Raw genomic sequence first — 142,252 nt, forward strand, 5'->3', positions numbered from 1 at the left:
ACTGAGTGGTGTGTAGGATTCCGTGCTCAGTGGCCCAGCAGGGCAAGGAGTCCCAAGGGCCTGACAGCGCAGCTGGCAGGGGGTCTGCCCGGAGGCCTGAGCCCCTCTCAACCTCCCACCGTGGGGCTTAGCCAGTGCCAGGTGCCCCGCAGGTCCGCGGCCCAACGACCTCCTCAGCCGCTTCCCTCAGCGCACTGCCTGACCTTCCCGCCCGCCGTGAGGGAAACGGCGACTCCTCCCACCCCGCCCCGCGCGCGGCCCCGCCAACCAATCCCAGCAGCGCTCTCTGCTGACATACACCAGAACTCCCGCCCCCGCCCGCCGTTTGACCAATGGGCTGGCGGTACCGGGAGGAGCTGCGGGCGGAACAACCAATCCAGGGCCGCCGGCCGTGCTGTTGGGGGGGGTGTCCCTCAGGGCCCCGCCCAGCCCCGCCGCGACGCCTGCGCTGCACCGCCCCTTGGCGGCTGCGGGGCGGGACCGGCGCTGCGGCGCGGTGGCGGGCGGTGCAGCGGGCAGGGCGCAGCGGCAAGATGGCGGGGAGGGTAAGTGGTGGGGCGGGTGGGAACGGGGATGGACCCTTCCCGCTCCGCCCTGCTCTGCCCGGCCCCTCCGCTACCTACTTCCTCCCCCCTCCGCTTCTGCTCCTCTCTGGGCGCCGGGGTGGTTCGGTGGCTTCTCGCAGCCCTGCTGCCGGGTGGTCGTTGAGCCTTGTGGGGGGGCTCCCCTGAGGGTGCTGTGGTGGCCCTCCCGGTGATGTGGGGGGTCCTGAGAGTGCTGTGAGGCCGCGGTGGCCCCTCTCCCTGTGGGGCGGCACTGTGGGGTTCGCTCAGAGCACTGTGAGGCCAGGGTGGCCCCTCTGTGGGTGTGAGGCAGGGTTCAGGGTCTCCTAAGGGTGCTGTGAGGTCGCAGTGGGCCCTGTGGGTTGCGGGGCAGGATTTTAGGGTGCCCTAGGGGTGCTGTGAGGGTGTGGTAACCCCTCGGAGCTGTGAGGTGAGCTTCTAGGGCTCCCTCAGGAGGCCTGCGAGGCTGGGATGACCCCTCTCCTTGTGGGGTGTGGGGCAGGATTGTGGGGTCCCCAGAGCGTGCTGTGAAGCCCTAGTGATCTGGTGCTGCCAGCAGGATTTAGGTTCTGCTAAGGGTGCTGTGCGGCTGCAGCAGCCCGCAGGCCCTGTGGGGGGCAGGGCAGGATTTTAGGGTGCCCTGGGAGTGCTGTGAGGTTGAGGCGACCCCTCGACCCGTGGGTTGTGGCAGGGTCCTTTGAGTCCTCTCTGAGGGTCCTCTGAGAGTGGGGTGACCCCTTGGTGCTCTGGGATGTGGGGCAGGATTGTGGGATTCCCTGAGGGGCCTTGATGAGGCTGGGCTGACCCCTGTCCCCGTGGGGCTGAGTTTTGGAGTCCCCTGATGGTGCTGTGAGGCCCTGGTGACCCCTCGGTGCTGTGGGGTATGGGGCAGATTTTTAGGGCTCTTCGAGGCCCTAGAGTTTTATCTGCCCTGTGGGCACCAGCCGGGCACCATGATGTAATGTGGGTCCAAATTGTGTTAAAACCTACCTTAAGGGTTGAGCAGTGGTTTTATGCTGTATTTATTTAGCAAAAAATAATAAAAAAATCCATTGTCACTGATTACTTAGATAACATCAGCAAGTGGCCAAAAGGGCCTTAAAATGTGAAGGAACAGTCTTGTCTGTTTTTTAGTACCTTGTATACCACTCTGTTTTCAGGTGTCCGTCTCCAAGTGGTGCAAGATGCAGTTAAGATTGCTCTTCTCTTTGCTGTGAGCTCTGTCGTGCTTTGCTGAATATCAGCTTGTGAAAGTCACGTTCTTCATTAATGTCTGCTTCAGGCTAAAATCTTCTGTCTTGGACAAACAATTCAGTGATTGAGACCTTGGGGAATAGGTTTCCTCATATTTTTTTGTATTATGGTTTGTCTGGAGAATGCAGTGACAGATGGTGCAGTGGTGTGATGCAGAGCAGTAGAGGGTAGAGCAGTGGTGAGGAATTTGGCCCAGCCATAAGCTGTGCGTCACAGGTGAGCAGATCTACTTGACTGCCACCATTAAAACGCTGCTGATTAATTTTTTTAAAAAAAAAGATGTTTTGCAGTCTCTCTCTTGTTCAAGAGCTTTTCTTCTGTCCCTGCTGCAGATACGTGGTCTCGCTTTCTTCCTTGCACCTTTTTTCTTCCATCTCGCCCTTTGCAGTTAACCCAGGAGAAGTCTGTGTGTTTTGACTAGCTTTTTCTTTCAGCTTTCCTGTTGCCAGAAGCAGGAGCCCAGTGCTTGCTTTCATCAGTGATAAGATCATTTTAGGCATAACAAACATGGTGCTGAAACTCCCTGTAGCCAAAACTGATCTGGCTGCAGTGGTCTTGTCTTAGCCCCTACTCACTTGCTCCCCTTAGCCTTTTCAGCATGCTAAGTCGACTGAGAAAGCTATCCGTGTAGTTTGATGAGTTATTTTTCATTTGCCCTTGTCTGCTGGAAAGGCTTAGTGAATGGTCTGAGTGCTGGAGGTGGTGTCTGGAGATGTGGGGAGGAAGAGGAGGGATCAGGCCCAACTTTTTCCAGCTCCTGTGAGCTTTTGTGCTGCTAACCACCTGAAAAAATGTGCTTGTATTTGGCCAACTTAGAAGCCTTATGGAGGAAAAGAAACATTTATGCAAATTTAAGAGAAAGAGCAGAGCTTAATTGCCTCATGATCTGGCAATTCGAGTGGGTGCTGCTTTCCTTGGGTTACCAAGAATCTTTTCTTCTTACTATTCAGCATTTTCATGATTTATCTACAAATATAACTGCTGCAGACTTATCAGATGATTTAATGCTATGAAAATGGTTTATAGGGGAAGTGTAATTTTCTGAGCTTGATTCAGTCTTGCAGTGTGTTGAATGCTGTTAACAAACGAACTGCCTGTTCCCTCCAGCTTGCATGTGGGATAGCAGCAGCTCTGAAAAGGATGCGGAGGTCAGGTTGAGCAAGCAACAGCATACGTTTTGGATGTGACATTGGAGCTATTGTGATCCTTGTCTGTGTAAATAAGAATAGTAGGTAGGAGGATGGAGTTGTGTGATATCTCTGGGTACAACAGGTGAGTGATACTGGAACATTGATGCTATTCTGTTGTCAGCATTTTTAAAAGGTGCTTAAACCTGAAGAATGGATAGTGAAAGCTTCAGTGAGTACTTCTGACCTGAAAAAATGTCCTGCAATGCAATTTAGACCTTAATCTCTTTTATTAGACTTTGATTTGATTTCTGTGTGTATAGTTTTACAGAGAGAAATTAATGGCTTTCCTGATGTAGAGGAGAGACAAAATCCTTTAAACTTCCAGTAATGTTTTAAATAATTTAGACAAATGATAAGCCAAATGTTACTAATTGTCTGGTGCTGTTTCAGGTATATTACTCTACTCCCTTAATTGCACTGGGTTTCTTCAATCACAAGGAAGAGGCAGTGATTAACAGTGATTGAAGTTTACAGGAAAAGTAGTTTATGATGATTAGAAATAATGGCTGTTTCTGTTCTAATTTATTTGGTATCTCTCTCTGCATGGTACTCATTAGGCATGCAAGCAGAGCACTGAGACTTGCCAAGACATCAGCCGGCAGCTACTACAGAAGAGGGCATGTCTGTAGTTATGGATCCCTTGTACTAAGTCTGGACCTCTGGAAGCTAACTGGTGCTGCCTGTAACTGATTGATTTGAACCTCATTAGGAATTAGTTCTCAAAGGGACATAGAAAGGCCAGATGATTCCTCTGCCTTGTTCCAGCCATTGCCAGGCTGTTGATCCAGAACAAGCTGTGTTTCTGCTTGCATCTGTACCAGATTGGAGAGCTACGTGGAGAAATGGTGTAGGAAATGAAGCAGGTCTGCGTGGCTGCAGCTTTACTCTTGCAGGCTGGCAGGAGGTCTAGTTCTCTTCAAAGAGGAAATCATGTGTGCTTAACGTTAGTTTGGTAGCATGGATGTTGGTGATGATCCCCTGTCAGAGAGACTGGTATATATTTCTTTAAGGAGTATTAAAATTTTGTAATAGCTGTAATGTATAACAGTTCATGATGATCAGAAATAATGTCTGTTTTATGTGGTACAAATGGTATGACACCTTAATTTTTCTTTATTTGCTATTTGGGACTCATTTGGAGCAGTATTGCCATTAACCTGGTGATAGGAGAGACTTGCCTGTTTGCTTCTCAGGAGAGATTCACATCTGTATTGGGTTGGAAATTACTTTGGTTTCACTCAGGTGCTAGTAGATGTTGGTTTACCTTGCAGAACTGTGCCACAGCTCCTCTAGAAGAGCCTGTGACTTGAGCAGAAGATGTATTGCTGACATCTGTTCAAGTCAACTGTCAAATTGAGAGTGTAGCAGTAGTGGGAAGTGTGCTGACAGGGTGTGTCCCGCAGTGTTTTGTGGTGCTGAAGATACTGCAGTACTAACACCTGCTCTCTTGTACCCCTTGCAGTCAATCCCAGGACAGTTTTAGGTTGGACAGTTTGGTAGAAACTTTGGAATAATAAGGATTGTGTTTCGTGTTTATGGGTTAAAGCTATAAAGTCTGATTTCTGCTAACATATGGCATCAGCCTTCATAGATGCAGGCGTCATCAGGCAACTAAAGAAAAATTTGTGAATCAGCTTAGTTTGTTCTTGCAGTGTGGTCCTGATCCTTCTATCATCACTCATCTTTTTTTAGTGTTTCCTAATATGTAATATGAAGAAATACGTTTTTAGCAATGTTTCAGGGAAATAGGAGAAAACTAAATCTGAATCTCTGTTTCTGAGATTGCTTCTGCAACTGCCTACCTGTCTTATGAAATCATAGCTAACAGACCTGTATCCTTCTTACAGGACTTCTGCATTGTAAAAACCCATTCTAAGTTATTTAGGATAAAATTCTGACAACCGTGTAACCACGTGAATGTTTGTGCGCATGAGATATCTGACTCTTGTCATCTTTTATTAACTTTAATTTGTTACTTGGCTTAGCATTGCAGAAGCAGTGTGTCCAGAGCCTTATGCCTAAAGAGACAACGCAATAGGGAGATGTCAGTGCTGCCTCTCCATCTCCAGTTTTGGGGGTGCTGGTGTATCGTACCACTTTTCTTATTGTGAACAGGCCAGAATGACTAAATTTTGTGAAGAAGTTTTATTAGTAGGAAAAAGTCTGTAAAAGTCAAAGAATCCTTTTGAGGAATTTCAAGTGTGAATTTCTTAAATATTACTCCCCCACTCTCTAGCACAGCAAGATCTTTCTTCCTGTCCTCTGTCCTGTACCATAAGGCGCAGAGGTCATTCAGGATAAGACCATGTGGTTTAGGAGATGCTCTAGCTATGAATTTGGAGGAAGTTCTGTCATAAAGTCAGATCTGCTTGAGTCCACAGAAAACCAGTTCTTAGAAAACAGTGCTATTTATATTTTGCTAGATTACCCACCAGGCATGGTTTTCAGGCAGGGTACGTGGTTTTCAGTGGAATTAATTATCACTGATTCCTTTCTTTACATGAAAATGTACAACCTCCACCCCAAAAACTAAAATATAGGTCCTTATGTCATGTTTTGATAGTATTTTTTTGTGATCCAGGAGTTGGTGGATACTGTCCAAGTACACTCACAAGTGTGAGAGAGGACAAGCTTTAGGAAGACCTGGTGCAGTGAGTGTCAGCTGACCCGAGTGATGTGACAGATAGCAATGAGCTTAGCAAGTGCAATATTTTTTTGAAGGATGAGGTTCAGAGTGTGGTCTCAGCATGATGCAGTTATTTGCATACCTGTCAAGATGCTGTCTCAAATCAGGGAAGTTCTCTGACGAAGACTGGAGTTTTGTGACTAAATTTCTGCATTGGCCATCTTCAGAAAGTTTTTTAACCTACGGGAACTGGAGAGTTGTGTTAGGGAAGATCTGTGAACAGAAAAATTCAAGCAAGGAACACAGTCGCTACAGTTAATAGTAAAGCTTTCAACACAGTGTTCTATTACTCTGTGTTTAGGCCAACGGGTAAGACTACTGCTTGTTAAATCAGGGCTGAATATATAGTTCTTCAGACACTCTCTTGCCCTGCTGCTGCACTGGTATGCTCTTGGCTGTGTATGTATGGCACATACTCAGTCCAGGAAGGTCAAATGTTTGCAGCATAAAAAGATTTGACATGTTTCTCTAGTCTCCTGGGATGCAATAAAGCAATGACGTTCTACCAAAAATTCTTGAGTAATTTATACCCTAGAGTTGTGTCAAGTTTTTCTGTAGAAAATACACAAATATTTGCAAGGTGTTGTATCTTAAACTCAAACTTCTTATAATTGGGCAGCGTTTGGTACATTAGTCAGTGTCCTGGAGAAGTTTAGTGCTAGACACAGCCCATCAGCAGCGGGCTAGTTGCAAATATGGAGGGATAGCAGCATCTCAGGCTTTCACAAGGCAGATTCCAAGTTTAAGGGGATATTTTTAACCTTGTCCCTATTGCCATTGGCTAACTTGTCTAAATAAAAGGGAAGAAATTTGCATCCATTAGGTGTCCTCACAGCTGGTGTGTCAAAATCCTGTGACTTGCATCCGAGGCTAACATCTTAGACATGGTTGTGTGATGTTTCATTCCTTTAAGCATTTTTAAAAGAGGTTTCTATGAAACGCAACAAGTAGCAATTCCCTGTAATTAAAGTGTTGATCATCTTGCCTCACGGAAGAAATGTGAGGCAACATCCACTCAAAAAATGGATGTGTTAATTACAAATGCACATATTCTGAGCCATTATTGCTTAATTGGAAGATGAATATGATGTTAACGCTAAACTGTCAGGAAACAGCTTCCCAGTTATGGCACAGCAGCACAGGTTTTCTGAAATCACTTTACTGATCACATTGTAAAGAACTGGTATGGAGAATGACATCTTTGGGCAGAGCAACCCGTTTAATTAGATTATAGATGCTGTATGATAGTAGTAGCCTGTAAAAGTTCTCCTTTAGCACACTTGTTTCTTCTGCTTTTGTGGATCAGGCAAACCCTTCAGTCTTTGAACTGTGATTTGTGTTTCTGGTAACATTGCAGAATAATGGAAATAGTACAGCCAAATTCCCAAAGCTGCATACATCTCGACTGCACTGGCTAAAATAGTGTTCGGAGTTAACAAAGCTCCCACTGTAGAACTGAACTAGTTTAGCTGTAAGCTTGGCAAACAAAGGGTAAGTAGCAGTCACCACCCTAAAAAACAGTATCCTGTTTACATGGAAGATAGGCTCTTCCATGCTAATAAAGTGTTTTTTGTGTGCTAAGACGGAAGTAATTTCTAGATTACTGCCCAGGCCCATGAGCAAGCACACGTGCTATTAGATAAAGAAAATGAAAAATGTGTTAAGTGTGTATGTAAAGAACTGCAAGTGCAGAATAATTGGGGTCTGTATTCTGACCCCCACCGCGGGTTGGGCTCGACCTCCTTTACTTACATAGATAACTCTATTTGTTATCAGATGAGAAAGAGGAATTTCCTGGTGGTGCAGGCATGAAACAGCGCTGGGAAGAACGTTCCGTTTCGTTTCCAGCCCTGAGGGATTCAGGAGGTGGTGATGCAAACTCTTCCCTCTCTCCTATTTGAAGCTGTTCCAGCCTCCATGTCAGCCGGCAGCTGGTGTGTATGTGGTGTGGCCGTGTTTTATTTGGTGCCTTCGTGGCTGCCCACAGGGAGGCGATTCATACCAGTGGGAGCATCCTGTTTGGGGGACGTGAGATGGAGGGTTGCATCTTACTGTTGTTCTTGTCTGGACTCTGTATTGAGGCTGTCTTGGTGTTGGCTTGCTCAAAGTCCCCATTTGAATATTAATCCTGAGATTTTAGCTTTCCGAATGTGTTCCTCTCTTAATAGAATAAAATTGATATTTATGAGCTTGTTATCAAGGGAGAGAATGCAGCTTCTTCCCGATGGGAATAAAAGCTTCCAGCAAAGTGAGCTGGAGGTCAGATGGAGCAGATGGAAAAGCTGGTCCTGAGCAGTCAGTCAGGGCTGCCGGTCCTGGGGGCCAGCATGCTTAACCTGCTGGGCACAGCAGGATGCTCTCTGAGCAGTTGTAGGTCTGGAAAGGAAACCTGTCTTGCCCAGCCTACTGTTCCAGAAAGTTGTTTGTAGGTCTTTGATCTCTTCTAGTAGCTGCAGAACTCTGGAAGCTTTATTCTGGTATTTTTTTTTGAGGTGTCCAGAAAACAAAAAACCTAGTAACTTCCTTGTTTAATTTTTTTTTACTTTTATTTTAGACAACAGCATTTAGGACATCTCCTGTTGCTGAGTCTTGTTTCTGATGTTGGGATCATGTTGTCATTCCTTTCATAAATATTACTGAATGCCGCCTTTAAAGAAATTTTGGTTTTGTCTAAAGACTGTTTCCCACTATAGGCAATTACAGTCCCAGATTCCTCTTGTGGTTAGGAACCTGTTCTTAACTGCTAGTCAGTAGCTGTGATAGTGTTGCTATTGTTTTATACAAATTTCTTCTGTCCTTTAGAGTTGTTTTTCCTCTCCATTATTCAGCTCAGTGGTGTATGTAGAGAGCAAGTAGTCATAATCCTCCTGAGGCTTTCCTGTGCTGGGGGAGCTTGAATTGTCTCCTCCCAGGCTGTTGCTGACCCAGCTTTGCTGCAGCTCATCCTTCTGCGTGCTAGTGCTGGTGTTTGTCATCTGTGCGCAGCAGGCTCCTGATCTTTGCAGTTTCCATGTTCATCTCAGATTCTGTTATCACTTGGTCCGTTGGATCTTTAGATACAGGCTGTGTCGGGCAATGCTTCATGCATGCCTGCTTTCCATCAGGAGCATAGTCCTGGATAACGTAGGGTCTACATACCATAATCTTGGTTCCCTGTTTATCTTCAGAGCTCCTTTAATATCAATATTCTTCCTTTCAGTGTTCAAACTTAAGTTTATTTGCAGGCTTTTAGTGGTGAATGAGTGTTGACTTCAAACACCTTTGAGTCAGCCATGCTACCACACCACCAGCAGGCAGGCCGGCAGACTTCTGCTCAGTCCCTTGGAAACAAAGACCGAACATTCTTCCCAAGAATCACTCCTGCACAGGTTCTTCATTGTCCTCTTTGGGTGACAAAGCTCTGGGCTTAGCGGTACTTTGGTGCCTGACAGCTGTTACAGTAGAACTTGGATGCTTTTTGAAGCGGGAACCCCCATTTCTGTGTAGCTGACAGTGGGCTTTACAGAGGAATTTCAAATGTATAGTACCCAGAGTTGTCATGTTTCCTAACACTTGTCTGCCAGCATCTGCATGACAGAAATTATATATATGTACATATGCATATACATATTTGTATGTATAGCTGTGTCTGTGTTTTACACGAAGATTTTCACAAAAATAAAATTTTGAACATGTAACACTTTGTCTTATACAAACCACGTAGAAACGGTGCACAGAACAAAATCTGTCTCTGCTTTAGAAGCTGTTTCATAATCTCTTGGGTTGGATTAGGAAATTAAGCGAGTTAAGCTGTTTCAAATGAAGAGCATCTCTGCCTTTAGCATTTAATGTTTTAGGTCTTCTGTTCAGTAACAACTGACAGGTAGTGCACTTCTGTTATATACCACCATCTTACCTCCTGTAGTCTCTGAGTAATGAGAAACATGTTTTTCTTTAGCTTCCTCTTGCATAAGCCTTAACAATTCACAAGTATTAACTGTATTTTTGTACTGTCTGTGCACCTGTGTAATAATAGTGTACTATGTGTAATACTCCTGAGACTTTATTATTCATTCTTTTCCCCAGTCATATTTTAAACCAGCAGTGCTTTGCTTTTGCTTCACATGCTTGTTTTGAAATTCAGAAGGAGAAAAGGTGTGTTTTGTGTATGAATGAAAATATCCAGATAACTTAGCGTTGCTTTCTAGGCTGAGCTCTCCTAAAATGCAAGAACAATTCAGTTTCATATTTTTGTGGAGGAAAACGGAATCCCTGCAGCTTTGGAAAATGAAAGATCAGCTGTTGTGGTGATTGTTTATATTATGAAGCTGTTTGTTCTTTGGGGCAACTTTTCCTTTTTAAAAGTGGTGTGTCAGCACCATTGAGTCACTTGGTGCTGTATTTTCATGGTTAGCATCAGCTCAGTAGCGGAGGAGTAAAGAGAACATCGCTGCTTTGTCATAAATGCAGAGATGAGGTTCTTCGCGTTTGTCTTTTAGCACATGATTTATCAACGCATCATGTGGTCTCATTTTTTTCTCTTGGTAAACAGGAGGAATATTCGTTAGACCTCTGTGTAGATGTGGATCTGGTAGCGGGCACTGCATGGCTGACAATGGATGCCTGTAGCTGGGGATGCTTTAGAATGAAGGCACTGTCTCAGATGTGGAGTCTCCTTCTGCTAACCACAACAATAACTGGAGGCAGGGAAGAGTTCTTTTGCTACTTTAAGCCTAATATACCTATCTATACTGTGGACATGGGCATAACTGCAGCCTATGAAGATGTGTATGGGTCACCTTCAAACTAGTATTGACAGCAGCAGATGGCATTCACTGTCAGCTGCAAGATCTGCTCTGGTGTTTTGTTAGAGCTGAGCTTTATGTTGCCTTGCCTAGTTGCTAGCAGTAACCTACTAGTTAACTTAAAATTAGCTTGTGTAAATATACTTGAAGGTTTCTTAGAAATACTCTTTAAGGATTTTGCTTCCTCTGTTCCCCAAGTATGGTGTGCAAGGGCAGGCGGCAAGGGTGTTGTGTGGCAGAGAGGGTGCAGGCTTTTGGGAGTCCTTGTGCAGGTGTCCTGGGAAGCTGGAACCCAAAATGCAAGACCTTAAAGTGTTCCTTGAGAGTGCTACCACTGGCATTTGAGAGCCCTCTAGGCTTCGGTGGCTCGTGTTACAGCTCTTGACTGCTGCATTTATGCCAGAAAAATGTACTCAGGAGGAGCAGCCAATGCCAACGTCCTTGCCTTGGCAGCTCGGTTGATTGACAGGCAGACAAGAAGCCCAGTGTGCAGTACTTCTGGGGATACGACCACTGTGGTGAGGAGAGGGGAGGTAACACGAAGCCCCTGTGAATCACTAGTGCAGTGTGTTCCTCATTGCTGTCTGGGTGCTTCCCAGTCTCATCATTATCTCTTACATGACCAGATTTTCTCAAATTATCCCCCGTACACTCACGAAAACTTGCACCCATTGAGTGACACCCTTTTCTAGCACAAGCTGTGTTATCTTAAAAACACTTCTGTATATTGATAACGTATCAAAGTTCTGCAAATTCTTGGAGCTTGAGTAGGGCATGTACTGGAGAGTTGGGAGCACGGTGTAGATTATAAATGCAGTCTGAAATGTTGGTCATTGCCGAGGGAGAAATGGTCTTCTGCCAGACGCCCCAGAAGGAGACTAAGCCAGGCTATGAGATGGCTAGCACAGTCCGCACTGATACCGCTGCAGAGGCAGCTGCGTTATATCGCGTGTCAGATGCTCAAGGATGTTTTGCCACGCGTCTGTCGCGTTGTGGAACTTGCAAAGGGAGCGCTTGGTGCTGGATTTGAAATGCATTCCTTTATATTTATGCATTTCCTTAAAGCAAAACTCGCATGTTCCCAAATGCAGACAGGAGTAACACAGAAGAACGGTAACTTTGCCAGGTGCTTGCTGTTAACATGTAGCAAGCAGTTTGTCAGCAAGGATTAAAAATGCAGTTGAGGACTAGTGCTGTAAAAAGGCTTAATCCAGGAGCTCTGTGTTCAGTTTTCTCCGGAAATATCCTACCTAATGCGTTTTATCAGGGCATGCCCTTCACAAAATAGTCCCCTCACAAATGGAAGGAGAAATGGTGGTGAAACGGTGAATGCTTTTTTGTGTGAAGTGCCCAAAGTTGGTCAACCTTAACAGGCAGGTTGGGTATTTCAGAAGTCCACTGATGGTCATATATTTTTTATTACGAGAATATTTGAGGCTCTTATTGCACTTCAGATTCAGGTAGATAAATCTGTTTCAAGGCCAAAAATGGAATTATTTTCTGTTGTTACATATGTCAAGGACAATTGAGCATTATTCAGTAAAAATAACAAATTAGTCCTTTTCTAAATACCAAGTACTCTGGAAGAATTACATTATGACTTAAGTTGATTTGAGCTATAGGGCAAGCTTGCTTCAGTCCGTGGGGAGATGAATTTTCTGATATTTTTCTCAGATGGCCCAGAGGTGTAGGGCAGGAAAAGCTGAGCAGGATGTTAACTCTTGGGAAATTGTCTAGGTCTGTGTGTTGGGATCAGTGCGTTTCCTTTTCCTGTTGCTGGGATTTAAGGGCGTCTTAAGAGAAAATCCATTCTGAATTGCTTTTAGCAATAGGTGACACTGACAAATAGTTTCTGTTGCACTGCCTGCAAATTTGTATTTGAAGAAGAAAATAGTTGTGCTTTGATTCTAAAAATGACATTCTGAGGGGTGAAGTTTAGCTTTTCTCCAGATTAAATTTTTTCATCTTATAGCTAATGGTGGAAACGGCTTGCTTCTGGAAGTGGAGGAAAGGATGGAATAGGCATTTTGAGCCTGATTTTCATCTTTCAACCATTGTTTTGTGGAATAATTCTGTAGAAGCGAATGGGGTTGGGGATGTAGGATGGTGCAGGGGTTCTTTTGCCACGCTCCCTCTGTATGCTACATGCTGCCTTGTAGTGAGGATGGGGTAGCCTGGGCTGAGAGTGGTGGTATTTGGTTATTTTAGCTGCTGATTCATAAGTAATACTGGAGAGGAAAAAACCTGAACAGATATTGTTGAAATGGGATTGCTTCTTTGACTTCAGGGTAAAAAAAGGAGGAGGTACGACACCCCCACAAAATTTGTTGCAGTAATCTTTTTAAAAGCAATAGGCTGGAACTGTTTAACTTAATTTCCTTCTGTTTGTTACTGATGCGTGATGTTTCCTATAGAGTAGGAAATACTATTTGTGTTGTCATACTTTTGAGAAGTTTTGTAGAGAGATTCTGCATGGTTGGATAGCAGTTGGCTAAAAATTATACCTTCCTGTGGACTTTCAGTGCTTCCCTGTACTACGTTGTCTGAAGTATTTATATCCAGAATGGATGTGCTCAAATTTTAGTTTTCTGAGTAATGTCAGGGAAGAGGAAAGGTAACATTTTCATTCCACCCTCTTTTCCCCACGTAGTCTCTCTAACCCAGCACAGCATTAGGAGAGAGAGTTACCTGGGGTTGTGGTGAAACTGGTCTGTCTCTAGGCTGCTTTGCCTTACCAGCTTTCGAAATATCCCAGTGTCTTGTTTCTTGGCAAGAGATGCCTTCCACTGAATGTTTTGCTACCTGCTGGCTTGTGGCAGGGTTCAGGGAAGTTGCATGAACACCAAGGTTCACTAGCAAGTTAACAGTTCTTTTTTCCTAGGTAATTTTGAAGTATTTTCTGTAGGTGTGCTAGGAAGCACAGCGCATCCTGTACCCACAAAATGCAGAGCTTTTGGTTACAAATATCTGTGACATGTAGAAACATTTGGAAAAACCTTGGTGAGGAAGAGGGGCGTGTCAGTGCCAGTGGACTGTGCCCTCAGAGTATGTCAGCGTGCTGTGGATTTTTGAGTTTTGAGGCTTGGCTTAGTAAAATTAAAATAGAATTTTATTTGACAGTTTTTCCCTCTTTCTTTCTCATAGTCTATGCAAGCAGCAAGATGTCCCACTGATGAACTGTCGTTAACCAACTGTGCTGTGGTGAATGAGAAGGACTTCCAGTCTGGGCAGTAAGTGTGCACTGTTGCTCTTTCAACTTTTAACCAAAAAGGAATTGTTTTCAAAATCTGAATGGAGGTGGAATGAAATTTCAGATTTGGGAAAGTGAGTACAGTAGGTTAATTAACAAAACTTCTGCATCTTTAAAGACCAAAACTGCAAATGTGCCTCTTTCTCAGAGCTGGAGATGTTAAAAAAATGGTAAATTTTTCTCTGAAGCATTTCTTCGTTGGGAACTGGATCTGCTTAACTGATCATAATCACTATTTTAATGAAGAACTTCAGGCCTTTTTTGATCTTTTTTGGTTTTGCTATTGTTCCTGTTACATAGTTAGAATATTTGATCTATTTCAAACAGATTTTTATCATTTAGTTGTGTTACTAAGGGCATCTTCTCACTTTCTCATGATACTGGAGTGCTGAGCAGAGGCGGTGGAAGTTCTCTCTTGTACTGGGTTTTTTCATGCACAAGAACAAAAGTGGAAGGCAACCAGAGAGTGGGCACAACAATTTGGATTCTTTAATTACAGTTCTAGGGTGACTGATAAAAGCTGACTCTGGGTTTTACATTTGTGAGAAAGGTAGAAAACACATTAATTTTTCAGCTCAATCCACACAGAAGGGCTTTGTATTAAAAGAAGCCAATTCAAATAATTAGTTTCCTTGCTTTACTGTGACTGTATGGTGGCTATCTTAAAAAGATTTCAATATGTAGACTGTAGACAGAAGTAATTAATTTCAGCAGAGAGTATCACATGCAGCAGAAGGTGGAAGAGCTTGGGTTTGAAAAATTGGAAAAAGTGTTTAAAAAAGATGCTGAATGATACACTTAGGGCCTTAGCATAAAATACCTGGCCCAAATGAATTCTGCTAAGGATGGAGAGCCAAGTGGCTCAGAAATGCAGGGATCAAGGGAGTTATGTGGTTTAAGGCTTGCCACTTTTTGGGCTGTCAGTCTGCTGTGCTGGTACCCTGGAGAGCTGTCCTGGCCCATTAGTCATTAGCTGAACTGTGATTTCACAAGCCCAACTTCATTATAAAATACCAAAACAAAACAGCTCCTCCCTGCCCCCCGCCCCAACCAAGAACAACTTTTAGAGTCAGAAGCAGGCAAAAGTATCTTCTTGGACAGGGTGATCTCTTCAAATGGTGCTTTTCTCCAGGTAGATTTTTTTTTTTTTCAAAATAAATGAGTTACAAAAATATCTGAACTGAGCATTGTACCTCATGCATTATAAAAATGTTAATTTCCTCAAATATGAACGTCCTGGAGGGACCCAGCTTCCAAACCTGCAGCAGCTGGCTGCTTTCCTTTCACTTTGAGAACCCTCTTTCATTGCATTTATGGAAGCGTGCAGGATCCAAGATCCCAAGACTTGCCTGGTAAACAGGATGGACATGATTCTGACTGTACTGATTCTACCCAAGAGGGCTGCTTATTTCTAGGAATTGGGGCTCATAGAGAAAGCAGCATATGTTTGGTTGTGAGCAGATGCTATAAATCGCTTTGCAAAGTGTAAGACTAGAGTACAGATAGATACTCAGCTACTACTGAAGGATGTAGTCATTTTGCTGCATTGCAGATATACTGAGAAAGACCATCCTTATGATCTGCTGCTGTAATTGCACACAGTCAGCAGATTTGGTTTGTATCGTCCTAATCATGGCTGGCTGCACAGAATATTTTTTTGGTAGGTTATACAAAGGACTTTAAGACTTCCATTTAGTGCTCACAGTTTAGAGATGGGAGTTTGACCTTGTGTCATTGGGAAGGTTTATCCCCAGGATGTTACTATAGATCTTTTCATGCTTCATTTTCTGCATACTGTAAGTTGGACAAGTATGAGTCACCATTCTGTGACGCATGCGTTCATGGGATGAAGTGCATTATTATAGTACTGTGGTGGTTTGATAAGTTATGCCATCTTCTTGTGACATACTTCTATCTTGAGGACTCCCAGTGTATTTTCAAGAAACAAGTGCTGAAAACACTGAGGCAGCAAAGGGGACAACAATCTGGAAGGAAGGCAGGGCAGATTATTGCAATGTTGTTTAATGTTGAGAACTGACTAATTATTCTACCTTTTATTCCTGCCTTTTATATGGGAAGACCATCTTATCTTGTGCCAGCTTAGTTATCCGAAGAGCCCTTGAGGAGCCTTGCTGAATAATTTACACGGGTTTCCAAACATGCACCAGAGGAATGTCTGCCCGTATATTTCAGATGCTTACTGGCACCTTTATATAGATACAGCTTTTGTAAGGGAGAGAGTAATTTACATATTCTTTCTTCACTAACATAAAGACTAATGGATGCACAGGTTAATACCATCTATTATAATTTCTGTTGGTTTGGTCAGCCTGGCCAGCAGACTTGCCAACAGTCAGTTTCCTGGGCCCAGTCTGGAGCCCTTCTTAAGAACTGGCATGCCAGCCACGTTATGGTTCTCATAGTTTAAGGCAGGGCTTTACACATGCGTTAGAGCAGCAGTTTCATCTGTTAGAGCTCTTGGGAGATATCTGGCCCTGGTGACTCATTGTTCCTTTTGTTCACTTGTAAGGAGAAGCTGTTAATGAGGCTAAGATTTCCCCCATGTGTCTCCGTGAACTCTCCAAGCTCCTTCCTAGTGAACATCAATGTAGGAAAATGCAGTTAGTTTTTCCTGCTATTGCCTTATTTTGAACATTCTTAATACTTCGGTTGTTTACAGCCTGTTGGAAACTGCCCCTGCTGTCTTTGAGAAGAAACATGGTTGTCCCTGTGCCTTTTGCAGATTTTTCTCAAAGAACCTGTCAGGATTTGACCTTTCCTAATATTCTCGCTTGGCTAGAGATTTCTTTCAGAAAGCTATTTTTTTTTTCTTGCCGTGTTTTGTTTTTTCTTCCTGGCATCTATTTGCCTGATGTTGGGCTCTGCTGTCTTTCTGGTTTGCTGGAAATGTTAGCTCTAATTTGTATTAAATCTTTGGGGATACAGCCCCCACCCCACCGCCACAGTATTTTTACCAGGTTTCCTCATTTTCTTATATTTCACTTATTTTAAGTGAAACCCAACAGTAGTGGAGTTTGTTTCTTCCTGCAGAGATGCTGAATGTGTATGTAGCTGCTGTTGTGTTTCGAGCCAAACTTGGTGCACTGCTCAGGATCCATCTCGGTCTTAAGGAGCTTTAATCTTGGGTCTTTTAGTGTCTGATGAACTGCTTCTAGTAGGGTGTTATTTGTCATCAAGTGTATTTATTGGTGAGGTATTGCAGTAGCATAGCTGGAAGTTGTATTTTGCCTACAGGCATGCTTATCTAACACTGCAATGTGATACCTTTCTTTCTGGTTGTTTTGATACTAATTTGAATTACTCAGGCTGATACACTCTGTGCCGGAAATCTCCTGATTTCGATCCTGGCTTCCTGGACAGCTTCCCTATTTTATCTACTACTCAGTTTAAAATTAAACAGTCCTTTAAAATTAATTCAGTCTGGGAAGGATCTATCTACCCTGCCCTGCTGGCAGTGCTCTTCCTAATACAGCGAGAGATGTTGTTGGCCACCTCTGCTGCAAAAGCACGTTGCCGGCTCATGTTTGACTCGTTGTCCATCAGGATCCCAGTTTTTTTCTGCAAAGTCACTTTCCAGCTCCACATGCTTGCCATTTTATCGTAGGAAGCTATCGTATTGGTCAGGCTTGTTATTCCTTTGTAAATCCATGCTGACTACTCCCAGTCACTTTCCTTTAATATGTTTGGCTTCCAGGATTAGTTGCTCCATCACTTTCCTAGGGACTAAGGTGAGGCTGACCAGCTTGTAGTTAAAAGGAAGGGTGTGTGTCCCTATAGCTGGGGTTTTAGGCAGCTAATGGGTGGTTTAGGGCCAGTGAAGAGTCAAATCACTGGTCACCTGACAGAGGAGGTATGTGTCACTGTGTGGTACGTTTAAAGTGCTCTCTTACCCTGCTATACCATCGAGTGCTAGCAGTTCTGGGAAAGGTTTTGCAAGCTTCCCTGTCTGTTTGGGCTAAAGCCAGTGGTGTCTAGTGGTTTTTGGCTACGAAGGCCATGCATTTCTTCTAGTCTAAGGGCCATATGTTCTTTCCTACCATGTGTCTGAAGCTGTTATGCATACATGATGTAGCCAATGTATACATGTGCAGCAGATCTGCTTTTGGATGGTGTTGGATTTGCTGTGCATATGCAAAGGAAAATACATGGAGCATATGTGCATGTAATACATCCACTGCCAGGGAGTGTGGATGGCCGGGAGTGTGGGCCTTGGCTGTTAGCATAGTGCATCCAGCCCTTAGTTTCTGACAACTGGTAGGAGGGTTAGTGAGGGGGGGGGGCAAGCACCACATGAGCTGGTGGCCTTACAGACCCTGTGAGCAGACTGCAGGCAGTTGGGAAGACAAGCGAAACCTGGTTCCACCGTTGCCCCTGCCACCAGTGCACACAAATCTCATCTTCCTTTTGTTTTGCTTTCTTATGCCAAGAAGTCATCTGCCTATCCCATGTTAAGAGCTATCAGGCATAGTCTGGGGATAACTGTAAGCAGCTGTTGAGTATCTTTGTTCCTGACAGCTTAGCTTCTGAGAGTGGCAGACAGGCACATGGAATTGTTGCTGTGTCTGCTTCTGACTGTATTGTTCTGTTTTTGTAAGTGTTCCTGGTCTTCAAATACTGTCTGTGAGTTCCAAGATCTGTCAAGTAGCAAACAGGAGGAACAGCCTCAGCACCTGTGTGATTTTACTTTCTGTACAGAAATCCCTTCCATTTTTTTCTGCAATCAAACTTCTAAACAATATATTAAGATTCTTGTATAGGCTTTGCATCTATTTCTTGTTGAAATCACAGCTGGGGGATACTGCTTGTATTGGGATAAAATACTGATGCTTTGGTGTGAGATGCTTGAGATGTGAAACCAGTGTTGATTTTTAGATATAGCAGTCTTGGTCTTCGTGGTTATGGTTTGGTTCTCTCACATTTGTATAGTACAATTCCTGAAGTAAAAGGCTACTGGTGCAAAAATGTAAATAATAATTATTAGTACAGTGTCTTCCAGCTGGGCTTTGAGATCATGTTATATCACTGAAGGTGGTGGACTCCTGTGAAAGACTGCTGTGTGCCTGCATCATGGTGTAGGTCTAAAGCTTTTTATTTTTTCCTTTATAGGACCAGATACAAGCTGGCTTGTTTCTTTTGAATTCTCACAGCACTGGGAGCAATGCAAAATCCTCCTGGGTATTTATTGAAATAAAATACTGTTCTCTCTTCTAGGCATGTTGTTGTGAAGACTTCTCCCAACCACAAATACATTTTCACGCTGAGAACCCATTCCTCAGTTGTTCCTGGCAGCATCGCATTCAGCTTGCCCCAGGTACTATATGGTTTGACATACCGTTTTGCTATAGAATAAACAAAATCTGTTTTGGGGTCAGGACTGAAGATAACTTCTAATTGGCGGGAGATGCCTGCACAAATATATGCTGCAAATTTGATTACTGGCAGGAAAAGTTCAAGGAGACTTTTGCAATAACTGAAACACACTTGCTTATATTGCTTAGATCTATTTTTAGTTCGTTGTGGGATAAAGATACTAGAAAAGGTGTAATTGTAACCTTTTAAAAACCCACCAGAAGCAAACTATTTCAAAAAGAAAAGCCTAAGTGGTGTCTGCTATGCCTTGTGAATTTTTCTTGTTCCCTGGTTTCCCTTGACTTTAAGGGTTTTCTTTGCTGTGTTGCTCTTTTAAAGACCTACCAGAAGTTTTATTGACTGTAGTCAGCCATTGTTAGTATTTTTAGATGAAAAGTGCAACAAAATATATTAAATAATTTAACTTGTCTCCTCTTTCTTAAGCCATCACATGTTAAATGATGGTTAGAATAAATAATTAAAACAGTTAACTTCTAAATGGAAAAATTAATCTTGTAGCCTTTAACTGGCTTACGCAGTGAGTCACATAACGTAAATCTGCAACAATCATGATCACTGATTTAATGCTTTGATGTTTTCCTGCTGGTAACAGATCTAGAAGCCAAGTCTCTATACTGTGAACACAAGACCTCTTCTTTTTTTTTCCTGAACAGATGTCTTGGCATAGCCACCAAAATGGCTTTTTGACATGTTGTTCAAAATCAGATTTGTCTGGATGAGTGGGTGAAGAGGATGTTATGTTAACTGTATGTCTAGCTATGATTTGTGATGCCCAAACTGAAAAGCAGTTATCAGTAGGAGATACCCATGTCACAGGGTTAAAGTAGATGCATTCATGGTCTAGGGTTGATTTTTGTAGATTTCCAGTAGCTGTTGTAAAGCTGGGACAGCTCTTCTGCTAAGGAACGAGGTAGGTTGCTTATCTGTAAAAAGTGACTATGGTAGTAAATGTTACAGCTACTGATAGATAAATGTTTTATTTGAGTATTCCTGATGCTGGGTTTTAACTACCAGTATTTCCTGAAGCCTTGGATAATTGCAACCAGCGTTACGCAAAATATGTATTTACCTTATGGATGCATGGACGTCACGAAGTGTTTCCTGTTAATTTGGGGGTCTTTGTAAGGTCCCATTCTTCCCTTTTTTGCTGCTACTTAAAGTTCTCATGGGGGAGCCTGCTTTTCTGAGTGAGGATGCTGACTCTGAGAGGGCATTTGTTCTACTGAAGGACAAGCTTTCTGAAGTTTTTGTCTTGTTTTTACAGAGAAAATGGGCTGGACTTTCCATTGGACAAGAGATAGATGGTAAGTGAGCCAGCAGCATGGGCATGGCATATGTTTATAGCAGCTGAATTTCATGTTTCCATGCTGAAGTGACATGTCCTGGGTAGTCTGTTCTTGTGGTGTTGGAGAACACTTAACAGCTAACAGAAAACAGTTGTTGTCAGTGAGACTATTATTGACATCTAAATTTGAGTATTGTGAATGTGGAAGTTTTCGTGCTAAGAGTTGCCAAAAGCCAGCAGTACGCTCTGGATAGCTGAAGGGATGAGCTTTGAGTAGCACTGATGTTTTCACCAATAACTGACTAGAATATTCTGCAGTATGATGAAGGGAAAGAGGTGCTGTCTCAAGTTTGTGCAGCTTGAAGGGTTGTATTCCAATTTCGAGTCTTAATTCAGCCTGACAAGCCTTTGCCAGTGTTCAAAGAGACTGATGTGTGTGTCTCGGCTTGCATGCTCTGTCTTTGATTTATTCATGCTGTCTGTCACTGTTATCTCTGGTTTGTGAACGACTGGCATCATTATCAGCTGTAGCTGCTGCTCTTTAATCTGTCTGTAAACTTCTGGAGTATTGACCAAACTCCTAGCAGAAGCTTGTTATAGGAGGGTCTCCATGTTCTTTGCAACAGCAGATCAAGGTAATGGATCATGTCTGTTCTTCTGACCATCAGGAATTACCTGGGGGCAGCCATCTCATCCTCTTGTTTGATAAGGTTGCTGTGTTGAAGTCTGTTCTAGTGGTTGGCTGGCTTACAGTCACTGAGGTGGAGCAAAGTGTTCATTAGGCCACTGTTTTGCCATTTGAGTTACTTCACTGATTCCAGGGGATTTTCCTGTCATTTGAGGATTGTTGGCAGAGCTGATGACTGCATCCTGTGTCAAGAAGTGAGGAGGACCTAGACTGAGAGGTGGTACAGCTGTGGGTGTGAGGTACTGTTAGGGAAACTCACTCCTTGGCTGTTTGTTTTCCCAGCTCCTTTGATCTGGGCAAGTCCCTGGGCATGAACCAGTACTCGAGCGTGGTCGCATGTCTTTGTGGATCTCTGATTTTGTCGTGACAAGCTAGAGTGGGTCTGTTTGTCCCTCTGCGCAACTAGATGCCTCACAGATCTTGCTTGGAAGCCAGGTCTTTTTGCTGGCTGACTTTATTTTGTTTTGTTATTTAAACTGAAGAATAACTTGTAATGAGGGAAGGAGACTGATAAATTAGTTTCTCACCCTTTTTTGGTTGCTGATCAGTAACATGTGCCAGCTGGCTTAGATAAATGCTTTTTATTACTGAAGTTATTTGGGAAAAGAAACACTAATATTCAGCATGACTAGCAGTTAGAGCAGATTTGTGATTGTACTTGTAGTAGACCTTGCTATAAACTTACTGACTTGTGGGAACATGTATTAAGAAAAATAATGCAGTAATTTTATGCAGAGTGACTAAATGTCATATGACTCCCTGCTAAGTATAAAGGATTTGTAAAGCTATGCTACAGGTAGGGAGAATTATTCATAAAACTAGTGATTTAACAGGGCTTTCTTTTTGTCTTGTTCCTCTAATAATGTGAAAACTATGTTTAAAATGTCAGTTTTAAATGCAGTCCGCTGCATTTAATGGTCGAGTGCCTTGAGTGGATGCAGTTGTCTTGCCTTCACTGTGGTTCAGCTTCATCATCTCCTGTGTTACAATTGGAGATGCACACCTGGAGCTGGGGACTGGCTGCTTCAGCTGTGTTCTCAGCAGCGGAAGGTCACTGCTACCTTCTTAGCCTCTCTGATTCTAGGATGTTACAGGCTTCTGAAGCTGGCGCTGTGTATTGCTTACTGGACTACATCCCCACTGGTGCATTACTGTTGCCCTCTCTACCAGGCATGCCCCAGCTTTCAGTCCTTGATGCAGGGACTACTCGTAGTCAGTTAACACCTCAGTTCTGTGATGTGACCAGATCCAGGGACTGACACTCCAGAAGCTTTTGTTTGACCAACCTCTGAGAATAAGCAAGTAAAAGGAAGTAACTACCCTGAAGTGACCTGTAAGGCAAGAACAACTCCCATTTTGCTTTTGCGGGGCCAAAGTCCCTCCTTCATTAGCTATGGCTTATGTGATAACCCTGCTGCCATATCCCTTTTTGAAAGAACTAGTTGATACAGTAGGTATACCTCAATTCAGGACATGGTTTAGCATTTCATCTTTATACCTGTTTTCTGAAAGATCTATCTTTGACAGCTCATCTCTAGGTGGCCAGTTCTTATAGCAGGAAGGACGTTAAATGTGCATGCTGTGATGACCTGTGTGTCTTCTGACAACAATTTAAGCAAGAGGCAGGCTTTCTTTTTCTCGCTTAACTTGAATGAATCGTGTATCATAGCGTGCTGGATGCTTGTTTTGATGTGTCATCTTCCCAGGAATCTGCAGGTTCTGGAACCATTGTACTGCCAAGAGGCTTGATAGGAAATAGGTTATGTATAAAGTACATTTCCTTTGTTCACCTCCTGCCGCTTTATCCTTAGCAGTGACTTCTGTATCAGATCAGACTTTCTTCTCTAGATTCAAAGCAAACCTATAGTGTTCCTCAGTCTTCTGGAGACACATCTGCCTCTGTCCTTTGCTGCTGTCTGGTTTGTTAATTATTAGGACTGTCTGCTTTGTGAGATCCCGTCCCTCTGATCAGTTGTGCTGAGGCAGTGTCCCTGAAGCTGTGGGCCATGCGGCTCTTTCCTTTCTAGCCTCTTTCCTCCAGCAGCAATGACCATAAGTGGCCTCTTGTTTTTGACATGATGAAACTTGAGGCCTGCATGGATTAGGTGCTGTTGCCAATGACTGTGAAGTACCTTCTGTGCCACCTTGCTTTCTGCCCCCCCCTCCCCCTTCGTAACCTGGGGCAGGTCAGGATAGGCTCAAGTGCACCTCTGGGGTAGCGGCTGTTTCCTCTGTGTCAGAGAGGAAGGGTAGCTGACGCCTCTTTCTGGGCTGTAGAAGCCTGATAAATTGTATTACTGCACTTGAATTTGCAGGTAATCTTACTTTCTGGTACCTAATCTGGAGAAGAGCTAGTCAGTCAGTCTGTTGCTACAGAAATCAAGTTATGACCTCTTGTCATTATTTTTTGGGGCAAGACTACTCTTAATACTTGCTTTTGGACTTTCTGAAGACATGTCCTCCAAACCCTTAGATGTAGATATAGCTATTGTGATACTACAGCACGTGTGAATTTGCTTTCATTGTCCTCATCCTCCAAAGCTTTTATGGTGTTTGAGCTATTTTAAAGGAGACTATTAGAATTTTTAGAGAAATGCAGGGATTTTCAGTGGAGATACGTTTGCTGTGTTTTTGATCTTGTAGTAGAACATGGATGTAAAAGCAATAAGTGTCTCCATTGAAATAATATGTTCAATTTTATTAAGTACCCATTCTGAATAAAAGAACGTGTACCGCCAAACTTACAGTATGTTTAATGTATTGTGAGGGGACCTTGCTGTTCTGAAGTGCACTGTTTCTTTGTCTTTTAACAGTTTCCTTATACACTTTTGACAAGGCTAAGCAGTGTATCGGCACAATGACAATTGAGATAGATTTTCTGCAGAAGAAGAACATTGACTCCAACCCCTATGACACAGACAAGATGGCTGCTGAATTCATCCAGCAGTTCAACAGCCAAGCCTTCTCCGTAGGCCAGCAGGTGTGGCTTCTGTTTTGTTTTTTAAGGCTGAAATGTTCTTAAGTAACGTGAGCATGCTTGTACTACACTGACGTAAAATAGTGAAAAATACCTAGGTACTGACTATGGCCTGCAAAGGACAGCTAATAGGGCAGAAGTGGTTTATTTTGTGATTGGTTTCTTTCTGACAAGTTGAACCATCATGACTTTCACCGAGAGTGGTTTAAAACCTACCTTTTCCTTATCTAAAGAAATCTACCTATCTTTGTGAAGACGATCTCAGGGCTTGAGGGAGCTGGGTTCTCTCTCTATTGTGGCCTGGTCGGATATAAGCATGGCAGCTCCTGGAATATTTTGAGAAGCAACTTCTGTCTTCCCTCTATGTAAGATCAAAATTAACACCAGTTTTAATTAATTCTCAGTAGCATGTTTCAACATTTACCCAGGGCGAAAAAGCGGGGAAAGAGAAGCTTTTCTTGGAAGGAGAATTTTTCTTTGATTTTTTTTCTTTTCCAATTGACTTCATGCTCTGCTACTTTTAATCTGTTACTCTTACATACGGGGACATGGAAAGCACTTGTTCAGTTCACCTGACCTTTACAGGTTAAGAGCTACGTGGAATTTGTTGGGTGGTAAACTTAGGTGTCAGGCCTCTTTCTTTTCATGTCTTAGTAGCCTTGTCAAGTCCTTTTTAGCTTTTTCAATGAGTTAAAATCTTTTGTTTTTTCTTTCCACAGCTTGTGTTCAGCTTTAATGACAAACTTTTTGGCCTGTTGGTAAAGGACATGGAAGCTATGGACCCCAGCATTCTCAAAGGAGAATCTGGAGCAAGCAAAAAGCAGAAGGTAGGCTCACAGGAATTCATTCGTTCCTCAGGGACTGCAGAGATTCAAGTACTGACCAGATCTTGCTACAAGGAGGAATTTGGGTTACTTGCATTTGGAGAAGTTGCACGTTTGTTTCATCTGGCTGTGTGTTTTGCCTCAGAGAAATAAGGAGCATTGTTTTGAGTTTAATGGTCTCCTCTGCTTGTGTGGTTGGGAGCTTAGACTTGCATGAGTTGAAGTGCAGAGCTGGGGAAGATGCAATCTCTTTTGTTCTTTATGTAGTAATTCATGGAAACACCCTCTCTTAAGCCTTTTTGTCTTCCAGATATGTCCAGTGTTGATTTTTTTCTTCTGTAGAAAGGTCATGATTTTATTTTCTTTTTTACTTGCTAGATCTTGCTGAAATGAAATAGTTGGTTTTGAACTAAACAACTTTAAAAATCCAATATAATATACCTGATGAGCTTCTGTATTCGATGATGTTAGTTTGAGAGGAGGTGTGGTATTTCATATTCTTCCCAGTGACTTTTGTAGTGGAGCTTTTGCTGCTGTTTCTTGCCTTCTGAGATATGCTTGGAGATACCTAAGGAGCAATGTGAAGTTGAGCCTAATAGCTTAATGTAATTATTTCCCTCCCTTTTGCAGATTGAGGTTGGTTTGGTTCTGGGAAACAGTCAAGTTGCCTTTGAAAAAGCTGAGAACTCCTCTCTCAATCTGATTGGTAAGTGCCACTGTATCCAAAGAGATAAATAATGCTTGAAGTTTGGTGCTTTTCTGGCCTCAGAGACTTTATGCCTCAAAGTTTGTTTTTCTGGTTACATCAGTTGACCTAATCTATTGAAAACTGCATGTCAGAATGTCTCCCAGGTATCTGTTTAAACTAGCAGATGACTGTATTTGATCCCTTGGGAACCTGTCACAGCCTTTAGAAAGCAGGTTGTAGGTGCTCAGGGCTCTCTTGAAAACCACTGCACTGAGAAGACACCACCCCTCCAGCAGACTTTGCTGCTTCTAATCAGGGACTCTATAATAAAGTCACTGTCCTCGCAGTATGAAGCTCCACAACTGACCAGTGTACTAGAGCAGGTCTGTGTGTGTCTGTACTACGACTATCACCATGTTGTTATCTGAAAGTATACAGAGACAGAGATAGGAGGAGAAAAGGTGAGTGTGACTTGGAGAGATTCTGGCAATACCAAGTCAAGTTAGATGAGTGAAGTTAATTTGCACTCCTGAGCCTGGATTATAAAGGCACAATGGACCAGTAAATCCAACAAAAGACAGCACCATTGAGGTATTTTAACTTTAAACATCAGAAAATGGTATTTTTAGGGGTACTTATAAGCCAACACCTCTTTAATTAAATTTAATCAAAAGAGCAGGGAAATAGGAAATGGAGAACTTTTTTGAATGTGTAGCTAGAATGTCAAAGTGAGTGCAAAACTTATTTCTGAAAATTCCGTCTCTGAGATCGATTCTTCAGGGGGAGAGGACAGCTTCTGAAGAGCACTTCAGTTTTCTTGAATTCTGAAAGTCCTGCTCTTCAGAAACTGATGACAGCTGCAAAAGACAGCACAGGGGGTTCCTTGGGTGTGTTTGCTCTAACTGTTTACACAGCAAGTTTATTAACAAAACTGAACTTTTTTTAAAGAGACAGTTTCTAAAACCTCAACAAAACAAATCTTTATGTACAATTTCAGACTTTATTAGCCAGGAAATCAGGGAATAATTGATATGTCCTCCATGCGTTCATTTAGAAAGAAAGTGGTGTAAGGCTGGGGAGGATTTGGGTGTGTTCCCATAGAACTACCAGCTTGAACGATGGGAACCGGGACTACGAAGCGGGCAGTGAGGGCCCCTTCCCTGCTGCTGGCTTTGTGTGTGCCCTGGGACCATGGTGGCTGTCCTACAGAACAGGTGTACACCCTGTTAGTCTGGCTGTTCCTTTTCTTATCAGTGTTATGAAGTGGATGATACTTAGTAAGTGTACAGATGCATATACCTCCCTTGCTGGTAATAAGGCTCTAGGCATTCTTTTCTGGGTGTGATTCAAGTCCTGTACTTGAAGAGACACGCCTCCCCCACACCTCCCTCCTCCCTTCCTTATTTTGTTCCCTCTTCTCAGAGCCCATGACCTAGGGAAACTCCTTTTGCTGCTGCTCTTCCACAGATAAGAAGTGGTAGGTGAAGGCTGTGGTGTGCGGGGGGTTCAGTGAATCTGGCCAGCTGAGATGAGCATTCAGTTGAGTTTTAATACTTGCCTTTTTTGCAGTAGGCTTCAAAGCAGAGCTCTGCTTGACTGTGAATGCTCAGCACTTTGGGTATTTGTTACAGAAATAAAACATATGAGGGTACTAGCCACTTAGGAAAGTACAATTAAACTCACTCAGCATTGCAGGAGCTTGCGGCAGAGGCTGAGTTTTGATGCTGCTCTGAAGTGCCCTATTCCCTTGAATGCAGAGCTGTGACTTCATGTTCTGTAGTTGTCTGCTTCGTGTGCTACAGTTGCCCCCAAAACTGGGGTGACATGAGGCTGTTGTGTAACTGCATACCTTGCATCTTACGGGGAAGTTTTTATCTGAAAGCACAGCCAGTCATCTGCACTGAAAAAAAACTCACCAGAGGTCTGTAGGCTGAATTGTAGATGTCTGTAATTTGTGAACAAAGATACAGATTTTAAGAGCACAAAATGAAATTCACATGGGCAAATTAGTTCATACCTGTGATTACACGATTACAGCCCATTTAATTTTTACTGTGTTTTGATAGGACATTTTGAGGTGAGTATTAACAATCCAATTTATTGCATCAGAGCAAGCAGTGATATTTTCCTTGGTTGATAGTCAAAGCCATGTAATGAGCTGTGATCTTCCTCCTAGCATGTATAGGTGTGAGGAGTGGTCCTATGGGAGAGCTGATTGATTGGAAATAGGAATCCTTCACTGTGATTCAATTACATTGTCTGCAGACAAGACAAAAGAGTTGCTTAGGCTTCAGTTTACTTGTGTCATATTGGTGCTTTATTAATCATCTGAGGCAGAGCTACTTAATGTGCTTTGTTAGTCTCTGGAGAATTGTAAAGTCCTGAATAATTAAATTCTGAGAGAGGAGATAAAAGTGAAGTAGTGCCGCCTTCAATAAAGGGCCTTTTTTTTTTTTTTCCCCAGTAGAAAAGAATTGCAATAATTAAAAAAATGAAACCAATTCTGTCTCTTATAACTAGCATAAAATTACATGTTATAAAACCAATGGATGATGTTTTAATTCAATCTCCAAGAATTTTATCGTGCTTGGGTGCTGCCAGAAGGGGGGGATGTAGGCTAAGCTCTGCAGGGAGCGGAACATCACTGGCCAAGTGCTGGGATTTAAACACTAGTGGAGCAATGAGATAGTAAATACACAGTCATCGGTGAATCAAATGCTCGCTGCTACCCTGCATGGTACTATAATTAGTGCAGTATGTTATATACGTGCTACTGTGTTGTCCCTAACGTGTCAGTTAAAGGCATGTTCTTGTTTGTTTTGCTGCACTCTGAATTGAGATATTGATTCCGGGTGTGTTTTAGACCAGGATTAGCAGCAGTCTAATTCAGCTAACAAAGAACCTTTGTTCGGTGTACTTACTGCACTTCTAGATGCTAACTCATCTGGCTCAACTTGAGGTATCTCTAGAAGAGATTATAGAACAAATAAGCAAAACGCACAGTTGTAGTTTGCCATGACTGGCTTTTTAGGGGAGATAATGGTCCTGTAAATCCTGTACAAAAATCCTGTAAAGCACGGTGTAAGTCTTAAGAAAATACAAGACATCCAATTTCTGCACGAGTTAAGGATAATCTTCAGACTCTTTGCTTTCTTTCTGGATTTTTATATTACTGTTGGCTTCTTTGGTAGCTAAGCAAAGTGATGATGCTGAAAGCCATTTGGGAATGTTAATCTAACCAATAATTGTCAGTGCTTGTTTATAAATTCCCTTGAATAAACTGAAGGTGAGACTACATGGAATTGACAGCTTCCCAGCAGTATTCTTATAGGAGCATTTATGCTTATTGTCTACTTCCTAAATACCCCGAGTACTTTAAAGCTTCTCTGAAAAGGGAGTAAGGAGCTCTGCAAGACCAAAATGCGTGTGGTTTGTCAGCAAAAAGGAAAAGAGTGTGGTTACAACATCTCATGGAGACTGCAAAACCTGTGCTTAGGGGATCTGGCTGAACTTGAAGTAGCTCTAGAAGAGGTTATGGAACAGACAGACAAAATGGAGCGTGGTGGTTTACCAGGACTTGGCTTTTATTCTTCTGAGCTGTAAAGGAGCTAGCTGACCTTGTAACTGTTTTGTGTGACTTTGCTTAAAATTGCTCTGGTATCTGAGGACTGCAGGATGGCAAATGTGCTGTCTGTTTTTAAAAGGATTCTAGAGAAGGTCTGGAGAGTATAGATCTTTGAACTTGAAATCTGTACAGAAGAATCAACAGAAACTGCAACAAAGAATTAAATTAGTGGATACCTGTATAAAGGTGGTACACTGGGAAGGGTCAGCTTGTCTTCTGTAAGGGCAGTCCTACCTCATGATGCTACCGGAGTTCGTTATGGGCATCAAAAAGCGCGGGCATAAGGGCTGACACAGTCTGCTTGTTTTTCAAAGCTCTTCCAGCAAAGTTCTTTATCAAAAGTTTCTTTAAAAAGGCTCTAAACAGAGATGTGTAAGAGAAAAGGTCCTTGCGTGAGTGGGTGAGTGATGAAATGGTAGAAGTAAATATTGGGTGCCAGTGGACTTGAACATGAATCTGTGCTGGGGCCTTTGCTTTTCATTGTAATTATGCAATAAAGTGGAAAAAAGACTGAATCAGGTGACAAAGCTTGCTTTTATGGACTTCAGTGGCTAAAAAATAAAATGGCAGAGGATGTTCGGTATAAATAAACGTAAACTGATATGTGGGAGGATGAACACTCCTAACTCTGGTCAAAAGTGGTTGCTGTTTTGTGCAAGATCACAGGTATGGTAGTTCCAAGGAAATGCTGGACCCATGTTCAGTAGCAGGCTGAGTCCTGTTGTTAAGAATTATTAAGCATGGTGGTTAAGAATTATTACACATTATTAATACAGGAATTTTAACAAAGTGGAGCATGATTTTGTACCTGCATTTAAGATGCAACCAAACCACAGTGCATGCAGTTCTAGTCTGCCTGTCTACAGGCATCAAAGGATGTAGTAGGAACAGAGAAGACTGAGAGGATGTGGGGGACATGAAATGACAAGCTGGTAGGAGCTGGCTGAGATACATGAAAGGAGGTGTGCAGCTGTGCAGCCAGTAGCAGCCGTGCTGAGCTAGATGCTGTAGGGCACTCCGAGTACTAAGCTCACGTGGGTCCAAGGGGACCTGGGTAAATTTGTGGCAGAGAAATCTACTGTGGATTCTTAAATACCTAGGAGCAACCGCTGGCTTGAGAAATCAATGAACTGGATGGTTGGAAGGCTGGGAAAATGGCTTACTTAATAAGCTGAGTCTTTGGTACGCTGCCCTTGTATCCTTGTCTTGGTGTATCCTCCCGGCTAACATTTGCAACTGAGCATTGAGTTTGCTAGACATGGGTCTGACCTGGTAGAGCTGTTTTGGTGTTTGTACTTCTACTTGCTGTAATTCTGCTGTGCTACATGTTTGAAACTATTTTTTTTTTTTTTAAGGTAAATCAAAGACCAAGGAGAATCGCCAGTCAATCATCAACCCAGACTGGAATTTTGAGAAAATGGGCATTGGGGGCCTTGACAAAGAATTCTCAGACATTTTCCGGCGAGCTTTTGCTTCTCGAGTTTTTCCACCTGAAATTGTGGAGCAAATGGGTGAGTGTAATCTGAAGAAGTATAGCTGGGGGACAGGATGCAGGCCTGTTTCTGGTTTGTAAAGACTGGTTATCAACTAACCACCTTATGATGCTATAACATGGCAGCTTCTTAGTGATCTAATAGATGAACAAAGCCTTTTCTGATCCTCTTGCTCCCAAATGTATTTCATACTCTTGTTACTTGGCTAGAGGAGGGGGACAAAAAACAACACAGGTACTCAACCCTGTACATGAAATGTCTGAATGAATGAGGTGAGACTTAACTGAATCCTTTTCTCTTGCAATCGAAATGTTCCCTGTTCTTTTGAATGCTTTATTTATTCTTAGCAGTGAGACTGAGCACTCCTATTTGTGACTTACTGACAATGGGCTGTCTATATAGGTCAGAGGAAATCCTGTCTTAACGATCTTGCCTTATATAATAAAAACCTGTTGTCCTGGCAGTCGCACTATAAACTTTCTTCTCACAATGGTAGCCTAATAAATAGAGTATCTTGTGTGACCTATGCTTGGTCAGATTTGAAATGCTGGAGAGGATGTGCAGGCCGTGATACATCTTTGAGTTTGTGAAATAAAAACATGGATTCTAAATATAACTTCTTTTTGGGGGGTTGGGGGAAGGAAAGGCAGTCCCATTACCTTGTAAACATGTGCTGGCAGGTAGATAAATTGGCCTGGTTTTAATTTTTAGTAAGTAGCGTGCAGCTGCAGATATTATTTTGTCACATGAAGTGGCTGGGGATGTTATAGCTGGTCCTTGTTCTCTGAATATAATCTCTGTGAGTTAATATTTAAACTTGGAATCCATAGCTGTATGATTTCTGTGTATGTTTATATTTCTTGATCCACCTTCCCTCTCCCCACAAATGAAGCAATCAAGATTTTGATTACAAAACAGATTTTCATCAGAAGACACATCCTGTTTGTGTGTGGGTGTGTGAAGTCTGTCCATTTCCAGTGCTTGTGGAACTGATGTTAAGCTTCCCTGTGAGGTGCATTAGGTCTTTTCTTGTGATTTGAACACTTTCGGAGGAACACTGAAGAAACCTTGTAGGCTAAGTCCAATTAGTGCATGATTCTCTCTCTCCTGTCTTTTTACCTCATATTGATGTGATAGCAAAGGCCTGCTGGGGGCTGATACTGGTTCTTCTGTTTTTTGCGGCTGTGAGCAAGTCATAACTTCTCTGCTTCTACTTGAGAATATCAAATGCTTCAATTTGTTAAAAATTTAGCTGCTCTGTGGAGAGAGGAAATGAGAGAAATGGTGTTGGCTATGGAAAGAAAAGCTTTTATCTAGATGCTCTGTTGTGTCCAGTTCAGGAATGTTGCTGACATCTGGCCTTTGGATGGACTGGCATCCCTTACTTGAAATATTTTTACCTTTTGAAGCAACTATCACGTATATTCATGGCTGTAGCATAGTCCTTAGTTGTGACCATATGTGAAGGTAGAAGATTTAGACTTCGGGAATTCTCATCGGTGTCACTGGACTGCGATGAGAACTACGCTAGTACACTAGTGCTAATTAGAGCTTGTTTTCATTTTGCTACAGCTTCACCTATTCAGCTTCCCTGGCTGCATGCAATCTGGCAGCACGTTAAGCAGTTGTGTGTCAAAAAATGATTACATTCCCTCGGTTTTATCATTAGCTGAATTAACCTGACAGCTAGGCACTCTTTGGTAATGATGTGCAGCAGCTAGCTTTTCTGTCGAGGACCTACATCTCCATCAGGTACCTCTGGAAAAGGTGGGAAACCTTGCTGACTGCAGGGTGAGGTTGTGGAGCTGCTTTGCAGGGTATGCTACTCAGATGGTTCCTCTTGTTAATTGGTGTTGCTTAATACAGGAAGAAAATTCTCTGAAGGACCACTAGTATTTTGATTACCCTGGGCAATGAATTAAAGGTGTGCCATATGATTTATATAAATACATATAGTCTTACTTTTGCATGTTTACACACATACTGCACAAAGAAACATTTTTCTGGTGAGAAGTTAGACTCCAAACAGAGCTCTCTAGCTCTCTGATTAACCCTAGGGCTAAAGAGCTTATCTGAAATTTGGAAAAACAAAACTTTGACATTCATTTTCTTTGCCTTAGTTATAACTTGCTCTTAACTATATTTCAGATCTGAAATGTCAGTGTGACAGCTGTTCACCTTTGTATATAATTTATTGGGAAAGGAAAAGAAAGAATTTGCTTGCTATCTGGTGCTCTAGTACTTACCCGTTTCTGTTTTTTGCCCAGTGCTCACAGACTGCAACTTCTATGCCAAATGTAATAAATATTTCTGTCCCGTAACTACATAGAGGCTCTATAGACCCTTCAAAAATTACTTGCAATTTGTGTGTGGTTTATCTAACTTCCAAGGAATGTTCTGGGTTTGAAGTATATAGATCAGTGTCAGTTAACCATATCATCCAAGGGTGTAAATACTACTGTGATGCTACAATCTTTGATTTATCCCAGAAAAGAAATTCTAGATCAACTTTAGCTGGTCATTAAACCTTGCCATAGCTCCCTGCTGCCCTGCAAGGGGGCAATTTACTTTTCCCTACCCATGCTTTTCCTGTATGCAGGAAACTCTACTGTGGTAGTTTTGGGCTTGTATGGCTCTGTAGTGAGCTAATATGATTTGAAGCAAAAATTACTGCTAATAAAAACCATTTATAGGGGTTAGCATTCAGCAAGATCAGCTCCATGGTTGGTTAATGGGACATAGCTACAGGAAGGCTCTGGGGTAAGGTCCCTTCTGAACCACAGTAGGACTTTCATCAATTTAAGCTGATTGCTTTTAAGGCTACGGTTTCACAGTCATTTACTGGAGGTTCTTTAGCATTATGAATGTTGGTGATGCTGTTATCTTTCGCCTGATGCTTGACTTGTAATAATCTTGTGACTGCCAAATGGCAATAAATCCTTATCTGGATGAGGATTGAGGAAGGTATCTTGAAACAAAAGGGGCATTCCTTTTTAGTGCAGTCCATGATGTACAAAGGAACTTTACACTTGCAGGGCACTGATGGAGGTAAGCTATCAGTCACTTTCTTTCTGAACGACAGCCCTACAAAAGCCGTGTTTGTAGGAAATTGTCTTCCTTTTCAAGCCCTTTCTGGATCTCTGTGATGTCCAGCTCATAGTGAAGCTGTGTAACTTCATGGTGAACTGCAGCCTGATTTTGGTTACTCTTTGTTGCAGTTCAGAGCATACTCTTGCTCAAGCTAAAGTGCCTTCTTTTATTTGATAAATGCTATATTTTTCTAAACTATTCCCGCAGATAAGCCCTTTCTTTGCATTCATGTTAAATGCTGTTTTTTTCTGCTGAGACTTGAAATTCAGCTCATTCAATGGTTTGTGTCATTGCCTAACATTAAGATGATTGCTGAATACTTGTTTTTACACTGTTCTCTCTCTCTCTGTTGTGTTTTTTTTTTTTCCCTCCTCCTCTGACTTAACAGATATTTGGCTGTTTGGACTGAAGTTCTTGAGATTTGGTGCCTGGAGCTGTAAATTTCTACACAACTGGAAAACCTTTTCTCAGACCTGAAAAGAAAGTGCTAGTACTGAATTCTTGTCTGCCTTTTTAAAGAACACTCTAGTGTCTCTATGCATTGAAACACAATCTTGACTTCCAGCAGGGAAGTGGTTTTTATGACTTGGGCGTCACATTAGTCATTGTAAAGGCCACTGAAAAAGCAGATTCTGTATGTACGTGGTGTTGTTTGTTGTTATGGTTTGATAACAGATACAGGAATACTTGGCGTTACAGGTCACGTTCCTTTTAAGAGACTGAAATGGAACCTAAATTCCCCATCCTCTCCTGTTACTATCATTAAGTAGGTTAAATCAGACTTTTCCAAGGTAATTTGTATTTCTTGGTAACCATCTTAACTTGTCCTCTGACCTCTTGGGTTCAATTGATTTCAGTGGTCTGTATTTTTGAAGTTCAGCTCACTATAGAAAAGTGAAGTATTAACAGAAGACAAGATGAACGTTCAGATTAGCAGATACTGAGAGATCATTTTCTTTCTTGGATTCTGCCTGTGAAGTGGAGGCTTGTCTTTTAAGCTGTCTTAAAAATTAATATATTAATGTTCTTGAAGTACTCAGATACTGTAAGAGAACAAGAATAATGGAAAGGATCTCATCCAGTCTGTTCTTAAAATAGGATAATTTTAATGAAGAATTAGTGTCAGACATGTCTAACCTGTAACTGAGATGATAGAAATGCCAGAACTTCCCAAGGCAGCCCATTCCACTGTTTAGAGCATCTTTACTGTCAAAATTTTTCAAGTGTTTATTCTCAGTCTTGCAGCAGTTCATCATATATTGGTTCTTTCTTTCACGTTTTTGGATGCAGCTTTTAGATACTTGTCTATTCGTGTTTCTCTTCAGTATTCTCAATGCTAAACCTCAGATTCTTAAGCCATTTCTCATAACCTCTAGATCACTGATCTTTGTGGTTTCTCTCCCCTTGGTCATTCTTCATTGCTTAGAAGTGTGATGACCAAAACAGGGCACGGTAACTGAGGTGCTGGTCGATTCCAGGTCAACTGGCAGGTTGTGTTTGTGCCTTGGTGCCTGGTTGTAATCCTCAATATGACATTTTTTTGGTTTTGCAACATGCAGTTAATTATTCCTACCCCAATTCAGAAACTTGTGCATCAGGTTACGTTGTTTTTAAATGAATTTAATCCTGACCATCAGTGTATTTGTAGATCTTGGCTTTGTAATGTGCAGATTTAGTAAGTGCATTCTGTTCCATCTTCTAGGCTATTAATAAAAGTGCTGCATACTGGTAAATTCAGGATGGATCCTTTCTCTTTGTGCTTTCTTGTGGTTTCTTTTCCCATCTACTTTTCATCTACCTTTAACTTCATTCAGCCTGTGTTTTTCCTACGTGTTTATGAAGATGTGTAAGAACTATTTATACCTTATGAAACTTTAAATCGCCCTCTGTTGCTGTATTTGTGTTCTCAAATCCTCTGTGTATGACCTCCTGCTCTTTCCTAGAGGGAAGTTATTTCAGGCTGATCTAATAAATTCCTTTTGGCTGTTTCTTGTATCCTTGTTTTCTTCTACCTACTTAAAAAGACACTGTGCCAGATTTTTCCAGGAATTAAATTAGTGATAGGTCTATACCACACAATCAGAAAATAGTTGAGATTGAAAGGCATCTCAAGATTTAGTCTAACCCCATGGCTCTCTTCATTTTCACGTTATAACATTATAGATGACCTTCATTTTCTCCCCCCCCCCCCCAGTGTCTTCCCTACCCTGTCCCAGTTCTCAGTGACTTTGAGATAATTTCACCCACTCTGAGTGCTCTGGGGTGAAGTTCATGTCCAGGAAATCTGCAAATATCTAATACTGTTGTGGGCTGTCTCTTCTTTTCCTACTGTTCTTTCCTATTCTTGCCCATTTGTCACTGATACTTATATTAGCTGCCACGTAACACATGAAGTCTTTGTGTAAAAAAAAAAAAAAAAAAAGTATTTAGCAGTTTGAACTCAGCATTTTCTGTTGTTAGCTTTTCTTCTTTATTGAGAAGTGGACCAATGCTTTCCTGTCTTCTCCTAATGTGATGATAAAATTAACTGCTCTGCTCACTCCACTACATGGTTCCCTGTGGCTGGTGGGACTGAATTTGGTCACTTAACTCTTTCTCCACATGCTGGTTAGTGCACCTCTGCAGTTTCTTTGGGGGAGGACAGCTAAGAAGTCTCTGACATAGAGACTGATTTCAGACCACCCAAGCATCCCCCATATTATAGAAACTTGGAGGAAGTGAAGAAGCTAATAACATGAGGAGAGGTCATGTGTGGCTGGATACATGGTTGAGAGAGCAATTGTAGGAATAGCTGGTCCACACTCACAGTGGAGAAGAGTCGCAGTCACGTTCTGTAGAGTTCTCTGCTGTTTAGCTTGTTTGTGAATTACTTGAGAAAGGAGACAGTTGAAATGAATCGAAACTGAAGGCTGCATTGCATTTGGGGTTTGATGGATGCATCCGTGAGTGCTGTGGAAGCTGGCCCGTATCATTGTGAGGCCATCTCAATTCTCTTTGAAAGATTATTGCAATCGGGAAATGTTCTTGAGGACTGAAAGAAAGCAAATGTTATTCCTATCTCCAAGAAGGGCAGGGGAAGCCAGGTACTACAGACCTGTCTGCCTCATCCTCAGTCTCTGGAAAGGTGATGGAGCAACTAATTATGGAGACCATTTCCAGACAAATGAAGGACTAGGAGGTGATCGTGAGTGGTCAGCGTGGTTTTCTGTAGTAGAAATTCTGTTTAACCAACCTGATAGCATTCTGCAATGAAATCAGTAGCTCAGGGAATAAAGGGAGAGCTGTGGATGTTTATCTTAAATGTATTAAGGCTCTCAACACTGCCGTAACAGCCTCGTAGAAAATCCGATGGAAGATGGACTAGCTAAGTGGGCAGCATGGTGGACTGAAAACTGGCTCAGCTTGCTAGGCTTGAAGAGCTGTGATTAACGGCACAATGCCCTTACGGAGGCCAGTCACTAGTGGTGTATCCCACGTGTTCATACTGGGCCGGTAGTGTTTAACTTCTTCATTAGTGACCTGGAGGATGGGACAGAGCACCCTTAGCAAGTCTGCAGATGACACAGAACTATGAGACGTGGCTGATGCACTGGGCAGCCTGCGGTAGGTGAGCCTGCTTTGCACCATGGGGTTGAATGAGATGATCTCCTGAGGTCCCTCCCAGCCTCAACTGTTCTGTGGTTCTGCAGAAGGACTTCCCAAGACTGAGTGACTCAGCAATAAAACAACAAATCAAAGCTTTGATCAGTGAAAAAGGATGGGCATGAAAAATCACAATTTGTAAAATGTTGGCTGTGCTGATTTTCCACTTGAGCAAAATTTTGGGGCTATACTAGATCTATGAAAACAATTACTCAAAGGTGCAGTAGGGGTCAGTCAATTCCTACTTGAATTTGGTAATTATTAACAAGAATTAAATACACACACCACCCCCCCCCCCAAAACAGAACATAAGTATGCCACCGTGTAAATCTGTAATCTGTTCACATATTGAATTGCTGGATGCGGTCTTGGCCTTTGTATTGGAAAGGATGCAGTAAAACGGGAAAAAAATCAGAGGAGGGCATCAGGACGGTTGGATCGGAAAAGCTTCTGTACACAGAGTAAATTGGTTTGAAAATCTTCAGCCTTGGAAAGAGCCCAGTGGGAGTGATATGGGAGGGGGCTTCAAAATTCCGCATGGCCAGGAAAGAAGAAATGTTCTTTCAATGCAGGAATGTGGAAATTTGAAGTGAAGGTTGTGGGTGGCAGGCTTGGAAGGGAGAGAAGGGACTTCCCAGCAAATATGCTGCAAGGAATTTTTGTGTTTCTGTGTTGATGGCCATAGTCATTACGAGATCCTGAGAAGACTTTTGCTCTTACTTCACACGGCTGCAGTTGTGTTGTTGGTCAGCAGGCATCACCACCACTGCTTGCCAGCCACAGGCCTTCTCTAGCTGGAAGGCCAGGCCTTGAGACATCCCAGTGACCCTGTTATGTTGATAGTTATTTACTCTGTAATGCTCTGTGGATAAGTGTTCCATAAGTCATTTACAAATTATATCATGTTGACATTCTAAGTAGACAGAAATGATCCAGGTTTATTCCAAAAAGTAGAAAATGCTGATGAGATTTATAGCTATTAACAACCAGGTGGGATATGACTGTAAATATCAGCTGCTGCGTTCAGCAATCCATCCAACAGCTCTGCATAATCTTTGTCTTAAATTAGCTAAATTTTTGTAGTTCCTTTATTAAGAGGCACAGGCATTTACTCTTTGTGGCAGTGATGACTTACAAAACAAACCAGTCTTTAAAGTATATACTCTTACCAAAATCCCTTTTTTTGAGAGTCATGATATTGTTTGTGTAGCCAAAAGCGTTCAGTTGGAAGCTTCTCTAAAGCTGATTTATTTTTTATCACATTCCATCAGAAATTGATAAACGTCCCGCCCTTGTCGTAAATCTAGGTATTGTCTCTTTATATATCCGTGCATTAAACTTCTCACAGCCAGACAAGATATGATGAGAAAGCTGTTTTCAAAGATCTAGGAAGAACTTACTGACTTGGTTGTCTTCTCTTTACAATGAATTGATAAATCAAATAAACTGGCTATTGAGAGTCCAATTAAAATAAAACCTTCTGTTTCAGGTGTAGCCCTTCCCTGTTTCAGCTTTGATAGAGAAGCAGAAACAAGTTACTTCAGTCTTGCTGCTTGTTGGTAGCATGTAAATCCTACAGGAATATTAACTGGAGGCGGTGATGTAGGCTGGAATAATGCTGGGCTTACAGGATGAGAGGAGGGGGAAATTCCACCCAGCTATATTTTTGGGGAAATTTTGTCTGTGTGAAGTCTGGTAACCCTAATCTTACCCCAACCTGCTTGAAGATTAATGTGCAAAGATAAGAATCTCTCACTGATGTATTCGGGATCGGTACTTTACTATCAATGCAGATTCCCAATACATGCATCTGAATGATACAATCACACCAGAATGCTTTGATTTTAATTAAAAGGGGAATTACACTCCCAAGTAGAAAATCCCTATTATACTAAAACATTTCTTCTGATCTTTCAAAAAAAGTGAATAGTGAGAGTTGAACAAATAAACTTTGTCTTGTCTTCGGATAAGTGACATTCTGGTTCAAAATAGTGTTTGACTTCTCTTGGTAACACGAGTAAGTTTCCAGTTCTTACCAGGTTTTATGATTTTTCGTGATGCTTTGTGTAGAATGTTTCCCATATTGGGTATTTTTTAGTTCTTGCTAACATACTTATTCAGCCTCTAACTGTATGTCATTAAATTGCATAATTAAGTATCAGGTTACAGGCGTGACCTTTGATTGGGACTCCTAATGGTAAACTTAACGAGTTAGAGATGTCTGCACTGCTAATAATTTGTGTTTATAAAATTCTCATAATAGTATTGACATTTGGGCTGCATTGGTGAAATCAGCAAAAGGGAGATAAACTTAATCAAAATTCCTCTGTGGTGCATAGCATCCCACTGTGATTTGAGACGTAACATTTGTAGTTTGTCATCACCTGTCTATTTTAATAAAGTCCTGCTTGTATTTAAAACTTTAATTTTAGCCAGGTGAATGTGGCTATACAGGGAAATCTCTACTGGAGTAGCTTGTGGCAGTTTTATTTGAAGAGGAGCTAATTGCTTTGGTTTCAGGAATGTTCTTCCACATGATTAAGACCCAGCTTTTAATGTTGCCCATTCAGTGGCAATCAAATCTTGCAGCAGATGGTCAGTAATGTCCTTGATGCTCAGATGTGGGGGAACACGTGTGTGGTGGTACTTGCTAAAGACTGAACGTGGGCTGCCCAACACTGGCCGAGCTTGTCTGGGTCAGGTTTGTAGCTGTCAGGTTCTCGGGGAACGTGCTGCGCCCCAGAGCTGGTCTTTTTGCTCTCGGGGGGTGAGTAGCTAATGGCACTGTACAGCCGAGGACTTTGGCAGGCCGCTGAAGCAGTGGCCTGGCTTTGACCAGCCTTCTTTCTTTCTTCCTGCAGCAGCTTCTGTCTTTTATTTTTTTTATTTATCGGATAAGAAGTAATGCTTTCTCATAATAGGCAAGTTTGAGGAATAGGAAGAGGGCAAAAATCCTAGGAGGCTTTCTAAGCAAATTTGTTTTGTTTTCCCAGAGTCACCCAGCTGTAACCATGCCAGTTTGCCTTTTGCTTTCCATATGCTCCCACTATGGGAAATGAGACTTCAGGTGCAGTGTGTTACAGCCTTGGCCCTTTGCTAAGGCTGTATGTTAGCTCACACAGAGGAGGGAAATATTTGAGCTTGTAAAGAAGTTCAGGTTTTTTGGGTTGTATAAGAGAAGCTTCTAGTGGATATAACTAGGTTGTACCTCCTTCTAGGAGAGAGATTATGAATTGCAGGAAAACTGGGGAGGGGGGAAGGAGCAGAGTGCTCTTCATGGCTCTTTTTTGAAAGTGCACTAGAGAAAAATACTCTACAGCACAATTTTCCTGCCTCTTTCAGGATGCTCCCAGGCCTGTTTGTGTACATGTGCCCTGACTTGCCGATAGCCTTTTGATAGCCTCTCTTGCCTGAGCACAGTGGAGCTGTTTGAGCATCAGTTTGCTTGGGATTTCCCTTCAAAGCATCACTCATCATTGAAATCCTGGTTTGTGCTGTTTGGCTACATAGGTGATCATGTTCCTCCACAAAACACGTTAACAATACCTTTCGTGACATTGATTTGACAGGAATAGCTTTTAATTTATCTATGCCTCATTCATTCCTGTGTGAAATTTGTCTTTACTGACAGTATATGTTGTTTATGTTTTTTGACTTGTAGATGCCTGAAAGTTGACTAATGAATTCTTCTCAGCTAGATCTCTTGATATTTATAGTAAATTTTTTATCTGCAGAGAAGCCCAGAAAAATCTTTCAGCTTTATTACCATGCTTACTCAGTGCAGTACTATTGCTCTTGGGGGTTTTGGTAGGGATCAGACATTCCTCATAGCAGTGTTCTCTTCTGAAACTTCATTTCAGTGTATGAACAACCTGAAAGAGAGAGAGCAGTGCATGTGAATAATACAAATTATTTTGTAGTGAGCAATTTATTCAGATTGAAATTAATTCTTTATCATTATACTGTTCAGGAGTAAGTGAAATCACAGTTGAGTATCAGTAAGTTAATAAAGGAGAAAAGTACTTGTTCTTTAAAGGCAGAATGTTGCCGTGAGGTCTGTGCAGCTGTGAGGAGACTGTTGTGTGGGGTGAACTTACCACGTAGCTGAGACGAGCCAGAAACCAGAAGGGAAGTCATGCTGTGTGGGTGACAAATAACTCTGTGTGCCCAAACTTGTTAAACTTTTGACGATGGTAGAGACTGAACTCGGGTCCTCTTGAGTCTGAGCTCTGTGCCATCTGTGCTGCTTTTGGATTTTCCTTTAATGTGTATCTTAAGCACTGCAGGGCTCTTGTGGGATGGTCCGCATCCTTAAAAAAGGCAAACTGCAAGAACGTGGTACATAATGAATGAATTATGAGTGTCATTCACAGCATGGAACAGTTTCCACTAATTAATTTGTTGCTTTTTACCTCAGACAATTCATGCTTAAAGATTTCTAAGGTTTTAGATAAAATTTCTTGAAATAAAACATAGAGGTTTTTTTATCTTCAAATACAGTGGTCTTGTGTCCCTCGCTTGTCTGGAGCATGTGTAGGGATCTTGTGCAGCAGTGAGATGGAGCAAGGGAAAAGGAAAAGGTGCTACTGAATTCCCTACTTCTGTAATTAAACACTTGTGTTCAGAGTCAAGATTTTTATTGAGGCAGATTCCAGATGTGCTGTTTTCCCATGGGCTAGAGTGGTACAGCTTCCTCAAGGTCCCTTTCCTTGGGATGTCCTCACTGGTCTGGTCGCTGAGGTTGACAGTGACATGAGTTACACCTCTAGAGGAAGGGCAGTAGATGCTGGAGTCTGTTGGCTTGTTGTTGGTGTTATGTGTGGCCAAGGCAGTCTAAAACACTTGAAGGAGAAGGACACCCTGAGTCCATGTAGGCTTAGTATTTTGCTATCTGCACATCTTTATTTTTCATGGGCAAAGTTGAAGCGATACAGTGAGGAACCTAATAGTTTTTATTGTGCTGATAATTGCTCAGGAAGATTTAAGTTACTGAAATACCTGCTGTGTCCTAAATGTTGAAAATAAATTTGTTTACTTGTAGTTTTGTGTTTACTCTTTGACCTTCAGTATCCACTGGAAAATAGAAAAAGGTCTGCTGGAAGTACAAGGAGCTAGACAAAATCAGTTACATACTACTTTTATTTCCTTACCACTCTGTGAGCAGACAATATCCAAACTTGCTCTGATCCTGAATCTGTCTTGTACATGTCTTTTAAATTGGGCAGTATATAGCTCCCGTGTCTTTTCTAGGTAACTTCTGTTTTTCTTCAGTGTTCTTTTTTTCAGTTGCCTCAGCTATGATACTATACTGTGGCTTTCTACTTCTTTAGGCTTTTCCCGAGTCTGATGCTCTGTGTTTAAAACTTGCTGCTGATACATGATCTCGGCTCTCCTATTTCAGCTTTTTCCAGCACCAGCCCCTTAGGATTGCTCCCAGGGAAAAGGTTTTGTCTTGATGCAGTTATCTTTTCTGTCTGGCTAGTGCTTTTGTGTATGCTGCTAGTCCCACTAAGTGAATAAAACTTCCTAAGAGATACATGCTGGTGCTGCGACCTCTCTTAGTGTAGTATAAGGCATGAGGATATTAAGAAAGCTGATAAAATAGTCTGGGGCTCATGAGCTATATACGCAAAATTCCACAAGTCCTTCAGGGAAATGATTCTTGTTTGCTCTGGGGAACCTCTATCGGTTGTGTGCACACTGAGGAAACATGTGCCTGTTGCCGACTGGGATGTGTCAGCATTAGCTTGCAACCATTGTATCCTCTGTTTCCCTAGAGAATAGAATTTACATGCCAGTGCTCATGCCAGCGTTCAAAGTCGTGTTATTTGAATAAATTAGAGTGTTTCAGGTCTTTCTAATTACAGGTCAAGCTTTTGGGGCTGACAGTTCTAGTGGTTGTTAGAAGCCTTTTTCAGTTTTCTCAGTATTTGTTGTATGAACTTGCAATCAGCGCGACATGTATTATATGGGACTCATTAAAGCCCCAATACCGGAGTAAAAAGTTAGGCGTTATTACATGATATTCCTTGTTTTCTCTTTCAAGAATCAGATTAAGGTGTTTGATCTGTGTCTACATGGGGAGCTCACCATCAACTGAGTAATTCTGACGGTCTGATGCTTCATTTTCCTTACACACCTGAAAATTAAACTCAGTTGAAACCTTTCTGTGAAGGAAGGCTCCCTTTGTAGGCACTGTGTGTCCCTCTAGGAGAGAAATGAACCATATACAGTACGTGCTTGTCCTAAATTGCTAGGACATCTTTGCTTGGTGTTCAGGGCATATGAGGATGTAAAAAAAGTATCTGCAGCCCCTCACTATCTGGGGATCATCAGTATTGCTGGGACCTACACTTGGGTTTTATTGAACTGAAAAGTATCTTATTCACATGTTCACTAAGTGTTCCCTGTTGCTTTCTATTACTGACCAGAAATCATAAATCACACTTTCAGTCCTTAGCCATTAACTTGGCATGCCTAATGCATGGGAGAGCATTTGTGCTGTTCTGTGGGTTCTTTTTCCTGACCCTTGCTGGATCACTGAAATGACTCTGATTCAGTCTGGCAATTCTTTGTTTGAATTTCACCGATAAAGGAAGGCACTGAGCAGAGCTAAGGCTAGTGCACATCCCTGCCAGATCCCTGTAGCACCTCTACTGTAAGCAGCAATTTCCTCTTTATTGCTGTTTCCATCGTAAGCCTGCTTTCTAAACTTGTTCTCTCTTGTTCTAGGCTGCAAGCATGTGAAAGGCATTCTCTTGTATGGACCTCCAGGCTGTGGTAAAACACTTATGGCGAGACAGATTGGGAAGATGCTGAATGCCAGAGAACCAAAGGTGGTCAATGGTCCAGAAATCCTCAATAAATATGTGGGTGAATCTGAGGCCAATATCCGCAAGCTGTTTGCTGATGCAGAAGAAGAACAAAGAAGGGTAACGTAAACATAGATAAGTAGCATGGTCAGTATGAATGTGCCTAAAGAATGGCTGGAAAGGAGGTTTGTAATCAGAAAATTACTGCTTGCGTTAAAAGACTGAGTCACTGCTTAGCTTGCGATTGTAGTTATTCCCTGCAAGTCACTGAATATTAACGTTCTACAGAGTCACATTCTCAGTTGAAAAAAAGATCTTAGAACCTGAAAAGGTAGCTGGTTTTCTAGCTGGCTATGCTGAAGATGGACAATTTGTTTAAATGCCATGCAGAGTTATTCTAAAGTAACGCAGTAGGGCCCATCCTACTGTGCTTTGTATTATGTGGTGTGTCACCTGCTCAAAAAGTGCTTAAAAATGGGATTGCAAAGTTCCTTCTTTTTTATTTTTTTGTGGCAGAGACCATTAGTCTATTTGGATTTTGCTACTAAATTCAGGTGGACCATAACATAGGATGAATTTCAAATTAGGCTTTCACAATTTCAGGTTTTGGGGTTACAGGCTTGTTAGTATGAGGATATTGTAATCCTTGAAGTGTTATAATTGCTGCATCACTAATTTTTCTCAGCAGAAAACTGATAGATGAGACTAATGTCTTGAAACTAGAGTGTACAAATTTTTGAAACTGGAAGTGGAGATAAAGAGAATGTTTTTTCCAAACTTGTTTTCTTTTTTTTATCCATTACTTTAGCTGGCTATCAAAAGTACAGTCTTTAGTTTGAAGGTGTAAATACTTAGGTGTGCTATGGTAATGTTTCCCTGCTGTGGACCACTTAATTTTGATAGATTTTCTGGTAAAGAAAATACAATGTCAGGCAACTCACAGTTAAATATAGGGAAGTCTTTTTAGAAGACGTTAGCAGAGGACGTTGTATCCCTTAATTTTATTTATGCCTTATATAAATATATAATAAATAGATATTTATTATAAATATAAAATATACATATTATATATGATTACAAATAATATTAGATATTAATTATTTATTAAAATATACAGATTTTACCAGTGGCTTGAAATCATTTAATTTTCTTCTGCAGAAGATTACTCAGTAAGTCAGCTTTGCATGGTAACCCATACTGATGTAAACAATCACCTTCTTTCTGGTTTTTGCAATATAACTGAAAGCTGTGAGCTTCTTCTCCTTTGCAATAACACACCTGTTAAAATAGACTTTATATTGGCTGGAGGGGATGGTCCTGATGACAAGTTGTAAGATTAAAAAGGTCTCGAAAAGGTTGGTATTGTAATGACTTGTGTCTGGGGCAGATTGCCAGTGACAGCACATTTACCCAGTGTTAATGTGGTCTCCGCTGTCCACAAAAGATGTTTTAGAGGTGGAATTTGAAGGGAAAAAGCTTCATAATACGGTCATAAAAAGTATGCTGTTCTCTTACCAGCTGTAACTGCTTCACCTTTGAGTGAACCTGGAAATAAGCGGTTCTTTTCCTGATCACATTGAACGAATGGGCTCCTTTAAAAATATTGAGAGCAAAGATAGTCTGGCAAGCCGTGTATTTACTGCATTCAGTACAAGCTGGGGTATGTCCCCCATCGGGTACGTTCCTCCACAGGTGTGCTTTCTTCTCCATCTCCCTTTCAGAGGGCTTTCCCAGATCCTGAGTACTGTGACCCTTTGAGCTGTGTATTCCAGCTTTAGGCTGGTGCTTTTCTGGTTCAGTCTAGTCCTCTTCCTTGAAACGCTGCTTCTCTTACCAGTGTCAGCTGTGGAGTCCTATGTTTGGGCAAAGCCCACTAACTGCCCCATTTTGGAGGATGGCAAGATGTTATTCTTGAAAGGGGCCTGATACATATATAATATGTGATATTAAAAACACATGGAGGTACCAGTGTTCTGTATCTGTGTGGCTGAGCTTGTTGAGAAGTTAGTTTTGTTTGAATTGCTTTCAGTGTTGACATGTGTCATTCCTGATGTGTTTTTCTTTCCAATAGCTTGGAGCAAACAGCGGTGTGCACATCATCATTTTTGATGAGATTGATGCAATCTGCAAGCAGAGAGGAAGCATGGCGGGTAGCACTGGAGTCCATGATACTGTTGTGAACCAGTTGCTGTCTAAAATTGATGGAGTAGAGCAGCTGAATAACATCCTAGTGATTGGTATGATGGTGCTTACTTTCTCTGTTAAGGGGTCTGGCTGAAAATTGCTGGTATTTCATCACTGCAGGTCAGCTAAGTTATCTTTACTGGTATTGGTTCCGTTTGGACTAATCCAAACTGAACGCCTGCTATCTGACAAGCATCAGTAGCAGTTTTAAAGGGAGATAGTGCTGTAATTGGCTGATACTGTTGCTTTCAACAATTTTCTCCTTCAGCTTCTGATAACAAGTGTTTTGTAGGCTGAGAAAACTTGCAGGGAATTATGTGCATTGATGTATTGGCATGTGAAGGAGTGGGGCTTCTCCGGCTGTGTTGTCTGGTTGTCCTGGTGCTGGGAGCCCTGCAGATAGAGTCACAAGTACGGGTTTGATCCCTATTGCCCTGACTCTACTTCAGGGCATGACTTCTGCAATATTTCTGAAGATGGGTATTTTTTTGTCTGTTTTCTTGAGACTCTTTGAGGTATCTTCTTACCTCTGTGGGCTGTCTTCAGGAGTTGGAGACCCACTTAGTAAGCTCAGATAATGCTTATTTTGTTTTTAACTTCTGAATTTAGGAATGACCAACAGACCTGACCTGATCGATGAGGCTCTGCTGAGGCCGGGGAGACTGGAGGTGAAAATGGAGATTGGTAAGCAAGCTGGCATATCACAGTACATAAGCTCACATGTACTTACAATAGTAAAGCAAATGTGTATTTTAAAGTGAACAATTAACCAGGGTGGCATAGGTGCTGAACTTCATGCAGCTCTTTCCGTAATATTGCATGTAAATGTAATCAGCCAATTAAAAATACCATTTTAGACTTACCTACTGATAAGCTATTGGAATATCTGATAATATAGGATTTATTAAGCCCAGATCATCATAGATTCGTGAAAACAAGTCTTTGACTTTGCATTTGAGATCAGAAGTTTGGTCAGTAAAGGTCATGGTGGAGTCTAAAGGGTGACTAGACTATGCTCAATTTTGAGGTTAACAATTCACGGAAAAATGTTTGAACAGAGAAAAGCATGGGACTGATAAAAAGCTTAATGATCCTGTCTTGCAGTCAATTCCTCAAATTGGTTGAGATCTGTGTTTAATTTAGAGATTGAACAATGCAGTTTCAGATGTCTAGTTTGAAAAAGCATGTAAAACGTTTTCCCCTAACCTTCCACAGACATACACGTCACAAAACATTTTCTGTGTTCTGAGCTAGGCACCGACTATTGTAAAGGTAAAAATTCTCAAACTGTAGAGTCACAAAAAAGGAATAGGCAGGGGCATGTTTATTAATATGTTTTGTTTCCTTACAATTGCAGAAAATTAGATGAAAATGTCCATATAACCCTAAAAATCATATGATACCATACTACAGTGGCAGGCAAAATTGCAGTTGCGTGTGCTGGTCTGAACTGTAGGGGAACTCTTGAAATCTGATCTATCAATGTAATCTGAAGAGCTTGCTAGGGATTTTTTCTCTTATCCTTAAAGGGTAACGTCACTCTTTGGAAGAGCCAGAAACACGAAAGAGTTTCGGTGGTAGCCGAAAAGGAAAGGTTTGAGGCAAAAGGAGGAATGAGGAAGTGAAGCTGATGACTGCTGAGGCAGCAGTGGTAACCCGGGAGCTTATGCTGATGCTCCAGAGTTAATGCTGTCCTTGAGTACTGTAGGGAATAAGTTCATATCGGGCATTACGGTTCACGCAGCTCAGCAAGATGTGGGGGCTAGAGGTACAACTAGAGCACTAGCTAGGATGTAAATATCTGGTGGAGCACAGGCAGCATGGATGGTTTCAAATATGCCATAGACTAAGACATTTGTTAGATGCAGGAAAAAATAGACACACACTTGTGCCTACTCCTGGCTTAATCCACAAAAAAGGAAAATTGGGAAAGGAAGTGTATAGCAGCACATAAAGCATTATTGGAAGTCAAGCTGATGAATATTAATGAGAGAATATTAGCATTGGCAAAAACTGTAGCCAGATACAGTCTTCACAAACATAACACAGCTACAAGGATTTGAAGGAAAGACTCAATAAAGAAAGCATTTTAGGGATGAAAAAGTGTAGCCGTATTGACAGTTGCCTTTGAACAGCCTCACACTTGAAAACAAATGCCTGATAGCAACTGTTACTAGTAAGCACAGGTGAGATTGATTGTACTGCAGGTGTAAGACCTACATCTTTAGTAGACAAAAGTTAATTAAATTAAATAAATTCCAGGGACTGAGCAAGGCATCCCTAGAATAAATTATCAGATGATAGGGACTGAACATTGCTGGGGACTATGCACATTTTCAAATGACTTTTCACACATCCTCAGCACAAATACTCATCAGTGCAAATTAACAGATCCTTGTAATAAAGGCTGGGAAGGTAGGTTGGAAAATGAGCTAAAGAATAGCATTATTTTACCAAGATGGTGATCTGACTTGTTATGTTTTATTTTAAGAAAAGTCTTTTCTGTATCTTCCATTATTTACATTTCAGAAGGGACTTGCTAAGGGTGCAGATGGAAATTAGCACCTCCATCAGAGAAGATGAACATTTTATGAGAATGGTATGGGACAGGTGAAGAGTGAAGCCAAGACCCTGAGTTCTAGGAGAGTGAACTTTCACTTGATTATGTAATTAGGGACCCCCTGGGAAACTGCACTCGGGTGCAGACCTGGCAACTTTTATAAGGATATTTTTCTTAATGCACCAGAGCTCTTGATTCCCACGTGTAAGAAATCGGGCAAGGAAGGCAGGAGACCAGCATGGCTCACTAAGGGCCTCCTGGTCAAACTAAAGGGTAAGAGGAAATACACAGGCATGGAACCAGGGACATGTATCCTGGGAAGAACATAGGGACACTGTCTGGATGTGTACGGATGGGATCAGGAAAGCTAAGGCACAGCTGGAGCTGAATTTGGCAAGGGATGTGAAGAATAGTAAGGAGGGCTTCTAAAGGTGCATTGGCCAGAAAAGAAAGATTAAAGAAAATGTAGAAAATGTACACCTCCATCCTGTCCCGATAGATAAGACAGGAGAACTATTGGCAACTGACACGGAGAAGGCTGAGGTATTCAACAAATTTTTCCCCTCAGTTCTCACTGGTGATCACTTTGCCTGCATCTCTCAAGTTTGTGAACCTCAAAGCAAGGACTGGGAAAAAGAAATCCTTCTCACTGTAAGAGAACATCAGTTTTGAGACCACCTGAGGAACCTGGACATATGCAAGACCATGAGACCCAACAAGGTGCATCCCTGGGTCCTCAGGGAATTGGCTGCTGTAGTTGCTGAGCTACACTCCATCATGTTTGAAAAGTCATGGCAGTCAGTCAAAGTCCACAGTGGCAGGAAAAAAGGGAATATTGCACTCATTTTAAAAAAAGAGTAATAAGTTGCACTGTGGGAACTACTGACCACTTAGCGTCATTTCACTGCCCAGTAAGATCATGAAACAGATTCTCCTGGAGGATGTGTTGAAACACATAGAAGACAGAGAAGTGATTAGGGACTGCCAATGTGCCAACAAAGGGCAAACGGAATTTTCTAAGGCAATTAGTGTAGTTGAATGTTCTCAAACAAAAAGCATTGTCACATATTCTACTTGTAAGAATGAATTGCTCGTGGTGAGGAAGAGCCTTTGGAAGTAGGACCATGGAGAGGGAAATGCTTTGCTGCAGTTGCTGTGCCGAGGCATTGATTGACATGCGTTCTGTTTAAAATCTCAGGCTTGCCAGATGAGAAGGGTCGATTTCAGATTCTTCATATCCACACAGTACGGATGCGGGAACACCAGCTGCTGGCTGAAGATGTGGACATTGCAGAACTGGCAGTTGAGACTAAAAACTTCAGTGGTGCTGAATTAGAAGGTTTAGTTCGAGCTGCTCAGTCTACTGCTATGAACAGACACATTAAGGTCAGTCCAGTCGTCTCTCACTGGGGCATAGGGAAAGGGAAAATAATTATGTTTGGAATCTTTTCTTGAATGTTTACTTCCAAATGGGTAATAGCATCCCAGCATACCTTAGGAGATGAAATTCATATGGACACCACCTTTTCACTGTGGTTTTACGTGGTTCTGAATTAGCTCTTTCATCTCCTGACCTCCAGGTGGCTCTTGCATAGTGTGGTGGGAGTGGAAGGTCATTGATTGTCAGTGAATTTTGATAAAAACTGAAAGTCTGGAGCTCAGTTTATGGATTGGGCCCAGGAGGCAAGAGGGGAAAGGGGGGACAGCCAGTCCTATGGGAGGGATCTCTGCTGGAGCCTGTGCAACTCAATATATTCATAAATGATCTGTAAAGAGGGGGGAAGAGTGAGGTTACAAGCTCATAGCTGGTTTGTGGTCATAAAGACAAATGCCTACCTGTGGAAAACTGCAGAAGGCATTTGCAATAATGCGAGTGCACAAGATGTAGTGAATCAAAGTGTACACTGGGGAAAGAAAATTCAAAAAGATACTGGCAATGATAGGGACTGACTGGCCATTACTTGACATCAAGCTCTTGGAGTTATAATGATCTTGAAATACCAGCCCAGTCCTTATCAGTGAAAAAAGCAAACGTAACATTAGATTTTACTAGGAGAGCTGTATAGAGCAAAACTGAGGCCGTGATTATGCTGTGGTTGAATCTGTGCAATCCTGGGACACTCGCCTTGAGAAGGTTATGGTAGAACTAGGATATGGAGAGGCAGCAGGGAAGGGCAGAGGTGTAGGAGGGTTTTCATTGAAAGAACGGTTAGACTGGGATTTCTCAGCCTGAAAAAAATATGGTGAAGGATCATGAAAAGTGTGAACAATCATGAGGGTACTGAAGTCAGTGAATGGGGAATGACTGTTTACTCTTTCCTAATACAAGAACTCGGAGAGCAGCAAACAATACCAGCAGGGCCACCGTCAAAGCAAAGCAAAGATGTTCCTTGTGTGAAGTAGTATTTAAGCTGTGGAAGGAATCCTTTGCTACAAGATGTTGCTGATGCTAAAATCTTGGTTGAATTCAGAAGAGGCTTGTACAATGTCTTCCATTTCAAATAAGTACTCGTTTGGTGATTGTCTCTGTGTCCACAGAGACTTGGTGATGTTTTCGGCTCTCTCTGTTCTAGAGAAACATTGCCTTGCTTTCCCAAGGTTTGCTGATCACGGGAGGTCAGTGTATCTTTAAGTAGAAAGGAGTTAAGGACTGTGAAATGTCAGGTTATATTAATCCAGATGCAAACCACAGTATTCGATGGTGTTGAAATATGAGATGATTAGTTAGTGAAGAAGGAGGCTGAAAGGCACAGCCCCTTAGCTCTAGTGGCCAAGAACGGGTGTGAATTACTGCAGAGAAGAGCCTTTGACATCATTCCACGGCACTGATATATTTTTAAGTAAGAAGTCTGTTCAACCTCAAATATGAGGAAGGCAAATCATGCTTTCATTTAAGTGAGAGAAATCATTTGGTTGCTTAGGCATTTGTATCTCTTGGGAGCACTCTTTCTAAAGGAAAAATACCTATTTCTGCTAATATTTCTTGTGTAGCCAAAATACTTAAAAAGCTATTAATAGTTTCCTATAGCAAAAACCCCACAAACATCAACAGTTTCACATTTTGTGTTCTGTCTCAAAAAAAAAATAAAAATCAGCACTTCTGGAGATATTTTCATTCCTTTGCAGGCAAAACATTTTCTTTAATTTTGCTTATAGTTGATGATTTTTCAGTGCTTCAATTTTGGGTGAGTTTGGGGACCATTAGTATTTTGCGGTATTCCCTGTTGTGCTAAAATGTCACCGTGGAAGGAGAGAGAGTGGCAATGCATAAATGTAGAAGAGCAGTCCCCTGCTTTAGGTTGGTATGTGATTGACATCTTAATATATGTATGTATATTCCAAATGCAAAGCAGCCACACTTCCTCTTTTCAAACACTTTGACATAGTATTTTTGGATAATTTTACTGTTTATTCTGAAGATGTCTTCAGCCAAATGATGCACTAAGGTATTTTATTTTCTCCTACGAGTACTGCAAAATTTAAAATATACATCATAGGCCTGACCTAGTTTTCAGAAGCACCTATGAGAAGCAAGAGCACAAATTAAAAATCAAGGGATATTATCCTTCTGAATCATTTAAACTCTCTGATAATCTGTCACTGTATGCGTGTTAAAAATTAAAATTTATAACTCATTAAAGGCTAGGAAAGGAAGAGCCCCCCCTTGTTTTTAAGTGTACAAACAACTTCAGGAATATATTAATAGTTTTTAAAATACCTTCACTTCCCTCTGCAAAGTTGAAAGGGTGATCAACCTGTGCTAAAAATCTGCTAAGCTGGTATGTTGGGCACCCTGTATTTTCTGCTTGGTGGGTGTTTTTTGTGAGAAGGGACCCTTACTGTTTCAGCCATCCTCTGGTTGCAGCTGTTGGTTTGGCACAGTGTTAGTGGCCAGTCTGGGTTCCTGAGGTGGTTGTTTAGAGGCTGCATTTGCTACTCTACAAGACAAGCATAATGTGATTGTTTTTATTATCATTTTTTCCTTTCCGTTCTCAAGTGCACCATCCTAGTAAGAGGATATCTCTGAGACGCATCTTTGAGGGTCGAAGTTGTTTGACTCATCCGTCACCCTGGTCTTAGGCAAAGATAACAGAGGTTGCTGTGCCTTCCAGGAAACCCCTTGAAATCCTAAATTTTTACTTCCTGAGCTGTGAGGTCATGTACGGCCATGATACTCTCAGGTAGAAGCAGGTGGTGTTGTTAAGACTTGGGTAACTTCAATGAAAATTATACTTGTTTTGGAAACTAGAGAAATTTGTTATGGTATGATTGGGAAATTATATATTTACCAGTTCCCTCTAAAGACTTTCTTGTGTGGAGAGGAAAGCGGATGGTTTGAATAGAAAAATAAACCCTCCTGAAAGAGAGGTGTGTGGATAATAATTCTTATTTTTGGTTTATGTGCCAAAGATGGTGTGGGTAGACTCAGAGTTGGGTTAAACCAAATCTGAATTTGTCTTTGTGAAAAAAAGTTCCACAACGAAGGAGGCCTCACCCCCTTGCCATCTAGCCCACAGAAAGCATAACAAAGAATATTTTCTACAGCCTCTAAATGTAACAGCTGTTACTTAATGACTTTGTGGGGCTGGCATAGGGATGTGGCTCTGTGAAGATGATGATCGCTCCAGTGGGATGTTGATGTCCAACAAGCGTCCTGTTAAGAAGCATTTTTCTTATTGATGTAAACCAGCTATGGGTTGGATCTGTGGAGATGGAGGTTGATAAGGGGTTGTGTGCGGTACTGCTGTACTTCAGTGTCTTTTATTGCCTTTATTAGGCCAGTAACAAAGTGGAAGTGGATATGGAGAAGGCAGAGAGCTTGCGTGTGACAAGAGGAGACTTTTTTGCATCTTTGGAGAATGATATCAAACCAGTAAGTAGGCACTGTGTAACCCCTGTAATAATCACACAGCATGTTTAATGACATGAAGTAGCACCTTCCTTTTGGGATCAGACATGCAGTGGTGCACCCTGGGCTGACATACTGAGTCCTGTGTTGTAGGAATGAAAATAGGGAGCCTCTTTCTGCCTGCAGTGCTAAGGCTCTGTTTTGTACCTTTTGTTGCATGCAATAATCATAAAAAGGAATAGAACACATAGAGAGCAACTCGGAATTTCTTCTCCTTGTATGTATACTCTCCCTTTTAGGCTACTTCAGTTAATGGGTGACAGCTTTAATATGGACTTTAGTAGGTGTAAACCTCATTTTTGAGAATTGTCTTTAACAGGTGTGGATTCAGAACCCGTTGGCAGCTTGCACTGATTAGAATTTGTATAGAGGGTGTATGAAAAGATGTTTCCAGATGTGCATGGTCTCCAACAGGGTTCAGTCCTTCAAACTGAAATGTTGTCACCAATGGGTGTTCCAGTACTGGAGCATTTCACTGAAGCATCTTCCAGAGTCTTGGTCCTGGTCACTTTGGTGATGTTTAATTGCTTCATGTTTTTCTGATGTGACGCAAAATTTCTCAGTAAAATAAATGTCCCTCTCAATACAGGCATTTGGAACCAACCAGGAAGACTATGCAAGCTACATAATGAATGGTATTATTAAGTGGGGTGATCCAGTAACAAGGGTGTTGGATGATGGGGAGCTGCTTGTTCAACAAACGAAGAACAGTGACCGCACTCCTTTGGTTAGCGTTCTTCTAGAAGGTAAATTAAATAAAAAAATATATATTAAAAAAACCAAGCTACTTCTGTACTGTAAACTATTCCTATCAGTTGCCCAAGTGGTCATGTTACATCCTGTGTCTGTATGTAAAAGAAACACGTGGGAGGAAAAATAGAATTGGTCTCTTTCAGTTTACTTGGGTGAAATTGCTTTAGGTACTAAAATTGGCTTCCCAGCCTGAGAGAAACCCTGTTCTTGGAGCAACAGAGAAGTGAATGTACCCAGTTAATAACCTAAATATGGATGTTTTACAGTGTGAACATCGCTAGCTGAGTTAGTTGCCTAAATTCTCTTTGAAGTCACTGGAGAGCTCATCAGTGTAATTAGCTGAGTTCAAACAACAGTTTGTCTGGCCACATTTCGGTGTCTGCTGTTAGAGGTGGATTGCCGTCTATCTAGACTGCTACTAACCATGAACTGTCCAGGAAACTAATTCCAATATCTGTGTTAATTGGAGTAGAATTTGACATTTAGCACTTCCCTCTTTCTTTCCCTGAAGTCAAAAAACGTGGATTACCACTATTGTTCAGCGGTCTGTGGCTTTGAAATTAACCTTTAATAGATCCCCTGAATAATTCTGTGTGCTTGTGGCCAACATATCACATATAACACCTGCTTGCACTCCAAATTGATTTGTATTGGGTGTATAGATGAAGATGTGTCTTTGGTCTCTGTTTGAATTATTCTGCTGTGAATTCAAGCAAATAACAAACTGTCTTTGTCAGTATTTACCTGGCATTCATGCTGTTGACTTGTTTGCCACAGTGCCTGCAGAAGTCATGCTTAAAGGAGCATAACCGCAGGTCAAGAAGTTTCTCCAAAATACAAACACAAGCTAATATTGGTGGGGTGGCCAGTCCTACAAAATGTGTTAATGTCCTCTTTTGTGTTGGTTTCATGGCAAATCAGTGTGCATGTGCTCAAATAGTTGTATCAGTTTCCTTCATCTGGAGGATTGGATTGCACTAGGTGTTAGTTCCTTCTGCAAGTAGAAGAAAAGGTCGTTTCAAAATGCAGATACCTCTGAATGAGATTATTGACATGCTTAAAATATCATCCACACTGAGCCTTACCAGAGCTGTTTTATCCCTGTTTTTTCTTTACGTTTGTCCTTTGTTTCAGGTCCCCCCCACAGTGGGAAGACTGCTTTAGCAGCAAAAATAGCAGAAGAATCAAACTTTCCCTTTATCAAGATCTGTTCTCCTGATAAAATGATTGGATTTTCTGAAACAGCCAAGTGTCAAGCTATGAAGAAGGTACTTCTGCATCTTACTCTTTTGCTTGAGTACAATCCAATTCTATGTTCTTCAGTGGACAGAAAAGTTAATTACTCTTGTGACCATTTTCTGCTCTCTGTAGGTCCTAAATTCCTCTGCGTATATTTATTTATAAAGTTGAATGAGTGTTTTTGTGGCGCTGACACAAAGTGACTCAAGGAAAATTTCAAGGCTCTGTCTCAGTTGAGTCTGAGATGTAATTGTGACTAACAGTGGAACAAAACACTTGATCTGTGATGAGTGAGTCTGGAGCTCTCTGCAAAGATGAAGGGAGGAAGGGCTTAGGGTAGCACTTGGAAAGAACAGATGCTGCCTGAATGAGACTAGGAACACTTTTGAGGTGGTAATGTTTAGTTAAACAAGAGTTTTAATAACTTGAGGAGCAGGGGGAATGCAAACAAGTTGAACACCTTAAATAATTCCAAGTAGCCAGGTGGAAGGAGAGAGATTTCATTTACTGAAGCAAGCTAGCACTTACTTTTCTACCTGAATGATACTGAGTGAAGCATGTAAGATCAGGTTGTTGCAGGATTGCATAGTTCCGAAGAGAAGCAGTGTGCTCACAGCTGGAAGCCCAGTTTATAATCTAGGTTCAAAAAGGAGGCTTTTGGACTTCACTTGAAGTGTGCTGGAGGTAGCAGGCCTGCAGTGCCACTGATGTCCTTAGTGCTACTTATTGTTTAAACCCAAAGCTTTGCAGTACACTGGTTTGCTGCTCTGTAAAAGGTGACGTGGAGGCTCCATCTGTACTGAGTCTGTTCTCTCTGCAGGGTGCTGTTATGAAAAATAACCGATATCCAGCTTGGGTAGAAAAGCTTCATAATTGCATTACAATTGTGGGGGATTTGTGTATATTTTTATATTATCAGTATTGCCTCAGCTCCAAAAAACAGCGTAATTGTGCTCTGTTTTGTCCATTGCTTTACAATTAAATGCTGGGCAGCTGGCTTTTTTGCAAAGTGTATGGGGTAAATGGACAAAACTGATCTCTGAATTTGTTGAGATGGTTCTATTAAATGCAGGTAGAGTCTAGTCTGTTGGTACTTATCTTTTTCATTCTCTATTCCTCTAAATACTGCTGTGTTTAGCTAAAAACATGTCAACAGGTCCTATCATGACTATTGTAGTTTTGCTGCTGAGATGAGTAATTTTGCTGTTTTTTAGATCTTTGATGATGCATACAAGTCCCAACTCAGCTGTGTTGTCGTGGATGACATTGAGAGACTTCTAGGTGAGTTAGGATGATGGGAGAGCTGTGTTGTCTGCTGTGCAGAAATACTGAAATATTTGCAATATTGAAATACTGCAAAGTGGAAGTGATCTGGAACCATTTACTTTGCCATCATTGAGCTGTGTTTGATACAGTGAAGTGACTTAAATGTGATCTGCTTAGTAGGCATGGAAATGCATTTTTCGTTTCAGATTATGTCCCAATTGGACCACGGTTCTCTAATCTGGTGTTGCAAGCCCTTCTTGTACTGCTAAAGAAGGCCCCCCCTCAGGTAAGAAAGTAATTGAGGGATGAGATGTGCTATTCCTGTAATAATTTTGACAGTGGAGAGCTTTGTGTCTTGCTGATAGCTGCTGTGCTGCCAGTGGTATTAGTGCTATTGTCTCTGATGCAGTCAAGTTAATCCAAGCCTGCTGCTGTTCATTCAGTTAGACATTTCTAGGATAACCACAAAGAATTCAACTTTAATTACCTAATTACTTAAGGCTGAATCTTCTGCAGTTAGCCCTAGAAATACTGACTAGGGAAACAAGTTTAACCTTCACCGTGTAAAGCTTAAACTTGCAAACTGCTTTCTGATTAACTAAGGGTCTGTTCATTCCAAATCAATCCCTGGCTCAACCATGTGCTCCCTCCTTATTCAGAAATCAGTTTCTAAGTAATGTGTGATTGTGGATGTCAGGGTTTTAATTTGTTCGTAACTTGAAATTATCAGGTGTTAATTACAATGGAATTTGTAATTAGAGGAAAAAAAATTAGAGGAAAAAAAAGAGGAAAGCTTAAGATCTGGCATCGTGTGCTGATCCCGTCTATTTGCACTTTGTGGCTTGATGAGATTTAAGAACATCACAAGTGATGTTTCTGAAGCTTGCAATGAGTGAGATGGAGACTCTTCTTGTTTGCCATTTTTCCTGTTGTTTACTGGAATTCTGCTGTGTGTGTGAAAGTATCTGCATGAATAAATAACATACTAACAGGGAAACCTTGAAAGTTGGTGTCAGGAAAAAGCAGAGAAGCACAGCCTGGATGAACTCAAATTTTTTGTCATTTTTAATATCCTGGAAACAGTAATGTATGCGTGAGTATAGTTTTCATTAGAGAGTTAGGGTGAAAAGACCTTTCAAATACAGAACTTTGAAGTAATTAGTAATGCCACAGGCCCTGAAGTTCCCCTTGTGACTGTCAAACTGGGAGAACAAAGGTTTTTCCCAGTGAGCTTTCTAGGCCATGTGAAGTCTCTAACATAGAACTTGGATTCTGTTATTGCATACATTGGAACAGGAAGTCTGCCTGTATGTAGCAGCACAACAGTTTTCATAATCTCATGTAATCATTGACCTTTTGCTGGGTATTTCCATAGTACCAGGAAATGGTTGTTCCCATAAATCAATAGGGGAAAATAGAACTTGATTTTGTTCAGTTGTTGAAGGAACTTAAAATACTAAATTGTCCATTTAATCACTGCATCCTCTGAATATGTTTTGCTGCTTAGATGCACTTTTGTTGGCACCCGAGTCTCCCTGAAAGCAGGATGCAGGGTTTGAAGCTCTCAGATATCTGCCAAGTTTATGCACGTTGCTAGAGATTTGTGCTTTGCAATGTTTGAAATGCCCTTGAGGCTGGAAGACTTTGGGTTGACAGCCAATATTATGGTGACTTAAGCCATAAATTGTTGGAGGGTAGAAAGAGAGTTTTCTGAGGAAATGTCACTGTTTGATTGATGATGTGTTGTGGTTTTGTTTCTTTTTTTTCCCCTAAGTGTCCACTGTTGGTTGGCTACTGTAGAAATTAGGACATTGGGTTGGATGGGACCCTTTCGGCTGACCTAGTTTGGCAGTTCTGATGGAGTTCTTCCTAGTGTGTGTTTCTTGTGAGTTCCCTGTGATAGTCATAGCATGTGGGGTTTGTTTTTTTTCCATTAAATAAACCAAGATGGTGCATAAGATGGAGAGTCATGCAGGAGGAGGCCTTTTCTGCTGTGAATGTCTACTGTGAAAAAGATTGAATTTGGGCATGGAGACTCTTGGGTTTTAAACTCAAGTGAGAAACCCATGAGGGTTAATCAGTGCCTTTCCAAGTTCCCTCTGAGATGACTGGCTTCCTTGGGGAGCAATTTATTTGGAAGTAATGGCTGGTTTCAGGGGTTTTCTTGTAATTTGAGATGCGGGTATGTGCTTTAAATGTACATGAGTAGCATCAGTGGTTCTAACCTGCTCCATGAGGTCAAACCAACATGAATTTCTGTAGGATTGGGATCATGATTTAGGTTCATTCCTTGTAAAAATGGAGTGCCCTGGGATATGGAGTGTCTGGGCATGTCCCTGTGCTGAGAGAAATCATTGGCAGGATGCTGTGCAGGCACTACCTGTTCTCCATTGCTATCTTGTAAGTGCTTTACCATTTCACTAGTCAGAGGGTCTTGAAATACAGAGTTGATTTGAAAAGCTTAGAACCAGGAACGCACGAAGCATTTGAAACTGTAAGCAAGGAGTGAGTGGGAAGCAGAGGACGCGTTTCAGCAGCACAGCTCTGCTGCTCCCATCTTTGTGGCCCAGATTATGTATTCACGTGGTGTTGTCACATCACTTTCAGAGTATACTTAATGTGCAAGCAGCTTCCTACAATTACTGTAGGCTGTGTGTGTAAGAGGAGCATTTCTGGGATGAAATCTTATTATACATTGAGGTATATGTCTCTGTTGAATTGGTTTATGAAAGCTGCCTCCCAGACTCCTCTCTTCCTATTGAGGCTATATTATTTTGATTTGGTGTGGGAAGGGCAAATACTGGAAGCTTCTGGTTTTCTGGATTTTCTGGCTTGTTTGTACTTTGCAGAAGTTTTGAGAGTAAACATGTTAAGACTTTAAAGAAAACAAGAAACATCTCTGAGTTTGCTTTAAATTCCTGGTCACAGCTCATGCTTGCTAGTTCCACTCAGCAATGCTTAAATAGTGGTATCTGTTACTCCTAGTTCAAGATGACTGAAAAACATTGCATTTTGTTTAGCATCTTTTTTTAAACCAATTAAAAATCTTTTCTAAAATGGATTGAAGAGAAGAAAATAAACCATGTTCTCTTGGGTCTTTATTTCAATCAAGTTACCCTGTGTTGTGCAGGAGAAGAGACTGGGGGGGGGATAGAAAGACTGAAAAGGACTGTCGCAGCGGGGAGCCAAGCGGGAGAAAAGGACTTCTCTGAGAACTAAGCAGCAGCAGCTCCGAAAGCCGAAGCTGCTTCATCTACATGCAGAGTCACACAAGGCATGGAGACACTCACCAGCCCCACAGAGGTTTCACATGTGCTTCCCTGCTGGTTCCTGTGAAAAGCTAACAATTGGCTCAAAGGGTGAAAGACCATTGCAGCATCCCCGCGCTAAGCTGGACGTACAATTTGTGCAGTGTTATGAAATGTCTGGCTTAGCGAGATGCTCTCGACCACTCTTGTGGATGCCCTTCCACTGCTCCCAGAGGCCCCCAGCCCCTTTCCTTCTCTGGGACACTGGAGGCTTTTGCCGATTTATGAAAGTTGACGGGGGGAAAGGGGGGAATAATCTCCTTGTTTGATATAATCCCAGATGCATTCCTGATTCCATGTCACTTGGTGTGAATTGGAAGCAACTCCAATCAAGAGTGACGTTACCTTTGTACTTGTAAACTGGGGGAACTGTGTTTTCTCCCATAACATGTTAAGATTTGTTGATACCCCAAAACACACGCATAAAAATTTACAAGGGTCCAGAGTTGAGTGAGCAGCTAGTGGGTGACCAACAGAGTCACTTCAACATCCACCAATACTTGGTTATAGCATAATTCAAGTTCCTCTCAACTCCCCTTGCCTAGGGCTGGCTAGATTTGCTAAAATTCTGTAATTTGAGACTCCACTGATGTGTAGAGACTCCATTTGCTTGTCTATGTAATTCTTTTATGTTCTACTTTCTCTTTGGTAGTCAGTGCGATAATATGGTGCCCATTAGGAAATGGATACTGTGTTAGAAGAACCAATCTCATAATGCTTGAAAACGTGGTGTTTGAAACTACTCTTTTGATCTCTGGGTCCCATAGTTCTCTGTATGATTACATGCTTTATTCAGGTAAAACCCCTGTAGGAGAGAGGCGAAATCTGGGGTTATCCTGCTTCTAGAAGGCAGTGGGGCAAAACACGCACCTCTCTGCTGGGTATCCCCCTGTCAGTACAGAGAGATCTTGGGCTTCGAACTGGGACACTTTTATTGCCTAAAGCTGGGCAGAATGAATCCAGATTGAGAGGTGCCTGTTTCTAATCTGTTGATGGAAAAAGTCAGCCTAGAACTGCCCTCTTAGTGAGTCTGACACTAAATGATCTTAAGCTGTTGAAAAGCCAAGTTCCTCCTTGGTAGTTACTCTCTTGTTATGCCTGATTTTGAAGTTATATTTATGAAGTTCAGCTTGAATCCTGATCTTCTGTGGGCTGAACACATGGCATGTAGCTTTTGCAATGGCTGCTCTAGGAATGAAGGATCAAAAATGTGAGTATTTCTGAAAATAGGGGCACTTCAGCAGTACATCTCACAACAGCAAGAAGAAATCCAGTGATGTGTTGTGACTGCAGAGCAGTTGGATGAGGACAGCTTTTTCAATTTGGCTTGATGGCTTTTCATGCTTTTGTGGTAATGCCTGGGGCAAAACTTTTCTGACTTGTAGGTTTTCCACTTGTTTGCTAAGCAAGTTGCCTGAAACTTTGAAAAGTACAAGGGACTCCTGACACTTCTTTTAGTAATTGATACAGCAGAGATTATGCTTGTTTTAAGGTAACTGGTTTTCTAGTGAGCCAAGTTTAAAGGTAGCAAGTTGGAGTGCATAGCTTCTTTTGAAGAAAGCAGGGAAAAAATCGGTTATGTTTTGGGTGGAACTCTTAAAAAAAATATTTAAGCACTGCTTTGCAGAATAGCTATCTATTCTGAGGAGTTTTCAAACATTCAGTTGTCTGTGGTTTGGAGTCCTGAGCATGGGTCCTAACTGAAATATCTAAAAATTGCTGATGGATCTGTCATCCATTAACTTGTCCTATTGCTTTTGAACCTCGTTAAGCTTTTGCCATCCTTGGTATTGTGCTTCCTTGAGTTCAAGTGAACTGTATGATGAAAGCAAACATCCTTTGGTTTGGTTTAAAACTGATGCTTGATACTTAAATTTAGTGCTCCCTAGTTTTTATTTTAAGAAACAGCAGTTTTCCCCCTCATCTCTTCTGCACCATCTATGATGTTTACTTTCTGTTTACCCCCCCATTAATTAACAAAGCATCTATTTAGAGAATTTTATTCCCTCTTTTTTACCATCCCCGTTGCAAATACAATTTCAGCTATTTGAAATGGCTAGGATTAGATATTGTCTTAAAGAGCACCATGGATTCATATGGTAGAATAATCCCTTTTGTTTTACTCCCTTTTTTTTTTTTTCTCCATTCTAAAAATGTCTGAGTGTTTGCGTTTTGAGTAAGGTTTAGCACTGAGCTGGTGTTTTTACAGAACTTTCCACAATGACCAATTCCAGTGGCTTTCCTAAATGGTAATAAGTCATTTAGTCATTTTTGTGTGTGTAGTAATTGTCCGCTGGCCTGATTTACAGCAAGTTTGGGATTCATCTGACTAAATGTGGCTGTCAGTGGTTTGGTTTTCTATGACTGAAGCAGTTGTTTAGGAAATAGTTTGCTGTATGAGTCCAGAGTGTAGGCAGCTTTTCTTGGAGGAGGTACATGTCATCTGGGCTCCATTAACTAAGAAGGAAATGCAGAGAGTGAGGTCATTTGTGGACACCTGAAGTTACAGGAGATAAAATTCACCTAACTAACTACATTTCTGTGCTGCTTACATCCTTTCCTGGTGAGACCTTTTAGTCTCTGATGAACCCCCAAACTAGACTCTTCTTTTTATTATAGTCAAGTTGGACTTCATCATTGTAGAATTGCTCAGGTAGCATCCTTCAAGCAGTTAATCTGCAAGTTGTCATTCCCTTGATTGATGTCTTTATCTGCTCTGCCAGGCACTGTGCACATGCTTTTAGCTATATTTTGGGAACAGATGCTGCCTTGCTGGCTGCAGTTGAGCAGGTTTGGTGGTTTTTTTTCCTCCTAAAATGCTCATAGTTCATGGGAAATTCTTATTAACACAATCCCTTAACCTCAGCTGTTCCGGATTTTGAGTGTTACATACAGTAATAAACAATTGCTATTGCTTATAAAGCATATTGGTCTTGTTGGTATATCATTGTATGGATTTGTCCTTGCAAGAGCAAGCTGGTGCATGTTTTGGAGGTCTTGGTTCTATTCAAGAGTCTGTCTTTGGCTTCCTTTGCACCCTAGTACCTTACCTGTATAACGAGAAAACTGTTTGAAGGTGCCTAACAGCATGCGTATGACTTGTTACAATTTTTTGAATAAGGTAGCAGAAATTCTCTTACAGAGCTTATGATGTAACTCAGTAAAACTTATGCATAATATCAGATATATCAGCATTATTAATGAATTGAAGAAAAACTCACTGAGGATAGTGTGTTCAGGAAATACAGAGCAGCCATAAAAGCAAAGTCAATTAGAACAGAGGTGAAATTTTCTCAATCAAATCTGCTGATAATCCCTGTGTTTGCATTCTGAAGATTTTAAGCATGTGTCAGTTCTGCCATCGCATCTGCTGCTATCCCAAGTATATCTTAGCAAGTTGAAGGCACTTTTTAACCTTGTCCTTGGGTGGCAACTTCAGAGCAAATGTCAGAGGTGTTTGTACCGCACTTGGGTGGTTCATGAGCAGGTAATTGTCCAAGTGTTCTTGGGGGACTCATTTCACACAGCTTCCAAGCCTGTGTTTAAAGTCTGTTTTACTAGCCCTTTCCAAAGATGAAGACCGCTGAAATTCTGTCTTCGTGTGGGCAAAAAAGCTTTTCTGTTGCTAAACATAATTTATTTTTCTTGGTCTATGAAGTGCTTTAGCTGAAAATGAGCACCTGATGGGGCTTTCTGATTTCCTTGTGAGAGTGAGGATCAAATGCCATTCACTTACTCTCCACTGAGTGCATTCTTTTTTTTCATCTTTGCATGCAAGATCTTACTGAATTGCTCAGATTTGGCTCAGAGTTTTAAAATGATATAATATTTTCCTGGCCTTCCTACACAATGACCACCAAAAAGGAAAAAAATGCGTGATTGTAAAGCTGTGGGCATGCAGAACATAGTGGAAGCAGCAGCCTGCAGGACAGTTGTATTTATGCTTACTGTGGATGTTGTATGCCCTTCTCAAGGCTACCTACAGACATTTTTAGACACTCAGACCTCTTTCTGTTTGCTCTGTGCTGCCAGCAGGTCAGTTTTGTCTAGTAATAAAGCATCCCCTACTCCCACTGCAGTTTTAAACCTGGCATTTCTGTTGTCAGTTGAGGAATTGGCTGCTTTTCCCCATTAAATTGCCTAGTAGTTTTCTGAAGATTTCCCCCTCTAAAGCAGGGACTGAGCTGGTGAGTGTGGTGCCTCCTGAGATGCAGACAGTGATTAACACACAGAAGGGTTAGCACAGTGTTTCCCTGACAAAGCCTTTGTGTGAAGCTCGTGACCTGGGGCATGCTCTGGTTTCAACCTGCCAGGCATTACTTCCTTGTGCTGTCTTAGGCTAAAAACAAACTTGAAGTGAGCACTTGAGTTCGTTACCAGTTCTGATGCTTTCTTATTGTCCGTCACCCAAAGCAGGAGTGTAATCTGTTCAAACACAAAAAGTCAAGTGAATACAATGGCACTCAGGGAAAAACAAACAAATGCTGCGAAGATGCATCATCTTCCTCAAAGATGTATTAAGTTTAATTATGTTTTCATCCTTTGTCAAAGGAATGCAAAACACTTACGAAATTAATTCTGGCTGCTCTGTGAGAATAGTTTTTAGGTTTTTTTTTTTTTTGTTTGGATTGGGTTTTTTATGATGATGAACAGAGTTTGTGTTACGAGGTTGAAATATAGAACTTGAGCTGATGCGCAGAGACAAAGAGTAAACTTCTGAACGGCGAATGAGGAGAGTACTTGGCCGGCCAGGCCTCTCCTCAGCCCATGGGCTCCTTGTGTACTGGGTTGGAAAAGGGACTGATCACAGCTGATAATCCCAGCACCTCCTTCCATCAGCCGACGAAGTTTATCAGTGTCTGAACACTGCATCGTGAAATGCAAATAGCGTTGAAATGGCATTTGCAAGAAGGACTAACAAGTTTATTTTTATTGGCAGCTGGTGTTTTCCATTCATTTCTCTATTATTTATAAACCCTGTTATTGCTCAGGCCAACTTGGAATTGGTGTGTGCACTGTCGGTTTGAACTTGGAGGCTGCCAGACATGGTGCTATTCTTTTATACAACCACACTGGCAGTGGGAAGTCTTACGAACTTAGGGCAACCTCCAGTGTTAAAGCGTGAGCTGTAAAACCACTGGAACTGTCTGTACGGTGGCAGAGAATTCACTGTACCCACAGGATTTCTAAAGACAGGCTGTTCCCCTGCGAAGTCATCTGTAATTCAGCTTTTGGGAATGGGGGTTTGTGCATGCTTTTAAATTTAATGAGGATTCAGTTATTTATAATGATGAATTTAGAAGGGAAGGGAAGGTAGGAGAGTGTGGGTGGGTCTTCTGTGGACAATAATTTTTGAACCCCCTTGGTGACATTACTCTGACTTCTGAAATGTGATCCTAGTCTTCTATGGTTGATGTTGACTACTCCAATTAATGACAGATTTAATATTATTTTTTTAAGAGGTATTTTTACATGGCCATTTTTCATTTGTGAAACTTCCCAAGGCTGGTTCTTCTCTTGCTTTTCTTGACACTTATTCCATTGTGTGGACAGGGTCGCAAGCTTCTAATTATTGGAACCACCAGTCGCAAAGATGTCCTGCAGGAAATGGAAATGCTGAATGCTTTCAGCACTACAATTCATGTGCCCAACATTGCAACAGGGGAGCAGCTGATGGAGGCTTTGGAGGTGAGAAAAAGGTCAAGGATGACAAACCAGCTCAAAATTTGCTGGAAATGAGGGGTTTTGCAGTAGCCTTGCATTTGGGAACAGTGTCCCACTTAACTGAATTACTTTTTCATACAGTAAATTAAGGCAAAATGAGAGAACTCTAGGTCTGGGGAAAAAGTCTGTGGCGTTGACGGAAAGATTCCAAGGGCATGGAAGTGGGTAATGAATATAATTGGCACACTTAAACTGAATGTGCCTGGAGGGTGCCAAGCTCTCATGAATTGGAACAACAGCGAATTAAGGTGTTTGGTGCTGAAGAGATTATAAGTTCTTCATGAATTCATGCCCTTACTGGCTTCTTATTCTATGCCATAGTGGAAATTGTAGTGAGTATTGAAGGCTGTTAAAATAAACTTAACAGGCGAATCTTTTGTGCAAACTTGCAAAGCTGCCACAATGATATCACTAAAGCCTGAAAGACACAGGCACTCTTGCAGCACTTTTGAAAACTTTCTGTGGCTTGAGCCACTGTGGACCTTCTAGACTCTAATCTGGAGGAAACCTGGAATGCATTATAAAAGAGAATTGCAAACTATTTGATTAGAGACACTGCAAGAAGAACCATTATGGAACAGAAGAATCAAAGTGTTTTGCTTTGTCTAGATATATTGCAACACATTTTCTTTCTAAGTTAGAAGATGCTTCCTAGCTTCTCGTTCCTTATTTCCTGAGTTAGGTAGCATTACTCCTCCTGACAGTGTCCTGTTGTTGATTTTTTTTATGTGTTTGGTTTTTGTTTTTTTTTTTCATTTTCCCACCCCCCAGCTCCTGGGTAACTTCAAAGACAAGGAACGCAGCACTATTGCACAGAATGTCAAAGGGAAGTCTGTCTGGATTGGTATCAAGAAGCTGCTGATGCTGATAGAAATGTCATTACAAGTGAGTATGTTTCTGGTTCAGGAAGGATGGGGTAAATAAAGTGGTCTTAGAGGTTCCTAATTGTCTGAAACCTGCTGCTTTAGTTGTGTGGTAGGAGCCTTTGAATCGGTTTAACTGAGAAAAGAGCTACATGGAGAAGACATTTTCCGAACAAAGATGTTACCAGGTCTCGGTCCACAGAGATCTTTAAAAGCCACAGTGCCTATAGGCTGTTTAGAGCTGCACTTCAGAGACGAGCATCTGGCAACTGGAGGGATTGGATTAACTTACCTTTCATGAAATTTCTTCTCTACACCCAGCATGTTAAGATTGCAGATAGCAATCACTTAGGATTTTTTTAAATTTTTTTTAAAAGAATAAGGTGCCTGTGCAGGTGTATGTGCTCTTTCCCTGAAGAAAATAAATCTGTCAGGCTGTTCAGCTGCTCTTCTCTTTATTTTCCACTTTCAGCACTTTAAAGAAAATAATTGCAGAGGGTAGAAATATGTAGCTCTTAACCCTCCCCCGCACCGATCATCTATGCCTGCAAGCCAGCCATCAAGCTTGTGCTCGACAGTATATGCATGCTAAAAATGAGAGGGTGTAGCATGCCGCCCTAATCCTCCACGGCTGACATTTCAGCGCCCTTCTGAGTCCTTCCCCCCCTCGCGCACCCTCTCTTTTCACATCAAATGGATTTAGTGCAGCTGAGTGAACTGTCCTTAGATCTTCCTAGGAGAGGCTGAGCATAAGCTAAGAGGCATGTAGTTTAGCAGCATATAAGTCATGTATCCCTCTGTTCACTATTCACAATTCTGTTAAAACTTGCACAGCACTAAGGATGTGCTCTGACTGGATGTCACCTCAGGGAATAAAGTCATTTATCTAGATTACTTTTTCCTCTTCTTCCTTGGCTTTTAATTCCATACCTACAGGCAAGTCAGTAAGTCATAGCTCACATGTATTAAATGTGTTCAAGGGGTGCAGGCCTCCAGGGACTGCCTGGCTCTGGTGCAGTCCATTTCACTTAGCCTTGACAATGGATTCCTCCTTCTGGCACGGGATATTTTCTTTTGCTGCTTTGTGGTGTTCTTTTCTAACCTGAAGGTGAAGGTTATGTAAATCACGGACAGCTCTGAATGGGGAGCGTGGGTGGAAATGCTGACCCTGGCCCTGTTCACAGCATTGGCCTGTGGCTGCACACCTGCGATGCTGTAGGTGGGAAGTCTTCATGCTGCCCTAGACTGTGCAGACAGGCAAACTGGTCTTATGCCTTTTATTTATTTATTTATTTAAACCAGGCCACCGTTTTGTAGATGAGTCCATGACCAGTCAGGCTGGGAGAAGACAGGCAGGACCGCGACTCTGTGTCGTTTCTGACAAAAATTGAACAGCTGTACAATGAAGGGCTGCTACTGCCGAGATAGGTGATTGATAATCCACTATTGCTTCTGTACGTGGATGGTTGGTAGCAAGGTGACTTACGTTGTTACAGTCAATTCAGGTAATTGTGTGATAGCATAGGCGATAGTGTATGGAAGCTAAATATGAAGATTGTTCCAAAAGGTTAGAGGTGTTTGCGTGACTCCGTCTGCTGAACTGCAGTACAGGCTCTCACAGAATAGGAGAACACTCATCTCTGAATGCACTGAAAGACCACAGTGCTATCTGATTTGGCTAGCTTTTACAGGAAAGCAGAATATCACCAAATGAGATGTCTAAGGCTAGTTCCCTTTTTCTCTGAGCTAGACCATAGCTTTCTAGAAAGAGGTTTGAATCTAAAATCCCTTAAGAATTCCAAGCGATGGATGAAATTTCTCAAAATTCAACTGATTAGATCCCATGGTGAATGAATTCTTTGCAAAAAAACATGACCTTGTTCCTTTCTCTGCCATTACTGAATCTGCGTTTTTTGTTTTATTACACTAGTAAACCCAGTATATGCTATATGTGGGTATTTTTAAGCTGTTCAAATGACTTTCAGTTTGTTTCAGGCTGAACCAGTCTATCAAAATCTGTTCTTGGCCTACCGTGAACCACTGCATTGCCCTGGTATCTTGGGTGCTTTGTTACCTTGTTTGCGAGCCTTTTAAACCCACGCTTTTTGGCAGCTTAATTTTCCTCAAACTATGTTTATTGCTATTTCTGGCCTTCTTTAATGTCAGAGAACTCGTATTTAGTGTCGCATACTTTGGTTGTCTTGTATACATTGAGTGTCCTGGAATGATGTTATGTTCTTGTTCAAAAAGTAGTCTTTGATGAATGGATACACTCATCATTTGCCACATGAATCCAGAAAAGTTTAGTTATCCTTGGCTGCAGTACATGGACCACCGGTGCCCTGCTAGCTTCACCCTGCCCTGGTGCTGGGACCCTACCCTGGGGTGCTGCTGGGTACATGAGCTGCCTTTTTTCCACAGCTAGGGCCTGGTTTCTTCTGCTTGTTTTGTCTGCCTGTCTTGCTCTTGGACATTGCTGGCAACACTCCAAAACCCAAGGTCTCTCCTCCTTGGGGTAGGAGCCTGAATGAGCCAGGCAGCTTTCCAGAAAGGCCCTTTTTGCACCTCCAGGATTTCCTGATTTGGTAACTTCTGCTTAGCATAAATAAAACTTTAGGTAATCTAAGCTGTTTGTAATGTATTTTAACTTACATGGGAACTTATTTTGAAAGGTCATCATATAATATTGCCTATATTATCTTAAATGCTGTGTCTGGACGTACTAAGAGTTTGGATTTTATGACAGGTTTACAGAAGTACGGTACTATCCAAGGGCGTGCACATCTTGGCAGAGTATCTCCTCTTCTCTGAACTGAAGATTAGTGAAGTCTTTTCAGCTGCCTTTTTTCCTCAGGGCTCCCAGGCGTGTCCTGAGGGTACTGCATTACCTAGAAAGGAACAATCATTTTCTTGCCACCTGTCTGAGCTGTGTCATAGCATCAGTCTCCACGCTGTTCTAGAACTTTTGTCATCGAGTTTGACAGCAGCATTTCTCCTTTCATAGGGCACTAGAGGGTTGGTTCAAGAGTCCTGAACCTGCTTCCTCTTTGCACTCTATTGACACAGACTTCTCCTTTCAGGGCAGATGTGACTTCTGGTTTTGTGCCTGCATTTTTTGAATACGCTTTTTGATCAAATTTGCCTCTTTGTTGCCTTTCAGCTTCCTGCTTTAGTCTTTTGGGCAAGGTATTGTACCTGCAGATAAATGCTGTTCCTCCCAAAGAGTGTAGAAACTGTCAGTACAGATTGTGGACAAAGTGTCTTACCATGGCTGCTTTATTATGTGTGAGTGAAAAGTGGTGGGGAGGCAGCATCTTGGATCTGGGGAGCAGAATCCTGGCATTGGCAAGTCTGAATTTCATCTGGTGGCACTAGTACAGGTTTTCTAGGAATGAAACTACGTTTGTTTGCATTTATCCATCTCGGATCATGTTGGCTTTTTAAAAAGAACTATCTGATTGGTCCTTTGGTGTTATTCCTGATTGCGATGCTCTTCCATGCTTCCCTAAGGTTTCACCAAGGCCCTCGTAACAGGACCATCTCCTTTGCAGGTAGATAGTATTCTTGTTCCCTGTGTCAGTCAGTGAGAGAAGTAATCTTAGAATAAGCCAGGCCCTTTGACTGTTCTGTGTGACCTTCTTTTCCAGCAGCTTTGGGCTTTCCATCAATGGCCAGAAGTCATGTCTTGCTCCACTTCGGTGTTCATGGTTCCTTGGGTCAATCTGAGATGTGAAAGATTCTTTCTTTACTGACTAAATTGCCTGGTTTTGTGGACTCTGCAAAAAGCATCATGATTCTTCACCCACTGTTCCATGCCGTAGGGTGTTGGTGTTGGCGTGCCTGGCAGCATAAACATCAGCTATGCGTGTATGGATTTTGCCGTTGGCCCGCAGCAGTGATTCTGTATGGAGTGCAAGTATTTTAAGTAGCGAGTTGCTGTTGCTCCAACCGTCGGGCTGCCTTTCACTGTTTTGTTGGATTTGCAGACTGCTCAAGATCTTAGATCATAGAATCATTCTTGTTGGAAAGGACCTCAGGACATTATCTAATCCAATTCAGACTTTTCGAAAGCATATGTGTAGATGATTACAGGCTTCTCAACCACCCTGTTTGACATCAGCATTTGACGGGACTCGGGCCTTTCCAGCTCCAACAGGAATGGATGAAGTTGGCGTTTCAGACTGTTGCCAGCAAGGTCCACTTCTTGGCATTTCATTTGCCCAGCTCTTCGACCTTTCACATGGAGAATTGGTCTGTAAGTTTGGACCATAAATGAGAAGTCAGATCTCAGAATTTGGTGGGCTGACACTTGAGTAACTCTTCTGAAGAAGTCCTTTCGGAAGTAGGCGTCTTTACTGCTGCTATCTACGAAAATGCCATGTGTCTTATCTGGGAAGGCCAGGAATTCCTCTTGGATGTACTTTTCTATTCATGGTCAAAGACCAAATGTATTTTGTCCCTTTCCTCAAATCCCTTTCTTTTACAGGCTGCCTGAAGGTTGTTGAGAGAGTGCACTGGCAATTATTTTTGCTTGAGCTTGGCCTTGGCAGCTCTGGTTCCCAGGCTTGCTTTGACTGTCCATGTAACTTAAGGTTTCAGCCACTTTTGAGCCTCCTGTCCAGGACTTGCAGTGAGCACTTTGTCTAGCTGCAGGTGATATCTGGTTCTCTAGGATAAACTGTTCATGACCACCTTCTCTTTGGGTGAATGTCACAGAGAGCAGGAAGGTACTAAACAGATACACTCTGCTAATTACACCCATAGCATTTTTTTTTAATCTTTGTCTGGTCCAACCCTCTGCTCTGACCAAGCATGAACAACTAGAACAGGTTGTTCAGAGCCAGTTGGGTCTTGACTACCTCCAAGGATGGAGATTCCATAACATCCGTGGGCAGTCCCTAACAGTGTGTGATGACCCTTGCAATGAAATGGAACCTGTGACCTCCTGCCCTGTCAACGGGCACCACTCAGAAGGGTGGCTCTCTTCTTTGCCCTCCCGTCAGGTATTGCACACATTGCTAAGAGTCACCCTTCCCTCCTCAGTCCCAAGTCTTCTCTACTCCACACCAACCAATCTTACCTCTCACAGCCTCTCTTTGTATGACAGATGCTTAAGACCTTTAATCATCCGTGTGACCCTTTGCTGGACTCTCTGATACGTCACTGTCTCTCTTGTACTGGGGAGCCTCAAACTGGACACTTTCTTCCAGGTGTTGCCACTGAGAAGAGGGGAAAAATAATCTCCCTTGATCTGGTAGCAACGTTCCCCCTGACGAAGCCCAGGATGCTGTTGGCCATCTTTGTTGCAAGGGCCCATTGCTGGTTCACATTCAGCTTGTCCTCCAGGGCCCTCAGGTCCTTTTCTGCAAAGTCACTCTCCAGCCAGTTGTCCCCCAGCCTGTACTGGTGCATGGGGTTGTTCTTGCCTAGGTGGAAGACTTTGCATTTCCCTTTGTTGAACTGCATGAGATCTGTTTTGGTCTGGGTCTCTGAGTGACAGCAGCAGCATCAAGTGTATAAAACATACCTCCCAATTCTGTGTCATTTACAAACTTGCTGAGGGTGCGCTCTGTCCCCAAATCCCGATTGTTAATAAAGAGGTTAAATGGTATCGGCTCCCATACGGATGCCTGGTGTACTGCTAGTGACTGGTCCTCAGCTGGACTTCATGCCACTGAACACAACTTTTTGAGCCCAGCAGTGTCATGGTTTAACCCCAGCTGGCATCTAAGCCCCCACTTCCCTGTTGTCTCTGTCTCGGTGGTGGGGGAGAGGCAGGACTGATCTTTAGGGGGTGTTCCTGGTTGATGGAGCCGCAGCAGAAGTTGGTACTGCAAGTTCTGGAAGCCTTGTGCTACGATTCAGCTTTCCCTTGTGTGCTGATCCCCCACGCGCAGCTTCTTTCCTCTGGTGCTGTGCTACTGGAGCTGTAAAGGGTAAGGAAGATTTTGGAAAAATTGAGGACACCTTCAGTCCCTTCTGCTCCTGACTCTGTAATCTGCTGCCCCAGCTCTGGAAAGGGGCAGATAGAAGCAGACGCAAACTGGACCTGGCTTGTCCAGAGCCAGACTAGAATTGGCAGTGTGGGGTGAAGCTAGCGTGCATATTGCCATGAAAACAGAAGTCCCTGATAGAAATCCTTGTGTACGTTTCCAGTCTGGCTCATCTCCCAGCTATGGGAGCACGCTAAGCCTGTGCTAATCGTTTTTTTTTCTCTTGGTGCTGTGCTGTATCTGCACTGCTTGGCTTGCAGGACTTCTGGATGAGCAGGCTGATCTCTGGCCTGGCCAAGGCACAGGCAGAGCAAACACACACACGTACCTCCAGCTGTCTTTGGCCTCATTTTCTTCTTGGGCTCCTTGGAAGACTGCATCATGTTGATGGAGATCTGGTTTTTTTTGTGTGTGTTTAGATGGATCCTGAGTATCGGGTGAAAAAATTCTTGGCTCTTCTGAAAGAAGAAGGAACGTAAGTACTTTCATTTTAAAGGATTGTTTAAAACTCTCCTCTCTGCTCAGGAACAAGCATTTCTTTGAGGGGAAGCTGCAGTGTAGTGTATCTGATCTCATTGTTGGCCCCTCCTGTATTTACAGGACTGTATTATCAGATCAGTTCTCCTTACAGCTATATGCTGGTTGTTTTGGGAGGGGGGAGGTCCTGAAGACTTTGAGAACCTGCATGCCTGGACTCTCTGCTTTTCTTAATTTACCTGTGACTCTTTAAAATTTTATGAGATACTGTACTGCAATTTAGCTTTCTTTAACTGAAGTAAATCAGAAGAGATTCTGCTAGAGTTAAAATCCAGCTGTTTATCTAAAATCTGGAACTTTGGTTTCTTGTATTTCTCCTGTCTGAGAGAAGGATGTCCTACTCTTTCCCCTGTAGGTGTCACAGGGAATAGTTGAGCCCAGTCTTGACAGTGGCATCTCCTAGAAAATGACTTTCTAATACATGTAGGGCAGTACCTGTGCTGGGGAAACTCACAACAGTATCTATCCTGGCTACATGTGAGTGGGTTCCAGTGTGTGCTTGATGCTTTTATACATGTGCATGCTTTCTTGATGAATTTGGCTTCTTTTGCAAGAGTTCCTTCCCTAGACTGAAGGTGGACCAAGTGCAAGATCAACAGCTGGAAAAGTGACCAACCTGGAGAATATAAACTGGGATCTTTACTCTTCTGTGTTCAACACACTGGACAAAGTGAAATGCTCCCCTGTTTCCAAGAACCCAATGTGAAATCTGCATGTTTAGTGCAATACAGTATCTTTATTCTTTGTCTTTAATATACTGATGTCATGTGGAAGTGTCTTCTAGAACACTGTGCTTCTGTCTCTGTGCAGGCGAGGCTGCGTTCTCATTTGATTTTAGCATGGGGGAAATGTCCTGTAAGTCTTGAAGCTAACGCTCACTTGAGTCCAGCATCCAGTTGCTACGATAGGAGTAAAACCTGACAGTCTGTGGTGAAGGCAAATTAAAGTACTACTCGGTCTTACCCTGATCTGATGAACGGTATCTTGTTATGCCGTCCAATGCCTCACTGAATATTGAGCCAGGCTGATAGCCTAAAGACAGTGCCCACAATAATGCAGCTCCCGAACTGCCTAGATGCTAATTAATACCTGCTTTCTCTTACATCCAGGTATTTTGTCACCTGAGGAGGGGGACTGGCTAATGGCATTAGGGACTGGAAGAAGGCAGGGAAATATGTTGATCAGAGTAGAAGGAACTTCCAAATCCAGTATTTAAGACGTTAAAACTTGTTGTTAACTCAACGAAGTTTTAGAGGTGCTGATTCCAGCCTGAAAGCTCTTCATGAGTGTGATGTAGATGGCAGCTTTGGTATTAGCCAGCCTCATTACATCCCATTTTTCTGCCATGTTACCAAAGGTTGAAATTCCTCCTTAAACAGAGAGGAAGCCAAGCTCTGCAGATGCATGAGATATGTATCGCCATGTTTTTGCACTGAAATAAAGGAATGTACCAAACTTTGCTATGTGGTCCTTCCCCAATAGTCATCTCGTGTCAGTGAGATGCTGTCGACAATGACTGCATGAGGCTACTCCCCTCTAGTTCTTTGGCTCCACACGTTTAATAAGGTTCACGGAACATACCTCAATTTGGTGGGGCATGAAATCAAAGCCATTTATGAGATCTTAGTTCAGTGTAGCTTCCTAAACCTGACCAGGCATGCTGCTAAGGGCTAGCAACTTGCACCCAACCCAGGGAAAAGAGGGTGCTTCACATTCTTTCAGGCCCAGAGGTGAAGGTACTGTAGTCCTTAGTGCGTACTCACAGAGTTGGAGTATTTTAGTCACTCCACTCAGGTTTCTTTTCATTTGACAGTGCTGTTGCATTGTGATGACATTGTGAGTCCCAGTGGTTATTATTCCCTCTAATTTTGTGTATGATCTTGTGAATTTATTTGTTCCTTTCTTCTGCTAGTCCTAGTGACAGCAGCACACGTTAACTTATATTTCAGAATAAATGATGTAAACTTTACCTGTGTCTTTGTCCAGAACTATGCTGATGAATAAATATCTGGTTTAATTGCACATTCAATGGATTCAATAAAAAGCACAACTACTTGTGATGATCTGGGAGACATCTGTGTCTTTGGTGCTAGCTGAACAGAGGTGCGTCTATGGAGTGAGGATGTATGGCATGAAGATAGCAAAGCTATTCCCAGGCTGCTGATGGCCAGAGGGATGCTCAGTTTGTACCTAAGCGTGGATGAATTGGATATATCCCCAGCCTGAATAGCTTGACCACAGGTAGTATTGAAGGAGCTGGCTGAGAAGACCTCTGGTCCCACCCGTTCTGGAGTTCTCTAGACCTTGCAGTGCTGAGGAAGCCCCAGAGATGTACGTGTGTGTGTGTGTGTGCGCTGAGTTTAGGTTTGTCACACTTGAAGAAGGCTGTCTTGGAAAACCAGGGCAGACTGTTGGGTGCGACATCCCACCTGTTCCAGCCTATTCTGAGCTCTCCATCCAAGATGTTTCCTGCAGGTGACAGATGAGAATGACTCCTGGTAGCACCTTCCCACCACATCTTCTCTACGACGCGCTGTCTGGGCAAGAGCAACTTCATAATGAGAACGCTATTACTTTAAACGGTAAGGGCCGAATCCTTCATCCCCTTCCTTACCCTGCTGCAGCTTTTTCTGAACCTTCCAGAAATGCAACTGTGTCTAAAATGGAGTCAGTAACCAAAAAGCGTGTTTCAAAGTGTTGGGATGGGTTTGGCGGGGATGGAGGGCAGGGCGGTGGGGAGAGGCTTGGGCTGACGGCCAGCCGGAGATAGCTTCCACTCGTGAAGCTGTTCAGCTCAAAACGCTGTGTGAGCCTGGACTGTTTGGTCGTCCGGTTTGTTAGTGACGATGGTGGGTGCTTGTGTCACTTCGGAGGTGTCGCTGCTGCCCTCTGGTAGAAGGTGGCACAAGCAGCGCGATGTTTCAGGCGGCGAGAAGGCCGATGTAATTGCTTTGTGTGCACGTTGGGGATCAGTGGAGAAAGAGAGTCATTTAGGTTGGAAAAGACCTGTGAGATCTCCAAGTCTGACCGTTAACCCAGCACAGCCAAGTCCATCACTAAACCCTGTCCCCAAGCACCACGTCTACGTGGTTTTTAAAGACCCGCAGGGATGGTGTCCCCACCACCTCCCTGGGCAGCCGGTTCCGGTGCTTGGCCACCCTTTTGGTGAAGAAATGTTTCCCGACACCCAACCTAAACCTCCCCTGGCACAACCTGAGGCTGCTCCCTCTTGTCCTGTCCCTTGTTACCTGGGAGCAGAGACCGACCCCCCCTGCCTACAGCCCCCTGCCAGGCAGCTGTAGGGAGCGATCGGGTCCCCCCTGAGCCCCCTCCTCTCCAGGCCGAACACCCCCAGCTGCTCCTTTGTGAGACTTTTTTTTACCCTTCAGATAGGTATATTTGAGGCCAGTACCGTGAAAAACTGTGCGCTTAAAAGCATTGTTAACATATGGAGGATGCTGCAGAAATGCCCATGAAATTATTTGTGGACGGGAGATGTTTTTATATGCGAAAATTTACATCTGGGTCTGCCCAAAGCATCGGGAGGTGGTTCAGTGACAGCAAGTGCATTGGTGGGGGCAGATGTGAAGGCTGCAGCCTGTCGGTTCAGTAATCTGTGGTGTATGCGCACTGCGAGCTGGCGCTCTATAAATAACAATCTTAGTATTTGGCTGTAAAATCTCCTCTTTGCTACATTTACCATCCGTCCTCTTGCATTCGTGTGACTTATGGCTGTGCATAAGTAGCTGAATGATGAGCCACCGCTCCCGTAGCCATTCAGCAGGACCTCAAGGACCTTCAGAGAGGCAAACCACACAAGCTGGCGAGGGCATCTTTTTGGGTTTTTTTACCTTCTCTTTAATGACGTACCACAAAAAAAATGCAAATTGAAATATATTTTTCTCCAAATATATATATTTATATAATATATAATCTTAGTTAACTCAAGTATATACATTGTATAATAAATAATGCTTATAAAAAGACAAATTTTCTGAATATAAAATAAAAAAAAATCGACCTCTACAACTTTATACAAAACTTTGGATACAGCAGATTGATGGAAAAAGATCTTCCATTCAGTGCTAGAATACCTGGCTACAGTAAAATAATTACAAGGCAATAAATGTTCTATTTAATATTAAATACCTTTTCTTGATTAAAAAAAACAAACAAACAAGGGATTTTGTTTAAAGTCAGATACTTGGGAGTCTTTCCAGACACAGAATTTAATATATACTTTTAAATAGAATGCATATCAGAAGACGGCTTATTTCTGGATCGGGGAGGTTTCTTAGAGCTCTGCTGTGATCTTTAATTTTAGAAAGCGGATGCCTCACGGGCTGCACGAACCCAGGAGCTCTTCATCATGCTCAGCAAAGGAGGGACCGAGAATTTTGCTCAGATTCTCTCCAGCCGGAGGTACGAGTGACATGGCCGTACCCTGCGCTCCACGTGAGGGGCCTGTCACCCAGGTTATTGCTCTTTGCAGTGCCCTGTACTGCTCTTTCCCATGGGCGAAAAAGTGAGCGCAGCAGAAGACACAGCTTTACCGGTTTGGATGTGTTTCTGTGTAAAATCGCTGATGCATGAGAAGTGCTGTTGGTACGTGGTTATCGGTCCTCATTGTCAGTGGAGGAGCCCACCAGGGTGGAGAGAATATTTTTTTTTTTTAATTTCAAAGGCCAGTGTGTCCTGAAAACATGAACCCAGAACGAGGGGGCATGTGGTCAAGGAGGGGGATGTGGCCTGGGGAGCAGGTGGAAGGATGAACGCTGATTCTTCTGCACTGAGATGGGTCGTGGGATGTGTGTGGCTACACCTGGAGTCCAAATCCCTGCTGACGGCACGGGGCCTCTGTGCTTGATGTGGGCCCTTTGTGAAGGATTAGCTGCTGAGTTGAGAAATCCAACGGGAAGGAAAAGGTCTGCCTGGGATCGTGCTGTTGGGTGAAGGTTTCCCTTCCCCGTCCACCCTTGCCTCTCTTGCTGGACGGTTTAAGCAAGTTTGTCTGATGGGGGGAGGCTGATGAGATGGCTTGAACCGGAACTTCTCCTTGTCACGGCTTCTCTCCCCGTCTGTTACCGATGCTCAGAGCTGCTGTAGCAGCTGGCTTGGCGGGTACCCTGTCGCCAGGGAAATGCTCTGAGCTCTCTCTGGGATATAAATCATGTTAGGGAACACTTAGTAAATAGGTGCATTCACTGGGTGGATCTGCCCAGATCCATAACAATCTTGGGCAGCTGCACGGCGAGGAGGCTGCCGGAGTAGTGCTGCGTCTGCCTGCGCCCTGCTGGTGCCCTGGGCTCCGCTTCCCTGCCATCCTCGGGGCGATTCTAGGAGCTGATCTGGAGCTATGGGGAGTGGGGAGGGCAAAGGGGAGGTGAAGGGAGAGACTGGCTGTAAGGCTCTGTTGGCGTGCTCAAACAGGTTTGTTTCTCCAACTTCATCTCCTTGGAGCGGCAGGGAAGGAACGTGGCTGGTGTGGGGAGCTGGCTCCTGCTCACCACAGCTGCTGGGACCAGGATGGCCATGCCAGCAGGCAGAGGAGCCTGTATTTGCTCACTTTTCACTGTGTAAAATTGATTTCCACCTCAACCCCCCGTATTAGCATCTACATGGGCCAGACCTCTGGAGGAGGACGGAGCCGAAGCTCTGTGCGTGCTGTGCTGGCAGCGCAGTGACTGGTGTGCCATGCCTCGCTTGGGCTCCTGCTATCCCCGCTTCTCCCCAGACCGCCTGCCATGCCAAACAGCCTGAGAGAAGTCAGCAGGTCAGTGCCGTGCCGTGTCTGCTGTGCCAGGTCCAGCCTCGGGCTGCCGTGTGTGGGTGGGATGCCAGAAGCCTCTGCGGCGCTGGTGCTGGCTGTGTGAGGGTGTCTGCCCTGGCCACGGGCATCCAGATTTTTTTGTGCCATCCTCTGAAGCGTGAGGCCACCACGTGGGGGCTGGTCACAGGGTTGATGGACCCCTTGGCCCTACTCTGGAGCAACCTCCCATCAGCTGGAGACCTACCTGCGTTTACTTGCAGGTGTGGACGTCGTAGACACGTATGCACTCCTGGCAGCTCACATAGCAGCACCAGTGGAAGATGCAGTGACACTTCTCCTTCCGCTTCTCAGTCCTGGTGTTGTGGCCACGACCGCAGCACAGCAGATCGCAACCATCAATCCCGTGGGAGGTGACATTGCATGTTCTGTCCCTGGTCCCAAAGGAGCCCGTCTCTGGGTTGGGCTCACAAAAATTGGGGGAGTTCTCATAGTAGACCAGATCCCGCTCCGTTGGCGGCTTGAAAAGAGCGTACTTGGCCCTAAGAGTTTCTACCCATCCCCGAGATTCTCGGTGCTTTTCAACCACCATCTCAGAGGCGCTGTCGTATTTATCCTTCAGGTAGTCACCAATGGCCCGAAAATCGGGCTGGGCCCACCAGCAGGTCTTGACCTCGCAGCTTCCCGAGAGACCGTGGCACTTACACTTCAGGTGCATGTGGTCCAGGATGGTCTGTCCGGGGGAGAGAGAGCGAGGTGGTCAGCAGCAGTTTATGATGCCCAGCGCTTGCTTTCAGCCACGTGCCCTCGCTACCTGGATGTAAATGTCTGATCTGAGCTTGGTCTGGGAAGCGCAGGCCAGCTGTAAATGCAGGGGGGCTTCGGGGTGTGGCGGAACCATCTCTAGACAGACCCGGTGCTAGAAGAACGCGACTGAGGTGGGCAGCTGCTCCAACCACCCTTCCAACCCAATCTCATCTAATCCCAAGGTCTGATCCCTTCAGTGGGGCCCTCCCTGTTGAGTGCGTGGGCAATCGGAGCCCACGGAATTTGCAGGTTGGAGGATGTCTCCCACACGTGGATGCAGACTGATCCCCTCTTCCCAACTTTGCTGACAACCCTCCGTTTTATGGCCCAAGTCCGTTTGCACTAGCAAGTAAATGAACTCGTGAATCTAAGGACATGGTGCTTTCCCTTCCCCAGCAACCTCCTCTGTGCCTGAGCAAAATAACCACCGATTTTTGTTAAAGTTACTAGAGTTTGCGGTGATTTTTTTACAGGAGGCTGTCAGTTGTTAACAAGTTCAAGCTTCTACCCTTCCACTGCTGCCGTATGGAAAAGGGGCGTCTGGTGTTTGCTTCAGGCGCTGTTCGAAAGGTCTTGCTGTGACCTGGTTACAGTGCGCTGGGTTTGCAAATGACCTGGAGCAGGCGGTGGCCCAGGTATCTGCTGGCAGCCAGAACAGAATAGAGTATTTCGGTTGGAAGGGACCGATGACTGTCACCTCGTCCCACAAATCACGGGGCAGGGCACTGTTGGAATGGGGAGCGTGCAGGAAGGACAGCTTGGGAGGAGAGTCCCCGTTGCTGTTGACCTGGGTGCTTGGGCGGTTGGGTTGGGTTTGTACGTGCTGCCTGGGGAGATGTTTGAGCTGGAAGCAAGGCGTGGTTTAGCAATTCTTAACCCCCACCCGTCTGTTTGTTGAGAGTGGAAATGCTGTGGCCTGGAAAATAATCCTAGAAAGCTCCCGCCCGGGCATTGTGGGGGCCCCGTTACCTCGGGGGAGCCACGCTGGGCTGTCCACACAGGCGTGGATGACCAGCCCCGGACCCAGCGGGCACTCACCGTCCTGCCAGCCTCGTTGTTGTGTCTGTTCATGGCCGAGCGGGCGTCCGGCCGGTTCTCTCGGGCATCTGCGAATTCGCGGGACACCAGCACACCAAAGTCGGCATCCTCGCTGCATCCCCCCCATTTCCAGCCATCTCCTGGAGGTCCTTTGTGATGGGAGTCACAGCCGCAGATCGTGGACGTGCCCTCGGCGCAGGAGCGGGTTACGGCAAAGGCCACCCCTGCCGACGCGATGGCGTGGACGAAGGCAGATTCTCGCGTGGCTGGGAATAGACAGAGAATGGGATTATCAGTCAACATAACACTTCTGGTTTCCTGCCCAACCTCCTTCAGCATCATCTCATTAAAAAGCAAAAAGTTATTAATTTTTTAATGAAGGCTTTTTGGATCAGGTGCTGCTGGCATCGCCTTTGGAAGCGGGCGGGCAGGGGTGGGTGAGTCCGCTGGCTCAGACCAGCGATGACCTTGGAGACCATCCCCTCTTCCAGAGCAGGAGCCGTGAACCGTCTTCTCAGCTGCCCCATGCGTCCCTCACCTGCTCTTGCCTCGTGCCCTGGGGAAGCCTTCGTTGCTGCAGGTCTTGCTCCTTGGCCTGCAGTCTCCTCCACGGAGGTGGGCTCTGGCTTCCCAAAATCAGGCATCTCAGGCTGAGCTAATTTCAGGCCACGCAGGCAATGATGGAGGCAGCTCATGGGTATGTGCCAACTGCCGAAACGCCCATCTGTCCTCTGCTGCGGCGTGGGGAGCTTGGATCCAAGTGCCAACCGTGATCCTGACCCAGAGCTGCTCTCTCTGCCGGTGGCACCGTGCTGTGGTTTTCACTTTCTTCTAATTCAGACTCTTCCCTCCTTGCCCTTCCCACCTCCAATATGCCAGCAGAGATCCAGCCTCTACCTACAGAGGTTTTCCTTGGATATCTTTTCGCCAGCAGCTTACACTGGGACCAGTGGGGGCTACGAGCCACCGGTTGAAGATCACTGCTCCAACTGGAGTGTTTCAGCCTGACAAAGGCTATTTGGGTGGCCTGTGATCTAAAGCAGATCAGATTAGAGAGCTAGTGAGCCCTTCTGGCCTCGGACCAGGACAGCTCGGGGGCAGAGGGGGAGGACACGAGCCACTCTCCTTGCTGATGTGCCTTTGCTTTCCGTCCTGGGGAGGGGGTGAAAAGCGTTGGGCACGGGGTGGAGAGTCGTGGCACGTTCTGCAGGTCTGTGAGTCCCTGCACAGGGCGCAGATGCCAGGACAGGAGCTGAGCCGGGGCTGGCACTGCTGTGGCTGGGCAGAGGCGCGATGCAGGCCAGCCTGGGGGGCTGCACCCCTCTGCAGCTGCCCCCCAGCACCCCACGTCTGCCCCACGCTCTCTGCGCGGTGCCGGGGCGGGGGGCAGCGAGCTGCACACACAAACGCCTTGCCTTGAAATTCTCCCCCGGGTCTGGGCGAGGAGCCGGGAGAATTTCCCAGAGATGAAATGCGGGAGCAGCGTTCCCAGAACCAGGGGAGGGGCTGGCGAGGGAGGATTAGAGCCGTCTTGACAGTGCACCACTGCGACTGTCTCCCAGCCAGGCCCGTTACCTGCTGGGACACTCAATTTGCCATTGTTCCCGCGGTGTCACACTGTATTACCAGCATAATGCAGAATGTTTCCGCCGGCCAGCGTACCCACGGCACAGAGCACTGGCATTCCCCAGGAGCACCTCGTAGCAACGGGGCAATGTTCCCCTGTCCTGCCGTCACCCTCCAATCCCGCCAGCCCGGCTGGGAAATCCCTATTGATGGCGCTCCCCAGCCCCCCGCCACCGGATCAGAATGGCTAAAGGGCGTGTGAATGCTGCAGCGATTTGAAATGACTGCGGCGCTGGGATGGTATCGCTCGCCCTGCCTCACAGTAGGGGAGGAAGCTTAGCTCTTTCTCATCGGTATAAGCTTATTTTTCTCTCTCCCTCTCTCCTTTCCCTCCCCCTCCCTTTAAGCTGCTGAGTTTATATCAAGACGGCCCCTGATCCCACACACCCCTGTTTAGATGCAAATGACTGCAAGTGTCATGGCTGAGAAAAGCCATGGGTTATCTCGGTGCGGGTCTGCCTTTTCACAGTTCGTGTCAGGGGCTTAGCCGAGCACACAAGGACCCCCAAAGGCAGCCCAGGCCCAGCTGCCTGTCCTGCACCTGGCCCCGCTGCCGTCACGCTCCTGGCAGCCATGCACCATGAGATGCTGCGCAGGCTGGTGCTGCTGGCAAGAGGCTGGGACCCGAGCAGGGCGGAGGGGGACCTTTCTGAGAGCCAGCGGCGTCTTCCCGGAGAGGGAGACCGAGTGAAGGGCGGCTGCGGTGTGAGGAGGCGGCAGGGGAAGAGTGGTTCCCCCACCACCTCGGACGTGGGGAAACGTATGCGCTGGCTAAGGCTCCTGCCAAACTCGCTCCTGCAGATCCAGTCCTGCCCGTGGCTCAGAGACCTCTTCCCTGTCCCAGGAGCTGGGCTGCAGACACCTGTGGGGTCTTCCTGCCTCGTGTGCTCTTTCTGGGTGCTGTGCTTTAACCAAAGTGATGGACTTTATCCCCAACCAGAGAACGGCCATCACTCGCCCTCCCGGAGCAGCAGCAACTCACCTGGCTGTTGGCTCAGCCTTGGCTTTGGGGCAGGACTTGGCTGGAAGAGATACTGGCTTTTAGTAGGAACTGACCTTATTTTAAAAAGAAAAAGGAAGGAGAAGAGAGAGGGGGAAAAGCAGGTTTTTCTTCCCTCCTTGTCCCAGACTGCACACCTGCAGTATAAATCATCTCGGGGAATTTGCTTGTAAAAACATGATCTTACCCCATGTTTTGGGGTTGGTTTTTGGTTGTTGTTTTTTTTTCTTTTTTTTTTTCTTAGCCCAGGTTAAAAAAAAAAGACATGCAAAAAAGAAAACTTACAGGAAGATAATCAGTGGCCCTAGGAAACCAAAGCCTCGCCAGCTACGGCTGCCACAGGTTTTATGGCAAAAACCTCACGAGGCTGAACTTTTTGTAGAGGCCGTGGGAGGAAATTGGGTCGGTCGAGGCAGAGCCTCAGCCAGGGTCGGTGTTCAGCAGCTCCCGACAGGAGCACTTCAGCTCCCCGGGGCTTTCGCCGTGCTGCCTTCGCTGTTTATTGCTTTGCCATGAATTTGAAGCCATGCAAGAGACTGTGAAAGGAGAGACTGTAGTCATATGGTGACGGGGGGAAGAGAAATGGGATGGGGATGTGATGGGAGGCTGTGGGAAGGCCTGGGGGCAGGAATCCCTTGGGCTGTTTCAGGGAGGGATGCCCTGTGCTTCCACACTGATACCAGTGCTTGTAGCCTGGATGATGTGCCCAGGAGGAACCGGGAGAGGCTTGAACACGGGTGCCACGGGAGGCTCTGCCCAGCTGAACCACCACAAATGGCTCCGTTGTTTTCCCACACCACATTGCTCTTCAGACTAAGCTCTCCTTGAATGGAAGCAACTGTGATTAACATTTTTGCAGCTCCTTTAAAATGAAATTATCCTCAATTTCCTTTCAGGCTCTATTAGAAATTATTTTCTGTGCTATTGTAGGGAGAACTACACCTTTGAAGTTTTTTTCCAAAATAGCTTAAATCTATCTAAGGGAGCAGTAGAGGAGATTAACCTAAATGTTGCTCTTTGATACTTAAGAAGTGACTTCATCCAGGTAGTTATCCTGGCTTAAATCCTGGCTATTTGGGGCTTAGTGTTTAATGTATATTGGCCTAATGCACAGTGCAAGCTGCAAGAGTGATTGTCGTCTTCGTTTGAGTCCTAGTTTGTGGGGCTGCACCCCTCCATGTGTCCTGGAAGTCAACAAGCAGGGAACGCAGCAACAGCTGCCACAGATGCTCAGGGCTGGGCCAGATGTCAAAAAATGCAGCCAACGCTGATCATGGATCTGTGTTCCGGGTTATGGGCTCAAAACTTTTGATTTCTGTTGTTGCTGCATCTAAGGAAGGTGGGACAGCAGCCTGGAGAAGGCGATGCTAGGAAGGCAACCGAAGTGTCCAGTAACCCTATCCACAGCCCCCTCGGCAATGAGCGGCGTTGGTCCCCGGACTCATCACGGCTAACGAGATCTATCGGGGCAGGACAAAAGCCTTTTGGTTGCCCACGTTCTCTCTTCCTTCAGCTGAGAAGGCAGTGGCTGAAAGGTGGAGTACTCACGCTGCAGACTGGGAAGCGCAAAGGCTTTCGTAGCATCACTCATTGCTGCGTAGATGGGATGAGTCCCCTCCTGTCTCTGCCGTTAATTTTCAAGGCAGCAGTGAAAAGACATTAACACATTTAAAAAATGTAAATAATAACCACAATCAAATGGGTTGGACTTTGATGTATCACAGTTTGCAGATGATACTGTTTATTTTTAACTGTTCTACTTACAGGTTAGTGAGACATGGGAATAATATATTTTTCAAGATAATTGCCTGGCAGTACTGTCTGGGAGAATATTGATGCATCATGCTTTGATTGGGAAAGTTGTATAACAAATGTGTTCAGTAATTTTCCCCCATCTGTCAGAAGGGTTTCAGAGCTATGGATGATATTTTACTTTGTCAGCTTGAGTGCATGGAAATGTTGAGGCATGTCCACACATGAGGTTTTGCTCTAGTCCCTGCAGCCGAAAGAATCTTAAAATATTCTTCATAAATTCAAAGTTCAGTTTGCTCATTATGGGGAGGCTGGTTCAAATCCAGTTTTTAAGTTGACAGAAATGGTGGTGATAGATTTTCAGTGCCTGAATGCTCTAACAGTTCTTTCACGGTGTGTTTAAAATTTTTATGATAGATTTTAAGAAAATTAAAACTTTCTGATCTTGTAAGCGATGAAGTTTAGGACATGCTTTTATTAGGCAGCAAGTAACAGTGTGGCAAGCCTCGATGACAAGTTACTTGATAGTAAATAGAGCAGCTACCCCAAAAACAGAGGCGAGCTGACTCTCTTGGTCCCTATTAACTCTATTTTATGTATTTTTATATATATATATATAATCTCTGTTATATATATATTATATATATAACCCTATTATATCTCTAATATGACTTCACAAACCTGATTTCTGCAAAGAATTGCACTTTAACCCAAATGAGTAATTTTCACATACTATGGATGTTTCAGGAAACTGTACCGTTATTGGAAGGCTGAAACTTGAAAAAAATACCATGAACTGTTTATATGCAGAATATTATAGCTTTATAAGAAGGATTCACCAGGACATATGCACACTCTAGGAGACTATTGGGAAATACTCTAATGTCCTGGCTTTCAGCCCTAATTTCTCCAATTTCTTAAAGGCTGTACCATAGGATTCCCATTTCCAAACTGTCACTGGGAAGAATAATTTATTTTCAATAACAGGCTTCCTTGGGCTGCAGAGACTCAGTGCATGCCCATGCCCATGAAGCCAGGCTTTGGAGATGGTTTTGGTTGCGTTTGAAGCCGTGACACCAAGACGTTACCTGTGGGTGTCCCTTGTGCCAAACTCCACCTGGAGTCAACAAAATCCACGGGATGGGGTAGGAAGGAGAGAACAGGAGTTTTTTATCCACCTTTTGGTTCAGTTTCATGGGATGCTAAGGGCTTGGTTTGCTAACTGGTCATCTGAGATGTGGGATTATCTGGCACATGAGTCCTGCACAGCACCCTCCTTTCAGGCCGTATTTGACTGCAGGCTGGTGGTGCTGGTGCCCAGCTGGCTTGGGGCCCAGCATCGCCCTTTTCCCTGTGTCATGCCCAGGCTGTGACCTCACTGGACATCCCACTTTATTGTGCCTCATCAACACGCTTCCAGTGTACCTCATCCATGCCAGTGGGTCTAGGAAGGTGGTCTTTCAGGAGGAGGTATGAAGAGTAGCACGCATGCGTGTTTGGGGAGAGAAAACGCATTTATTCTCCGTCTTTTTGTTCCCAGCCCTGACTTTTGGAGCTCATCTGTGAAAAGATGTTCGGCTAAGCCTGATCAGGACCATGGATTTCAACCATGGCTTCTCACTGGTGGGGAGACTTCCTCCTACTGGCCTCCTGGGGTAGGCAGTGGGCTTCAAAGGGATTGCCTTGACCCCAAGGAATTTGACCCCAACCCCTGTCCTTTCTGCTGGACCTTGTTGTTTGGAAGCGCTGATGTGTGCCCTGTGCAGGGATGATGGAGCCCATGATTCCAGAACATGTGAACATGCATGGGGCTGGACCTTCCCCTTCCTGTACCTTATCCTACCTGACCTTAGTGATTGCTTGTGGGACGGGCACAGACCCCCTCCCTCATCATCCCTTTTGATGTAACACACTGAAAGTACTGGAAAAAAGAAATCGGAGAAATTAGGGTTGAAGGCTAGGACATCAGGCTCTTCCCCCAGTGTGTTCTTAGTAGGACATTCATGGTGCACCCAAAAGCCAAGTATGTGACAGCTCAACCCACCCTGGTGAACACGTTCCCCTGCAGCTCCCCAGCTTTGCTGTTTACCTTTGTCCAGGACCGGCCCGAAGATGGCCAGGCTGTCATCGATGGTGGTGCAGTTCCAGCGGCGGCCCCGGAACTGGTGCTGGCACTCCTGGATGCCCAGTTTCACCCCTTCGGCCACGCTGGGCATGATCTCAATGTAGTTGCGGCAGAAGCGGAGCTGCTTGGGGACAAGGCCGGGGATGGAGCCGCAGAGGATGGGCTGGGACCCCAGGGAGCTGTACTGCTGACCTAGCGCAAGGGACCTGCAAGGGACAGAGAACAGTGTGAGGGTTGGGGAACCAGCTGGCCCTCATGGTCCTGCCCCCATCACCATCCCCAGGGGAATCTGATGAGCCAAGGTGGACCAATTTCAGGGAGACGAAGTACTGAAAAGCAGGGATTTCCTAAGAAAACAAGGGACTTCCTACTGAACAGCACTGATGTGGAAAAGGGCTTTCACATCCGAAGCTCCCCGGTCCTTTGCAGGCACAGAGGGACTCAGCTGCCTACGTGGAGGCACCAGGAGCCATGCGGTGTACTCCCAAGCATCTGAGACATCCCCGGGTGGCTGGTCGATCTCACAAAGGACCTGCAGGGAGCTGTGTCCAGGGGGAGGCAATGCCTGGAGGCTGGGGCATACCCTGGGGTGTCTCAGCTGTCAGGAGGCACTGAGCTTCTGAATTGCGACCAAGGTGGGAAGTGTCCTGTCCGATGCCGAATCCATCAGCAGAGGGATCGCTGTTTGCTGTTCTGGGGTCAGGCATGTCAACGCCACGTGTCCCAGGCTGTCTTACCACGTGCAGGTGGTCCCAGCAGAGAGCGAACCACCACAGTTCCACCCTGAGAGACATCAGCCTCCAGCTGCGGCTGTGAGTTGGGCAGGTGTGCTAGCTCGCGGCCAAGGTGCCAGAGCGGCTTCGCGCTTCCCGCTCCCACCAAGCGCCGTCTGATGGTGAGGAGCTCAGCCCTGCTGGGAAGTCTGGTCAGCTCCAAGAAACAGGAAACAGATGTGAATGACCTTAGCTTCATCCTCCATCCAGCGAGGCCAGTACCGTGGTGAACAGGCGGGACAGCACGCTGCATTTCTCCAGGTACCCCCTCTGGCAGGCAGATGCCAGTCGCAGGGGGTTGGCACGCTGCAAGGGGCTTTCTCCTGCCCGGGCTTGCGCGGCGGTGGAAGTGAAGTTCCTACTCAGCGTCAGGATTTGCGGAGCTGTGCCTGCAGCAGTGGTTTCTCACAGAGGCGGTGGTAGAGGGTTGGCCTGGTGCGCTGGCCGTGAGCTCCACGCCACGCCACGCAGGTTAGCTCTGTTGTAGCTCACCAGTGTGAAACCTGGACCAGTTTTTCATCTGGGTGAGCAGTTTGATCCCCTCAGGGAGCCTGCGGAAGGCAGCAGTGCATCGAGAGTAAGGGCTGGGACTTCTGAGTAGAAAGTTCTGAGGACCCAGCCTCCCAATCAACCACAGACTCGGTCAAATCCCTTCTTTAAACTCCTGAGCCATCTCACAACAGACTTCCCTGCCTGGAAGGCCTGACGGGGGATGTGCAGTCAGTTTTGGCCCATCCGTTTTGAGGCTGGAATGGTGATCTGTTGCGTGAGAGAGGCCCCTGGGGAGGCTGGAGGCTGCTCTTGGTTGCATGTGGTCGTGCACCCAGCTGGTGAGGTTGCTTGCCCACATACAGGAATCCATCTGCTTTTGATGACCTGTTCCAAGCTTTCCCACCTTTCCTTTCCTTCCTCTTTCGCAAGGTCTCCATCATTCCCAAGTGCCTGCTCTAAATTGTCCTTGGCGATGGCTGAGAGCACTTTCCCTCCAGTCATCACCTAATCTTTGTTCTCATGTCAATGAACTTGTGATTTCCCCACTGCTGATCCTTCTTAGACAGACATAAAAAATCTAATTCTTCTTGGCCCATCATCCCCATCTCCCCAGAAGTCCTGGGAAGGCACTGTCACAGGTCAGGGCACTGTGGCTAAGGTGCCGCAGCTCTGCTCTAACCTCCCGGGTCCCATTGGCTGATGATTTCTCTATATAGTGGCTGAGATGTGAAGATGAAACAAAACCCATTTGAAATCCAGATCTGAGATCCCAGGGGCACATCTTGGCTCTGCATGGCTCTAACGTAAATACCACAAGAGCTCATGGGGAGGAAGCAAGCACGTTAGGAAAGGAAGTATCACAGGGTGAATTTGGGATAGATGGAGGACATGGACAATTTTTAAAGCACAATCCACAACTCCAAGACTGGCAGCTGTGGGAGTGACAGACCCTACGTGTCTTGCTTTTGATGCTGGCGCCCTTCCTTGCTGCCTGAGCCTACGTCTCTCTAGCTCCCATCACGTCAAAGGGAAATAGTCGTTTCATACCCCTGCTCCGCTTTCCCCCGCTTTCCCCACAGAAGGTGAGAGATGCGTTTTCCCAGCATTAGCGCACAAGCCAGACATTTTGCAGGCTCAAGGGCAGGAGCCATAAAAGCCAGACAGCTCTGCTGGGCTGGGAGACTCCCTTTCATCGCTGTGTGTACACGTGTGAGCAGACAGATGTGCACATAAAGGTAGGCTTTTGTGTGTGTGCGTGCGAGTGCAGTGCACAACACAAGGAGCATGAGTGCCTATGGCAAACGCATGGGAAATCCCTTTTCTCTTTCTCTGCTTAATCCCTTAAATCTCTCAGGAGTCCCGACACTGTCTGTCAGGCCAGGGACTCCTTTTGTTCCCATCTGATAGTGCTAGACATAGCAGAGCCGTGGATCCAGCAGTCCGGAGTTGACACTCTGTGGTTCCTATCGCTGTGGGACAAGCTTTTGAAGCCCGGGGAGTAAATGGTCTTGTGCAGATCCTCTCTCTGCAATTACTGGCAGGTATATCCTTGCATCCTTGAAGAGCTGACTCATGTCTTCCCATTGCCTCAGCATGGAAGATGCTGTGCCCACCCTCTCAGTGTCATTCTTCCTACAGAGATGGCCAGCAAACTCATCTTCTACTTGGGCTACGGGTTAGAAAGACACATGGTATCAAGAAAAATCAGACCTAGCAGTATTTGAAAGTAGCAGGATCTGGCCAGATGAGAACTGTGCCAAAGCATATGAAAAGGAGTTTTTACGATGAGCGCTATGGAAAGTTTCCTGCTGGCAGGAGCAAAAGCTGCTAGGACATTTCTTCTTTCCTCTCTGCAGAAGAATGGAAGCTGCATCGCTTGGAGCGCTCAGGACTGGACGGCACGGGCTGTCTGTCCGAGCTGGGTCAGACCAGCCAAAGACAAACCTTGGTGAGCCACCTCTGCAGAACAGGAGAACTGAAGCCCTTGCTGGGGGTGATGCTCCGCCTGGCTGCTGTCTGGGAAGAAAGAAGCTTCTTGGAACAAGATGTGTTCATCCTCTGCTGTGTGTGCAGGGCACGGTGAAGGCTGACCCAAAGGGTTTGCTCACATGTGTTTCACATTCCAGTTTCATGATTTAAAAAAAAAAAAAAAAGGAAAGTGAATTGCCAGGGGGGGACCAGCTTCCTGGGAAACAACCTGCTGTGTTTACCCCTTTCCCTTTCTCCCAAATCCCATAAGCCTGTTGCCACCTTTAGTGAGTCCTGGGAGCCCAGCTGGACTGACAGGAACCCTTTTTTCCCCTGTCTCAGCCCTGGAAAATATTGTCATTTGTGTGAGGGGTGTACTACAGCCTTCAATGAGCTCCAAAGTGGGGCAGCATCTGCGCTTGCTGTCGCTGCCCGAGGTCAGCGTCGCAGCTTTTTACTTGAAATGCAGGGAGAAAACTTCTGGGATGTGCTGCTAAGGGGGTGTTTTCTAGCTGTAAACTCAGCAACTGAAAGCAGATGAATCTGAAAAGCAATTTTTCTTTTTTTCCCACTATACTGAGGACAACACCAGCCCTGTGGCAGCTGGGCAGGAAAGCTCTGGCTGCAGAGCTGCATGTCTCCACGGATGCGTCTCGTGCCATGGAGCTGGGCACACCCTGCATTGCCGCTTTCCCTTGCCTCTCCTGAGGGATCACCCACATAAATGTAGAGATGCTCTAGAGCTCCAGTACCTTGCTGTGCCATTTCCCGTGACAAAATTGTTAGAAAGCGCTTGTATTTTCATCCCGGGAGCCTCCAGCGCAGAAATCCACGGCTGGCAGCACTGCACAGAGGATGCTGCTGGCTGTGGTGACTCTGGCGATGGAGGCAGGTCACAGCAACTGCTGTGCCTGTGGGACGGGCAGGTTAGTCAGCACCACACGCTCACACACTCAGAGTTCCTTCAGCTCCCTCCTGCCCCGGAGCCAGAGCAGACCCGTGCAAAGAGCCAGCTCTCCTCAGGGCTCTGCCATGGCTGGGGGGCCACCGCATGTCACCTTCTCTCTTTGTCTCAGCATCAATGAAATAACAACTACTCATCCTCAATGCCTTGAGAGCCATGGCTAGCGATGCTCCCTGAGGGCTCCAAGGACCCAGCAGCAATGAGGTTCTTTTAAACCATGATATTTCCTCCCGCAGCAGCTCGGGTCGCTGCAGCATAACGTTACAAGGCAGACGTCCGTGCCCTCTGCTTTGTTAATGCCCCATATCAATCCCTGCGATTCTTGTAACGAACTGGGAAAACTATGAATCAGCAGGAGAAAACCAGGTCACAGTTCAGATCTTGTTTGCTACCCGCTGTCTTGGAGAAAACCTTTGTCTGCCTGGAGGGTTTTTTATTGTACTATTTTTAGACATATTTGGCATTTTCTAATTCTGAGCTGCGTTGTGCTTAAAGTGGGCAATTGTACAGGCTGGCGTACCACTGCTTTACAGCGCGGAGTGGCCCAGGGGTGACACATTGAAAGGCACATTGGGAGCCAGGAGTTTTCATGCTGGCTCTTTCTCTTCATTTAGTGCTGGATAAGCCCTTCCCAGCTCCCACCAATTTTGCCCTTTCCCCCTTTTTAGCAGAGGCATCATCACACGTTTGCTTTTCAGGTAGGTAAAGGGCTGTGCAAAATCACTGCAAGCAGAGGTGCGTGATGAATAAAACCTTTCAGGAGAGCCAGACCCTGCTGGGTTTTGTTACGGTACATTTTGAACCGTCTAGTTCAGCCTGATGCAACGCTCCAAGAGTTGTTACCAAGTGGCCGGCATTCATTTTGAGCTCAGAGATGGGGAATCAGGCTGGGAGCCCTGACAGAGGTGCCCTTAGACACAAAGTGCCTCCAGCTGCTAACGCTGTTCTGCTGTCTGGCCTTTCAGGGGGTATTGTGTCTGGTATAATATTCATATCTTTTAATTCTTGTAATTTGCTGACTGCAGCTCTTTGTGAACAGGGTAAGACACAAATACTTGGGTTTGTCTGAAGATCAAGAGCAGCAAGAGGGAAATTTTTGCAAGTCAAAGCATGCAATATATATGCACATATGCGCTTGAGAAATGCCGGGTCTTGACTGAATATGGAGAACAGAAAAAAAAGATGACAGAATTCAAACAAGAAACATTGCAGTTTACTAGAGAACGGGACAGCTTTAATGAATCCCACGCCTTTGCTCATAAATCACCCCCCATTTAACCTCTACTGAATGTGTCCTGAGCTGTGAGCTTTTCTGTAGAGCGGGCACTTGTGTCCTGCTATGAGACACCACCGATACCACAGACTCTCCGCCAAACCTTGCAATCACTGGTGGCCTCTGCAAAACAGACAGGAACGTCATATTTTTAAAAAAGGGGTTCAAGTGCCTAAGCATTAGAGGCTGATCCCCCAGGCAAGGGCAAGTCCCAAGGGAATGAGCGTGGACGTAGGGTTTTTCTGTATTACTGCCCTGGAAAGTCTACAGGCTTTACACAACGGTGTGATGTGACCTCCTGAACAAGAGAGCATTTTTTTTTTTTCCCAGCTGGTGTGTTTGAAAATTCCCTTATTAAATAGCATGTATGAACTGTGTGATCTGCACAGAATTCAGCAGCCCACAAGGCCAGATTCTGCCCAGTTAAGATTCTCCCTTAATTTATTCACACCTAAGGGCTAGAAGCCTTTCTAAAACCTCACAAAGGCAGAAGTTCACCTAGGAATCACTCCCAAACCTGTGGCTGCTTAGCAATAGGTTAAGCATCCCTGAGAGCTCTCCCAGAGGGACAGCTCAGGGTATTTCAATTCCTTTCAGTCCTGGGTGATTTTTATTTATTTATTGCCCGTGCAGCCTGGTGGTGCCTCCCTCCATGGGCTGTGTCCCCTACACCTGCAGAGCCCTCTCCCAGCAACCTCTTCTAGGAGGACTTGATCCTTCCTCCAAGCACCACGGGACAGGGAGACGTCCACGGTGGTGGGGACCACGGGAGGAACCTGCAAAGGTGGCCAGCCTGCGCGGGTTGGGAGCACATAGCACCAGCTGGTTAGAAATTTGGCAACCTGCTCCATTCACAGAGAAGTGTTGTGTTTCCAGAGGGAAACAAGGAGAAAGCAGTTAATGAATGGCTCCTCCACTCCGTGTACGAGGGCTGGGCAGCGTGTTCCCTGCCTACAATCCCAGCTGAAGGGAGAGGGGCCATTAATGCATGAGCTTTGCTTTTGAGATATCAGAATGATGAATGATTTCTCAGGTATTCCTAAAAAATGAATGCTACAAAAAACCACTGAAGAGGATGCTGTTTAGGGCCTGAGGAACCAGAGGGAGAGGCTAGTGTTGTTTCTTTTAACTTCCAATCAATGCTGATGTTGAAGTAACTATTGAAACACATCCAAGGCTAAAATCTGCATTAAGTCAAATGAAAAGCCCCGTATCTGCACACAGGGGAAGCTGTTCTTTGTAAACAAAGATATTTTTTTGTGTTGGCTAGATACCAGATCATCTGCTTATTCTGGGTTGATAATCTCATTTCCCTATGACCTATCACTGCAGGCAAGGAGGCAGCAGGGTGCAATAAAGCCACTCTCACAAGTGATGGTGCACCACCAAAGGAACACGTGGCAACGGGCACTGGTTTAGGGGCCTCTCAAAGTCACTGTTTCAGTCAAGAAGGAATTGAAAGCCCCCTGGTAGCCCGCTGTGACTCCTGCTGTGTGCAGCGTGTGGGCAGGTTGGTGCTGGAGTCTGCAGCAGCCGATCGCTCTGACCTCGCCCCTGGGCTTGCTGTGAGCAGGTTCCCACTCCCCCCATCAACCGTGTTGTTTGGAACCGGTGTCCAAACAATGACATATCTTCTGCAAGAGATGGAGGGATTGGGTCCTGCTAAGTGTGAAGAACTGTCAAATCGCAGGGAAGCACCAGTGAAGTGGGGACTGTCATCTGCTGATGTTACGTCAATGGAAAACTGGCGTTGGGAAAGCCTGAGCTGCAGAACACCGGCTCAAGCCCCTGGGATCTGCTGACAGAGACAGAGGAGGACAAACAGACTCCTCAGTGTGGTCTGTGTCCTAGGAGCTACTGCCGCTTCTCGGGAAGTGATGCCGTGCACGCTGGATGATCTGGGTGATGAGACGGGTGCAAGGGCCGGGACATGCTGGGTGCTGTTACCCAGAGTCAGGATTTCAGAAAACATGGATTTCTTTAACTTTCCTCCTAACCTGGGTGTGACAGACACTGAATTGACAGTACCTCCCGTTCTCCCTCTCACCAGGAACAAGTTCACTTCTCCACTTCAAACTCCCAGTGGCTGTAACCCAGATTTCCTGGGTAACTGGCGGGGAAAAGCAGGCACCCATGGGGCACAGTTCATCTAGTCCATACGGAGGTACCACACTCTGGAAGAGCTCCATGGAGAACTAGGGAAGGACTGCTCAGATGAGGTCCCATGAACCTGCCCTGGAGTCCCAGGCAGTGCAGTGCGCATGGGCTTTGCTGGGTGAAGGCCAAGGAGAGAGAACGACCAAGGGCTGACCGCCAAGGTCTGACCAAGGGCAAAAGGTTTGCGGTGAGATTTTTGCCATGTCAACTGAATTAAATCTTCTTGTTTTATTCCTTTTTCCCCTCCCTTACCTCCTTTTGTCCTGTAGGCATGGCACGAGCTGCACTCCTACGTATGAACTTGCCACCCATCACCCACATCCTGCATCCATTCTGCCGCTATTTTGCACAGTTTTTACAGTACAGGTTGCGACGGGGCTGCAATAAAACAAAACGGGATGTCTCACCTGCCCTCCCTACACAAGACCCAGGTGTTCCCCCGCCACTGACTTTATAGTTTTGGTTTTGCTGAGTTAGTGTTCTGATGATTTAGCAAGTCAAATTGTTTTTGGCTTTGATCAAAAGAGATGCCAGACCTGACACCAGTGAATGGGTGGAGTGGTGCTCGGCAGGGGGGACCAGGTGCTGGCAAAGGGAAGAGAGGTGGAGCAGTAGGCCTGCCCCTTCTGAGAGGGGGAGATTGTTAGATAGACTTTGCTGTATTGGGTACCTTCTCCCTTGGTGGAAATCAGCTGAGTTTGGCTGAAGAAATGTAAACTCCCAAGAGGACACCTAATCTGAACTTCAGCATTCATCTCTTAGGTACAGCAGTTGAATTTGGAATATGGAAAGGTCAGGAATACCTCTTGAAAAGGAAAAAGACAGTGGAGGATGCCAAAGGATAAAGTTCTTCTAGAACGATCTTGGTGGTCACCACCTGGCCGTGGCTGCCTAGCTGCCTGCTGGGGCACTCTGCCTTCCCCTGGCCGTGGCGATGCTGCTCCCCTGCCCCAGCACAGAGGCAGGAGGTAGGAGGAACGGAGATAAGAAGCAGCCAGCTCCAGGACGAGTGGCGAGCCAGAAATGGGCTCTAAGGCATCATAACTCCTGGGCACTGAGCAAACCCGTGGGCAGCAGCCCAGGGCGCTGCTGGTAGAGCTGGCGCCTGGCTTGCAGCTTTCACAAAAGGCCACCCTTTTCCATACGTCTGTCGGGTATAGGAGCACCCACCCAAGGCCGCAGCGCAACTGTGCGATCGGGGGACGTCGCAGCCTGATCACAAACGTGACTTCTCGAACGGCAGACGGCTCACGTAACAGCCGCGCAGCACTTTAATGAAGCTGGTGTAGGCTGTGAGTCATAGCCACCTACAATGGTATCTCCATGAGAATGCAACCATCTCCTTTGACATTCAGCAAAGTTAAATAAGACATCCAAGGGGAAAGAGGACAGTGTCATGTTTATGAAATTGGATTACTCAGCTCCCAGGCTCTGAGGATTGCCTACAGCTTCCCTCCTGGATGTATTGAGGATGGTTTTGTACTTCTGTTGCCTTCATCGAGTTCTGGCCAAGTGTGTACTGTCTTATCCAGTCAAGGGCACATGGTGCTGCAGCCATTACTGCAGAAACTGCACTGTTTTTTAAGCCTCCTCCTGGTTGTAAATAGGATGTTAAACATGGAAAGGGGACAAAAGAGCAATAGCAGCGAGCTGAGGCACTGGCTTATGTTGACAGTTTGATTAGTCTATTGGAAAGACTTCTGAGAGATTATTTAGTTACAGTGAGAAGAAGGGGAAGATTAAGACTTTCGGTCCAGCAGAAGAGGGCAAGACAATGGCTGGTGAGTGGGAATTCAGACCAGCAAAATGCAAAGGCACAAGTTTCAAAGAAAAAGACAAGTGTCCAACACGTTGCAGATTCTCTAACGCTGAGTATCTTCAAATCCAGCCTGTGCGTTTCTGAAAAGAACTGTTCGAGCCAATACAAATGAATTCCTCACCCTTGGGGTAAAAGGATGAAATTCAGTGGTCACAGTACACAGCCCTGCCTGGCTTTGCAAGGAGGCATTTTTTTTCTCCCTGTCCTCTGGGTTCATGAAGAGAGAGAGCCCATATGCTCTGTGTCTTGCTGTGATTTCTGCCATCATGGGCCTCTGCACCTATCGATAGCAGCTGTACTGCAGAGGCAGCAAAAGGAGGAGGATGTGCTTGGGCAGCACTGGAGGAGCCTGGATCCAGCTGTAGTGCAAGGGGGGATTCTGAGAAATCAATATTCCTCATTCCCTCTCTAAATAAAGGTTAGCTCCTCCATCCATTTTGTGAGACCCCCTTAAATTATCAGGTGACACACACAGAAGTACACAGGGGTACTGGATATAATAAGTTTAAGCCAACTCAGTAATTTGAAATGACGTTATGGTAACTGCAGTCCACATAGGAACCCCAGGGTCCCGAGTGCAGGGGATGGAGGAAGGATACTGGGTTCACCAAAACGGCTGTGCTGGTCACCCCCCCAGGGCAATAGCACGTGATGCTGAAGCATTGCCCTTCAGTGCAAAGACCACTGATGAAAGTTCCTCTGTCCCCTGCAGATTTTTTTTTTTTTGTCCTACATCCTCTGCTGGATCTGCTCTATTCCTTTCTAATGCAAACAAGCTTTGTAAAGAAATTAGCTTTACGCTTTTTTCAAGTGGTCTGCTTGCATCTTATGCTGCAGAAGCATCCATGGTCTGAAAAATCAAACAGTGGAGCTGCTCCCACCAACCCAGGTGACTGGCTAGTTCCCTCCCACGCTCTGCAGTATCTGTCTTAGCACCTTTTCCATAGTCTCAGCTGGGTTTTGAGTCCTGATGGCTCCAGAGCAGACATGAATTCTGCTACAGGGCCCAGAGCAGTCCTGCATGTCAATCTGGGCCAGTAGCATCTTCAGCAACCCTAAGTGTAGTGTTCCTGGACCAAACCTGGACCAATTAGTGATATATGCTTCCTGCATACCCTTTGTCTCTCTCAGTTCCCCATCCTTACCAGAGATAATTTGATCTGGGGACAGCACCCTTGTTAGGCATTTTCAGAACCATACGCGTGCTACCAGCATACAGCATGCACTTGCCCTGCGCTCCTTGTTCGCACAGCTGCTTTCAAGTTTTTCCCAGGTGGTCAAAGCCCTTTGTACAGGAGGTTGATGTCTCTTAGATCAGGACTTTGGTTGTCTCCTCTGAGCTCACGTGGACTGTTGCGGAGCACGGAGCCAGGAGTACGTGGCTACGAGTTGCCTTGGCTCCCGTTAGAGCAGTCCAGGCACCGGTATGTGCTAGAACAACAGCTCATCGTGGATGCTGGTGTCGATCTGAGGAAGATCCAAGCTTTTTTTTGGGTCTCCTGGCAGAGAAGCAGGCATTCATTTCTCACAAGAGTATGGAGCACACTAGGCACTGTGACTGAGAAAGGACTATGGCAAAATTATAGCCTGAGCAGGGAGTCCTGCAACATGTGCTAAATTCCTGGTGCATTTTTTTGGAGTGTGCAGAGTCCTAAGTAAAAGAAAATTAATTCCTGATCCTCAGGAATGTTTCTCATTGTACAAATGCAAACTTTCTCTAGTCCAGTAACCAATATCACTCCAATTCTTCAAAGGCATGTTGCTTCATGCAGGGGCCTGGCACCAAGAAGCACGACAGACTAGATGGGGTTGGACATCTAAGCTGACCCTCGAAGTCCTGAGAGTTAAAGAAATAATGAAATTCAGATGCTTGTGCCGAGCACAGAAGGAAGACACAGAAGGAAGATCAAGGTACTGGCTGGCTGTTAAATGACTCATGCACTGTTTTAATCACACAGCATAATAAGAAGACAACCCCTCATTGCCAGCAGCTCTTTTCAGAGGCAGAATTAATGTGCTGTTGGACACCACAGTGTCATAAGAAGAGCGGAGGACTGGAGACACACTGTCGAAAACAAGACATACCAAGGCTGGAAGAAGGTGGTTATAAAGCTGCTCAGGCTATCAGCATTGATGGATATCAGCTTCTCGGTGACAATGAGGTATTCTAAGGTTGTACCTGTGTGTGAAGTAGGATTGTCAGATTATAACTGCATTTGGTAAATGGTTTAAAAAGACCTCTAGAGAAGAATATGTGAACATCCAGAAAATCCTGAATTAACAGACTAGAAGAAACAATTGGAATGTGTAGTCTGACTGTTCTAAAGCAGTTTAAGAACCTTTCATACCTCCACATTAGCGTCTATGACTTGTGTCTGGTTAAACCAACAAATACGAATATTTCTTATATTAAAAGGTGGATGCAGGACAACCTGACTCAGAGCAGGACAACCACCAACACTAAACAGGGTTGGTGATCGTTTTGACAAGCCAAATTTTGTAAACCTCCAAGGGTGAAGATAGCCCACCTCCAGCGGAACCTCTCCCAGGGCTGTGCCACCTCCTCTGACAAAAGAGTTTTTCCTAACGGCCAACCTGAACCTCTCAAAAAATGTAAATTTGGTGCCTTCCCTTGTCTCCTACTAATTGTCCTGTATTGGACATAGTATATTCAGGGACATCTTAGCTGTCCTTCCATGGACCTCTTGAATTTCTAAGGATTTTGAATAGGCATTGTTACAGATTTTTTTTCTAAGTTAACAGACATTACCTTGAAAAGGTGGGTGGCTTAGGGAACTAACCTTTAGGTGTCCCCATTATGGCCAGCTCCACCTAAGCTAGTCACTCAAGCTCCCTTTGTAACAAATGGAGAAAATGATGCACTTTTAGAACACGATCCACTGGCCTGTTTTACCTGTTTGCCTCTGGGCGAGGTTCTGTGGACTGCAGCCTGGACCTTGGTTTGACATCGTGCCTACACCTCTGTCTCAGGTGGCCCTTACTGACTTTTCAGCCCCACCAGAGCTGCCTCAGGCTGCGAGCACAAACCACGAAGGGTGCGTTATCTTTTGAAAAGGTGAGCAGGAAAAGCCAAGATGCTATTAGAAAAGCCATAGAGATGTTTCTCACACACTAGCACAGGACCCTTACCCACAGCAACGCCCTGTGAAAGCCAGAAGCCACCCAGCTGGCTTCCCCCCACTGCTTGACCATGGGCTGAGCGAACAGGCAGCAAGAGGCACGCTTAGACCATACCAAACCTTGTGTAACTTCCTGAGGTATTTCCTCAACCGACCTGATCAGCCGATGTTCACATTTGGAGATGGTTTTCATATTACACCACTCACCAGGCTTTGGTGATGGCGGCCGCACTGCCTGGCTGGCCCTAGAAGCACCTTCCTTACTGCGTGTGGGAGGGAGAGGGTCCCTGGAGTGGAGCAGAACCGCAGGGGTGTGCGGAGGGGTCACTGCCGGAGCACCGATGGCCTTGCAGCCTGCTGCTGACGTGGGTGGCTGCTAGGGAGGGACCGGGGACTGAATGCTCCTCAGATCAGACTGGGGGCGACGCACGGTCCCGCTGGGCCCTCAGGGCCTGACGCGGCCTTATAGAGGAGCCCCTCTGCCCGGCCAGGCAGCGAAGGGAGCTTTGTCAGATCCCCCCTCGCTCCGTTTGTGGGGTCAACCAGCCAGAGAGCAGAGAGCGGGGTCAGACCCCAACCATTCGCCTGCACGGAGACTGGGTCCCTTTAATGTCGGAAACCTGAGGAGTCCCCACAGCACAGGGCTTCCCAACAGCGCAAGCAGATCCCTCTGTATTACTGTCATTTCCCCTTGTCTGAGCATGGCGTTGAGCAAACGAATCTGCTGTTGCATCCCTTACATTATCTCTCTGCCCACTGGCGTGTGGATTAGTGTTGCTGCAGCAACAGCACTTTTGTACGATGAGCCCATTCTGGGAGAGCTGCTCCAGTTTGGGTGACTCAGGGCTCTGTCATGGGCTTGAAAGTGATTTGGCATCTGCTTCCACCCCTTTGTCTCGGCATCCCATACGGTTCAGCCCTGACTTATTTGCCAGCGAATGCTGGAAGGATTTGGGAGGGGGGCGGTGGGGGGGCAGGGCTTGGGAGCCGGAGTCTGCTTCTCTTCCTAACGAATGCAGCCTGAATAAAGTTGCTGACAAGGGTGTGTGTCCAGGAGCCCGGCTCCTTTATTGTTTCGTGTATCAGATATAAATGTTATGTTCAGTAATGCCTGGTCAAAGCAATGTCACTCTCAGTTTAGAAAACACAATTGAGTGATTTGCCATGGGAGAGAATCTATTCTGCAGAGACTGTGATAATATTATTCACCCATGAATTTACATAAATGCATATGATTTGCATATGCAAATGGAGGCTTCCAGGCTGTGACTGCAATAAACACAGCAAGACTGTCAGTGCTGCAAAACCTTTCCTCCAAAGAGAGACGCTGAAATGTGTTTGGAGGCTCGCTCACTCCAAACTGGCGAGCCCTGGCAGGGCTGTGGGGTTCTGTACACACCGCCTGCCATCGAGGCCCCCGCGCCTGCCAGTGCTGCTGCCCCCTTGCCACCCTCCCACCACCAGTCCTGCCTGCCAGGTGTCCCCAGCAAAGCCATAGCCCACCACTCGGATCCTCCTTCCTTTCCTGCCTCCTTCCCCAAAGCTGGTGCTGATGGAGGGAAATGTCCTACCAGGGAGAAGGAGGTGAAGGGACGCTCAACACAGAATGGGGCATTGCAGAAATCAAGGGAAGGAAAAACCCTTCCCCACCCAGGCCAGGGGCGCTGCTGGTCATCCCCCGCTGGGCAGCCAAGCCCTCTCCACATGCCTCCAGTCTGGGGTGCTTTGGAGAGACCTTGGTGGTGGCCAACCTCAATACGTCCTTAGTGCCAACTGTCTGGAAACCACCCATTGGGCGCCACCATGTTTGGCACCAAAAAGCATCTGCCCAGTGCTCAGGTACTACGGGAACACCCCGCGGAACGCTGCGGATGAGAATTACGACGCCCATCCACTCGGCCCGTAACCTGGGGCCGATCTACGGTGGGTGCCTGGGGCTGCCTCTCGTTGGAGTATTCTTCACTGCGCCCTGAGGGCAGGACTGAAGATAACAGGGCTGACTCGGCTCCTACAAACAGCCTGAGGCTGCCCCAGCAGTGACGTGCCCTGGCCCAGGGGGGGATGGCGGGTGCCACCCCTGCCCATCCTGGCCACTATAGCTGAGGCCAAGGCACACAGTTCTGTCTCAGCTGGATGAACTGGATCTTGAAGTGTTTTATGTCAAATACCGTATGGAGAAGCTGCATTGAACCTTCTGGAAACTGGATTTGGAATTAGTCCTGTTGGTTTATTGTGGTGAAAAATTACACCTCTGCTATCCTCCTTCCATGGAGAGCAAAGCAGCCCTGAGTGGCGGGGTGCTGGGCTCCAGAACGATGTGAGACACAAACTGCCATGAATATTGCAGAAAAAACTGAACTGGCTGACTCTAGGTCTGCTCCAAAGGTCAAGGTAGCCAGTGTTCTGCCTCCTTCACAAACAATCTCAGCGATGGAGGGAAACACCATGAGAAACGAGGCAAGGGTAGAACATGGCTTTGCCCAGGGTACGCAGGTTCCAGCAGTGACGGGATGTGGGTTTCCCAAGCTGAAGTTTAGCGCTGGATTGTCATGCTGAGGGGCTGCCAGCGGGGTGATTCTCAGTGATTTTCTCCAAGCCACTTCTCACCCCATGGTGTGGGTAGCCTCCACAGTGCTTTCTGGAAACAAGTTCCACAATCTAATGACACGCTTCTCTCAATTTTAAACCCAAGGGCCAATCATGTCACTGTGGAGCAGCAACAAACCTTTGGACAAATCAAACAGGAGACGGCTCATGCAGTAGCTCTTGGGCCAGTCCAGGCAGGACAAGATGTGAGAAACATGCTTTACACCCTCCAAACAAAAAAAGAGGTATTAGCAGCATATGTAGGGGTTTGAGCCACTTCAGAAGCAGCTGGTACTGAAGCACAGCTCCTCCTGGAACCTCATCTGCCCGTGCTGGGCTGCACGTTTCCTCTGCTCACCATGCACTGACACTGCATGGAGTAAGTGGATCACACTGATCACAGGCTTAAATGGGAAACCCTGATGACCCAGGAATCGTGGAAGTGATCATGGACTGACAAGAAGTTTTGGAGCATCACCAGGGGAGGTGCCTTATGCTGAAGAGCCCCCACAGTGAGATAAACTACTGACTAACCAAAAAGCGGGGGGAAGAAGGAGGAAGATGATGTTTGGAGTTACGGCATTTGTCTTTCCAAGTAACCATGATGTGAGATGGAGCCCTGCTTTCCTGGAGATGGCTAAAATCTGCCTGCTGATGGGGAAGTATTGAATTAATTCCTTTTTTTGCTTTGCTTGTCCGTGCAGGTTTTGCTTTATCTATTAAATTGTCGTTACCTCAACCCATGTCTCCCCATCCTGCTGGCAGGGAGCGAGCAGCTGTGTGGTGCTTAGCTGCCAGCCTGGGCTAACCCAACACAGGTTCTTAAATCCCGAGAAATAAATGTCTTTTCCTACGCACACTCTTGTCATCATTCACGATCTGTAAGGTCTGTATTGTGTCATTGTTCTCTAAGCTGCAAATCTAAATATTGTCCCCTCAACTGAAGGCATTCAACCCTTCTGGTCCTTGTGGCTGTTGCCTTGTTTGTGTGCTTTCCTCATTTTACAGAACAGTTTTGGGAAATGTGACGGTCAGGTTGCAAACAGACCTGTCATTTATCTCTTAGGATAAGGGTTAAGGGTTGCCCCCAGGGTGTGAGACCACTGCCTGTGGTAAGGCTGGGCAGCCTGCAGACATGGCCCCAGCAGACGGGGCTTTTGGTAGAACTTAAGTCTCCAAAACGATGAAGCTGAACATTGCACTGCTGTTGCCTTAGTTTGAGGCAAAGGTTCCCTTTTTGTAAAGGCTTATATCAGCTCCCAGACTCTTTCAGCTTTCTCACTTAACCCAACAGAAGCAACAGGCCATGTCCCACAAAAGCCACAAAGGAGGTCTTATTTTTAGGAGATTTACAGGAAAAAATGATCAAAATGAAATGAAAAGTGAAAATATACACATAACCATAACTCAGCGTACTGCATAAACTACCTGTCAAACAGAAATCAGATGAATTTAATTAAAAACTTATTAAAGATAATTTGGTTTTTACCAGAGATAATAAGGCCAAAGGGCACATGACACAATAATCAGAATCAAAAAAGACAACTGAATAGCTTTTGCAACAATGAAACAACAACACAAAACCAAAAAGCACCCATAAGTATTGAAAATATCGCAGTCATGGGAAGAACATATTAGGAAATCAGGTGAAAAATAGATCAGCGATGAGAGCATCGCACAGCTGAGGCATGGGGTGGGTATCTGTGCTATTGGCTGACGTGTGGGCTGGAGGCTGAAACAGTAACTCCTACAAGAAAATTAAGTAATTTTTTGGTTTGCAGATAAGCCTGGACCCAGCTGTATGGTACACGCAGATGATGGGAGTCATCTGATGGACTGCAGACGTGTCAGCTGAGACCGTTGGCCTGGTCTGCCACCATAATCCAAGGAGCAAAATAGACACTCATCTGTAGAGGAATTCTAGAGGAATGAAGTCAGGTTAATTAACAGTGATAATGTACAGCTGTGGGCTGGCTTCAGGGGCGGTGGGTTGGCTGGTATGGATAACGTGCAGCTGTGGCTGGTCCCTGCTCAGCAGTTAAACAGCTCTGAGGGGTATGGAAGAGGAGCTCTGGGCGAAGAGAGACTTGGAAGAAGTAGAGGGAGGACAGAGGGTGCCTCAGATGTAGGGGAGGCCCTTGGGGAAGCAGGGGGCCTGGATGAGGAGAGGCTGGCTGGAAGAGGAGCCTGGAGAAGGAAGAATCGGGATGCAGCAGAGGTAAGAAGCAGGATGGACTGGCCTGAAGAGGATGGAGAAACAGCGCAGACAGTAGATGGACTTTTAAAACCTTGTGGGGGATTGGTGGCTGTGTGGGGACAAGGTGTGCGAGCTACTTCTTGAAGTTAACCTGGTGTGGGATGGTAAAATCCTTGCTGCAGCCACCTAGTTTTGATAGTGCTGCAACACTCGTCTCATTTTTAGACCTGTGCAAGTAAAAGCCATGCTGCCAACGTGCTGGTGTCCGTAAGGTGACCCATGAACACAAGGCTACCTGCACGGTGAGTATCGCCAGTGAGAGGAGAGCAGTAAGGAGTTGAAGGCACTTCTCAGGGCTCCGCTGGAGCTCTGAAAAGCCCCTGTGACAGTTCTCAAGCATCACTGCAAATTTCTTAATTATAATTTGTCACAAATTCTAGAAAGTTGCTGCAGGGAAACTGGATCGTTATGAGACACAGAAATGGGATCAGAATAAAAAAAGTCAAGATTTTATCACCTAATGCTAACCCCTTCTGTTTTAAACTTGGGGAGTCTGTTTGTTGAAAAGGTAGAGGAGCACGTCTGGTGCCTGAGCCAATGCAATACTAGAGGGGCTCAGGGAGAGTGTTTCTCATTCAGAAATGAAAGGTGCAAATACTGGGAAAGTTGCCAGTTAGACTTGATTAGATGTGTAAGATTAATTAAAACCAGACAGGTTCAGAGAATTGTGAAAAAGACAAATTAGCAAGTTACCAAATCAGAAAACCTATCTTTAGAAAAGGAATTAGAAAGTTTGGCTCATTTATCGTAGCAAATTTGCTTATCAAAGTGTAGCTCTTCTGTGTTTTCAGAGATGGCAAAGCAACTACGCCAACAGTCCTGGTGGTCAACATTTTTGTTGTTACAGGGTAAATATTCCATTTTTCAAGCCTCTGCAGTAGAAGCCCTTCCAGCCAAGGATGACTCGCAGTTTCTCTCTTAGGTGACAGCAGAAGTTTTCTCGAGCACCCTGCGTCAACACTGGTCTATCTGTCAGCTAAACACGCTGGATGTATGATGTGGAAACAGGCACCCCCTAGCTGGGGTAAAGTGTTAGACAAAGGAGAAGAGAGATCTTTGTAAAGCACCACTGTCTTGCCCAGTGGTTTGCAAATATCTTCTGTTTTGGGGTTATTTTGGAATGTTTAAGGAGTCCTGGCTACACTCCTGGTCAGTGTATATGGTAAGAAACGGAGGGCTCCTGGACTTGAAGTGGGGACTCTCAAGGAATGCCTGGTCCTAAGCTTGCTTTTCCTATCTTATCATAGGAAGAGCTGTAAATCACCCACAGCCAATGCCCAGACAGTGTTAAAAAGGCACTAAGTGTTAATCGTGACACGATGGTTCTCAGCCAATAACCCCATTCAGATATGACCTTCATCCTGGAAACTTCAACTAAACAGTCTTAAATAATACACCTGATATCAGAAGCTCTTAATTACATCCAGCATCACTGTAATATTACTCAAGTTTGTAGGCAATATTAAACCACTTGCATTTGTACATACTTTTGCTGACTTAATCTGAGGTTCATTTTGTAAGATTGCACCTGCCAAGAGCAGGCTAAAATTAAACTTTGAGTAATTTAAAGAACATGAGCTATAACTGTCTATATATGTGATATGTAAATTGTACAGCCAAATTGCTAACAAATCCTTCTCATTTCAGAACCTTTAGGAAAATCACTGGTAGATCCACTGAGTGGTTTTGGGAGCTGAAGAAGCAGATTATGAATGCCATCCTACTGGATTTTTATTTCCCTGTTTGTCCATATTTCCTGGGATGTGATCATATCCATAAGGACACAAATAAGATACATGAATTCATCTTCAAAAAGCCTTTCGTTTTTGTAATGTTGAAAAAATGGTAATAGTTACTTGGAAGTATTTTTTGGATGGACAAAGGCCTTGACTTTCATCAGGGACTTCAGGTATGTTCACATTGCTGAATGGCTGGACTCTGAATCCAGAATTCTGTCTTAATGCTCAAAAATGTTCTGTATTTGACATGCCATCACATATTAAAATGAGCCAAACACTAATCGGTGGGAAGACGGTAACTAGCAACTGTAAAGACTCCTACTTGACGTGCCTAGGTTGTGTCACTCAGGCCTGGCAAAAACTTTAAAACAGGCTCAATTTGAGCCAACTTGCCATAGGTGGTACTGCAGCTCAGCACAAGTCATGCAAATCGGATCTGCCGTGCTAAGAGAGTGTTAGCAGCAAGACACATCTAAACAAATACCATCGTTACCCTGGCTAACGATTTTTGTATGTTAAGCACACATTGATTAAAGCAGCTTGGCTCTTGTAAGGCAAGAGGGATATTATTGCAATTCCTGTTGGCAGATTGACCAAAAGCTTCGATGTCTCAGCAGGAGACAAGGTGTGTTTCTAGATGGCTGGCCCATCTGCTGGTAAGCCTTAGAAACAGAGGTCTGTAGCATACATCAGATAAAGACATTTTTCAGTTGAATCTGTGATAGAGATAACTGAAAGTGCTGTGCATTATATCTGCATCTTTTCAATACCCAGCACAATTCTTCAATCCTTATTATTTCATATTTAAAGCTTGTTCTTTAAAACTGGCTACGTTTTCCTGCCTTTCCTTGCAAAATCCAGCCAATAGTGCAGGTTGAGCTGTTTGACTTGGCAGTGGAAGGGCCTGAGGAGCATCACTGAGACCCTATCACCATTGTCAGGTGGAAGATAATGTTCTACCTCCTGGTTACCAGCCCTGGTGAGTATGTGGGCAGTGTTGATTTGGCCTCCAGGACAGCAGTGGAAATAAAGTGCCTTCAGAGCATCAGTCAAATTATGAAAGTTTAAAAGTCAGAAGTGATTTAGTGACCTTGGAGTCATGTCCTCTGGGGGCTTGGACTGCCTGGGTCTGCGCTGTGCCTGCAGAGAGGGAGGAAGGGCTGAAGGCATCCTTGCATCTCTCCTTGGCTTGCACACCCAGTTGAGCAGTGACGGTGCTACAGGAGCTGGAGAGCAGCACAGCCAAGGCAGAGGCGGTGAGAAAGCACTAGCTAAAGGCCTGTCATGACCTAGTCGGCACGGCAGTGATTCATACCCGGGCACAGAAGATGTAGCATATAGCAGGGGTGACCTGAGTGACCATCAGGTCTCTCCTTGGCATGTGTGTGCTGGGCCGTGTGCTGTCATTGTAAGCCTTGGGCTGTCCCATGGATGAGGGGTGCTCAGTTGTGCTCGGGGTCCTAACGAAGGTCCCTGCCCCGTGTTAGGCATATGCTGGGAACCGAGTAATCCAGGACCTAAAAAAGGTCTAACACCTTGCCTCTTTTGCAGCACCACTGTTGGCCTCAGCTGTGTGTCACAGCCAGTGAAGCGATGGCTGAGAGGATCCTGGGAGGTCTCTAGGCCAGCACCTGCTCGGAGTAGGATACTCCCCGGCACCGGCCCAGGGTGGCCAGGGCTTCATGCAGTTGAGTCCTGCAAACGTCCCAGGACAGCACCTCCTCACCTCCTTGAGCACCTGGCTCAGAGCCACACCACCCTGGAGCAAGGTGGGTCTCCTCATGCAAGCATGAACCTTTGAAGTCCCAGCCTGTGACAATTGCCCCTGGTTATACAGTTTGGCACTGCAGCGAAGAGACTGGCTCTACCATATTTGTAAGAGCCCTTCAAGAAGACATAGGCTGCTACTGAACCGCCCTCCACCGCCTCATGGCCGGACCCTTCCTGGTGAGCTGTGCCCCACATCTTTGCCGCCACCTTGGAAGCACCCGCTGGCCATCATCTAGCTTGTCTAGCTCCTTCTTGAGCTGCCGGGGGCACTTCCCAACACGGTACTACAGGTGCTCCAAATGCCAAGCAGAGGACGACAGCCCCCCTCGATCTGCTGCCCCCAGTCCTCCCAGTGTAGCCCAGCACCCGGCTCATTTTGTTGGAGACGAGGACAACTGTGGGTTCATATTCCTGCTGCTAACTGCAGCCATCGGTCCCTGCCTGCAAACCCACAGCTCTGTGGGTGGGCTGTGAAGTTTCCACCTGACCACACGGAGGTGAGTGGTGACGTATAGCTAGGGAAGCAAGTCGGCGTGCAGAACAGCTGGCATGTGGATTCACTGGCTGGTGGCCTCCTGCATCCCCAGCACCCCACCACCAGCCCTCAGCTAAGACTACCGGGTGGCCAGAAGCACCCCCTAAATTTCCAGTGCTCTTGCATGGGGTCCCTTAGGCAGGTGCTTCACTTTGCCGACTGCTGCTTTTAATGAAGGACTCAAATGAAAAGCAATCGGTTTGCAATTAAACTGCCTCTTAAAAGCTCTTTGTGACCACTTACATTTACTTCTGAATTTGGTTACGGGAATGGTAACAGATTTCTGGCTTAAGGACAGAAACACTTCTAAGTCTTTGTGTGAGTTGAAGCCCTCCTCCCTGCGTGCACCTGGCCCTGGAGGACAGAGTGGATCCCTGGGGCTGGGACATCCCGGGAGACGCGAGTTGCTAGTTTCTGGGGGAATGAGGCTCCCTGATATTTAGGGAAATGCGTACATTTCTTATTGCTCTGTGTTGTTGTGTTCTAGTAGCATTTTGAAGCTGTTGCTGCCCTCAGGGCTGTGCTGTGCTCTGCTCTGCCGTGTAGGGGAGAAAGAAAACCCCTCGCGAGAAGCTGCCTGGCCATGCCAGCACCCCGCCAAGCCTGGGGTACGCTGAGGTCCACAAGGCTGCTCGTCCTCGAAGCTCCCCTCTGGCGATGGTCAGGGCTGCCCATGGCTGTGTGCTCTGTGCGACAGCTGATAAAGCTGAATTCCAGCTTGAAAAGCTCTTGCTTGCATGGCGAGGACCAACCATCCTGTTTGGCCGGGTGGTGCCATGGATTCCCACTGGCCATGCCTGGCTGCAGAGAACGCTGAAGAAAACCTTTAAAACCACAAGATGCTTGTGGCCATTCAGTCGACAGCTGTTTTCACGAGCGGGCACGTGTCACCCTGGCACCTCTTGGCGTTACCTCTGGCCTCGCTGTGGTCCCCGAGGAGCCTCCCCTGCCGCGTGGCAGATCCAGGGGCAGCAGCCTGCGGCACGACCCTGTTTGCACCCTGAGGTGTTCGCAGCCCTCCGGCAGCCTCAGCAGAAGGTGACCTCCGGTTTGGGCGTCAGCTCTTCCAGTTCAGAGGTTCATGTGCCAGCGCGGGCTGCTGGTGGAGCGCCTTGGCTTCGTGTGCCAGAGCAGGAGCCAGAGCAGCACCTCCGGGCTTGCACGGTAAGTGCAGTCAGCTCCGTTCCTGACAAACTCCATCATTATTTTAGTCATTTGCCCTAGAACCAGCTGCATTTTAAGCTGTCGGAAAATTATACGTGGGGTCTTTTTCTTCCTTTGTGGTGCTACAGCAGCTGGATTTGCATCAGGAAATCCACTCCCACGGTGTGATGCTGCTCTGCAATTTTATTCTTTTTGAAAAAAGCTTTAAGCCTATAACAAAACATGGGCTGTGGGATATAAATATTTTGAACCTTCAGAGAATGAAAAAAACCAAGACTGCCAAGAGAATGAAGTCTCCCATTTGTTTCAGCAAGGGGAGACACTGAAAGCTAAAGGAGACAAGTCGCATGTCACTTCAGACTGCATCTAAATGTAAATGTTTTTCACATACAGTCTTTTTTTCTAATGAGGAAGCTACTGTGGGAGCAGTAAGAACATGTTTTTAAGTTTGCCTCCCTTTCCCTGGGGGCCCAAGGCCACTGGGATCCTCAGCCAGCTGCCAAACCTCCAGCTTCCCCTGAAAACATTTCTGAGGGAAAGAAATAAAATTTAATAACTTCTGACAGACAAAAGCCATTCTTCTACTTGCCAAGTCCTTGGCTTAGAGGCCAATGAATGCTGACTGGTAAGATGCACTTTACGGGGGTCACAGTTATGGGCAGGGACCTACTAGTGCTATGTCTTGAGGAATGATGAGAGGAGCGGGGCTGGATATTTTACTCTGTTTACACCAGTGACTCCAAATCTGGCTTCTTCCTTCAGGCTAGTGACACGCCAAAGTTTTTCAAGACTTCTTGGTGAATGGTGCTCATGGAAGAGGACAGCACTTGGTGTTTCTTCTCAGCTCATAGGTGGAGTTGTCTCCCTGACTGTCTTCTTCAGCCTCTGCACGTGTATCAGTATGTTGGGAATGGTTTCTAGTTGTTTCCTGGGTCACAATATCTCTGTTGGCCTGCACTGCCACAGCTCTGGCCACGGGCTAGATTTTCATCTAAATTCTCTCAGGACATCACCAGAAAGCTCTGGGCCCATCCGTCACTATCTATAATGCTGCATTGACCAGTCTTTCATGCCTTGATGCCCCCAAACCCCAATGATTCAGATGTGTTCTGTTATGTATGCTGTCATTAGGGTATTCGGGATTACACCTACAGTCATTTTTTTTTAGCTGGTGTCACCACTGTCCCTTCTGATGGCACCTAAAAAGGCTATTGGTGTGACCCACGACTGCTTCCTGCAGGGCTGGGGTGGTAGCTGTGACCCTGTTGCCCACTTTGCTTCCACCCATGCCATTCCTGAAGGGTCAGGAAGAGCAGCAGCCTTGGTCTTCATGGCCTCACTCCACCCCTCCATCTCATCCTTCCTTGCCTCTCTCTCAGCAGCAGTAACCCAGACAGCACGTATTGGACACTTATCTGAGGAAGCTTATGTTGGCGTCGGCACTCTGGCAGGCAGCATTTAGATGACCTTTTCCCATCTGTGCCTCACTTGTTCCTTTTCCCATCTGCTGTACCAGGATGGAAGCACGTGAAGAAGGGTTGGACCTATGGCAAAATACCAGCCCTGCTCACTGAAGCTTATGTCTATGGTCCGTGCTACCCCTGGACCTTGGCCAGGTATTGCCTGGGAGCACGCTAGTTGGTCAGGGACAGGGTGACATCAGGGAGTTTCTAAAAATCAACCAGGCTGGACTGCAAACCCCGCTCCTGGCTTTGCAGCCCAGTGCTCCACCTTTCCACTGCCACCTGTGAGCCTGGATGCTGCAGGTCTGTATTTGCCCCACAGGGTCCTTCCCTTTGCGTGGTGTCTGCCCAGGCTGCTCCCTGTGCCAAGAGCCGATGGCTTCAGCCTTGCACGTAATGTCTCACCACTGAGGCCCAGGGCAGGACACCCACCCCACCCACCCCCAACACGATGGTGTGTGAGCTGGAGGGCTGCTGTTGAGTTATGCTCTCTCTAGATACTATAACCAGATGGCAGCATCCTTCCCTGGCCCCTCAGTAAAAAATATAATGCAGTGCAAACCCTCGGCAGCTTCATCTTTTTGCTTTTATCCCTTCCACTGCACCGTCATCAATGTAGCGCTTGCCGGCATTGTCTGACTGCACTGTGGAGTAGCTGGATTATTCCAGTCACCCCTAAACCCATTTACCAGGTGCTGAGACCCCGTTCTTATTGCAGTTCTTTTCCTTGTGCACATTTAGACGCTTCCTCTCTGCCACAGGAATAAATGTTTTTCCCATTTATGTCCCAAAGCAGGAATGATCTGTTCTGATTTTGCTGCCAAAATATTCCCTATTCAGTGGAAAAATACCCAGAAAAGTTGCACCAGCAGGATGGGGCACTCTCTGTCAGCAGTCCCAGGGTCCTGCAAGATGACCAGTCTTCCTGAAGGTCTCGTATCTAGGAGAGATGGGTTTAGCTGAGGATGAGGAACCACCGATGATCTCTGGTCCAGCCTGCCCTGGACGGGTGCAGGGGACCGGGCTGATGCTGTGCCCATCTTTGCTTCCCTTCCTCTGTTTTGGGGTGCGTTGGATCCTGCAAATGGGACTCATTCCCCCAAAGTCTGCCCTGTGCCTGCCTAAAGGTCAGAGGATCAGGAAGACAACTGGGAAAGCATCCTTTTCTTTAAGAGTCTGTATCACATCACGCTACACATTGTACGTGAGACCTCAGCTCCAGAGAGCAGATATTCAAAGCCCTCAGTGGGGACTGAAGGAGACATTTAATTTTGTGTGCTGCGGGAAGCATTGTCTCTGCCTGAGCAGTCAGGGAGCCCTGGCCCAGATTTTTCTGCCCTTCTGCTCGCTCAGCCTTCAAGAACCCTGAAAAAACTGATGCCATTTTTGATAGCCCTCGACCCTACGTGGGGTACCTCCTCCCATCCCTGCGGCGCAGCAGAGGCTCTCGGGCACTTTGGTGTTCCCAGAATCTCAGGCAAATCTGCAAGGTGTGGATCTATGGCATAAAATTCTGCATATGGCTTGTTCAGCTGCCTCCTTTCCCATGGATGCTGCTTGCCATACCCCTGGTGTTTCTTACATGTCCTCTGCATTGTTCATTTCGGGTGAACTTGTAGGGATTTGGGGGAAGGCAAGAACATGGGGCAGACACCTGTCTGCAGCGTCTTCCCCTGAAAACAGGGAGAGGCATTTTGCTCACGGGGACATTTTTTGCCTCACGGGGGAAAAAAATAAAAAGACCTTTTTGTCAAGAACATCTTGGTTCATCACTCTGAAAGTCAAAACCCTCCTTGATTCTGCTGTTAAATCCCAATTTATATCAAAGCGTGAGGCAGGTCAGGAGCTGGCAAGACCCTGGGAGAGCTGATGGCACAGCGAGGTATCGCTGCCCCATGCAGATTCGTGCCTTTAGATCCAGCCATGTAATTTTGACCTGTTCTACAACCCACCGCGCAACCCCATTCAGACACACCGTTCCCCAGCTGAAGGAGAAAAGGGACATAAGGAATCAAAGTGATGCTGTCTATATTTCAGGAGGCTCCCCTGCCCCAGGCTTCGGTCCTGAAGTTGAGCAGCCGTGCTCAGGGCGAGGAAATAATTTAATTCTTCAGTAAAACATGCTGTGATTTAGCCATTTCATGAACCTGTGTAGCTTTTAAATGCTTCCTGAGCGTGGACTTCTCATTGTATGCTCAGTCTTTCTCTACTGGAACTGCACATTTTCATTCTCAAAGTCCACGGTGATAAATGGATTATTTAAAAAAAATAATTCGGCTTTTCCCTTCTGATTTCTAAACATTCCCAGACATGGCAGTCCACCTCCAAGTTCACTCCCACCTACTTCTTGCCATCTCCATGTTGGCACTGAAAGGATCTAATTCAATAATCAAAAAAAAAAAGACTTTTCTGGAAAGGTGAAAATAACCCAAGAATCTCAGTAGCACCAAATTCCAACATCTCCCTCTTTGCCCTACGGATGATTAGGCTTACAGCCCCTACCTGGCACATACAGAAACTTAACGAGATATATTCCAATGAGAAATCCTACACGATAAAGAGGGAAATTAACTGAAATATTATGTTATGCAACTCGCTGTGTGCTGTGTTCAGATGACCTGAAATATTTTATTCTGTATTTTTTGTTCTAAAGTGCTTCCAATTACATTTTGTTAATACATTTATTTCTATACTGCTGTATTTATTTTTAAAATAAGTAACTTGGGTTACTTATCAGCCACAATAAGATATAACCAGTTCTTTAAAAAATTATTTATATTGTTGGTGAAAGGAAATAAATGACATTTCCAGAATTAAAAAGAACAAAATCCATCTTTGAGGAATTTTACTAATGAATATTTTCTCAGGTGCCATTTGCGTTCTTAGCTTATTTGCTGGACTAAATTCACATGACAGAATACAACAAAAGAAGAGAAAGAAGTCCAAAAACTGCAGCAGCCAAAAAGAAAATAGAATTAAATATTTTTTTAAAGGACTGATCACAGTTTGATGGAAAAGAAAAAAATACCTGCTACACAGTCATGCGACAGATAAAATTGCTATTGCACAAGAAAATAAAAATGCATCCTTTTACATCCAAAACAAATGCCTATTGCTACAGTGACGAAAATGGAGAAATTAAGAGTGGTGGGGAAGACTCCATTTGCGGAAAGGGAAACCTAGACATTGCCCTTTAAAAATACCCCCCAAACTTTTCATTAATTACCCATCAAATCTGAAGAAATTATGCTTAGAATCAAACACGCAGTCATGGCCAGCTCAGCAGGGCAAAGGGTGAAAAGGATGGGGCACACATACACACAGATCCCATAGCTATTAATTAATTAATTAATTAATCAACCATAGAAAGAGGGGAAGGGGGGAAGAAATCTTACCACCAAATTGGGTAACCAGCTAAGACCTTTGTGCCATTGAAGAGGAAAGATAAAATTAGTCCGAGCAGGTGGTAATCCATTAGTCCAGGCTGGTGCAAGGGGAAAATCCTAACGAAGTTTTCAGAAAAACATCAAGTGCGCAAATGAAGAATCCCCCCTCCTTCCAGAAAAAAAAAAAAAAAAGAAAAAAAAAGAAAAAAAAAAGGGGGAGGAAAAAAAAAAAAAAAAAAAAAAGAGGAGTTAAGGCAAGTCCGTGCGGTGCGGGTGACTTTGCGGCGGGCAGGAGCGCACCTCGCCCCGCTCCCCCGTGGCCGCACAGCCCAGGCGAGGCGCGCGCGGGGCCGCGGTGGCCGCGGCGGCCAATCAGGGCCCAGGTGCGGGATGAGCCCCCGCGCGCGCTGTCAATCACCCCCGCCCGCAACTTCGCTCCTCGCCTCCGGAGACAAACCTCTTTGCAAGGGACTTCACTGGGGCGCTGAGATTTTGGGTGTCTGTGGGTGGGGGTTTTCCCCTTCCAATTTTATTTATTTATTTTTTTTTTTAAATTTTTGTTGTTAATTTCACTTAGACACCCAGGAGGCACGGACCCTGCTTCTGGCTGGGCACGGCAAGGCTTTGCAAGGTAAGGATGAAGGGTGACTGTGACCGCGCTTAATCTCACGGTGGGGGTGAGATAGACAACTTATTCTTTAGATGGAGAGGGAGGTGAGCATTAACCCTTGCAGGAGGCAGAGCTGATGGGAGCACCAAAGAGGCAGAATAACCCTCTGAAAGCGTGGATGTGAGCCCCACGGGCAAAAGTGGTTATAAACTTTAAACGAGAACTGCACTGCCCAGTTTTTTCAAAGTGTGTGGGTGGGATGGGTGGAGAGGGGAGGCAGTGACAGCCTCATTTCTATTGAGAAAAAAATGCTGGGTCATGGTGAGAGTGGAGCAGGCAGACAGGAAGATGTCCCATTAATGAATTTCTTGTGAGGTGCCTCTCTGGATGCAGGAAGGTGAAAATAGGATAGAAAACCCACCCACCCACTGTTTTTACAGGAGCTGTTGTGTCAGAGTAGCAGATCTAGGGAATGACTCAACAGAATGGGACAAAGAATGAGGAAGTTAAAAAAGTTGCTTTTGTTCATAAAGCATCCTCAGCAAGCGCAGCTCTGTTGCCTGCATTGGCTCTGCCCAGTTTCTAACCACCTGGAGATGAGGTGCTTTAGGAGTAGCCAAGAAAGCAATTTATTGCAGAGCAACGGCTGTAACAGAGGTCCAAGGTGGTATCTTGGGCAGCCCAATGCATCTCATGGTTTTGAAGGTTACAGACCTTCTCCTGAAATTAAAGCTCTGGGTACAAGTGCATTCCTTCTTGCTGTTTAATCGTGGGGATGCACCTGCCTCGTGCCTCTGTCTTTCTTGATTCTCAGTTCTTACAGATTTTATTGTATTTGGACAATGAGTTAGTGCAGAGCTGCTCTTGTAAGTGGTAACTGGTTTCCTGGCCATCATGCACCCAAGAGAGGACACCCGCCAGCTCTTTGCTCTGCACCTCACCTCTTCACCAGTCCCTGCAGCTGCTGCGAGGACTCAGAGGCCAAGCTTCTCCAGGCTTAGTCCAACGGGTTTTCCAGCTGTCAATGACCCATCAGAGATGTTAAACATGGCTTGTTCCTTTTGTGTGATTTCAAATTGGGTGTAGTCCGTCCTGGCAAATCTCTGACCTGGCCCCCAGCTCCGTTTCATTGAATGCCATCACTCAGGGTTAGGAAAGCAATGATTTTCAAACAAGCGTTTGGGAGACACCTGGGTTTAATCTGCTCCCCTAAATTAAGCACTCTGTGGGCATCTTCCCCAGATCTTGAGCTCTGTTGCCCATGGGTTTAGGTACGAAGCATTAGCCTGACCTGGCCAATTTGCACAGCCCTGAAGAAATTTTAGTCACAGTTTGGCGTTAGTATGGAACAGGAACTATTCCAAATATACCCTTAAGATGTGACCCACCTCTTCTGGAGGTTATGTGGGTTTAGCAGGGTGGGTGAAGGTGGTCCCGTGCCCCTGTCTCTCTGGTTCCAGTGCCAGGGAATGGTCACAGGCACTTTTAACGTACTGGTTCAAGTAAGTCATGGAGTATGTGAATTGCTACTAAAGAGCCTATAAGTCTATCTAGCAAAGCAAGGCCTTAAACTGCTGTATAGGGCTGTGCCTCTACTGGTAGGTGTTTTGGAGCTGCACAGAAACAGAATAAGGCTTAGATGTACTGAGCTAGAGAATCTCTGTCATTACAATGTCAAACTGTTAAAGGGGCAGCAGGAGAGACTGAAGTGAGGTGTCTCAGATGATACTACAGGTGACTGACATCCCATGGAAGAGGACAAAAAATCCCCAACACTGCAGAAGGACGATTGGGGAAGGCTTTTGAAATTGAACTGAATCATTGGTTGGGGGCTGTCATCGAGGTCTTGGTGGCTTGGATGTTCCTGTCCATCAGACACTGGGGAACAATACAAAGCGTTCTTTATCCATTCCTTGATGGTAGGATTTATAAATCAAGCCCATAATAAGCTACAGAGTGCTTTGTCTGCAGACAACCAAGTGGGGGAAAGTGACCTAAGACCCAAACCCCAGAGAATTTATGTGCAGGGGGCAGAGGTCTCAGTGTTGCCTCAGGAAGGGCCGCACTGCAAAAGCAGCAGAGATGCTAAAGCACCCGCCCACACCCCAGTAACTGCCCAACGTCATGTTGATGTGGTCACAGACAGGTTTTGAAAGATGAGCAGCATATTGGTAAATATTTGATCCCAAGCATGCTGAAGTCAAGGGAAAGCTCTCTATAGAATCTGACAGGCATCTGATGAAGATCATCGAGTTGCCTGCCCTCCCACCATTGCTCTCTTTGTCTCTCAACCATCCCTTGCTCTCTTTGCTCTGAACCTCATGGACCGCTTGCCACAGCATCATAAGCAGTTCAGGCTGTCCCACCGTTTGGGAAGAGGCTGTGTTTCAGGCGTGTCTGCAGTTGCTTTGGCTTGGAGATCCTGGGAGATCCTGCGAGTGGAAGGTCCTTACTGCCTCTAACCCTGTCCACACGTGGCTCACAGTGACTCTTGGCTCTACATTTCTCCCGCTGAAATGAGTAGAAAAGCAATGGCAGGTTTCAGTTGTGTCTTCGGTTATATCAGCCTAGACCCCCGAAGCCTTCAAATGGCAGGCGTGTCTCACGGAGGGGTACGACCTGTCTCACAGGGATGAAGACTACATTGTCTGTGAGACGAACAGACTTACTCTCAGTCTTCTCTGCTGTGAAATGAAAATCTGATGCGTACATGCTAAAATTATCCTGGGGATATTTCATGCTAGCCTGAACAAATATTTATAAGTTCTACAGCAAACATTAATTTAAAATGTAATTTCTAAGAGCAAATGACAGTTATCCAAATGAGTACAATTTCAAAATTTCACTCATAGATACTTCCTTGTGCTGCTGACTGACAGTTTTATTTACTGAGGGTCTTTTCAGTCACATCAGTCTGTCTAGTTTGGCAATATTGACTCTTATAGACCAGTTTCAATATGCCAAGAAATGAAAAAAAAATGAGGAAGCTAGAGGTTTGGCTGCTCAAGAGAAGTCCTGTTGCCTTTACAATGTCGGTATAAAGGTCCTTCTGTATTGTGGTACTGCAAACTCAACCACTGTAGGTGCCCAGGCATCCAAAGGGATCCTTTGGTTTATTCTAACCGCACTCCAGCAAAGGAGCGTTGTAATCACATTGAAAACACGCCTCTCTTTCCCCTTGGTGCTCTTAACTTTTGTAACTGCCTTCTTTTAGCTTTTCTTCCTTTCTCCATCAGAATCTACAAGCAGGAAGAAACCAAGTGCTTGGGGAAGGTGACAGGACCATGGAGTCTCCTGGATTTGTTCTCATCACGCATTTCAACACACCGAGCCGCTGATGAGTGTGAGACACCAGGAATTCAATCCCTTCCTGGTACAGTTCAGCTGCTCTTGGGAATTACCCCACGGCTGGTGTGACCTGAAAAGGATGACTCAGACAGCACAGTGAAGGGCAAGAGATGGGTGACCTGACAGAGGGGGTTTAGATGCCTGGTTTGGTATGTTGAGGAAGGCAGGGCATGTACAAGACCTGCGATCCATGGTGCAGCACTAAGCAAAGGTGTCAGAATGCTTGATTTGCAGGTTGACTTGGGTTCAGTGGTGGGGGGTGGCTTAGCTGGGTGCTCGACGTTGAATCGCACATTTGGGCACTTCTGGACATGGCCAGAAACTGTAAAGATGGGTCCCTTGGGACCATGATCTTTTAAGGGGTTTCAAGTCCTAGAAGCAGCTGAGTTTGTTGTTTTGAAGATCTAAAAGTGGAGGTAAAATAGGAAATTTGTTCTTCGATGGCTCTAGCCATCAATCCCAAAGTAAGTAATTATGAGAAGGTATGTAAAGATCTGAAGAAATCCTTCCTGGAAGCATGAGTGAGCCATCTGAGTGCCCTCCACCGTAAACTACTGAAATCCTGTGTGTTTCTGAGGGCTGTTTGATGCTGACTTGCGACTGCTGGTATTAACATTTCTCTTGAAACTTGCCTGTTCCTGTTTTCTTGGCCAAATCTCTTCTCTCCTAGATCCTCACGTTCCCTCTGGCTCTGACAGACTGTCCTTCTCTGCTGTTTCTCATTCCTCATATCCCAGCGCCTGTTAGCTGGGCGCACCAGGGCTGGAACAGCCTGGAAACAGCGATCCTGTATGAACATCTGCGCAGGGTGATTTAAAGAAGGACCTTGATGGATATTGCATCACTTCTGAGCTCTGCACAGCAACACCTTTGCACTTATCCACGTATCTTCTCGATGTGCTCTACCACCAATGACCGGGGTGTATGCTCCAGCACGTTGACGTTGCATGGACCGACCTAGCTTCCCCTCACTCCTGTCAGGTGCCTCGTCTCCATGTTTACTCCTGCAAAGCTTTAACGCTACCTCCAGGTCACGGGAACGCTGCTTTCCTGTTTGCTTCCTCTGACGTCTAGCAGAGCACTGCCTGCAGCTGGTGTGCAAAGCTGTTATGTGCCCACAAGAACATGAGCCACAGGGGAAACAATCCACAGTGGCAGGAAAACGGATCTTCGCCTGTTCAGATGAGTACTATGGTGGTGTTTGTACTTGGGGTTTTTTTGAGATTTCTCTTTGCTGAAGACACAGGTATAAAGCAGAGGAAAGTCGGGCTTTAGCTGCAGGTCTGGTGACTGTTGAGATGATGGTAACAGAAAGCTCTGAGTTCAGCAAAACCCTTTGCCATTGTTTTTAGTGGTTTAGGAATAACTTCATGGCTTCCCCCCCCAAATAGTCTTACCTGACTCCATTCTTTTTACAATCTTTTTTAAGCTCATGGCACAGAAATCCTGCACTTGGGATATTTTTGTCTTCCAGTGATGATAGAAACTCCTTCGAACTAAACTTTTGCTGCAATATCTCAGAAGGTTTTGTGGCTGAGGGACTGGCACTTCTGGGTATTTTGTTGTTTAGAAACAAAAGATTACATTCTTAAACCAGTGGTGGATTAACCTGCTGTAGTACAAGAAACTTGGCTTGTGTTCTCAGACTTGCTGATGACTCCTCATATGATTTTGGTCGCCCAGGTTCCTTATCTGTCCTTGTATTTCTTGCTTGTAAAACTTGGGAAATAATTGCTTCTGTGTATATCCTGTTAGTTCCTTCAGGAGGGAACTGTCTCGTCCTCTGTTTGTGCAGACCTGAGCTAGAACATCAAGGGACAGCTATGAATCACTGACTCAATAATTAACAGTGAGCTGATGAACATGAAAGCAGAACTGGAATCCCAGTCCTTGTATTGGAAGGGTAGAATGAATGCTAAATGGTGCTTCCCCATGGGTTGTTTTTTCTCCTCCTTTTATTCCCATATAACTTGTTCTGTGGCCAGGGGATCATAGGAAATATGTGAAGTGGAAATGCTGACTGCCTATTCCTCCACCATCACCAGTGAGGCAGAAATCTGAGGACGCTTTGTCTCAGTGGCTGGGTGCCCCTGAACTGCAGCCGCTACAGACTTGGAATAAAACCATCTTTCTTTCACTGTCACCTACTTAAATTCCTTTAGCACCTCACAGTTCAAACTCTGGTTAGATTTTCAGATCTTTCTGGCCATGGAGATGTTCAGAAAAAGAATATAACCCCCCTAACGAATCCCTGAGATGCACAGTTTTCCAGTGACTGTGGCAGCTTGGAGCACAGGGAGCTAGCAGTGGAACCAATCTCAAACTCGGGTAAATACAAGATGTAGAGGAATGAAGGCAGGGGGTTATTGTCATGGACGATGTGCAGCTGTAGCTCATCCTGCTAAGTGGTTAAATAGCCCTGAGGCGTGTGGGAGAGAGGCTGGTTGGAGGAGGAGCAGGGAGGAGCTGGATGTAGCCGAGAGAAGCAGCAGTGTGGCCTGGCCTCTGGAGGATGGAGACATAGCATGGACAGTAGCATCTGACCCATGGTAAAGTCTTGCTACAGCGTGCTAGCTTGCTTGTGCTGCGACACAAAGATGTAAATATTATGTTTGACTGGCACAGTTTTGCCTGAAATAGTGTTGACCCACGTAGCATCGGGGGGGACACTGCTTCAGCAATAAGCTTAGAAAGGGGCAGTATTTGTGATGAAGCTTTGAAGTCTTCTCTGTTAACCTTCTGTTCTTCCATCCAAGTCATCCCTACTCTCCCCTGAAGTAAAGGAAGAACTGAGTCTGGTAGAGCAGGACACTTGCTCCATCAGTCATTAGTTGTTAGTGGGAAAATTATTTCCAAGTAACATTTAAGTTCTGCTCACTCTTCACCTGAGCCACTTTGGGCAGGCTAATGCCCAGTGGAAAAGGGGCTCAGAAGGATTTCTTGCACGATGATGTGATTATTTTTTTTTTCCCATCAATTTTAAGTGATGAAAGGTCAGGGTACAGGAGAGGTGTGACCAGGACAACTGAGTTTGTGTAGAGCCCTGATGGCCAGTGTGTATGTATGTGGTGTACGCATAGGTGGGTGTGAGCAAGCGTAGATGGCTGAGGGTGGCTGAGCAGGGGTAGATGAGCGGTTATAGGCCACTGGCCACAAGGTCATAAGGCCTTGCTGGTGGGGCATCAGCCTCAAGGCAAGTCCCAGAGGTTTCAGGGAAATGGGTCCGTTATAAAAAGCACTGTCAGGCTAGCACACATTGTGTCCCTGAAATTGCACAGTGAAGGGCAGTTTTACACCTTATCTGAGGGCAGCCTTGCTCTGCCGGAGAGGCTGAGCTGCCTCTCACAACTGCAGTAAATCTGACTAATTGGACTGGCTGAGCAGATGAAGAAACTATGCCCCGGGTCTTGGGCTTGTTTGAAAACAGCTCTGTCTACCCTGACATCTGGAGGAATGCATCCTGGGGACGGGGGAAGGGATGGAGAGCAGAGGGAGCAGAGTCACTCCTCTCCCTTCCCTCCTTCCCCAGGACTCCAGCCTAGTGATACCCTGAAGGTGAAAACGAGACCAGCTGTTCTTTGCTGCAGGCTGTGACTTCCCACCCTGCGGTAGCTGGAAATCGGGGGCCCCTGAGGTAGGGAGATGCTCGTGCTGTTGGAGCCAAAGGAGCTGCATGCGTTCGTGTCAACGTTGCCCGCCTCCCGGGCTGTTTGCTGAGCCACGCTTGGGGTAAGGGTCGGCACTGCCACTGGAGTGCTGCTAGTGCTGGAGACCTCCTTGCTGTGACCCTGCCACCTGCCCAGGCTGCAGTGCCCACCTGTGATGTCCCCACCTACTCGCAGCCCAGTCCTGAGCATGCCAGCGGGGAAGTGCCATAGCCCAGCACAGCCCACCAACACGCGAGCAGTTATAAGTGATATATTTTGCTTTTTCACCTGGCTCCAAGGAGCTGCACCCCCCGTGCTAACTACTGCCAAAGGTAGGGGTTGATGACACAGATCTCGGTCTTTCTTGCATCTTGGGTTATCACCTGTGTTCTCAGAGTGGGTTGGAGTTCTGTGCTGGGTCTGGCATTGCTGTGCCTGGCCAGGACTTTGTCAAAGGGCATGGTGCTCTGCAGGCTGCTGGCAGCCCTTGCCGTGCCCCAGTACTCCCTGCAAGATGGGCTCTGCTTAGACCTGGCTTGCTTCAGCTACGTGTGGGCACGCGGAGCAGGGATGCCAGCTCTGGATTGCCCCTTCTGAGAAAGCTCAGCCTCAAAGATCGGGGAATCACAATTTTTGCTTGACCACTATGAGGATGTTGGGCTGAACTGTAAGAAAACACTGGGGAGGGACAAAGTGGGGGGGATGGGACACATATCCCAATGGGAAGCTGGGCTGGGCTTTACTGAGCTGGGGCTGGGTTTGGACTGGGTTTTGCTGGGCTGGGGCTGAGCTTTGCTGGTCCAGGGGAGGAGAAAAGGTGAGGGCAGCTGGCTGGAGGCAGGCAGGAGGTCTGGAGCGGTGCCTGCGGAGCAGCCTGGTGGGGATTCAATCCGGGAAGTTTTAATGACACAACAACAACAACAACAAAAGAGGAAAGGGGGGAAAGGAAGAAAAGGCTCCTGCAGGGCTGGTTGCCACGGAGACCCCAAGGAAGTTTGAACCAGTCCTGCTCTTTTCACAGCCGCCTTTGAGCCAAGGAGGGAATTATGGCTGGCGATAAAAGGGGACATGTGGCCCTTTGCTCACAGGGACCGGCCTCTGCAGTTACGAGTCTTCAGCTCATTTTCCCCCTTGTCCCCTCCTACAATTATACATTCGGATCTCGGGAAGAAAAAAAAAAAGGGGAGGGAGGGGGGGAATCTAGGACAAGTTGTGCACCCTTTGCCCTGGGGACCCATCCCTGCGGGGCAGACCATACCTCTTTCAGCCCATTATTCCCCCCGCCACAACGTGCTGCCCCCGTTTCCTCCTGGTTATTAAATTTTTACGTGTTCAGAGCTGATGAACAGCTCACGCCAGCTGTCGTCACACCAGCCCCTGCACCGAAACAGCCTCCATGAGGAAGGGGGGGCTAAAGACCTTTCTCCAGGGGAGCTGGAGACAGTTTTCTTGCTTGCCACTGCTTTGGGGTTTTCAGGAGGTATCTGGCTGACCAAATGCCAAGTGAAAGGGATAAACTGAGCTCTGTGCTGCCTCCTCGGATTTCTCCAGTGACAGTTGCATTATAAGGCAAGCCCTGAAGTCGTGTTGTAGTGCTCAGGTTATGCTCTTGGGTCTTCCTCATTGTGGGGTTAGAGCTGGATACTTGCACTTCCACTCCACAGTGTAATATGCTGGAAAAAATCCTGCTCAGGCCCATTTGATGTTCTACACAGGCAGCACAGAGGCACAGGGAAGGCAGAGGTGCCAGCAAGAGAAATGAGTCTCCTGCAGGTGTACCAGAGCACTGGGAGTAAAGTATATCTCTGCTTGCGGCACTCGCATCCTGGCCAGATGGACTCAGCTGTGTTAGCAAAGCCCAAATCTCCTTTTTCACGTACGGTCAGGTATTCAGATCTTCTTGGACCTTTGATGCTGAGTGACACAGTGAGCTATGAAAGAGTAGGTATGGCTTGGGGACGTGGTGGGGTGGCCAAGCCTGGGATCTGTTCTCCCTCCCAACCCTTAGAACATTGCTCCAGAGCCCATTTCCCCCTCTTGTGCTGAGCTGTGGTGTTAGATGCTGTGGCATGAGTGAGGCAGAGAGGCCGGGCCAGGATGGGTGACCTACTTCTGGCCACCACCCTACAGCTTTCTGCTGTCGAGAGCAGAGGTACTTCTGGAGCCAAAGACTGAATGGGACTGGAGGGTCAAAGTGCCAATGTGGGAGCCGGGCTGATGGAATTGATATGATTGTGCAAATCTCAGTTTTACATCAGCTTCTTGGGTTTCTTTTTAAACCCAGAACTGTGTTTGAACGGATCTTACTACCTGGAGAGGCTGTGGGATGTCCCTTCTTGGAGGTTTTGGGCACTCGGGCAGACAAAACCATGGAAGGCCTTCTGACATTAGTCCCGCTTTCAGCAGAAGGTTGGATTAGAGATCTCCAGAGGTTCCTTCCCACCAGCGCTTCTCTGAGTTGATGATGATGCTGTATTGCTTTACAAGTAAACTAACCATTTAGTCTACTTTTTGTGCATTAATAACACAAACCATGTAAATAGTCCAGAACACATTCACAGGAGTCATCTGACCGATGGGTTACAAAGCCAAGATCCTGCTTGCTTGTTCTCCCAGGTTCCCTGCAGCAGGTAAGGCATCTGGCTGGCCAGCTCAGTGCTATGCGTGCTGTGCGTGGTGCAAGCAGAAGTGTGTCCCCTGGAAGCTGTCCTGAAAGTGGGCACAATCCTGGGATCACTGTAGAAATTCAGGCATGGACCCTGTTTGCTTGCCAGAAGCTGAATGATGTCTGGTCAGCAGCCCCATTCCCAGTGATGAACCCCGCTGCTCAGGAGGAACCGATCTTTAATGAAGGGAGATTAATATTAAATGAAGAGCAGCTGCAACAACTGAGAATTTATTGGACAAGTGTTTGCAGATATGATTTTGCCTGCCTTTGCCAGATTTTAGTATTCTGGGTAACTATGTCTCCCACTCCCACTGATGGTCTCTGGACACAAACCCATGATTCCCATCCTCCTTTTATTTCTCTGCTCCTGCTTGGAGAGCAGCCAATAATTTCCAGGCTTTGTGCTCAGTACTTTCTGCACTGCCTGAGGATGTTCTTGCTTGCTGTCTTCAGACAAAAATAAAAGAAACTTGCACCCCTCAGTGTGTGTAAGCATCACCTTTCCTGTCATATAGCTTGGCAAGTGTGTCGCCCTTGGAGGTGTCATTGCTGGGGGAAGCTGGAGCTTCCTCGAGCGAAAAAGCTAACGGAGCTTTGCTTTTCATCCCTGTAAATCCACTTCTGTTACCTAAGAAGGCACTGTGGTCCTCTCTATACCCAACCCACAGTGCTCCTGGTCCAGACAGAGTGGTTAGTGCTCCTCAGACCCTCCTTGGTGACTGCTCTGGCTTAAACTTCTCTGTCACAGTGTCATCACAGCCACGTGTTACCCCCACTGTTATGCTGGTATCCTGTTTGTGGGGCTAAGTGATGATTCACAGCTGAGCTGCCCTAAAAATAACCTTTTTTTTGTGTGGGGGGGTAATCTCTATTTATATATATATTATATATACTACATCAGTGCCACCTTTGTACATCGTTCCTTTTGTTATCAATTTTTTGATGTAAAGTGCATATAGGAATGAGTAGGTTTTCTGTGTATTGGAGCGGGATCGCTGCCTCTATGACCATGCGAGTGTGTCTGTATCAGAACTGGAACATGCAGCACATTGTGTCCTGCTCATACTTTTGTGACCAGTGGCTGATTCTCAGCATCTCTCAAAGACCATCTTTATTTTAAACGAAGACTGTCCTAGAATGCGATGCAGGCGGTGCAGTAACCACTGGTGACCTGCAAACCAGCTGCATCTGACCTGCGGTCTCTGGGATCTGGGGAACAAGCGTGAAAGGGTGGGGGGGACTTGCCAGGAGCTCGGGAGTGTGGGACACAGTGCCATCCAGTGGACCTCCACAGCTGGCCGTGTAGCTTTACAGGGTAGCAAGTCCATTTGGGATGGGGGTTGAGGCCACTGGGTTGTATATGATGCTTTCCTGGTCCCACCACAAAACCCCTGGGTTGTTCAGCAAGGCACAGGTACCAGATTATATCCCTGAAAGCATCTACCCCAAGGTCTTGGGTACCTGATCGTGCCCATCACTTGGGTGTCCCAGCTGGGAGAATGCAGGAGGGCAATTCCAGGAGAACCGTACACAAAGGACAAGCCCATAGCATCCCATCTCCCTCAGCTACCTGCGATGGAAGTGCTCCAGGTGATGGAGGGGAAGCAAAACCCAAGGTGACGTCAAGTGTGTGGTTAGCGCCACTGAGGAGCGACAGGCGCTCCCCCTGCAAGCGGACACCGTGCACTCCACATCCCTTATCTCAGGAGCGCAGGGCGAGAGCGATTCGGAGAAAAAAGGGGCTCCGAGAGTGGTAAGGTGAGTAGGCAGGGCAGAGAAAAATAGCAGACGCCTCTCCCAGCTGTTCGGCAAGGTTTCTCCCGGGAAAGCCCCTCCGCGGGCGGCCTTGCTCCGGCCATCCCTGGGGGCACAGTGCCACCTGCCGGCAGCGCGGCGGTAGCAGAGCGAGGGACGCGACACGCGGAAAACCCGGCCCAGGCGATTTGCTCTTTCCCAGAATTAGAGCAGGACTCGTGTTTGCTGCTCATTCGCTCTAGTTTTAAATATTTAGGTTGCAAATGTAGTCGAGCCATCCTTGCGAGGGGGAGATTTCCCTCTCAGGCAATCGGAATCACTGATGTTCAGCCTGCAACATTTTTCCACCTGCAAAAGGAAGGCAATGCAAATCCCCAAACAGACCCCAGTTTGCCAAATCTGTATGAAGGGTTTATAGGGGTAGATTTTAATAGCTTTTTCTGTGGTTTCTTATTAAACTGCAGGATAAATAGCAATGTTTTCAACACCTCCCTTCTTCCTCACCAGGGTATGCATTACATCAATGCTGCCTACCTTCCCTCCCAGCCCAAATTTATTTATGTTCTGTTCTTTTCTATTCATCTCAGCACAGCGTTTGGCTTCTCAGTCTTCTAGGCTCTACCCAACTTCAATTTATTTGCCTAAGAAATAGCAGACTATTGATCTGAGGCTGTTAGCAGTTCGCTTCTGCTCTCAGAACCCTCACATCTAGCAACCACATCCACTGTTTGTTTCCCCTTCACCACTTTCCTGCTCTCGTGTGTTGTGGTTTGTCTTCTCCTTGGTTATTTCGCTGAGCAGTTTCTGGAGTGCGCAGCTGATGGCAGAAGAAAGCTCTGCGCACTTAGCTACTGGCCCACACAATGTGGCCAGGAAACTGTGGTTTAAAGCAAACCCAGAGGATTCAAAACACAACTCCTGAAAGTGTTTGTTAAGCTACGTGGGTTCAAATATGATCCAGGACTTGATCCCACGCTTGGAATGTGGTCCCACTGGTTGAGGATGGGTAAGGGGCAGGACAGTCCCTGTTTATCTGCACTCCCTGGATTTTGTTTTCATAAACCTGACTCATCTATCAAAATGCACCTCATTGATGAGATGTGTGCTGAGTCCTTTGGGAATAACAATTTGCTCATACCTGCAAAATTATCAGCTTGTGCCAATGCTTCATCCTGAGAGCCGCAGACACACCTGGGTTAACCAGCGAAAGGACCAAACTGAAGACGAGTTGAATTCAAGACACTTTGGGTGAGGTTCGTCTTACCCAAGCTCAGATGCTGACAGTCCAGGGCTCAGTCTAACATGTAGTCCATGCTGTGGCTGAAGGGGTTGCCTACCAGACCACAGGTGGGTCTGAGTCTAGATGTTCTCGGGGGAAGTTCCATGAGATGGTGTGAGCACAGCCAGCAGCTACCTACTGACAAAAGGAGCAGTCTGCTCTCCACATCTTTTCTGCCTTTCCACCGAGGGCTGTGTACCCATACATCCCATCTGGAGCCAGCTTGGTTCCCCCCGAGCTCTCCACGGAATAATTCAGCTCACTAATTACACAGAATATGGCAAAAAAGAGCTTGTGCAGAACAGTGGTCAGGACTGCTGCTGGGAGCAGAGGGGAGATGAAGAAAGGAGCGATAGAGTGATTCCTCTTTAGGTGGCAGTGAGCTGTTAGACTGGCTCAGTTTGTCAGTTGTTGGCATCCTCAGATTTCCCTGTTGGAACCCAGCAACTCTACGTGGACTGCTTGAACATTAATTGTGATCAACAGTCCTTTTCCATCCATCCAAGATACTTCCTTGGAGGCCTCTCTGAGCTGCTGGCCTTTTCCTAGGACCTTAGCAAGACTACAGTGTTTTGGCATGACCAGGGATGGGTGACCTCCACTCTACTCTCCTGTTTCTTCCAGGGTGCAAGGATTACCTTGACCCTGCTCTTCCCTCCTACCTTGAGCAATCATGGAAACATAGAATAGTTTGGGTTGGAAGGGACCTTTAAAGGCCATCTACTCCAACCTCCCTGCAATGGTCAGGGACATCTTCAATGAGACCAGATTGCTCAGAGCTCCATCCAACCTGACCTTGAATGCTTCCAGGGATGCGACACCTACTGCCTCTCTGGGCAACCTGTGCCTGCCAGTGTTTCATAACCCTCAACATAAAAAAATTACTACCCCCAACCACAGGTGATCGTGGATCTAGCTGCTGGACCCTGATGCCTCTCCAGACAAGACTACACTAGGAAGCCTCCACGAGCAACTTGGATGCCATTAGGGAGCAATGGGCGTTTCCAGAGGAGTTTCATCAGGTTCTGTTCTGCCTTCCTTCTTTCCAAGTTTTGCATGTTTCTGATACTTCGACATGTCCTTTGCTTTATTTTTTTCCATCTTCGTAATTTGATTTTTCTTTTGATCTGTTACCCAATTTTCCCAGTTTTCTGTTTAGATTTTCAAATTTGGCTCATGCCCAGCAGTGACACTGCAAGAGCAGATTCCTTAGGAAACGTACAAGAACAGAATGTGCACGTAGAGACTCTTCTCCTGAAAAATTTCCCAGACACCAAGAATTTGCAGCTTAGGGACTTCCCCAGCCCAAGGTAGTGTTGATGGTTTTAGTAACAGTGGGGTTTTCCTTCCATAAATCTACATGGTTTCTCCTTAAACTACATGCAAACATTTGGCTTCTGTGACACAGCGCAGCCTGCAGTCCCACATCTCCTGTTGACAGTATCTTGGTTGTGTGAAGAATGGCATCCTGTGTGGTTTTGGTTGTGGTTTTTTGTTGTTTTGGTTTAGTTGTTTGGTTTTTTTTTTCCAAATGCCACTAGGTGGCTTAATTTGATGCCCCAATAATTTTAAGTTTGGCCACCCTCAATCAGCCACTTCATCTGGAAGACCTTCATGATATCCCTATCAGTTGTCACTTTTCCAAACTGAAGAATGCCACCCTAGTCAGTAGCTCCTTCTACAGGTGCCCTTCTCTCTCTTTGATCAGTGATGCTGATCTCTAAACCTTTCCTAGCTCTATTGCACCCATATTTGAGATGTGAGGGGGTGACCTGTGCCTGAGTCTCAAAGCGCCATGGAATCAAACTGCTCATAGGCAACAGCTGCTGGTTTTTGCTGTTCCTGCTGGCATGGGCTAGGGAAGAACACGAGCCATCCAGATCCATGGTCAGTTGAGTGTTAGCAATGCTGCAGAGTAATGCTTACATCAAGAAGTACAGAAGCAGTCGGTGCTCCAGAATATTACCTGCGATGAGCTGAGAATCTTTAGTTTATAGCTGGTGGGAAAAGCAGCGTTTCCACAGGTTACTGCAACACAATGGGACAAGGGAGGTCTGTCGCACGACAGGAGGATGTCTGCAATGTGAATGTCTCCATCCGAGCTAATTCACCAGTTTCTTTTTACAGACAATATGTTTCCAACATACAGCAAGTGCTTGATTAAGTACAACCTTGTGGTGGTTTGACCTTGGGTGAGTGTCAGGTGCCCACCAAAGCTGCTCTGTCACTGCCCTCCTCAGCTGGACAGGGGAGAGGCAACATAACAAAAAGGCTTGTGGGTTGAGGTAAGGACACACACGGTAAGTAATCACGGGTCAAACAGACTCAGCTTGGGGAGATTAGTTTAATTTATTACCATACAAATCACAGTAGGACAATGAGAAATAAAACCAAACCTTAAAAAACCTTTCCCCCACCCCTCCCTTCTTCCCAGGCTCAACTTCACTCCAGATTCCCCTCCCTGCTCCCCCCGAGAGGCGCAGGGGATGGGGAATGGGGGCTGCAGTCAGGGTATCTTTTCTCCTCTTAAATCCGTTATCCCAGAGGCACTGGGATGTGCTGATGGGCTCAGCCTTGGCCAGTGGCGGGTCCATCTTGGAGCCAGCTGGTGTTGGCTCCATCGAGCATGGGGAAAGCTTCTGGCAGCTTCTCGCAGAAGCCACCCCTGTAGCCCCCTCCTACCAAAACCTGGCCATGCAAACCCAGTGCAAGCCTTCTATAAAAATATCATCGCTAATCTTCTGGATGGTCATCATTGAGAACTGAACGTTGGGAATTACTGCTGGAGACCAAGACAGGAAACACATTTGGAAAACACACCGTTCTGCTCTCCTCATTGAGAGTGAAGGTCCAGGAGAATCAGAGCAGGCACTGGGAAATGTGACGAAGATAATCGAAGGTATTGGATGGCAGCATTGCTAAAGGAGGCCTAGGGCTCTTCAGCTGGAAGACCTGGGGTCTGTCAAAAGGGCGAATGCGATCCTTACTCAGGCAATTGCCAAGCTGCCCATAGTTGTAATTCCTAACAACCATGGGAAGGATCACTCGCAACTTGGGCAGTCCGGGCACGCTCAGTACACACCATGGCCTGGAGATGGGATGTTTGGTGCTGTCCAAGTACGTCTGCTTGCACTGCTGTGAGAGGAGTTCAGCAGAAGCAAGAGGATCATGCAACATGCTGGGCTAAAGGTACATTGGGAGAAGTCTTTGAGGGCAGGCATGCCCTGTGGCACCCCAGGCTCTGAGGTATAGGTTTTGCTAATACACATGATCAATATATGAGTATCAGAAATTCCTATGAAGCCAAACTGCAGTTATAGAAACATTGAGCGAGACTTCTTTTTTGGTTCTCGTGAACCCCTCAAAATATCTTTTCTTCAAAATCTTACAATATATGCCTCTTTCTTATGAATCAAAGTGAGGTGGCAGCTGAAATTCAATTAAAATATCCTTGAAATGCCATAGAAGTAAAAACTATGTAAACTGTAGGTGTAACTATTACTATAGATACCTGCTCAAATGGCTGTAGGACAGTGAATAGAGCAGCAAGAAGTTGACCCAGATATCTGTTTTAGAAGAAATATAGGCCTTGTGCCTTGGCAAATGTCACAAAAAGCTGAGATGTGTGTTGAGCAGAGCAGCATTGGACTCGCTAGAACTGCCAAAACTACTAGAAGCACCACAGTTGTGTCCAGGAGCCACCACCCCTCCCACTCCCCTTGACCTGCTGGCAGAGGTGCTGCATGAACTCTGCTCTGCCCGCGGGTCTTCGCACAGTTCAGGACTTCCCTGAGTTCATTTGGGCTGAAGCAGGACAGGGAGCAAGCATCCAGGCAGCTCCTCTGACACACCAAGGGTTACAGGCAGTGCTGAGCACCTGGGGGTGACATGGTGCCAGAGCTTCTCAGAGCCTGGGATAAGGGACCTTGGCTACTTTAGTACCCCGGGGTTTGGGACTCTGGTGCACGAGAGCACCCACATTTGGAGAGCAAGCCCCAGCAGGAGGACGGCAGAGGCTGCACTGTAGCCTTCTCTGCCAAGGACATCAAGATTTGATTGTGATGCTGGTGAGCACAGCATGGTGTTCTCCACACATTTCCACTCTCAGAGTTGGAGGCAGGTGGCTGCCTTCTTGTTGAACTCTTCCCATGGTCTGGTGGGATCTGGCTGGTGGCATTTTGGCACTGTGGCTGAAGACTGCATCTGAAGAATATTCCCGGATGCCGAATTGCATTCCCTGATGTACTGTCAATAAATACTCATATCCATGCTTTCTTGATGCCCAGGTTTGCATCCTCTAAAGGCCGTCATGGTAACAAGAAGTGAGTCAAGAAATGAGAGGGTTATAAAAGGCAGCCCCCTGCTCCCAGTCATTCCTATACAATTTGGTGAAAAACAGCATCAGAAGAAATTCTTATGTCTTGGTAACAAAATCGGTGGGTCTCTGTGCTGCACCTGGTGAGCCCTGCCAAGAGCAGGAAAGGAGGAAAGCTTCTCGGGTGGGTAGGCAAAACGGGACTTTTGAGGCAGGTGCCTCTTCAGCTTTTCCTCAACGCATCCGTCCCCTCCCCTGCGCAAGCGGCTGCCCGGAGCCGTGCTGCACCGCCACAGGCAGCGGCAGGTCTTGGAGGTGGGATGCTCCCCGCTGCATCCACCGTTATCCTTCTCCATGGCACCGTCGAGCATCCCGCAGCCCGGCGCGGAGGCTGCCCGTGCCCTGCCAGCCCGGAGAGGCCCCGGCGCTGCCCTCGGAGCCCGCGGCCGGGGGCGCTCGGTGGGGCACGACCCGTCACGGCGTGCCCGGGGGCCGGAGGGGCCAGCGGGTCCCCAGGGAGCCCCGGGGGTACCCGGCGCCGTCCGCCACGGCGTCGCCGGCGGCTGTGGGACGGGACGGGACGGGACGGGAGGAGGGGGCCGCCCCGCCTCCCGCTTAAAGAGCCGCGGCGCCGGGCGGCCGCGCAGCGAGCTGCGGAGCGGCACCGCCAGGCACCATGCACCGCGCTGCCGCCCTCTGCCGCATCTTCCTCCTCCTCCTCCTCCTCCTCCTGCTCCTGTCGCCGTCGCCGCCCGCCGCCGCCTACTTCGGGTCAGCACTGCCCGCGGGGCTCGGCCCCCGGCGCCGCCTCCGCGCCGCGCAGCCCGGCAGGGAGCGCGCAGGGTGCGCGGGGAGGGGACCCTGGCAGGGAGCGCGCAGGGTGCGCGGAGATCCCGGGAGGGAGCGCGGATTCTCCGCGCATTCTGCGCTGAGAGGAGGCCGGAGGCTCCGCGGGGCTGCCCGGCGGTGCGGGAGGGTGGCCCGGCCGGGCCGCGCACCTGCAGCACCCCGCGCATCTTCGCGGCCGCCAGGGGAGGGGTGGGAGGTAGGGGCGAGGGTGCTGGGTGTCGGCAGGAGCCCCCACTACTCCTGGGCACCCCGGAGGAAGGGAATGAGGGAAAGATCAAGGTGCACAAGAGCAGGATGTAAAAACGGGGTGTAAGATGCTCCTAGCTGGAAGCAATAGGCAAAAAAAATCGTCTTGTTTGTGTGTATGCTCCTCGAACTTGCTTATGTGTGCTCCTTGCACTGCTCAGCTTCTGTCCGGGGTGTGAGGTAGCCCTGGGTAGCTGCTGGCTTTGATACCTCTCTCCAGGCTGCTTCCTTGGAGGGAAGAAAGTGGGAGGAGGGGGCTGGGGGTAGGAGCCAGGGCTCAGCAGAGGGGTGGGCAGCATGTGGGTGCTGTGGGGCTCCATGAGGCTTGAAGCCAGCCCAGGGATGGAGGGTGCACTTGGGTGCAGAGAGGCAGAGCTGATGCTCCAGCCTGGGATACTGTGCAGGATCACTTGGGCATGCTTGTCCCCGAGTGTGTGTGCTCCCCTCACGTTTTAGTTTGCTTGGGTTAAAGGCAAAGATGTTTTTTTTTAACAGGTTGGCTCAATGCAGTTTTCCATGAAGATGTGTTTTGTTTTATTTTGTTTTTTTTCTGAGTCAGCTGCTTCTCAGACAGCTTTTTCAGACTCTTATGGTAACCAGAGCTGTTAGTGCATTTGTTACAGTGAGTGCAGAAGCGACACAAACTGATGTGTTCAGGCGCTGCTGTGTGTGGCCGTGACCCTCTGGACAGATCTGTGCTGACTTACACTCCTGGAGGGTCTTGGTCCCTCACTGCTGATCCTCCCATCATGTGCCAGACACCTCCCTGCATTCGCGTGCAAGTTTCTGCTGGCTTGTCAGTTGGCTGGGACAATGACTGGTATTTAATTTCTGCTGCAAAGCTTTCTTAAAACAGCTGGATTTAAAGTTTATTAATGGTATCATTTAGCCTAACTCCTGCCTAAGCACCTGCTGACAGGGTGGGGGGCAGGGGGGGGCTCTCCCTTTCTTGCTCATTGATAGTGTGTATACTCATGTGCTCTATCAAGGAGCTGCGTCACAGTGCGGGTTTGGCTTCCCAGGCACAGGGGCAGGTGCACACGTTATACTCGGTGGAAGTGAATGGACCTGTGCTCCCCTTTCAGGTCACTAACACGAAGCAGCTACTATTGCTCAAGCTGGACTCTGTTGTTAAAGCAACTTGAATGATTCTTCATTTTGTGACAGTGATCTGTGTGGTATAAGCTGCTTTTTGGGCATAGGAAATCCAGGTGTGCTGCCTCCTGATGATGCACAGCTTAGGATCTGAGGCTGTAGTTTCACTTTTTAATGTCTTTTCCTCGAGGGGTTTGACACAGGTGTGTCCTGCATATTCTCACCTCTCCATTTAAAAATCACAAGGAATACAAGAAGGAAACTGAAGTCTAAGAACTCAGGGAGTGTTTGGTGGTGATTAATAACACGATGCACGCGTGCTTTCAAATACAATGAGTTGATAGACTAGAGAGGAACCTGAATATTTTAGAAGTCCTGATGTGAATGTCTGATATGGCTCAGTCTGGGAGAAAAGCAATCTCACATCCAAATTACTACTGAATCGGAGGGGACTTTAGATCCTGGTTCAGCGGTCTACCTCTGTGTTTTGGCCAATAGGAGAGATTTATGAGAGACTTGTGAGACACATGAGCCATATCTTTGCTTTCCAAACACTTAATTGAGAAAACCTGCAAAGAGGTAACAAAAAGTGAAGGAGGCTTTTGGGTGGCTGTCTGGAGGGACAGGACCTGAGCCCTTTTTCTTGCATGCAGGGGATTTGGCAAAGGTGAAGTATTGCTGGCTGAAAGCAGTGAAGTAAATTCAGGATTGATTCCATCAGGACAAAGGTAAGGCAAGAGGTGTACAGGCTTGTCCAGCAAAGATGGTCCAAGGGCCCGGGAAGGATGAAGATCATCTGTAAATACACAAAACAGAGTCTTGCCAGAGTGCACACAGCCTTACAATGGAGCAGCAATGGCAGCTGTGGGCAGGTCTCAGCAGACCACATTCCCAGTATTGGGGGTGGTTTGGCTGTGTGGTGTCAGTGTGCCGGCTGTGCTTGAACAGACCTGGAACTGCTGGTGCTGGGTCTGCAGAGGGGTGAATTAAAGCCTACTTCTACAAGAAGGGGAGAAAATAATCTGCATGAAGTGTGGTCCCACTCTTGCTGAGGTTATGTCAGGCTTGCCTGCTCATTAGATGCAGGAATCCAGGAGTGGCTGTCTCCCTTGTATACAGACAGTGCACACCTCAGTTTCCTTCGTGCTTGTTTTGTTTCACCCTTGCTTCAGTCCTCCCCGATGCTGCAGCCTCCTGTAAGCTATTCTCCCCTCGTCTTAGCCATGCTTTTTCTTTCAGGGGGTGGGTGGGAGTCGCTCTAGACCTCACCCAGAGCTCCCAGCCTCCTGTTGCCTTCTTGGTGGCTGTTTCACAAAGGGAAAGGTAGTTTAGGGTGTGCTGGAGGGCAACGAGCTTCGCACAGAGTCTAAGAGGGTCTTTCCCTAGAATGAGACCAGGGCAGAATGCAGAGGAGACACACCTCTGGTAGGATGTGGTTGGGTAGGCAGAAGCACCAAACTGGATGAAAGCCTTCTCCCGGGGAGACCTCCATGGAGCAGGCTGCAGCATGTCTCCTTCATGGGCCAGTTTGGCCTGTGCTCTGTGGGCAGCTGGATCTGCTGGAGCGTTGCTTTATAACTCATCCTGAAATACCTGTGGTAGGTACGGAGGCGCCAGGCTTCCTGGAATTTCACATGATGTGCTGTCTTGATTCACAGCTCCTCTTACTTCAGCCTACCTGTGTCCTCTGTATTTACTGCTAGTTCTGCTCCTGTTGAAGTCAGTGGCACAAATGTTGCTCTTTTCAGGATGGAGTAATTTTTTGGGGGGCCCTTAGAGAGTAAAAGCAACATGCGACTTGCAGGTGTATTGAAGCTTGGGCTTGCATAGTTTTGAAAATAGCATAATATGTCAAATGACATCTTAATGTAAATATAAGTGTGTTCAAAAATGCTGTCCTTGCCTCCCCTGTATCCTTCTAGAGCTGATGAGTAAGCTTTGATTTTCGCCAGTTACCTCTGTTCTTACATTTTCTTTGGTAACTGTTATTGCAGCATTTCCCTGATAAATCTAAGCGACCAAATCTACTGCAAGTCAGGGCTCTGCTGTCCAGTTCTGAGTGCTCCTGGAAAGATTTCTGAAGATGTTTTTCTTCCTGTTGAGCAGATAAATTAAATGCTTATATTACTTACAGGTTGCATAATCATTCCTTAAAGTACAGTATATCAGAAGGATTTGTTACAGAATCTTTTTTTGCATTGTCAGTCACAGAATACTGGGATATTTTAAAAGAGTATACTAGCAGAAAGAGAGCAGAAATGGAGAGGGAAGGCAACTTTCAGCTGAGACTTGAGAAGGTGGAACGTGCAGGGATTGCCACAGCAGAGGTGATGTGGGACTACATTGAATAGGTAAGGGCTTTTCATGGATGCCTTTTATCTTCAGTTCCCAGATTATTTTTAGTAACTGTCTCAGGGTATCATATTTTCTGAAAAATCATCCCACTGGGCGTTGAGTGCTTCCTGTAGGGAACACTCCAGGGAATGTGGCCAGTCCAGGGTTAGACCGAAGATCTGATCTCCCATGTAATGATTGACCGGACTGCTGGGCTGGGCTGGGGGGCAGCAGCAGGGAGCGCACTGCCCCTGAGATCAGGAGCTACACGGTGATATTTCATGTGGCTGAGCTGAGGTGGAAGGACTTAAACCAAGTATGCCCAGGCTGTGGAGCCCAGAGCAGATAAGGGTGAGGAACCCAGCTGCAGTTAGTGACCCAGGTCAGCTGGCGCATAGGCACTAACTGCAACTGTTCCCAGCTAAATCCTCACACCAGGTTACACACCTCTCAGCCCAAACCAGCCAGCTCTTCTGATGTAAGAATTTTATATGCTGCTCTGTGTGGAGTTTCAGGAGAATTATTTTTAAAAGCTGAGTCTGTATCTGGACGCATCATCTGTTGCTGGTCGCAAAAACTGTTTGCAGCAAGCAGAAAAGCCCATTTCAAAGGATTTAAACTCAACCTCATGTAAACCTCACCTGAGTTTTTAATTCAAGCTTTTTTTTCCCTTGTGAGGAGCTGTGAGAAAGCTTGACAGCAAACCAGGAGGATAACAGGTATAAAGCCACCTGCTAGAGGGTCTGAAATGACAGCTCTGATAGAGAAAAGTACAAAACATTTGAGATCAATACTTCACCCTGAGATGCTGCTGTGAGGATTTCGGCCACCTTCTCTGCAGACAGCGGGTGGTACGAAGCATGGGAGACCACCTCATTTGGCCAAGACAGTGCAACCCTGCTGCTGGCCATCCATTTGTCCGGGGGCAGATGTTGAGGATTCAATAGTGTTGCTTCTGAAAGGATTAAAACTCTATTCCACTGAGCTGCTGGGGAGAGAGGGGAGCTGAGGACCTGTTGTGCACTGCAGTGGCCTGGATCTGATCTCTCATCGTCCCATATTCTCTCAGCCTTTCCCGAACGCTCGTTGCAGCTATCTGTGGGGTGTAGGTATTTCTGTGGAACATGAAAGGCCCGTGAAATCAGATATGGAGTACTGTTGTGGCTCCCTTTGATTTTTCTCCTTGCTTGGGAGAGGTAGAAAAGGCATATTTTTAGGGTTTTTTAAGACTTTTCAGATCCAGAGGACATTGGGCATTGCACAGGAACAGGCTCTCATTAAAAGTCTCTTAAGCAGCCGGAATGTGGCTGGAAGGAGATTAAAGGAAATAGATTAATTTAGCAAAGTGCTTAGACAGAAAAGCAGAGAGAAATAAAAGTTTGAGATCCTTATTGTTCTTTAAGATTGCTAGCAGGTGTGCATTAATTCAAAGAGTTTATTTTTTTTGCCTTACGATCTGTAGATAATAAACTCTAAATCATCTAAAAACGATACCCAGTTTGCCTAACTGCAAATATCTGCATATTTTATATTTAATCTTGTGAGAATGTTCTCGTACTGTGATCTTGATCTTTTCCTGTGTTAGTTTTACCCTAATAAAACACAGTTATAGTTAGAGCCTACAAGCCTCTGCTCATATGGGTGATGCTGGTTGTGTCTGTTACGACTCTTGAGAGTGGCTTTTCTCTCAGCTCTGCCACTGGTCAACTGCATAACCTTGGTCAACTTCTTTAATTTCTTTGTCTACTTACCTAAATTGAAAGTTACGTGAGACTAGTTTTGAGAGTTCTGTCTGTGCACTGATCTTAGGGCATGAGTCCCGAACTCTGTAAAAGCCTCCAAGCACAGCGGTGTATTTTTTTCATGCCAACGTCTACTTGTCTTAGGGAACGAGTGTGATAGTTCACATGAGGGAGACTCACAGAAAGGTGTATTCCAGGTGGCTTTAGTCACATGTCTTAGATTAACCAATTTACTGCTTGTTTACTCCTCAATGCATTATTTCCATCTGATTATTTCCATCCTCCCTTTCTAGAGGAAAACCAATTTACTTTGTGTGATGCAACTTTAGAAATTCACAACTAAAATTAAAAGCAAAGAAGCATTAACTAAACTTGCCTGTGCAACCAGCTGTTTGTGTAGGGTGCTGCATTACCTCTGTCAGAATTTAAGGTATTGCTGGATCCAATTTTAGAAAGTGTTTTTCCCATGAAGCTTTTGCTTTGCACAGTGGAAAAGATGAATTAGACTTGGTATCTTTGCTCTGTGTGTGGTCCCAGGCTGTATTTGCTGTGCACTATTGAGATTGCTCTGAAAATGGAATCAAATTCTTCAAAGATTGTTTTTATGGTGCCTATCATTATTCTATTGGAGTTTTCTGCATATATTAACATCCAACATCCTTAAGGGTCAGGAGAATGGCAATAGCACCTTCTCCCAGATCTCATTGGCCACTGATGGCCATCCTTGAGGTAGTCCCTGTCCATGATCATAGGAACAGCTGTCCTGGGTCAGACCAGGTCTCTGACTTTCTGGGTGCATGTTGTCATTCCCCCAACTGATGTAAATAGCAACATCTCTTCCTGAACACAGCATTGTCCCAGTGAGTTAGGTACAGTTTGAACCTTCCTCAGAAGTCAGACTTTTGTTGACATCTACACCTGTCCCTGCCCATGCTAGAGTTGGCATAACTTGACATTCTTGAGCATCGGAGCTTGTGCACAGCACATGCTTATGCACTCAGAGAAATGTAACTCCAATGAACATGTGTATCGGTTTTTAAGCACCACAGCGAGGCAAAGCACTCAAGCTTGCTCATCATGCTTTGGTCTTGCTCACTTGCCACTCTTGCGTCCCTCACCACAGTTCCTCCAGCTCACGACTGTCGTGTCCCCCATGCACCTGCTGTTGCTGGCCCCTCTGTGCAGTGTTCGGTGCCAGATAGGGCTTTGAGCTGTGCAGTCTGAATTTCTCTCTGAAGCTCATCAAGCCATGCTAGTTCCAGTTTCTTGTGCCAAACCTGACCCCAAATACTTGTCTGTGTTTCCAGTGTTGCCTGTTTATTTCTTGGCTCCCACTGGAACATCTCATGTTTCTGTCCCCCAGTTCAACAGTGACAATGGGATCGAAACATTTTCCTCAGCCTCTTGGTTTCTGAAGTTTAGTACTTGCTGTGTGATTCACAATGATTCCTTGGTTCTTGGTTAGTTTGCAGGTCTCTGGATGATTTCTGTGTGTTAGTTAATCATACTTGTTCCTAATTACCGATGTGCGAGTGCACCTGGAAATTGTAGGCTACTGTGAGAATGCACGCCGAAGTACTGCAGGGTTAGGTCAGCGGAGCTGTGGTATAACTGCTGTGCCTGGACAGACTGGATTGACTACAGAGAGATCCAGATGTCTAGCTGAGAAATAGATGTCGATAAAGTACTTGGAGGACTAAAACTGAAGCCGCCGTGCTTGACTTGCATCCTCTGTAACGGAAGTAATATCCCTGATAAGAGTATCGCCCTCACTTGAACAGCTGAGTGTTAGAAATGTCTGTCTTTTGTTGAGCTGGGTAAATTTTCATTTTGGTCACCTCTATTGGTTAAAATTCTTTACTTGTGAATTGGAGTGTGGTAGACAATGTGGCCACTTGTCCTGTTCACCAGCACAGGCTGCCCTCTCCTCCCTCCACCAGCGCAGGCTGGCGTTTGCTGTGCCGAAACACGCACCTGGAGACGTGACCGGTCAGACCTGGCCGGGTAATTTAGCTGTGTAAATTTTCCTTTCACAAGGAACCTGATAATGGTGCAGAGGTGCAGGATCTCCCTTCCTACACTGCTGTGGGGAATTGCTTCTTTGGCATTGTACTGGCTTGCTAACTCGTGCCCATCTCCATCTGGCTTGGTCTGCTTGGGCACTGGTCTGTGCAGGGCACAGGTGGCTGCGCTGCTGTGGGGGGCAGTACCCGAGGGTCTTGGTAGACACGCTTCAGAGATTGCTCCTGATTGCATCCCTCCCTATCCAGCTTTGCTTGTCCGACTCCCACACTGGCTTTGCGGAGCAGCATAGCCCCACTTGTCTCACTGGGGGAGAGGAACAAGAACCAGCTGGCCCATCTCTTTGCCCACGTTGCACTACCTGTGGACTTGCAAAGAAAACAGCAGGGTTTGGGGGAGGGAAGGCATACTCTGCAAATGTTAATGTTGGGGCTGAGAGGTGTCCAAAAGTAAATGTTCTAGGACGTTTCCATTTATTTGTCTGGCTTGGGTATTTTTGGGGGTGGGGAGGCTGAGGCACTCTGTGATTCTCACCTGTTTAGTAATAACGAGAGGCACTCCTGATTAGTGTTGTGCAAATGCATGACTGTTCCCAGTTTGTTTGCAGCCCTCAAACCTTGCATCAAAGTAATTTCTCTATGTTTTCAAGCATCCTAAAGCTATTAAGGAAGACAAATTTTGCAAGAATATTGTCTTGCCATGAAAAATGAAACCATTTGCCTTGAAAACTTGAGATATTTTTCAGCTGAATTACGTATAAACACATGTAAGTGCATTGCTGTTGCATTAGGCCATAGGTTTTTAGTTGACCTTTCCTTTATTTTTTCAGCAAGAAAATGTTTTCCAGCAAAAGTCACGCTTATTTTAGGAAGGTGGCCATTGATAATGCCTCCCTGTGTCTTTCCTGTGTCTAGTGGCATGGTACCCGTGTACACAAAACCCTGGAAGGACGTGGTTAATACTTCATGGAGTTGGCACAAAGCTGTGACATACAGTGACCTGCAGCACCATCGAGTAAACCAAATCTCTGTAGGTGATGGTGGATGCACTGTGAAGGAGACAAAGCTGCAGGGCTGTAACTGTGTCCTCTTGGTGGAGTCAAGAGAACTTCCCACCTGAGGCTGCTGGAGACAACACATGTGTGTTTCTCCTTTCTCCCCACA

The 142,252-nt window shown here is 45.7% G+C and overlaps 2 protein-coding genes across 5 annotated transcripts; one reads left to right on the top strand and one right to left on the bottom strand.

Annotated features, from left to right (window-relative positions):
- Positions 1 to 400: 400 nt before the first annotated feature.
- Positions 401 to 75,641, top strand: NSF (N-ethylmaleimide sensitive factor, vesicle fusing ATPase). Of its 4 annotated transcripts, none has more exons than XM_080369790.1 (21): positions 401 to 545; positions 13,622 to 13,707; positions 18,960 to 19,059; positions 20,383 to 20,422; positions 23,905 to 24,071; positions 24,788 to 24,895; positions 25,523 to 25,598; positions 30,561 to 30,716; positions 44,163 to 44,362; positions 46,314 to 46,479; positions 47,036 to 47,110; positions 50,185 to 50,372; positions 53,764 to 53,859; positions 54,485 to 54,641; positions 55,783 to 55,916; positions 57,102 to 57,168; positions 57,360 to 57,439; positions 66,015 to 66,149; positions 66,957 to 67,070; positions 73,461 to 73,516; positions 73,934 to 75,641. In XM_080369790.1, the coding sequence occupies exons 1-21, from the start codon at positions 534 to 536 to the stop codon at positions 73,947 to 73,949; spliced, it is 2,229 nt and encodes a 742-aa protein (XP_080225916.1). In that variant the 5' UTR covers positions 401 to 533; the 3' UTR covers positions 73,950 to 75,641. The 4 variants fall into 4 exon arrangements, with proteins under 4 accessions (XP_080225916.1, XP_080225915.1, XP_080225918.1 ...); XM_080369789.1 differs by having other exon boundaries at positions 74,133 to 75,641; XM_080369792.1 differs by lacking the exon at positions 401 to 545 and adding an exon at positions 1,673 to 1,776 and having other exon boundaries at positions 74,133 to 75,641.
- A 135-nt stretch (positions 75,642 to 75,776) lies between these two features.
- On the bottom strand, positions 75,777 to 87,938 carry WNT3 (Wnt family member 3). Its single transcript, XM_080369836.1, has 3 exons — positions 87,658 to 87,938; positions 81,191 to 81,456; positions 75,777 to 80,078 (listed from the first exon to the last, which is right to left on the bottom strand). Exons 1-3 carry the CDS (start codon positions 87,782 to 87,784, stop codon positions 79,599 to 79,601), a joined length of 873 nt encoding a protein of 290 aa, XP_080225962.1. The 5' UTR covers positions 87,785 to 87,938; the 3' UTR covers positions 75,777 to 79,598.
- Positions 87,939 to 142,252: the final 54,314 nt, after the last annotated feature.

The sequence above is a fragment of the Falco punctatus genome, assembly GCF_963210335.1.
Source record: "Falco punctatus genome assembly, chromosome: 19".
Lineage (NCBI taxonomy): Eukaryota > Metazoa > Chordata > Aves > Falconiformes > Falconidae > Falco > Falco punctatus.

Excerpts from the sequence above, each read along its gene's own strand:
- WNT3 (XM_080369836.1), bottom strand. The coding sequence starts at position 87,784 with ATGCCCAGCGTGGCCGAAGGGGTGAAACTGGGCATCCAGGAGTGCCAG. Across the intron at positions 81,457-87,657 it reads CGGGCCGGTCCTGGACAAAG|CCACGCGAGAATCTGCCTTC; the intron begins GTAAACAGCAAA and ends GTCTATTCCCAG. Across the intron at positions 80,079-81,190 it reads ACAACGAGGCTGGCAGGACG|ACCATCCTGGACCACATGCA; the intron begins GTGAGTGCCCGC and ends TCCCCCGGACAG.
- NSF (XM_080369789.1), top strand. Across the intron at positions 13,708-18,959 it reads AAGGACTTCCAGTCTGGGCA|GCATGTTGTTGTGAAGACTT; the intron begins GTAAGTGTGCAC and ends TCTCTCTTCTAG. Across the intron at positions 67,071-73,460 it reads TGATAGAAATGTCATTACAA|ATGGATCCTGAGTATCGGGT; the intron begins GTGAGTATGTTT and ends GTGTGTGTTTAG.